This window comes from Carassius gibelio, chromosome A15, assembly GCF_023724105.1.
Source record: "Carassius gibelio isolate Cgi1373 ecotype wild population from Czech Republic chromosome A15, carGib1.2-hapl.c, whole genome shotgun sequence".
In the NCBI taxonomy this organism is placed as follows: domain Eukaryota; kingdom Metazoa; phylum Chordata; class Actinopteri; order Cypriniformes; family Cyprinidae; genus Carassius; species Carassius gibelio.
The window spans coordinates 4,201,703-4,315,513 of NC_068385.1; the positions used below are offsets into that span (position 1 = coordinate 4,201,703).

Sequence of the window (113,811 nt, forward strand, 5' to 3'; positions counted from 1 at the left end):
TAAAAATAATAACACACAATAGCATTGATTATTCATTAAACATACTTGGTGTTAGGAGGAATACTAATACTGATGCATGCCTTGCTAACAGTTATAAAGGACAGAAAGCAAAATAAAAAAAAAAAGAAACAGAATGAAGGATAAGTGTGGTGGCAGTCTCAATAATAGTACAGCCTTTCAGAAGAACAGACAAAGTGAGAGTGAAGCCATATGTCATTGCCAGAAATGGAAAAATAAGCAAGCGATTATCGTGACACACTTTTCCCCAATCTGAACTCATAATCACTTGCTCCAAACCACTGGGGACTGAGTCCACCTCACAGAGAGAAACTGAATGAGAGAAATGATGATGACACTCGTCACCCTGGAAACGGGCAGTGGTTACCCCAGTTTAAGGTAAACTTCCCATCCACCCACCTCCCCACTCCAGCTCTCTGCTTCTCTGGGAGGAAATTGGGGTTACGCTCTCACCAGAGGGCCAAATCTAAAGTTTCCCCACATTTATTCTGAGGGGAACCAAAGCCAGAGCAGTGCCTCGGGTTACGGCTCTGACTGAGAGAAAGACACACAGAGAGAGGTAAGGATGGAGTGAAGGCAGTCAAAGGGTGTAGAAAGGAGTGAAAGAGGATGGAAATATCTGAGGATTGTTCAACTAAATGTGTACCATTTTTGTCCTTTGCATAAATATGGGTATAAATGATTATAACGATTAGCTGATGCCAAACTCACAATGTATTTGTACAGATAAATAAATATGAATACACTATTTGAGGTTGGTAGGATTGTTTATTTATTTTTGTTTTTGAAATGTCTCTTAAGCTCGCTTAATATCAAAAATAAATTGTGAGATATTATATATTTAAATGCAATATATTTCTGTGATTCAAAGCTGAATTTTCAGCATCATTACTCCAGTCTTCAATGTCACATGATCCTTCAGAAATCACTCTAATATTCTGAGTTGGTTCTCAAGAAATATTTCTTATCATCAATGTTGAAAACAATTTGTGCTGCTTCATATTTTGTGGAAACCATTATACTTTTTTCAGGATTCTTTGATTGATATAAAACAGCATTTATTTGAAGTAGAAATCTTTTATAACATTATAAATGTCTTTACTGTCACTTTTGGTAAATTCCATACATGCCCTATTGACTAAAAGTGTTAATTTCTTTCAAATTTCTCAGTATTCATTTTTTTTCAATATTTTGAATAAATAAATAAAATATTATCTGACTTAATGTTTAAAAGGCACAATTTCCTAGAGTGACCCAGGAATGAGAAAGAGAGGGAGCTCAAGGTGCAGGCAGGGTCCTGAGGTTCGTCAAGCCATTGAGCCGTGTGATTGCACTCATTGTTGAGTAAACATCGGCTGACAAGAAAAACAGTAATGCTTCCTCTTTCCCAGAAACCCACTAGGGCTCCTCAAAAACACTGATGGACCACAGTGTGTGGCTGTAGAGCCAATCAGATAACTCATCATGTGTGAGGGGAATTTTGAGTAGGGTTACAGGATAAAGATGTGCACATGATCGACGGCGGGCCTGAGAGAGAAGAGAAATAAATAAAGTTTCTCACAAGATGAGAAGATAAAGGACTAGTGCTGATTAAAGTAAAGGTTATAATCCAGACAGATTATGGTTGCATTTGATAACAGAGGTTTTAAAAATCAATATGATTTTGAGGTATTAGGTACAGCTATTAGATTATGGCATCATATAACAAAAATAAATAAATAAGTGATGCTTATTTAATTACAGATACAGCACTCAAAATGATCTCTTACTTTTAGAAATCATTATAATATGCTGAATTGTGCTCAGAAACATTTCATATTATCATCAGTGTTGAAAACAGTTGTGCTGCTTGATATTTTGTGGAAACTGATATTGATACTATATACTGATACTAAGAGTCTGGGGTAAATAAGATTTTAAAAGAAAAAATACAACTTTTATCCAGCAAGGGTGCATTGATTTAATCAAAAGTGACAGTAAACACATGTATGATGTTACACAAAAATTATATTCCACATAAATGCTGTTCTTTTCAACTTTTGAGCACAAAAATAAAGAAAATGGTTTTGTAAATCAGAATTAATGTCCTTCATGTCCTAAAGTGCTATATTTATTACAAATCACTGTGAGGCATTTAGGTTCGTAAAGTATAGCCTAAACACAATGCATTTCATTCACATTTCAGTTTAGAAAATGGCTTTTGGCGTCCTCTATTGGTTACAAAAATAGCCTAGTTAGCCTGCTAAGATGATTTAAATTTGTCGAAATGTGTAAATTATTGTAGCAAAAGTCAAATATCCAAAGGTTTTTAAAAGAAACACTTTTTTAAATATACATTCCACATAATAAGTGAACAAACCCACAATAAAAAGTGTTTTTATTAAGTCAACCACCGATTGAGATCATATTGTGCTATTGCTATGCGTACTCAGGAAAAAGCGACTCATTGTTTATTTTATGTAGTTTTCTGCTAATTTGTTCTTCTGAAACATACATATCACATTTGTGTTAAAAAAATCGACACCCCAGTCTTCGAGAATAGGAGTTAAATTAGGGGGTTTAGATTGTGTCGCCATGTAGGCTACTCTCTTTCTATGCTAATATATGATAACATAGTCTACTGATATAATATAACGTGTAGGCTACTAATTTCAGCTGACATTTCTGAAGGTGTTTTATTTTCTTGTTTTGTCAGGGTGTTGATGCAGAACTTTCCACCAGCAGATGGAGACATATCACCTGCATATCATAATGGCATTTCATTCATGTTATGTGTGTGTATGTGTATGTGTGTGTGTGCACGCGTGCAGGTGTCGGGAACGTTTCCCATCAGGTTTGTAAAAGGCTTGTAATTTCTGGATTGGTTCTTTTTCCTCCTCTGAGTCCTTCTCTTTCTCATGTCACCCCTTCAGACTTGGCCCCTGTCCAGATCTAACCCTTTTAAATCTGGCACACTTGGCATCCAAGACGCACGCACAAGGTTCAAATTCTAGTACACAACATGAACATATTATTGTCCAGGTTTGTCTATATAACAAGAGTAACAATACATTTACACGGAACCCCCTGAATTTAATTTAGGACCCGGACGTCTACCAAAAACAATGTTTCTGGCTTTTTAATCAAGTTGAAACAATAACACAGATTGAGCCACTATAATTGTATAAAATATTCTGAAAGACTTTAGAGACTATTCTGCCTCACACATTATCTAATTTAAGGTGTTACTATTGCAGTTTTAGGCCTGATTGTTTTGTTTTGAAGATGTTGTGATCTAGGACTTATCATGACAGACTTGAGGACATGAACAGCGTGAAGGTGCTTAAGTCCTCAATTGGACGAGGGATGTTTGAGATTTGGCCTGGTTTTGGGTCTTGGGCTAATGGAGGTGCAGCTGGGGTCGATGCCGTAATGGTTTTTATACTGTACAAACCGTATATTGGCCCTACACCAACCATACACCTAACCCTCACAGGAAACGTTGTGCATTTTTACTTTCTCAAAAAAAAAAAAAACTCATTCGGTATGGTTTATAAGCATTTTGAAAAATGGGGACATGGGTTATGTCCTCATTAGTCACCGTCTCATTTTAATACCTGTGTCATACCCATGTCATTATACAGAGTTCTGATGTTGTGTCACAAAAACACTCCAACAGACACACACAGATGCACTATGAATATAAAGTGAGGTCACCTGAGGTCATTAAAGCAGAATAGTCTACTAGTAACACACATAACGCACATACAGTAAATGCACATACATTAATGCAAAGCATTTAGTCATTCTTTGATTATATTATTAATTGTATGTGTTTACATAGCCTTTTAAAAGTTTGCCTTTTTAAATTAACTTATTCAGAAAGCATGCATTAAATTTTCAATAATAATAATAAATAATGAAAAATTATCTTAAAAAATAATTATCTCTGTTTTCACAAAATATTGAGCAGGATGACACTGAAGACCGGAGTTAAGCTGCTCCAAATTCAGTTTTGTCATCACAGGAATAAATTACATTGAATTATTTATAAAACTGAAAACAGTTATTTTAAATTTTTAATAATATTTCACAATATTACTGTTTTACCGCAGTATATTTGAACAAATAAATACAGCCTTGGTGAGATAAAGAAAATACTAACCTTTGAACGGATGGTAACAGGAAGTTTCAACAGGGAGGATAACCTCAGCTTTCAAGAAAAATCTTAAAGGATAAATGGTTTTATCCATTCAGACTGAGCTGTAATTTTTTCAAGAATATAAATATATAAATAAATAAAGATAAACTTTAATTTGATTATAGGAAAATATCAAAAATAAGATTTCAGAAAGGGTGTGTTTGCAGTGATGCCATAGAATAAACTTAATATTAAAAAGTGTTATAAAAAAAAAAAAAATCTACGGTTAGAAAAGATGATTAAGACCCCTGACTTGTAATACCCCCCCACATTTACTTTATCTTCCTCTCTCAATGAAAGAGGCAACATTCCTTAAATAGACAACATTCAACACCCATAAATCATCTGAAATCCCAACAATTAGTCTGATAAGACATCTCACATTTGACTAAAAGATAGTTACACAGGAAGTCTATTAAATGTAGAACCTTTTAGATCATTTAGACAACTTTAAAAAACATTAACCCTGTGCTTTGTGCTTCTGCATCTCAAAACATTATTCTGTTATGCCATAAAATCAAAGAAATAAATGATCCATAGACAATGTAACATAACACTGGAGAATTAGTTTTACATGTCAAACATCAGGGTGGAGTCATACAGAATTATAGAGTAATTGTTATTCAAAAGCACTTGGCATTTACCTTTCATTAAATGTCCGGTGACTGTGAATGCCATGTGTGAAACCTCAGTTCCAGTTCAGCAGCATAGCATTTACACTCAAGACATATATTCAGAGGATTCAGAGCTTCGAAAACGATGGAGAAGCAAGAGAAAGGGAATCAGACTGAGCCAAGAAGGATGCTTTTGGAAGATTAGAACGATGAGACAGTTAAACTGTCATCCTCCCCCTGTCAAGACACTTTCTGCATCATTTGTTTTTCTCTAATGTTCAGTGATCAGTACAAGTGTGTGGGATTTGCAAGCTATCAATTATGTGATCATGTTTTCTCTAACACTTTCAATGCAGTCTAAAATCTTTTATGTCGTGTCAGATTATCTGACTGAAGGATTTCTCTGTCATTACGTCTCAGAGACACTCCTGGAGATCAGATAGATGGGAGATCATCCCAACTGCTGACGTCCCAAGACGATGTGTATGACCATTCAGGAAAAACAGACTCTTCAACAAGTTGCTCAAATGGCAAGGGTTGCTAAAAGGTTAACCTCAATAAACAAACCTCAGAAGTGGTGCAAGTCCTCCCCATTAGGGTGAAAAGGTTATTCTTTAAAGTTGAAACAGTTCATCGCTCATGACATATAGGGATCCTGAAGCCAATATGGCAGTTTTGTCACAAAATACACTCTCAAAAATAAAAGGTTCTTTAATTATATCAATGGATCCACAAAGAACCATTAACATACATGGAGCCTTTCCATTCAACAAAATGTTTTTCACACCATGAAAATATTGATTCTTATAAGAACTCTCATTGAAAAGTTATTTGGAGAACCAAATATGGTTATGGCATCATTATAATTTTTTTTAAATCTTTAGGACTGTATGCAACTTTGAATAAAGTATTTATATCAACTTAATTCTAAGATGACACAGTGACTTTAAGCAACAAGTAAAAAAAAAAAACCATGCATCAAAATACCAATCCAATTAAGATTTATTTTAAAGGAAGATTGCACAAGCACACTTTGTCAATGTCAAATGTCAATTTGTGGACATTCTGGCGCCAAAAAAGCATTATATATTGGCTCTAGCTAGAAACTTTAATCAGTTTGAATTATTGGTACATTTATTCAAATAATCACAAGCTTCGGCCTGTTTCTGTGACTGTTGATCTAACGGCTAGCTCATTGCCTGACTGTTTCCACTTGCAACGACAAACTCATTGTCTTGTTCAGCATAACTGCATTTATGCTGAATATCACAGTGAGCAACTTATGCTTTTTGTTTCTCGTATCAAACATTCACCTCTTTTGTTCCAGTCTCATCACAAGTCACCTAAATGGTGCCTTAACTTAAATGTCTGAAAAACTCTTAAAATTTCCATACATTAGATCAAAAATATAGTGAAAACAATAAATATAATTCAAATGATGACAAACTTTTCAGCAGCCATTATTCCACTATTCGCTGTTGCGATTCTTCAAAATTCATTCTAATAATCCGATTATTTTAACATTATAGAAAAATATACAATTTATTTTTGTAATATTGCCTTTACTCTCACTTTTGATCAATTTAAGGCATGCTTGCTAAATAATTTGTTTCTTTGCAAAAAATAAAATAAAATGTAATCTTACAGACACCAAACATTGTATGCTGAAGAAGGCTCTATGCTATTGTGATGTATTTGGGATTAACTCAAATCGGGAAACTCCAGACGCAACTACTAAATCAGTAAATTATGTTTGACAATTTGACTTTCATGGATCAGTCCTGAGTTCAGGTTTCCAAAAATATTTTTAGACCACTAAATAAGAAGAGATTTGTGGGCAGGCTTGAGAGTTTATAAGATTCTTTTTAGGATTAGAACGGTTGCATGACTGTTATGAATCCCTACAGAGAAACAGGACTGCAGACATAAAACAAAATCTTAAATCAAGTGAATTAAGTGGTCTTTAAAGAAATTGAACTAGATTCAGCAGTATGCATTTTCTCATCATGGAAAACACAACCTAATCTCAGGAGCTCATAGAATGCTTCAGTGATTATGTATTTTTGAAGAGTATCCCGAAAGTTTGCATCACCCTGGTACCCTTGACAAAAACCCAATAGGATCTTTCCAAAGGCTTTTGGTTTATTGCAGAAAATAAGCTCTGTGATCTACAGAAGTTTATAATTCTTACACATTTTGTACATCATGATAGCATTCACAAATTAACAAGACATTTATGAATTTTGAATCCTAACTATAACCATCAGAAGTCGGTTTCATGACTTCAGTGTCATCACCACTAATCTTCCGACAACTCTCAGTCTTCATTTAAAAAATGATAATAATAGTAATAAATCCCTGAAAGTTTGAGTTTGAAGGTTAGATTAGTTTGCAAGAGCAAGATTATAATTACAGCAAGGCTGTAAAAGTAGACTAGAGATTATACTCCCATTTAGCTGTTTGTCAGCAACCACCTTTTTCAAAAAATAAAAGCTTTAAAGAAATCAAAAGGGGTTATTATGATGTATTCTATTGCCATGCAATAAAATTTGAAAATATTTCAAGCTTTAGTGAACCACTTACCTTATTTCAGGCATTCAAAAAAATAAAGTAAGAAAAAAAAAAGGACCAAAAGTGCTTAAATGTGAACTCATGTCATTCCTGCTGCACACTATTGCAGCTTATTGCAGCTGTCCACTTTTTTATATGCTTTAATGATAATAGACTGGCATCGAAAGATTAAATAATGGTAAAAAAAGTAAATAAATGTGTATAGCAGACTTTGTAACTTTAGGCAGCAAACCACAATATACATTCTGTTTAACGTCATCTTAATAGTTTGATACTAAATGTAAAACTCTTAAGCCACAAAAAAACTTTTGACAAATGTAATCTCTCCAAAAGCACACATCAGCCAGTTACCTTCACAACACAACGTTGGTCAGGCCAGTACAAATGAGGCCTTCATGATGTGTGTTTGCAACTGATGTGATGTGAACTAAATGAATTGATATGCTCTTTTTTCATGCCAGTCAATGTTCATCTGGTCTTTTTTAACAGTCAGAACATTATGCTCCTTCATTTCATTTAGTATTATATCTTGGGCTGACCTACATCCACGTATTTTTGACTAAATGCCCAAGTGAATGACCCTAGAAGAGGAACAGCATAACCCGAACACACACACACTTGCACACACCCTCAGTAGATTAAAGACAAAGACATCACTCCGGTCGTGCTCTGCTGCCTATCAAGTCTTCCAGGAAGTTTTCTATTCCTCACGCTCCGCTGCTCCTGTAGAACACTTTGTCTATTAAAAATTTCAACCTGCAACCTTCTGTCTTATCTACATCATATGATCCGTCTGGCAGCCAATCAGAAGCCAAGGAGAGGATTATGTAATGGTTAGGCGGCAGGCCCATTGTGTTTGAGGGGAACAGAGTGGGCGAGCGGAGGTGTTGTCGGGTGCTGGGTGTCACCTGAGATCAGGTGTGTTCTCGGTGAAGTTTATGTTGTAGGTGCCAGACTGGGGGAAGGTATTAGACATTCCACTGTAATCTGTCTTTTCACTGATCATCTAATGGTTTCATTAGAATAAAGAGAAGAAATGAAACACAAGCACATAATCCCAGGCAGTGCACAGGGGTGGGTTGTGTTTCAGTAATGCTCACATTCCACACTTAAACACTCGGCCTACACACATCTATACCTGCCGGAAGCCAAGAGTGACTGAGTTATGCAAGAAAGGTGAAGTAAGTTAATGAAAGTGGGTTAGAAACACATTTTGATTTTACACTGGGTCTTAAAAGGTGCAAACTGTCCTGTACATTACTGTTCAAATGTTTTGGATCTGTAAGATATTTTTGTTAATGTTTTTAGAAAGAAAGAAGCCTTTTATGCATATCAAGGCTGCATATATATATATATATATATATATATATATATATATATATATATATATATATATATATATATATATATATATATATATATATATATATATATATATATATATATATATATATATATATATTGAAATATTATTATGATTTATTAAATGAATTCAGTGCACACTGAGGTAGTTTAAGTCTTTGGTTCTTTTAATTGTGATGATTTGGTTCACATTTAACAAAAACCCACCAAATCACTGTCTAAACAAATTAGAATATGATGACGTGCCAATCAGCTAATCAACTCAAAACACCTGCAAAGGTTTCCTGAGCCTTCAGAATGTTCTCTGACAATCATCGACACCCTTCACAAAGAGTGTAAGTCACAAAAATTAATTGCCAATAAGCTGGTTGTTCACAGAGTGATGTATCCAAGCATGGTAACAGAAAGTTGAGTGGGACAAAAAGGTGTGGAAATAAAACATGCACAACCAACTGAAAGAACCGCAGCTTTATGAGGATTGTAAAGCAAACTGGGTTTAAGAATTTTAGAGAACTTCACAAGGAATGCACTAAGGATGGGGTCAAGGCATACAGATGTGTAAAGGTATTTGGGTACAGGACTTTGGTTTCCCACACTGCCAAAAACACCAAAAGTTGGTTAATTGACCATGGTGTTGGTGTGCTTGACTGGTCAGCAAACTTACCAGACCTGAACCCCAGAGAGAATCTATGAGGTATTGTCAAGAGGAAGATGAGAAACTAGAGACCAAACAATCCAGATGATCTCAAGGCCACTGTCAAAGAAACCTGGGCTTCCATATCACCTCAGCAGTGCCACAAACTGATCACCTCCATGCCACGCTGAAATAAGGCAGTAATTAAAGCAAAATGAGCCCCTACCAAGTATTGAGTACATGTACAGTAAATTAACAGACTTTCCAGAAGGCCAATGATTCACTAAATGTTTTTTACTGGTTTTAGGAAGTATTCTGATTTGTTGAGATTGAGGGTTTTTGTTGAATGTGAGCCAAAATCATCACAATTAAAAGAACCAAAGACTACTTCAGTCTGTGTGCATTTAATTTATTAAATACACAAGTTTCACAACTTGAGTTGAATTAGTGAAATAAATTAACTTTTCCTCGACATTGTAATTTATTGAGAAGCACTTGTATTGTTCAAGAAACTTGTATTATTATTATCAATGTAGCAAAAACGGTGCTGCTTAATATTTTTTTTTTCTTTTCAGGTTTCTTTTGATGAATAGAATTTTTTTTTATTTTTTTTACAGCATTTATTTGAAATAATCTTTTGTAACATTGTACATGTCTTTAATGTGACTTTTAATTAACTGAATGCATTATAAAAGTATTAATTTCCTTAAATAAATAAGAGAGAGAGAGAGAGAGAGAGAGAGAGAGAGAGAGAGAGAGAGAGAGAGTCGCCCCAGTCTTTTGAACGGTAGTGGTGTATATCTTGTTTGAGGTTAGTAATTTGACTCTTTAAGACTAAATGTTTTTAAATGGCAGACTTCAGCCTCATTGTCTGTCTAATGTGTTTAAACTTTAATAAATGCATTGTACAAGCCAATATATTACTCAGCACCAGCCAAACAAGTTTGTCTGCTGATATGCATTACTCAGACAGAATGAAATCTCAGATTTCAATTTATGAATCATTTTATTTCTGATGCTAAAAGGCTGTTATGGTGTGCACGTGACATTGGTTGCGCAAGAGGCTTCAGTCTACACCCTCAGAAATGACATCTACATTACTGAAGTGGCATATGAAATGTAAAAAAAATGCATTTATACATGTTTTTACATTACATATGCCATAATAACAACACAATAGTGGCATAATAACACTCTAGTGAAAAAGTCCTTCCCCTGTTGTACTTTTACAACAAAATCCACCAGAATATTTGTTTTGAACGGGATTTGCTTGTGGATGGTGCTTGATCTCTTTTGATTTAGATGAAATTACTTTTACAGGAGAAAGCAATATTATGAATAAAGGACTCATATTCTAGTTGAACGTAACAGTTTGAAATTGAGAAGGTCTTGATGCATTTGTTTATTACAAAACATGCAGATATTTAATCTAAAAAATATGTTAATTCTTGGACTGGTGTTATGTGGATCACTTATGGATTATTTAGATTTATATCAGCTATTTGGACTCTCATTCTGACACCACCCATTCACTGCAGAGGATCCATTGGTGAGCAAGTGATGTAATGCAAAACTTTTGCCAAAACTGTTCCTGTGACCAAGCAAACTCATCCACTGTACATCTCGGATGGCCTGAGAGTGAGAACATTTTCAGCATATTTTTATTTTTGGGTGAGCTTTGTTAGCTCTGATGCAACATTTCATTTTCTAAGAACCAGTAAAAGCAGTAAATAAATAGAAAAATAGACACACAGTAACTCGGGTATTGTGGTTTACATACAAAAAAGTGACATATTACTTTACTCCAGCAAACAAGCAACAATGCACACAAGTACTTTGGCAACTTTTTGACTACAGACTATAACTCTCTAAACTGACGTTTACATGACATGGGAGCTTTTATACAGTAAATCATGTTTTGGGCTGCCCTACATGTCTCTTTAGTGAGAGAAGGGACCTTCGAGATCGGGCCAGAACATGGGCAGTCACGGCGGTTGGATTAAGAGCCCTGGGCTTAATTGGCAGTGTGTGCTCGGCTGGAGACCATTGTTCAGGTAAAAGAGGCTTAGTATCGCAGCACGCTAACAGCACAGTCTGCTTTGACACACGTATGGAGCGTAATCTCAGTGGAAGGGGGGCAGATTTCTCTGAAGGAGGGAGCAGGTAATAATAAGATAGAGTGAAGCGGGGAGGGGATGAGGACCCCTGTGAAGAAGTTAAGGGCTCGGTTGACTTTGTTTTGACTTTATATTGATGTGTGATTCTCAGATAATTGGCCCATCAGTGTTCCACAGGTCCAAGGACCCCATAAAAACTATTTTAAACATAATTCTGAATTAAAAAAAAAATTGCAATCTGTTCTCTAAGTCATATTCACTCTCAGGTTGGCAAACAACCAAAAAAAAAAAAATCCACAGAAACAGAGCTGAAAAATTAGACCTGTCAACAGACAAAACATCAGACCTGAAAAAAAAAAAAAAAAGAAATTTGTTCTGCCAGCAGACTGACTGCTAAACAGTTAGAGCAGCTGACAGCAAGGGACAGAGGCCGTTTGAGGTAGGACGAGAGTTGTTGGGGATTGCCCCACTGATTGCTAGTTTTTCAATGGTGTTAACCACTTCAGTACTCTGATCAGGGAGGAGTCATCAGATTTCGTTTCCACTTTTATTTTGTGCAAGTTTCAACCTTGTACACATGACAGTATACAACTGAGGTAGTTTCTGTAATAAACAAATAAAACAAGATAAATAACTTGTCTACATACTGTTATGATTCAACAGTAAATTACAAATGAAACATTATCAACAACTCTCATATATCCACTTAGAATACTAAGAAAGCAAGGATATAAACTATGGAAATAAATATAATAGCATAAATCACATTATGCTGCATTATCATAACAACAGATAACAAACTGTAAAATATAGGATCATGCACATAAGGGGAAGAATTAAACATTAATATTGCAAATATTAGTGATATTAGCATCCGTGCTAGCGCGAGTGCGCTGATAATTATACAGATCACAAAAACAGCGGCAATATTGGCATCGTGCCAGAAATAGTTGCCGCGCGTACAAACATTCCCCATTAAACATAGAATCGTGTTATGAACTTACTTTGTCAGTAACTTTAACTTGCACTCAAGGATGCTGCACACGAGTGGAAAGTCTGCCAACGCTATGAAACTCCAGCTACAAAAAACTCCGGCTGCTGCGCTTGCGTGGCAGAGAATAGCTCACTTACGTTAGAATCGTATCTGCTTCAAACTATGTACAGCACATTTTCCGTAACTTAACACATTAGCAGAATAAATTATGGACAATAAGAGAAAAACCATAAAGAATTCACAACAGCCGCCCCCACATTTGAGTAGTAAATGTGTAAGTAAATGAATTCTTTAAGAGTCTTTAGTATCATCCTCAAAGGCTGGCAACAGAATCAGGCGGGCAACTGGCCTTGTGTACACTTTGCCCTTGACAAGGACATCTGCTGTTCTCACACATCCATCCTTACTGACCACAGTCTTAACCACTTTACCAATAGGCCAATGAGCTCTAGGAAGTTGTGGATCAATTATCAAGACCACTGAGCCTACTGCCAAATTGTCAGATGGTTTGTGCCATTTCTGGCGTGTCTGAAGTACTGGTAAGTAGTTCCTTGTAAATTGACACCAAAACTGGTCCACAAGATTTTGACAATGTCGCCATCTGCGCCGCCCCATTTCTCCTGAGGCATATGCCACCTGCGGAAGTGATGCATCCCGCCGCCCCATGAGGAGAAGGTTTGGTGTAATGGGATCGAGGTCTGCAACATCTGCTGAGACGTATCCAAGGGGTTTTGAATTCAAGATGCACTCTACCTCCACTAAAACTGTAGACAGGACATCTTCAGAGACAGACTGGCTTCCTACTGCCACTTGGAGAGCAGCTTTAATGGAGCGGACCTCTCGCTCCCAAACGCCACCAAAATGAGGAGCGTTAGGCGGATTGAATTTGAAGATGATCTGGTAATCGGCTAATTGCTCTTTTAATTGGGGTTCCATAGCTGCAAAGGCTTCTCGCAGTTCTCGTTCAGCACCACGAAAGTTTGTACCACAATCGGACCTGATCTCCTTTGGTCTGCCACGTCTGGCTATGAATCGCCGGAGAGCAAGCAGGAAAGCGTCCACATCCATGGAGTTGAGAAGCTCTATGTGGACAGCTCTTGTGGTGAGGCATTTGAAAATGACACCCCAACGTTTCTCAATCCTTCTGCCTATTTTAACGTGATACGGGCCGAAACAGTCCACTCCTGTAGAATAAAATGGTGGGCAGAGAAGCCTGAGCCGCTCTGGTGGCAAATCTGCCATTGGTGGTACCTTGGGCTGCGCTCGCCATCGTTGACAGGATACACAGTTAAGCTGGTGGTGTTTAACAGCTTGGCGTCCTCGTAAGATCCAGTATTGCCTCCGTATTTCTGCATACACTCGTTCTGTACCTGGGTGCAACAAGCGCTCGTCAAAGTCTTTAATGAGAAGCTTTGTCGCTGGATGCTGTGGATCTAGCACTATTGGATGAATTTGTTCCACACTTGGGCTTTCCAGTCTCCGTAATCGCCCTCCAACTCTGAGTAAATTAGTCTCTGGATCCCACTCTGGAGCAAGACATGTTAGTCGACTGTGGATTGGTATATGTTTGTGTGTTTTAAGAGCTGTTATTTCCTCAGGAAAGCTCTGAGCTTGACACTTTCTCAGTAGTAGCAATTCTGCTTCACGGTGATCTATGAGCTGGGTGTTTTCCGAATCATCTGTTACCTTCCGACATGTCTGTCTAGTTGCCTCAACCAACTCTTTCCATGTGCTGAACTGAGTAACATCTGGAAGGGTTTGATCTGGCTCTGTAATGGTTAGGCAGCAGATAGTGAAACCTTTCAGTTCAGGTAGCTCTTCGGACTTTACCTGTTCAGGTCTCTTTGGCCAGTGCTCATGACCCAATTTTAAAAATGATGGCCCCTGACTCCAACGACCAGGCCCAGAAAAACTTAAGAGTGATTTACCCCTTGTGATATCGTCTGCTGGGTTCTGCTGCGTGTCCACGTAGTGCCAAGCACTGTGCTCTGTCAACTCCTGTATTTCTGAGACTCGTGTTCCAACAAAGACTTTGAACCTACATGAATCGGACTGAAGCCACTCTAACACAGTTGTAGAATCTGTCCAGAGAATTGTCTGCTGGATGGTAAGAGTGAGTTCGTCATGCAAAAGCTTTGCTAACTGTGCTCCCGCCAATGCTGCGCATAATTCCAAGCGTGGCATGGACTGTTGCCTCTTGGGAGCAACTCGCGATCTAGCCATTACAAAGGAAGTATGAATGACATCTTTGGTGGTCTCTACTAAGTAAGCCACTGCCCCATACGCTCTCTCAGATGCGTCACAGAAGACATGGAGGTCATACTTTTGGTGAGCATTGTTGGGAACTGATGAATAACAGCGAGGAATGGTTATGGCGCTGAGATGCTGTAACTCACTTTCCCAGGTGTTCCAGGCAGCATGAAGATCAGGCGGCAAGTTTGGGTCATCCCATTCTCTTTTTTTGGACCATAGCTGTTGAATGAGCACTTTTGCTCGGGTGGTGAAAGGTACGATGAAGCCCAAAGGATCATACTGCGTGGCTAGCACTTGATAAGCTGTTCTCATTGTTAGTGCGGCATATTCAATGGGACGATAGTGGTATCCTAGGGTATCAGCAGCACAATTCCACCGGAGACCCAATGTTGGCTCCATTGGATCAGTCTTGCTCTGCCCCAACCATTGTTCTGCCGCCAAGGACCTTGCTTCTGTGGGTAAGTGTGATATCACTGATGGTTGGTTGCTAGCCCATTGTCTGAGGTCAAATCCACCCTCTGATAGAAGACAGCGCAGTTGATCAATTGTTAGCTTGACCTCGGATGTGGTTGGAAAGCTTGCCAGATAGTTGTCCACATAAAAATTCTGCTGCACTGTTTGTAGAGCATCTGGGTAATTCTCTTGGTTATTCCGAGCATGCTGTTGCACAGCGAAAATGGCACAACATGGGCTGCTAGTTGTACCAAACGGCAAAACCTGCCATTCATAGACGTCTGGACAGTTCTCACAGTGTAAGTCTCGCCAGATGAAGCGGAGTAGAGGTCTGTCCTCAGGCAACAGACGGACCTGATGGAACATTCCGCGAATGTCCGCACTAACAGCCACTTGGTGTTGTCTGAATCTCAAAAGGACCCCCACCAATGATGGGCCAAGAGCAGGGCCAGGCAGAAGCTGATCATTCAGTGAAAGTCCTTGATATTTGAATGAGCAATTGAAGACCAGCCTTGGTTTATTATTGTGGCACACCAGGTGGTGGGGAATGTACCATGCCTCCTCTGAGTTGGTAACTTCTTCAGGTTGGAGTTTCTTAACATAACCTGCTTTAATAAGCTTATTAATCTCACCAGAGTAGATAGCAGCTTTCTCTGGGTCTCTCTGAAGTTTCCTCTCTGTGCTCCTCAGACTAGGCATAACGGATTGAATTGTACTTATGAGTTTTGGAGCTCCAGGTCTGCGGAGGAGGGGGGTAGCATACCGTTGGATTTCCTCCACCTCAATTCTCTGCGTTCGGCTTTCAAGAAGTTTAATTGCCTCCTGATCTTCTTTGGATCGAACCACTACTTTCTCATTCCGATATGGCAGGACATCAAGCTGCCATAATCTCTCAACATTACGACAGAGCAAGTCATTTGGACATTCAGTTGAAACGAAAAGACACTGTTGCACTGAGTTGTGACTTGGCGTGTAGTCCTCTGCCCCTTGTAGGGCCCACCCCAGGGCTGTGTGCACTGCAACTGGACCACCTTTGGTTCCTCGACGGACTGGCCGATCTGCTGTGATAAGATGGACGTAGTCTGATCCTATCAGCACCATAGGACGCACATTGTGGAATGACTGTAACGGAAGCTCTCTGAGGTGAGCGTAACGTTTCTGAAGTCTCTGCACTGGATATGATTGCTCTACTAAGTCCAGACCCGAAGCTGTAAAGGCCCCACGTATCTGGAAGCGCCTCCCTGGTTCACTCTTTGGAGAAATTTCCAAGTTAATCTTGAACCCGGAAAGGTGAGTGATGTCGGATCTTACTGTACGTAGAGCCAGTGTTTCAGGTTCACCCTCCAACTGAAGCTTGTGGACGGCTATTGGTAAAATCATGGTTCTCTGCGCTCCATCGTCCAGTATAGCATAAGTCTCCACTGACCTGAACTCGCTATGTAGCAGCACTGGTACCACTTTGAGAAGCACTCTGCAGGTCACATTAGCAGGGATAAGGTAAATGCGACTCTCTGATGTGCTTGATGTACAGTTTGTTGGATCATCACTGGCTATACGATGAAGCACCTGGAGATGTATTCCACCACATTCACCGCATGGCTTTTTGAGGTTGCATATCTCGGGTACATGTAATCGTGCACATCGCCAGCATCTCTTTCCATCAGAAATCCACTTCTGAAGGTCAGTTACCGACTGCTCTTTGACTTTATCACAACGGGTAATGTAGTGCTCTTTACTGTTGCAGAAGAGGCAGTGTACCTTGAATGGTTTCTTAAGCTTTAGCTCTTTAGGAGAGGTAGAGAGCGCTGTCTCTGCTTGGGATGCACCATGATAAACAACTAGATTCGAACCCTTTGGTTTAACTGGGGGTTTCTCTTTACTGATCCCTGGAAGTCTCTCGTGCTGGTAACGCTGTACTAACCGAATGGACAGTCTCTGCTGCTGTGCCTTAACCTGCAGCCATCCAGCAAAGTCCTGTAGATTATAAGGGTTGAGACTTATGGAGTTAAGCTTTCCCTGCTGTTGAAGGAACTCAATGAAGCCATCCCGTAGATACTTTGGCAGCTTGCTAAGTAGGCGGTCTACATGTGAGCAGCAATTAAGCTCCATCCCTCTTGGTCCTTCTAGGGACAGCAGCATACTGACCAGGAGATGAACTCGCAAAGCAAAGCTCTGAAAGCTGTGACCATCATTGGGCTTGACATCTGGTGCTGTGAGGATGGCTGCTATCTCACTTTGTGCCAGTTGATGTGGCTGGCCGTACTGTAACTGAAGTGCTTGCATAGCTGCTGAATACGGGTATGGGTGATGTCGACAGGACTGCGCTATCATCTGAGCTTCAGGCAATTTAAGATGTTCCAACAGTACATGATATTTATACTTCTCTGTTAGTTCTGGGTAAGGCTCAAGCAAATTGTCCAATGCCAGCTTCATATTCGCAAATTCTCTTTCACTGTCACTTGTGAAGTCTGGAATTTTAGGTTTAGGGGGGCTATACAATGTCCGCTGAGCTGAACCTGGTGGGGTTGCTGTCTGGGTTGGTAACAGCTGTGGAGGGACGACAACTGCAGCAGGGCTCATGGAAGGGAGTAAGCCAGGAATCATGTTTTGAGAGGGTAACGTTGATGGCATCATTGTTTGATAAGGAGGGACATGACTGGATGAAGTAAATGCATTCACTGGCTCTATCTTTGAATGTGGTGTTACAAGATAGCCGTGCGGTGCCATAAGATGTTGATAGACAGGTGATGGCGAAATCAGCTGTTGTAGCTTAAGGGGCTGGAATGATCGTTCAGTGTCATGAGTCAAAGCTCGTTCCTGACCAGGCAGAATTCTGGGAGAATGAGATGGGAAAGGCTCATATACTCGTTGTTGTGAAAGATGTGGAACAGGAGATGCTATGCCAGATGAGAGGGGAGAATACAGTAAACCTGCCGTCTTGGATTGTTGTGTATGGATCGGAGTGAATCCAATATTGCAACTCTGTAATTCTGCTTTAGAGATAGCACCTGTCTCATGTGACTTTTCTTCATGTATCCCTGGGGTGCATACCGTAGCCTGTGTGCTGACATTTGCCACTGTGTCATGTGGGTGTATGGGCGGAGGGCTTAATGAACTAGATGATGCGTGAAAAGATGGTGGTGATGCAATAACCTGTACTGGTTCATTGTCCTCCTCATCCTCCTCCCTCTAGAAAGATTTGATGTGTTCCATCATTTCGTTTCGGCGGTGCTTACGTTTCTTAAGTTGTTCTAGTTTCCTGAGAAGATTGTCCATTTCAACTGTCTCTTCTTCCTCCCTCGCATTCATGGAGTCCATGAGTTTAGTCAATGAGTCCATACTCAATACATCTGCTTGACTCGGACTAGGCGTGGCTCGACGTATACCTTGAATGGATGCTGCATCTGCTTGACTTGTATACACTGCGGCTGCTGCTCCTCTCTGCTCCTCTGACTCCCTCTGAACAGGACTGGAGGAAAGGGCAGGTCGGTGTTGGATGTCAAGGATGTAATCTTCAAGGTGTCTGGGGGCTCGACATCGCCGTGACGGCCTTGCTTGTGTATCAGCATGGAGAAGTGATGTTGGTTTATCATCTGATGACATTATGAAGCAGTCAAGATCCGGCTCGAAGGACCATTTGTTGGGGATTGCCCCACTGATTGCTAGTTTTTCAATGGTGTTAACCACTTCAGTACTCTGATCAGGGAGGAGTCATCAGATTTCGTTTCCACTTTTATTTTGTGCAAGTTTCAACCTTGTACACATGACAGTATACAACTGAGGTAGTTTCTGTAATAAACAAATAAAACAAGATAAATAACTTGTCTACATACTGTTATGATTCAACAGTAAATTACAAATGAAACATTATCAACAACTCTCATATATCCACTTAGAATACTAAGAAAGCAAGGATATAAACTATGGAAATAAATATAATAGCATAAATCACATTATGCTGCATTATCATAACAACAGATAACAAACTGTAAAATATAGGATCATGCACATAAGGGGAAGAATTAAATATTAATATTGCAAATATTAGTGATATTAGCATCCGTGCTAGCGCGAGTGCGCTGATAATTATACAGATCACAAAAACAGCGGCAATATTGGCATCGTGCCAGAAATAGTTGCCGCGCGTACAAACATTCCCCATTAAACATAGAATCGTGTTATGAACTTACTTTGTCAGTAACTTTAACTTGCACTCAAGGATGCTGCACACGAGTGGAAAGTCTGCCAACGCTATGAAACTCCAGCTACAAAAAACTCCGGCTGCTGCGCTTGCGTGGCAGAGAATAGCTCACTTACGTTAGAATCGTATCTGCTTCAAACTATGTACAGCACATTTTCCGTAACTTAACACATTAGCAGAATAAATTATGGACAATAAGAGAAAAACCATAAAGAATTCACAACAAGAGTGACAAACTGCCATTCATGTCATATTGAGGCACCTGACAACAGCTCCGCTCTTAATTACCCAAGCTGCCTCCTCTGATTTAGTTAACACATACACGTGTGTTGGGTGCACCAACACACACACACATTTCACACTCCACAAGAGTGACTTTCTTCAATAGACTCCCATCTCTTGCATATTCTACCACACACTTATATATTCTATGGTTTGTATCATAATTTTATATATAAATTGACAAGTTATGCAGGACTGTTTAGGAAAAGTTTAAGTTTAAGTTCAGACATCATTATTTGTGATCGGAGCACATTCTGTCTATTTTCTATCATCTTATTTATAATCACAAATAGCCATAGCTCACATACAAAGATTAGTGCACACTTCTGCAGAATTTGAGCCACTGGGTTTTTGTATCTCTGGTATCAGGACTATGAGAGAAAGAGAGAGGGTGTGAATGAGGTTGGACAGAGGTTACAGATGAAATGACAGAGCGTTTAGACTGTTTAATTGGCAGTTACAGTTAGTGAATTAAACACTTTCACCATGTCCCTCCTCTCCTGCCTCCGCATCTCAGCTCCTTTCTACACACAGGCAAAGCTGCTCACGAAACCTGCATAAAGTCATCCTGAAACCCTGCAATTAGTGCCCACAGACCTCTATACATCTAAATGGGGACATGCCACAGACGTTTATTGCTTTTTCTATATAAAACTGATAACAATTATTTTATACACTAAACCTAATCCAAAAATCTACTCTTAAAAGAAGAAGAAGAAAAATAAAATAAAAATAAATACATATATATATATATATATATATATATATATATTTTTTTTTTTTTTTTTTTTATCAAACACACCTAATGAAGTAGGGTAAAAAACTAAATTACCCCCAAAATACTGCATTTAAAGACATTTTGCAAACAAAATTTCTATGAATAAAATGAAGACCTCAGAGTTTAAAGCACAGTGTTCAATGGAGAAATCTGGTCAAATCGTTGATATTGGTGGATGCCCTCTTTAAGTATAGCATAATAAAGTTTTCATCCCCATTATCTAAAGTCACTAAGTCCCGTAGTGTAATTTAAATCAGTCAAAATATAACATATATGAATAACAGATAAGAGCTTATGGCTTTCATTATCAAAGTTAATTGATATCTGTCCCTGTAACATACACATCAGAAACACTGTTAAAGTGTATTACAAAAATAATAATAATAATAATAATAATAATAAAAAAAAAAAAACCTCTTTACCAAAACCAGGTACAAAATAAATCCCACTTGGGGATTGATTAATATTATCTTAATGTTGAAATACATACACATTTCATTAGGAGCGATTTTTGCATCCTGGAATTCCAGGATACCTATATACAAAAATGGTGCTAAATAGCACTATAAGTGGTTCACTGGCTTGTAATCATAGAGGAAACACTTTAAATTAAATACAGCACCAATGGTTGTCAAACTGTGCTATATACAGTCATAAGAAGAACCCATTCTCCTCCTTAGATTTAAGATATGCTACTTCACTTGCTATATGGGAATTGGATGCACTGACAAAAGCTTCTGAATCACATGCTTTCCTAGGTCAAAATTATTATATGCTGTGTGCATGTATATATATATTCAGTATAATCAATACATCTATTTTTTTCCAGCCACAGCTTCATTTGGCGATTTCTTCTAAATCAGGTGCAAAGTACTAAGCCCACGTGAACATTAAAATTGTAATCTTTTTGTTTCATTTGGAATAATAATAAAAATAAAATACTGACATAAATGCTCAGAAGTGTGTTAATATGTCACTCCGTGGTATGCAACTCTCATTTAACTCCGTGAGAGGGGGTCATGAACATGTCCTTTAGCTCGTTTGGTTAAATTAATTCATCATGCTTCTAAACTATCAGTTGAACAATTATACATTAACCCACTAGACAGCGCGCAGCACCCAGATGCGCAGAGGAACCATCTACCTCTCCATCCCAAAGCAATAAAACCTTGCGCGTGGTGCATTAGTACAGTCACGCATCGCTTTCTGCTCGAGCGCTTGCTCATTGCGCATCTGCGAGCCAACAGTTGAACGCGTCACGTCATAAGTTTGACAGGTTCACAGCGAGTCAGATTCTTGCTGAGCTCTGGAGAGAGTGTCAGAGCAATTTGAATCAAGTTTTGCGCACTTGTTTTTCTAGGTCTTTGGAGAGCTCGCACCTACCCCTGCCACCCTGCCCAAATAAATGGTAAGTGCTTCTTATTATGTATTCACCTGTTAATTTAAAGCAATTGGTGGGCTGGTTTTACGCGCACCTGTGAGAGTTTTCTATTTATTTTTTTTATTTTTATTTTTTACTGGGTCTGCGAGTACCATGTGCATTTATCTTTATGTTTACATGTCTCTGATACACTGACACATAGATATGCATAATTAATGCTCAAAAGCAAATGCCAACGCTAATAATGACCCAATACAAGGAGAGCTGGCTGTTGGAGTCAGTGCAACACGTGGGTATTGTATGGGGCATAAAACATGAAATGGATGTTAATTTTAATAAATCATCGTCTTGCTCTTTGATATGGAGTTTTTTGGAATTTTTTTTTTTTTTTTTTTTTTTTTTTTTGCAGTTGCACATGTTTTTTTCATTTATCGTGATACAATCATTTGTGTTTTCTTGTATGTTTCTTTTTTTATAATAATAAATTAAACTGGATTAATCAGATTATTAAATAATACATTAAAAATGCAAATAACTTTTCACTGCAAGTTGTAACTTTGGCACCATTTTGGAGACTGACGTTTACAGTGCAAAAACTGTGATGGATTTTGTAGAGCACCATGCTGTCCTGCCAAGACCTGAGCTTTGCAGGAGGGCAGCGCTATGACTACTCCGCCTCCACGTCAGCTGACGGCAGTGTTGACGTTTCCACAGCAGCGCTCGTCTCCCTCTGGGACGCCGGTCCCCTGGACAACGCTGCCCGCCAGCACGAGCCGCCTCGGCGGGGTAAGACCTGCATTATGCCGCGACCAGCGGCGCGAGAGGCTTCCCGCCTTGACAAACTGGAGTTTTTCCATCTCCAGTGTCATCGGCCCATCTGGCCTGACCAACTGTCACCTCAACTTCAACGAAACAAACAGGTATTTAAACAGATTGAAAATAGATTATAATATACTTATCCAAAGCTACATATTGTAAATAATTGTGCTAAAAAATAAAAAATAAAATAAAAATAAATTCCCCATAAAGCTTCAAGATACCCTAATGCAAAGAGAAGAAGAGCTGGCCAGACTTCAAGAAGAGAACAACAAGCTCAAGGAGTTTTTAAACTCATCATATGTTAAGTCTTTAGAGGAAAAAACAAAGGTAAGAAATCTCACAACTTATCACATATCTTTACACTATTGTGTGTATCATGTAATGTGTCATTTTTTTTTCTAAAACTAAAAGTTTACAGAGAAGGATTATCTATACTATATATATATATATATATATATATATATATATATATATATATATATATATATATATATATATACACACAGCCAATCAGAATCCATTTTCATGTGTTTGTGTGGACGGCCCTTTACTGTCGCTTATGTCAGATCTTTCTGTTTTTTTTATCAACTCTTACATTCTGTTTTCCACTTTTCCCTTCTTCAAATCACAGAGACTCCTTCCTAACTGCAAGGTTCCCGATGGTCCAAGACATCGAAAGAGAACTTATGATGATTTCCAGAACCTAAGCAAGTTACTTCAGAACGGTGAGGGGAAGCAGACTTGCCGCAATCTCTCTTTGGAATTTTGCTCCACTGAAGATTTGGCGGCCACCCCACCTCTAGACTCATGGATACTAGAAACTCTTGGCCTGAGAGACGAGAACACCGTTGACCCAGAACACAGTTTCAGAACCCCTTCTTTCAGCTGTCCAACCCCTACAGAAGATCCTTACAGTACAACAAATGTGAACAGTGCAGTCGGCTTCAGCCCTAATGTTGAGACATGCTGCGATTACAGCTGCATCGTAGAGTCATCGAGCAACTGCAGTCTGGACACCTCCAGTGACTACAGCACCTCCCAGAGCTTGGGTTCAGATTATTCAACCCTTGACCACTCTGCTATTTACACCATCACAACTACAGGCTCACTGGTCAGCTCTCCACCATTGATGACCACCGCTCAACACTTCACACCACCACGAGCTGCCTCGACTCCATTACATACCCAGGACGTAACCCCGGGTCCATATTACAACACACCAGGCTGTGATTCCTCCAGTCCACCAGGGGGCAATAGTCAACTTTTCTCCACACCTCATGTGTCCCCTAGCAGGACTGACTTGGCATTTAGCATGTCACTTAATCCACAAAACAGCGTGAAGACACACAGTTTCCCCCAAGGACAAGCTTTTACACGCAGAGATGCACAAGGGGGATGGAACTTCACCTGGGTTCCTAAACAGTGTTCCTAGAGACATTTTTGAGGAATGATAACTCAGCCTGCTCCATATTAACAAGAAACACAAGAACTCTTCACTTTTACAGGTGATATATTATATATTTTGAAAGCTTTGTGATTTTATGTCATGAATTTGTATATAGTGTTTTTTATTCATCGTGATTGAAAGGCTTTGATATTAGATGCAGGATTATGACTGAATTCATTAAAATCTTTTTCTAAGTAAATTTTTAATTTTTTCCAAGATTTTGGTACTTTCAAATTGTAAAAGAAACCATTAAGACTCACCCCTTAAATTAACATTGTCACTACCCTTTTTTTTTTTTTTTTTTTTTTACAGATTTTACAAAGCTGTCTAATACACAAACACAGCATATGTCACTAGATTTAAGACACCTGGATCAAATACATTTTGCATATGTCTTTTATTGCAAATAATAGCTCACTGTAACAGAACAAATGTCTCTTTAATTGTGAACTGATGCATTACAAGTATCAACATTGTGAGTCCCAAATCTTCTCGTGCTACACTATTAGCGCTAACCTCTCATTCCCACAGCTGTCCAGCTTTCCTTCCCTCCTTTCCCTATCACTTTCCCTCCCTCTGTTACTTTCTGGTACGTCTTCTCCATTTTCCTGCCACTGTGAGACAAAAGAGAGGTCTGGCTAGTCTTGAGGGAGACTTCCTTCCTGATCTGCCCTGCAAGTCTGAGACCCCCATGGGGGTCTAAAACGGGATACTTACACCCCTCTATCCCTCCCCTCTGCCCAGTCTCTTACTCTGTGCTCTGCCCTCAGGGAGCTGGGGACGATAGGGAAAGTTTGGGCCTTGAGTTAGCCATGGAGAAGCCAGGGTGAGTGGTCTCTAATAACACGGTTAAGCCCCCTGCAGATGGCCTCCAGATTGAAAACAGGAATGAGCACCTTGAGGAGCCTGGAAAAAACGGAGACAGGTTGAAGAACAATTAAAAGGAGATGATACATGGTTGGGGGTTAGGAAAAGGAAATGTGTTCAATACAGTACATAACATTTACCTACAATAACTCAGAAATTGTCATTCTGCAATTCAATATTATACATAAAACGTACATATACTTGCTTATATATTTTGTCTCAGATTAAACAACAGCCTTTTCCCATTCAACCTCAAAGTTTTGGACATTCAATTAAGTGGAAAATAGAGTCCTGCAGCGATGATGCATATTTGTAGACCAAAACCTGTTAACGAGTTCGCATTTTAGCACTGCATTTTGTTGAGGGAACCAGGGTGATTTTTACTTTTACTTACTTTTGTGTTAGCCTACAAAAATTAGCATCACTCTATATACAGTACAATGGAAAGGAGACCAAGCCAGCCGGTACTTATTGCCTAGGGTCGTAGTGCCTTCACAGTTTGTTTGTCATGATGGGGTGGATAAATCTGTGTTCAAAATTGGAAACAATCATTCCAGCATCCGGAGATTTGAAACCAAAGGATGGCCAATTTTTGATTGTCATACAGTATAATACACACATAAATACAGAAGAACAGGTGTTGAAATAAAATACATCATAACCCTATACCTCAAAAAAAATTGGTAAACCAGACACATGATGTCTTATGATGGTTATTAATTATCTGCAGGCTCTTGGCTGTTCCTTGCACCTCTTCTATTATAACCAAGAACACCATTTACACTTTATCAGCCATAATACAAAAAGTACTCTATAATTCTACTTCTAACTATGCTGTCAAACTAATATGGGTTTCCCTTTGGCTAACTGAATAGAACAAAACTGTTCTACAACTCCCTGGATCACAATTCACAGTTCAGTGACTATTGTGAGGCATACTAATTCAGAAGCAGCAGCTATGCTTATATTTGAGTGTAAGCAAATAAATCATACCTGTAGTAAGTTGGTTTAGGTGTTAGACATTGGGAGAATACGCAACAGAGTTAAAGTTAATGTGTAAGCAGGCCGTGTGTGCATCTCTAATTAAGGAAGCCCTGTTCTCTTGATCTCTAGTAGGCCTGAAGTAATACATCATGTATAAAGTAGAGAGAGTATGCTGGAATGCTGTTCTGCCCGCTATAATAGTTAATGTGTTTCTATGGTTGTGAAGCTTGAGTAACTGTATACTGTAAAGAAATCTAAAATGTTTAGCTGCAGCTACTGAAATATCTTCAAATATTGCTATGATATATATATATATATATATATATATATATATATATATATATATATATATATATATATATATATATATATATATATATATATATATAAATAAATAATGGAAGACTAGTTTACTTCTTATTGAGTGCTGTGCAATAAACACTATTCAGTATATTAACTACTTTTGTTGAAGCACAGTCAGTTAATCACTGGTGCAGTGTGCTGAGATTGCTACTACACATCATTTCCCCCCCATGCTTTCACATTCTGCACACAATACTCATACAATGTACTGCAAAAGTAAAAGTATGCTACTCTGAACATAGATCTGGTTTAAAGTAGTCTTCAATATAAGATAAATATTGACTGTCAATAACATACTCACTGAACATTGCACAGCATAAACCATATGATGCTAAAAATATTAGCAGGAAAACAGTATGCATTATTCTATTATAAATGTTGGCATATTAATTCAGTGAACGCCATCCAGTTTTCATCTTGTAATTATTTTTTTATTTTTATTTTGCATATTTAAATAAAGTTTGCAAGACAAAAAGTAATTTACAGCTGATATCACTTCAATTGTATTTGTCACTGGAAATGAAAGGTCAGGTTGAGAATACTGCACTGTCAGTTACAGTATTCCACTATACAGTATTGTGCTCTGAACACTGCACATTTTGTCAAATGCTAAATTTTCATACTGTAAATAGTTTTCAAATTACATACCTTTAATGAGTTAAATATTAGATCATTAATATTTAAAATTTTTTTTTTAATAAGAACAAGTTGAGATTATGGGAAATTTAGAAATGTCATATTTTGCAGGTAACTGAAGGAACATGTTTGATCTGTTATTTTTTTTTTTTTGCTTCATTTGTTGTGTGCTGATACACTGTGGATAAAAAATTCTAAATATAAAAAATACAGAACATATACAGTACAGACCAAAAGTTTGGACACACTTTCCCATTCAAAGAGTTTTCTTTATTTTGATGACTAAAATTGTAGATTCACACTGAAGGCATACAAACTATGAATTAACACAAGTGGAATTAAATATGGAATTATATACATCACAAAAAGTGTGAAACAACTGAAAATATGTCATATTCTAGGTTCTTCAAAGTAGCCAGCTTTTGCTTTGATTACTGCTTTGCACACTCTTGGCATTCTCTTGATGAGCTTCAAGAGGTAGTCACCTGAAATGGACTTCCAACAGTCTTGAAGGAGTTCCCCGAGAGATGCTTAGCACTTGTTGGCCCTTTTGCCTTCTGTCTGCGGTCCAGCGCACCCCTAAACCATCTCGATTGGGTTCAGGTCCGGTGACTGTGGAGGCCAGGTCATCTGGTGCAGCACCCCATCACTCTCCTTCTTGCTCAAATAGCCCTTGATGCCTTCAGTGTGACTCTACAGTCTACACACACACACACACACACACACACACACCACTTTCAGCAATCTCTGAAATAACGCGATCGTAATAAATAAATAAATAATAAATAAAACGTTACTTTTATTAGGAAAAGTTCAGAGAGATGAGGATTTGTGTGATAGAAAATCATTTCGTTGGTGGCAGATGGAGGATTTTGGTGACTGCACAGAACACACAGAGGTGTCACTGTAATATAATGAAGTGCGCAGAGAAAGCGTGACAGAGAGCAGTTAAACTATTGTGTGTGTTGGTGGGTGTGTAGTGTTCCGCTCCGGGGATCGTGTTGCTGCTGTCGCGTGGCGAGTGTCTGACTGACTCGAGCCACATGACTCGAGCCCTCACGCAGCTGGAGAGCTGACATCGTCCCACATATTCGCAAATACAAACAATTATATTCTTACAAACACAACTATTACATGTATAAATGATAATAATATTAATAAAATACATTAAAAAGAGCAAAAAGGTGTCACTGTCCAACTTTTAATGTGATTTTTGGACGTCCAAAATCGGTCCATTGAATTTACTGCACCTGTTATAGACGTCCAAAAAATTACCCAGTTCAAAGGTCAAATGTTGAACGTCAAGAGGACGTCCAAATAGTGGACCTAGTTTGGACGTCGAATAGATGTTCAGAAATGGTCATGGACCGATGGACCTAATTTAGACATGATCTGCACATCTATCCGACGTCCAGTGTTTAGTGGGAGAGTGCAATAGTCCTGATTTCGAGTCCAATGTGAACAGCTCCAAGTAGAACGTCGACGTGTTTTCATCTCAAAGTTACAGTAATTATGAAATGATGTGAATGCAGCATTAGTTTTGAGTTTCCCACTCATAATATTGACTTTGTGGTGGCTTTCTTGTGTGTTCAACTCATAAATATGATCTATACAACATGACTTGAATGCACCAATAGAGCAACACATTCCATAAGCTGTCATTTGCACCCAGGCTTTAATGTAATCTGTTTTAGACTAACAAGAATGTTTTGAGTTCAGAAACTTACAGGATGTTTTTTACAGTACAGTGACTTCTTATATGTCAAAAGTTCAAGGGAATTTTGGTTTCTCAGTTAAAGATAAAAGCTAAATGCTACATGTAAGTTGAAAAGAAATGATTAAAAACGTGATAATGGGAAACACGTTAAGTCACAAGGTTTCAAAACAAAATTTTATACTATTAATATTGCTATGTTACATGTACAGTACAAAGCATAAAATAAATACCAGTGTTACCGGTCTAGATAAAGTGTGCAATTACAAAAGCTGTTTATGGTTAGAGCAGCCAATCACAGTGACATCACGTGTTCAATCATATAATAGTCTGGTGTGCTTTTTCAAAAACATAGATCCATACACCCATTTAAAGTTGGGTTTTCAAAATCTGAAATCATATTTTACTGAAGAATTGTATACAGTGCGCGTCTGATAAATTACATATTCACAAAAATCAAGCCATCAGTTGTGAAAAAAAAAAATACTCAAAACATGTTCAGTAAAGATTTGATGATACTGATTAATGAACATAAGTGACCTTTTTGTTCCCTTCTGTTCTCTATGTACAGATCTAAACAGGTAATAAAAATGTATAAGATAATAAAATTAAGCAAACAAGACAATGTTAGAGTGCATGTGTATCTGAATCAGAATCCAGGCCTCAATCAAACTCAGGAATAGAGCTAAGAGACTCCACTCCAGAGCTCATTTTTGAACTTGACTCTTCAGGTGCTTCTTGGGATCTCTGGGACACCTGTCCTGAACCTATCCCTGAGGAAAAACTGTGTCTTCCAGAAACTAAAAAAAAAAAAAAAAAAAGGAATTAATATCAAAATCAGAGAAGCCTTTTAAATATTGCACAATATATAAAAAAAGCTTAAGAACATCTTACAACTCATTGGATCATCCATACTGTGTGATCTTGTAATGGGTACAGCTATTGTTCTTTCAACCCATTTTAAAGTATCTTCATCTAGTCTAAAATGACATCCTCTATTTCCTGCCACCGTCTCCTCAATCTTCTCCAGGAGTTCTGTGACTTGAGATCCATCACTCCAGTTCTTAGTGTTGAGAACATGATACCTGTTCCCACATTTCTCGATGAGCCACTGGAGAGTGTCACCTTCACTTGCAATGAATAACTCTATGGGAGTTTCTCCTAGTTCCTCTCCAGCAGCAAAGAGAACCAATATATGATTCCAGATTCCTTCACCAAAAGGCTCCATGATTTTCATTAATGCACCTTTCTCTTCCTCTGCAAAAGAACAGTCAACACTCTGGACTAAAATGAAAGCATGTGGTCCAGAAGACTGTTCTGCTAGACTTTTCAGAAGGTTGCGTTTAGCATCCTCAAGTCTTTTCCCAATAAGGAAATCTTTCTCAAAACCCGGTGTACAAACAACAGAGAGTTTCCTCCCGGCAACTTCCCCATTATTACTTAGATTCTCTTCCATTCTTCGGTCAAATACTTGTCTTCCCAAAATTGTGTTTCCTGTTGAACTTATGCTGGAATGGTGAAGTCCAAGCAACACCAACCTCATTTCAAAAAGTTCAGCAACCCCTTAAAAAAAGACCGAACACAGACTGTAAATATTAATATTTACTTCACATTAAAACAGTGTTTTCAATGTTTACTCACCTGATGTTGAATGTCTCAAATCGTTTCTTTTTTTAACTTCAGCCTTCATCTGTTTTGCTAATTTCTCAACTTTCATCCTTTTGGACTGTACCTCTTCCAAATTCTTTTGCTGTATTTTAAAACAGCATCCTCTGTTCCCTGCAACCATCTCTTCTATCTTTTCAAACAGCTCTGTCACTTGATTGCCATCATCTGTGTTTCTGTTGTTGAAGACATGATACCTGTTCCCGCATTTGTCTATTATCCACTGAAGAGCTTCTCCTTCACTCTCAATGAACAGCTCAATGCTTGTGTCTCGCAACCAGTCACCAAAGGTAAAGAGAACAATCATGTGGTCCCAGACATTGAGACCAAGAAGAGCAGCATGTTCCTCTACTGCCTTTCTGTAAACTTCAGTGAAAGAAACGTCCACTCTTATGACAAGCAGAAAGGCATGTGGTCCTGGAGGACAGTGAGATGAACACAACACAATCTCATCTTTGTAGAGTCTGGGGGTGTATTTTGAGTGGTAATTTCTTCTTCGGCCTGGAGTGTCGACCATAGTGATGTGTCTTCCTGCAACATCTCCTTCTTGTACTGCAGATGTCAATGATCTTTTGTAATCAAATACAGATTTTCCCAGGATGGTGTTTCCTGCTGAACTCTTCCCAGATCCATAATAACCCAGCAGCACCATCCTCAGCTCTGAGACGGGATGCTTATTTTCTGCAGGCAGACATACATATTTTATTATGGTAGGTCTTTGAACTCAGTTTTTTTAAACTTGGAAAGACAGAAATCGTCTCTGGTAATTGACCGTAACCCTGTTCCCTGAAAAAGCGAGAACAAGATGCTGCGCTCAATAGCGCTAGTGATAACATTCTTTGTTCAGCTGGTTGTGAAGCATGTGTGTCAAACAGTGCGGCATTGACGTGCAGCATCTTGTTCCTGCTTTTTCAGAGAACAGGGTTACAGTCAAGTAAACCGAGACGTTCCCTTATCAAAAGCTACTCTCGATGCTGCACTCAATAGTGCTAATGGGAATGAGAATACCGATGCCGCCTCACTGTAACTATAGATGTCTGGTGTCCTGAAATGTGGCAGGAAGCAACAGAGCATGTATCATTTCACTGGAGGTCACTGCCCCCCCAAACACCGGTGGTGGCGGAGGTTGTTCAGTGATCCCCTAAGGGTGCCAGGAAAGAGCCTTACACTTCTGATGGAATTTTCCATGGCCCTCCCTGAGGGGAAACCCTTTGTCCTGGGCACAGCTTAAGGCCATTGCTTTGGTCTTGATGACCTTACTTTAGTCCAGCTCCATCAGAGGCTGCAAAGTGCTACAAGCTGCTCCCCAGTCTTATGAGAGGGTGCACAACTCGCCACACTCTCTCTTTGAACCTCCTACCCCAGAGGAGCTTGATCAGGTCGGGACTGTTTTATTTGTTTATTTTTTGACAGCCCCGATACTTGAGCACAGTGAGTGAGAAACAAATTAAAATTCTCCTCCTGGCACTCAGATTATTTTTTTTTTTTTTTTTTTTTTAGATCAGCCTGATATGCCTGCAGAACCCATGGTGTGTAGGGCAGCACTAGTCTGACCCTCAGCATGAAATGTGTTCCATCCAAGTGTAGTTATTGCTATATGGCTTGGCAGGGAACAATTGCTTTCTTTTTGTGTGTGTGTATATATATATATATATAAATTGTAAAAAAAAAAAAAATGTAATGATGTTGCTCCTGTAGGGGAGAGATAGCTGCTAGCGTCTCTCTTACCCATCAAATCCACCCCAGCAAACACAGAATGTTGTGAGGACGTCGCCGGTTCGTCATCATTTGGTCAGCGGGACATTACCTTATAGCGACTTTGTGAGGACGCCGTGGTAAAGTTCCATTTTTGGGAATCTCGGCTAACGTCCCAGAAAAGTCGTGTGCACTTTCTCAAAAAACGTTACTAGTTAGTCCCATTGGGACATTGTAGCAACGTTGTCAGCTAGTCTCCAGATAACTTTTCATATTATTGCACTACATGTATTATTATTATTATAAAGATACCATTTGAACAGCCTATTATTTGTTATTACATAACAGAAGGATATCCAGACCACCAAACTGAGAAAAAATATAATTAGGAATAAAGTTCCACAGACCCTGGATTCTTTCTAAACTGGTTCAACCAATTAATTTTAAAAGTATAGTTTAAAGTACTAAAATCCAAAATATTGAGATCACCCTTTTCACTTATGTTCATTACAACGGATTTTCTAATATAATGAATTTAGTTTTTCCACAAAAACTTAAAAAGGATCTGGTCAATATTTTTTACCGAGCTTTGACTCCAACTGAACAGGTTGAGCAGCATAAATAAGCCTTGAGAGGCCTTCAGCCTTTGTAAGAAGTACACTGCCTCTCAAAGAGAGATCTCTTTGTAGCCACTGGTTAAATCTCTTCTGAATTTTATCTGTAAGGAATTGAAAATTAAAGAGGCATCTTTTTTTTTGGTCCTTCACTATATAAACTCCTAAATAACAAACCATTTCTTTCACAGGGATACCATGAATAAAGGAGTCATTGCAGTTTTTTATGGCCAAAAGCTCAAATTTTTTAAACATTTAAATGCAGGCCAGAGGCTTTGGAGAAAGACTCAATAACACTTATTGCCAAAGGGATCTGCATAGCATCCCTAAGAAAGAGGGTTGTGTCTTCAGCAGGGTGACTGATAATCACCTCTCTTTCAGCTATAGCTACTCCTTTCAGATTGCTGGATTTTATATGAGCACAGAGAAACTGAGCAGCAAGAAGAAAAAGATAAGGTGAAATGGGGCAGCCCTGCCTTATTAATCTTGAAATTTAAAAACAGTGGGTAGCACCATTATTTATAATAACAGAACTACTGCCATTTGTGTATAAAGTTCTTATGGCACTACAGAAAAAAATCTCCAAATCCAAGTGTTTCAAGACACTGAAAAATAAAGCTATGCTCTAGAGTGTCGAAAGCTTTATCAAAGTCCAAAAGAAGCACAAAACTATCATCAGCAACTAGATAGGAATAATCTAAGATATAAACGTATATTAATTGATATGTGTCTATTACTAATGAAAAAAACCCTCTATTTATAACCTGAAGGTGCACGTTATCAGTGACATCACCTACCGAGGTTATTTAAGCCAATTCTTGGCGTGTTTGACACACAATGGGTCGACTCACAATGGGTCGAACAAAGAATGTTCTCATTAGTGCTATTGTGTGCAGCATCGAGATTAGCTTTTGATAAGGGAACTCTAAAAATGATTGTCAAGGTTACATTTCAATAATATTTCAAATGAACAAATACTGACAACAATGGTGTAACATAAAAGTTTATTTAGTAAAAATCTGCTTAAAACTGGCAGACCCTGTTAATGTGTAAACTCTAGATCAGGTTTTGATTGGCTCATTTAACAGAAAAGTAGGTCTATTCTATTCCATTCTATTCTATTCTTAGAAGTGCCATTTTGTGTGCTACAAGTTCTCTTATTCATTAATATATATATAAAGGGCCTTGTTCTTTCTCCCCTTAAACGGTCTCTGGTTAAACATAAAATCAGTATAGAGAGTCATAAAAAAGCTCACCAGTTGTTTTTGTCGCATCTTTCAGTTGTGGATTTTTGATCCTTCTTATGTTTGCTCTCTTCTCCTGTTCTCTCCTCTTCTCCTCCACCTGCTTCAAAATCTCTCTGTTTAATTCATAATGTCTGCCTCTGTTTCCTTCTACCATCTCCTGTATTTTATTAAGCAGTTCTATGACTTGAGATCCATTGCCCCAGTTTTTAGTATCAAGCTCGTGATATCTGTTCCCACATTTCTCAATGAGCCACTGGAGATTTTCATTCTCAATAAATTGTTGAGTGCTTGTATGATGATCTTCACAGGTGAACAGGACTATAGTGTGCCTCCACACTTCATGACCAAAACATTTCATGTTACCACATAGAATGTCTTTTTCATTTTCTTTAAAAGGTGTTTCTACATTTAAGACCAGCAGCAGCACATGAGGTCCTGGAGGACATTTTGTCACACTCAGGATAATTTCCTGTTTGTACAGTTCAGGGTTTTCTTCAAATGGTAAATTTCCCCACCACCCTGGAGTATCAACCACAGTGATCTTTTTGCCAGCTCTTTCACTGTGTTTCTCCACACATTGCAAAGTCTTCAAGTAAAACTCCTTTTTGTCCAGGATTGTGTTTCCTGCTGAACTTTTCTCCTCAAGTTTTGGACCCAAAAGGAGAATCCTCAGCTCTGTAAAGAGAAAATCGAAGCAGAGGTATGCCAGTATGTACTGTATTAAATAAACAGTCTAGATAGAACACCAAGCTTTTTATAACATTTCTATTAGGGCTACACAATTAATTGTTACATAATGCCATTACAATAATGGCTGCCGTCATTAAATAATCATGTTGAATATGACATTCTATTTTGATCTACTCCCATTGCTGGGTTCTATTTAGTTTCAGTTTTAATTGTACTGGAATGACTCATGGTGTAAGTTATAAATAATGTGATACAGGAAGCATTATATAAAAGCTTTATGTATATAATTTATAGAGTTTGTTTTTAATGCTGCTTAGATGCCATTAAGTCTTGATATGCTGATGCATGAAACGAGTAAACAAAACAGTTCCCTTTCAGTCGGTGACGTTCTATGCTACGTTGGGCTTTCAGCATGCTGAGACTGTGTTTGTGGATGACTCATGTTCTCATTGCGGGGACATGAACATCTCGGGGTTAAGATCGAGACTCGGTTATCTTAAAAGCTATAGAGTCCCCTTTGCCACACCCCGTTCTAGCTCCTCTTCTCCTAAAAGGGCTACTTCGGCTGGTGGCCAGGGTGATCTGAGGGTTACCGTGTGGGCTTCCCTGATGAGCCAGCCTCCTCGGGCCACACCCCCATCACAAACTCCGCAGCCAGTTGAGTTTCCGGATGAGTTTGCTGGACCCTCTCAGGCTCCTGACATCTCATTCAGAGCTCAGGAGGAAGACCTTATGTCGATCACCGCATGACAAGGTGGGAGATGAGGATTCAGCTGCGTTGCCTCCCTCTGGAGTGCCAGCGTTGCCCGAGACTCAGCTCCTCAACTCACTGGTCTCCCAGGTTGGCCTCTTCAGCGACGTGGTAGAGAATTTTACCCAGCAGTTCTCTGCCACCCAGAAGCAGTCTGAGGCCATCAGACACATCCTCCCCTGGCGGCCCACTGCTGCCTCCACTCTGCCGCTGGCGCAGCCGCCTCACCTACTCATCGCTGAGGGTGCCCCCCTGTGGTCTTCACCACTTATGCTCGGCCACAGCAGCAGCCTTCACGGATCCTCCTGTCATGCGTGTGGAGGTCGCGACCCTGCTGGCAGAAGGCGCGATAGAGCCGGTCCCTCCAGCCGACATGAAGTCCATCTTTTACAGCCCCTACTTCATTTTACCCAACAAAACAGGTGGGTTACAGCCAATACTGGACTTGCGTGCCTTGAACTGAGCTCTTCACAGACTTCCATTCAAGATGCTAATGCCCAAGCACATTTTTGAATGCATTTGTCGGTGGGATTGGTTTGCAGCAATCAACCTGAAGGATGCATATTTTCATGTCTTGATTCTTCCTCGACACAGACCGTTTCTCCGGTTTGCTTTCGAGGGGCAGGCTTTTCAGTACAACGTTCTCCCATTCGGGTTGGCCCTGTCTGCCCGTGTCTTTACAAAAGTCGCGGAGGGAGCCCTGGCTCCTCTCAGGGAACGAGGTGTCAGTATCAGTACCTTGATGACTGGCAGATTCTAGTTCACTCTTGAGCGTGGTTGTGCGAGCACAGGGATCTGGTGCTTAGACACCTCGCCCAGCTGGGTCTTCAAGTAAACTAGGAAAAGAGAAAACTCTTCCCTGTGCAGAGGATCTCCTTTCTCTGTATGGAAATAGATTCGGTCGCCTTGTTCGCACAGCTTATGAACAAGCGCATGCAGTCACCACTGAATTGCCTGAGACAATTTGAGGACAAGAGAGCAGTTCCAATAAAACTGTTTCAGAGGCTCCTGGGGTATATGGCATCCGCAGCGGCAATCATACTGCTCGGGTTGCTCCATATGAGACCACTTCAGCACTGGCTTTACGACCGAGTCCCGAGATGGGCATGGCAACAGGGCACACTCAGAATGACTGTATCTCTTGCCTGCCTCTTATGGTTGTTCCTTTTTGGCCCAGCCGGACCTGGTTCCCCAAACTTGTACTCCTCATGACAGCCCCTCCCTGGCCAATTCCTCTGAGGAAAGACCTTCTTTCTCAGAGACTGGGCACTCTCTGGCACCCACGTCCTGGTCTTTGGAACCTATAGTACATGTGTGGGTTCTGGGTGGGTCACGGATGGTTTAGGTACCTTGCCACCTCAGGTTGTAGCTACCATCACTGCAGCTAGAGCCTTGTCCACCAGACACGCCAATGCTTGAAGTGGAACCTCTTCATCACTTGGTGTTCTTCACGTCATGAGGAACCCTGGAGATGCCCGATCGGGTCAGTGCTTTCCTCTCTTCAGGAAGGGTTGGAATGAAGGCTGTCTCCTTCCACACTGAAGGTTTTTGTGGCGACTATTTCAGCTTACCATGACCCTGTTGAAGGTAAGTCTCTTGGGAAGCATGATCTGATCATCAGGTTCCTGAGAGGGGCCCGGACGCTCAATCCGCCACGCCCTCAGCAAGTTTTCTCTTGGGACCTTGCAATGGTTCTATCTGCACTGCAGAGGGCTCCCTTCAAATTTTTGCTCTCAGTAGAGCTAAAGTTTCTATAATTGAAAACTGTGCTCCTATTCTGCTGGAATATGCTACCCAGTGTATTCTGTGTCAGCTATAGGCCCTCACTCGTGTTGGCCTCATGACAGGGTGCTATCACTCACATGGGTCAATGGAAGGTAAGGAACTTTGTAAGGGACCCCATTTGTCAGTCTCTTTCTGATGTAACATAGAACATGACCGACTGAAAGGGAAAGTCTCGGTTACTTATGTAACCCTCATTCCCTGAAGGAAAGAATGGGGACATTATGTCCCATTGCCACATCGCTGTTCCTCTGAACGGCCAGGTCACTGGGGCTGGCTCCTCAGCAAAGACTTGAGTTTGAGTTGCTCGCTCTGCGGGGTGGAGCTCGAGATGTAAATACCGCAAACCAAGGTATTCTGTGTACCATTGGCTCATTTTGTAACCACTGGAAGGTGGTTGGGCTCTCAGGTGAGATCCCCCATTTGTCAGTCTCTTTTTGACTTCTTCAGGGAACGAGGGTTACATACGTAACCGAGACGTTCTCAGCTTGTTAACATAAAAAAATATGGAATCCAAAAAGCATTTAAATCTAAAATTAACCAGCATTATTAATCATGATTAAAAAACCAAGAACATTGTGCAGCTCTTATTTCTAGAGTAAAGTAAGTTCAAATATTTATCACACTAACCTGAGGAACTATTTGAACTGCTTGGATCCATGATCACACTGAAATTCTTCTTCGAAAATTCTTCTTTAATGGATAAATGTCTGTTTAAGTATATGCAGTTAAAATAATGCATGAACTCCAGTTATATACAGTTAATGGTACAAGTAGTTTTCAGAGAAGGTTTTGCATGGCTAAAGTTTGGCTAGTCAAAGAACAGTCAGATGTGTTGATTCCAAAAGAACCGATCAATAAGCAATGAGCCACAATCACATTTACTAAATGAATGAATGAGTAAAGTGTATACTGTGAATATATGGTAAACAAAAAAAAAGGAGAAAGTTAAAAAGTTGTCCTTAAAATTTAAATCAAATTACTATTAGTGTTGGTCTTCATTAAAGTATGTTGCCTTCTGCTGGTACTGTCGATGTCCCTAGATTTGAAATAAAGGACTTACTTGATGATGGCGATCTTCCTTAAGTATCTCAAGATTATAGTCAGAATTCTGTGTCTCCAAATGCATTTTCATAAAGATCTAGTTCTCTCAGGTGTAAGGGGTTTGATCTCCGAGCTGAAGCTAGAGCTGCACAGCCTTCATGACTGATACCAAAATGCCTTAGTCTGCAGGAAATAAACAGCATACAGCATTGATTTGGCCTAAGACCCACACAAACACAGATTGTGTTTTCACACTTTTTTTTGGTGGATCGTCTATTCTGTTTGTGACACTGTACGCTACAAAACCATGCCTTTTTTTTACTACCAAGATGCAGCTTCTGAGGGTGAGTTATTCCATAACGGACACAAACAGTATTGCTTTGTTGGACTAAATGTGCTCCATATAATTTCATTCAGTGGAGCCTTACCCAGGAGCGGAGCTAGGGGGTGGCCAGGGGTTGCCATGGCTACCTTGGAAATAATCACGGTCACCCCACTGGCCACCCCGATCGTAATTGCGATCTATTATAAATAATAATAAAAGTTTCTTCGATTTTGATAAAAATGACCTTGATCGATCATGGCAAAATGATTAAGTTCGGATTGCGAAACTATCGTGTTGAATCACTTGTCACTTACAGGCAAATGCCCTATGGCGAGAGTTTCCGTAGCATGCGTTTCTTTCCTGCATTTGTAAAAAATCGAGGACTGAGATAGACGAGGAGTGAAGCTTTGCTTTTGTGCCTGGTTCAACTCGTGTTTGAGCACACAAACACATCTTTTTAGGCGAGTTATTAAAGTCAGATAAATTATTATGTTAGTTCCATTCAACTATTTGTGTCTGAAGGTTTATCATTGTCCTGTGTAACAAACAGGTAAAGTAGGGAGCATAGACTGTAAAAGAAATGGACACACCGACCCCATTGGAACTCAATTGAGACAAGTGAAGCCCATTTTTAGCGTTTTTTAGCACTTCAGTTTCTGACGCGCAGACTCAAACTAAGCTTGATGACGTCAGCAACCTGTCTGACAGATGTAAATCTTCTAGTAGCTGTGCGTGAAAACTACCATCTTAAATTTTGCAGAGACAGCGAGCTTGAGTGGGGAGTTTTTTGGCGTGAGTGAGCAGGAGTAAGTATTCTGATTAATTATTTTGTATAGTATTTTAAAATGTAACGCCAGTACGCCATATTAAGTTAATTGCCAGCGAGCTTCTCCTCCTGTCTGTACGGTAATGCGACAGAGAGTCGAGTGGTTATGACACAATTGTTAGCCTATTTTTACAAAAACTGTTTCTACGGGGCCATAATGTAACATAGAAGGTAATGGAGCCCTTTATACATTGTCGTGTATTTTTAGAAAAAAATAATGGACAAACGGAGTCTTTAAACGCCTCAGATGTAAAGTTATTCGCTGTCAAAGTGACACCAAAATGAATGGGAGTCAATGGGAATGCTAATGCAAGTGAAGTTCTGCTACAAGATGGCGGCACGCGGCCGACTTCAACTTCCGGTCGACTTCCTTGCTGCCTGGTAGGGAGTAGTTAACTTAGCTAGCTTCATATTAGCTGACTTGGATCCTCAAAACTATGTTTATTTTATCTTTGAATATATAAATGTATGTTTTATTCATGAAACATTTAATGTGATTCAACATACCAATAAAATTACTAGCTTCTAAGTCGATTTTATATACAGTAACGTTACTTTTCTATGTAAACACGCTAACGTTAGATGGATGTGATTACCGTTGCGCTCTCATCATATTTGTGTTGTCACGTGCATGACGCAGAGTTCTAGATATATATAAAGTCAAGATAAAATTAGGTACCTACAAGAAAAACTTTGCTCAAAAATAATCCTAAGTTTTTTGCTGTTTTTCAAACATGTCAATGTTGATATGTTTTGATTTGTATTTATGTCAGTCAGTTAGTGAAATGTGTTCTGTTTTCAAAGTGAATTTCCTAAGTTTTATTTTATTAAATAAAACTTAGGAAAGTAAGATCATGACGCTCAGAATTTTGGTGAACTTTAATTAAAAAATGCCATTGTAGGCTAGCTATTTTACATTATACATCATTGTGCTTTGGCCACATACAATACTTTAATGAGTATTTTAAGGTTGGATAAGTGCCATGTTTGTTTGCAAAATTATGTTTTTTGTGCCACCCCAAAGTAACTACTGGCCCCTGCCTGGCCACCCCTATGAAGAATTCCTGGCTCCGCCACTGCCCTTACCTTCCTAACTAAACCAGGATTTACAGCTGTGGATGCATTTATGACTTGTTATTATAACAAATCTGATATGTACTGCATAAATTTAGCAAATGCATTCTTTATAAGCTTTGAAAAACAGCAATCTGACGTTGATGCTCGAGGCTTAGATCTTTATAATGATATATAGTTTGTCAAGATTAAATTTGCCCATTTCATTGAATCTATTCATACATATTGATAAGTGCAAACAAGGGGGTGTAGGTTAAGAGTTAATTCTGATCTCCCCTTTTGGATTGTACTTCAGGGTATAGAAATGGTGGTTAAATTATATAAGCTACAAGATTAAAGACTTGTTTGAATATTACATGAAGCAAGAAATTTATTTTGCTACTACAATGTATTAATTGTGGATTTAGTTGCCACCCTGCATACAATAAGCCAAGCTTTCTTTCTTGTATTGATTGACTGAGAGCCAGATTGTTAAGCATTACTTGCATAAATTATAATACTTTTTGAATAAATATAAATACTTACCAGTGTGCCTCAATGTTAGTGGTGCAATCGGTCACATTTTTAGAACTCATTCCAGATATATTGATTCTACAAATACACCAAATAACAGTCATATTAGCAAGAGAAGAACATGATCGAAATATGGCCAGAAACCTAATTCATTCGATAGACTACCAGCAAAAAAGCTACAAAGAAATGTAATGCAATTTACTGGTCAGTAGTCTGTAAACATTCCGATTCCTTTTTGTTTTAAGCAAAAAGTTATCTCTCAAAACAAAAGTTGTTTTGTCAGAGTACAAGGTAATGTAGACCAACTAGTTATTTTTAGACAGGTGACCTGATAGAGAGATTACTTTTAAATTCCAAAGTCACATCTGAAAGAAAAATAAAAACCAAGTAAAAATATTTGTCAAAAATATTCTTATTTCAGTATATAAAAATCACATTCAATTGATACCTAATGTAATGTTACTAGTCTGTCTGAACTTGCTTTTGCTTTTTGTGGGTTAAGGAAACAACATATTAAAATTATATATTATGTATACAAAACACTTAGATTAAAAGATGCAGAATTTTTTTTTTAGGAGGAATTAGATAATATTCAGACTATAACATTCACAAATTTGATGATACTCATGTTAGCTCCTCTGTTTTATAAGATCATTATCTTTATAGGCACATATAACTTCAATCTTTACCTTGTTTTTTTTGAAAAACAGATATTTTCACTAGTCCAGATGGCAACAACCCCACACGTAAGCTTTTCTCAGGCAATTTCGAACGTTTATTTCTCTTAATTCGTAAGATGTTCTCAGGAAATCTCTTAACGTGTATGTCTCTTTGTTTCTATACATATGTCAGCTCACACATCATCACTCGCCCTCATCTACCTGCATCACGAGCATAAACAGCGGGCAGAAAGACTGGATAGACCAGTTTCAGGCAGCAGCACCATTGAAAACCCTGAATGGAAAAAATGTCGAATGGAATGCCTTGAAAAGGTGGGGAAAATATTAAAAAGCTTTTGTTTCCTTGGCAAAGCCAGCCTTTGTACTAAACTACTTTGGAGGCAAAATCACCTGTGGTGACTTGCAAAATGCAAATTATAGTCCATCAGTATCCATCTGATCTGTAACATCATTTTACTATCCAGGTTTCAGCTAAGGAATTTCAACCAACCCAGACTCAAATTAGCATATTTGCAGTCTATACCCAAGTTAATTTGTTCAAATTATTAAACATTTAAATCAGTATAATTACATATTAAATTAAATATGTATGTGATTGAACAGCAAATAAAACAACGCTTTGTGACAATGTAATATTTTATTATATTGTTTAAATTATACATTTTTATTATTAATTTAAGTGGTATGTAAATTATTGCAGCAAATTGCAACGAATCAAACCTCTGAATAGCACTGCAGATGTTAGAGATCCAATCGGAAAAGACTCAGGTAGCACTGCTGACTCCGCCCCCCTGTGAGCAACGCAGATTGAAAAAACAGCGATAGAATACAGTGAGTGGAAGAGTGATTAAGGTAATTAATTGTGAAATACCTGGAAGAAATCTAGAATTTAATCAACAATCAGTTTGTTACAACACTACACTGGTTGGAGAAGTTTGTTAAGGTACTTACTTGCGTAGAGTTCCTGTTGATTCCGTCGATGATTGATTAAGGCCCAGTTAACACTAATGAAACTAACGTGGTTCATCTGGTGAAACCTGGAAAGAGAGACAAACGAACAAAAAAAGCTGTTAATTCATAGAGGAATCGGTGAGTTGAATGTTTATTTAGATAAATGTGGCTAACTGTGTGTATGTACAGTATTACAGAAATCCCAAATCTCCCGGAAGTTCCGGGAGTCTCCCGCAAATTGAAAGCGGCTCCCTGAGACCCGGAATCCCGGAATCTAGACCGAGCGAGCAAAAAGCACGCATGCGAAACAGTGTTTCAAACCGTGTAGCGCGCGCACGGCAGAGAGGGAGAGTGAGAGGGAGCGAGAGACCTTGAGTGTGTGTGCGAAGCGCATGTAAGACAGAGAGCATCCTGATTGTCCTGTTTCTGCAAATCAACCAATCAATTGTCAGTGTGGGCGGGCTTTTATCTCTTCTCCCGAACAAAATTAATCAGTTATGTCTATCTAGAAACAGGAGCACCATGGCAGAGGGAGAGTGCCACAAAAAAAATAAAAAAATAAATAAAGTACACGAGAGTGTACCCGTCTTACAGATGTAAAACATAATGGCAGTCTTGCTCAAGCATTGCCCATGGCGGGTTATATGATTGCAAAAGGCATGTTGAGGTGAGTTGACAAGTTTCATTTCATCTGCATATTATTCAGGCTAGTTGCCAAGGCTACATGAAAACAACAAACTCTTTAGACCTGTTTAAAGTTGCAATGGAAAATAAATAAAAGCAGTTTACATAAATTGTATAAGCAGATTATATAAATAGTAAAAGTAATATACATATTTACACATAATTGACAAATAATTACATAGGCCTATAGCTTATAATATAGAAATAAAATTTTATATGCTATATCTTTAAGGGACCGCACTATGTTAGGGAGGCTAAGCGCAGGGAAGGCTGCTCCGATATATCTCAGTTCTCCCATTCAGCAAAGTTTCACTGAGAAGGTGACTACAGCTGAGATGTATTTCCTTTCTTTGGGGGGGGGGGGGGGGGCTAAGTATTAAAATATTAAAAGCAATGTGTTTCACAATGTGTAAAGAGTAATTACGATGTCAAATTGTTGTTCAGAAATGTGTTAAATGATGCTAATGTAAAGAGAAATTACTGATTCAAAATCTATTTTTTTAATTTGTTTAATTATTTCATTGACACTTTTACTTTTGAGATTAAAATTTGTGTGTGTCCACCTTTGTCTCCCTCAACTCCTGTTTCTTCTGATTGGCCCATTGATCTGGTTTATCACAAATTTTGCAAAGCAAGTGTTACAATAGATGTCCACCCTATTTTAGCAAGGTACACTCAGATTTATGTCCTCCCCACTGGTAAAGACCGAGAACTGATCAGATGGTTATTACATTTACATTTTGTCATGAATCAGACCTCAGTAGCTCTCTCCAACCCTATCTCAAGGTGAATTCGTACTAATTTGCACGATTTAACCAAGTGGCTAAATCGTACGAAATCATAGGAGCTCGCTCGTACGAAATCGTACGATTTTGTTCATCGCATTTAAAACACCCTTGTGTAACAGCGAATTCATGCTAAATCGCACGAGAGCGAGAGAGAGCGTGTGTGAGAGCGAGAGAGAGCATGTGTGAGAGCGAGAGAGAGAGTGTGTGAGAGCGAGAGAGAGAGTGTGTGAGAGCGAGACAGAGAGTGTGTGAGAGCGAGACAGAGAGTGTGTGAGAGCGAGACAGAGAGTGTGTGAGAGCCAGAGAGAGTGTGTGTGAGAGCGAGAGAGCGAGCAAGTGATGGCTCTTAAAAGAGCTGTTGGTTTAAATGTAGAGCGTGTGTAGATGGAGTAAGAGATGTATGTGAAGAAACTGCAAGACCAAAAAAAATGAGTTACAACTTTAGGATATTATTTTCTGAATCTTTATTTATTAAACCTTTTGTGTGCGTAACTATTTACAACAAATCCCGAGATCCCCCCACAATCATAAGACTGTATATTCAAATAAATAAATAATATGGCAATAAAATAAAACTGATTAAAAAAAGAGAAGGATCTGAAAGTCTCAAGATTTCTGAATTGTACATCAAATCTATTAAAAGCATGGTAAGTGTTGTTGTAACTGTTTTTAGTATGTATAACAAGGATGTGGTAAAAGCAAAGTAACGTTTGCTGTTACTGTAAGTAAGTTACTACAAAATAGTACCACAGTAGAAGTAGGCTAACTGCGGTAAAAACATGGTAGGATTTGTGTACCAAAAACAAATACCACAGTGGAAGTACAGTGGTATTTACTACTTCCATTAATAATTCAAAAAAAAAAAATATTAGTATAACAAAATGATCGAAGATCTGTCACGTTAAGTTAATGCTGATGCTATCACCCGCTAATTGATAATGTGTTGGGTGCGACTTATATATGCTTTTTTTTTTTCTTTGCAGCTGACACAGAAACACTGGTTTATTAATAAACAATTAAAATGCATTAATAATTTTTTTTTTTCAACGTTTAGGTGCTGTTTATATGAACGCGTCACCACTGCATGAGAGAGAGACACACACACACGCAAGGTCTCTCCCTCTCTGCTGTGCGCTCGCTACATGGTTTGCATGCGCACCTTTGCTCGCTCGCTCGCTCTAGATTCGCAGGAAATTTGAACTAATTTCCAGGCATCATAACATTACAAAAGGCAATTGTAATATTTTTTATTACTATTTGGGTATGATGAACATTCACCCGCCAGTGTGGCGGATAGCCTTTTGAGATTTACTCGCCAAACTGAAAATCTCGGCGCTTGGCGGGTGTTAATTTCGGACCCTGGCTGCGGGCCAATAAAAACTGAACCACGGGACGCAGTTGGCCCGCGGGCCATAGTTTGGACACCCATGATATAGACCCAGTTAGATGGGGCTTCGAAAATTTATAACCTAGTCAGATGACGTTTACTACTTTTTACTGGCCTTAATTGGGCATAATTTAATTTACTACCTTTTACAACACCGCATAAACCCTGTTACAGTAGGCGGCCAACCAAAATGATGGTTCTACCACCGCAGCAGGTCTGCAGAGTGCATTTGCAGCTTTTGAGTGGCGCTTTAACCACAAATTATCAAACAAGCGCATCAAAGCACATTTTCACCATTCGCCGTCAGCTTTGCCTCACTGATGTTACATTTGACAAGTGGCTCACTGAGAAATACATTACATTTTACAACAAAATGAAAGAAAAACACTGTAGTTAAAATATTTAATATTCATTTAATATTGATATAGATGAAAGTTTAGTAATTGAAGTTTTGTGCGTTTATTAGAATTAATTCAACCAGGATAAATGTCAAGCCTATGAGCCTTTGCTTATATTTTCTCTAAACTGCACAGTCTAATACCATATTTTAGATTTGACACATTTAATAGGTGTGCAGTATTATTTACATAATGTGAATTATGTGTAATGTGAAATTGTGGTTTACTTTGCGGAGCATTAAAAGTGGTAGCCTATTTAATTGAGCTAGGCTACATGGATTACATGCATTTACAGCGATATCGTTGACTTGATTGCAAATGAATACATAGACACTATTTAAACTGAACTGAGATGATGACATCATTCAATGATGAACTGCCTTTAACTGTCATTTGGTATTATTGAAACACTGCTTTGACTGTTCTTTTTGTTTAAAGTGCTATATTAATAAAGGTGACTTGACTTGATTTGACTAATTACAGCAATTTTCACAGTCGTGATAATGAGAAAACGTTTAGTCACAGGGTTATCAAAACAATTTAATACTATTAATATTGCTATGTTACATGTACAGTACAAAACATAAAGTAAAGACCAGTGTTACTTGCCTTCCCAGCTAGGTGAAGTGTGCAATTACAAAAGCTGTTTATGGTTAGAGCAGACAATCACAGTGACACCATGTGTTCAGTCATATAATAGTCTGGTGAGCTTATTCAAAAACATAGGGTGTACTCACACTAGGCACGGTTGCCATGAACTGGGCCCGAGTACGATTGTCCCCCCTCCCCACTCCCCCTCTGGCCTGCACTCACATACAGGGTTTCAGCATTCGTGCCGGAGCACGCTTACGTCATTATGGTGTGACGGTTTCGGGATAAACAGGAAGAGCGGCGCTCTCTGAACACAATGGAGACCATCGCTCTGTTTTCCTTTGTGGATAATTATGTGTCGTTTGGTCCACGCTGGTCCACAGCCCTCTCACAGCCTATTGTTCAACAGATGTGTCGCCTTAGTGGCGCGAAAATGTTCACGTAATCGTGCTGCTCGTATGAGGATGTTGCAAGGTACCAGCTGAAGTGCAGCAAGGACTTTGCAGTTTTGAGTTTTTATGCGTTTTGCACCTCTGCTGTAGACCAAAGCAACCCTTTCACTGCCATGTTGGTTTTGGAGCGTTGCAAAACCGTGACGCGACTGAGTCCAACTGAACCGTGCTCTGGCCCATCTCTTCCAAGCGGGCCAGGGCCGGCCAATCGAGCACTCACACTAGTCAAAGGAACCGCGCTTTGGTGGTCAAACGCACTCGGGCACGGTTCAAATTGGCTAGTGTGAGTACACCCATAGATCCATACACCCATTTAAAGTTGTATTTTCAAAATCTGAAAACATTTTAAAGAAGAACTGTATACAGTGCATGTCTGATAAATGACATATTCATAAAAATGAAGTCATTAGTTTATAAAAAAATACTCAAAACATAAAGGAAAAAGATTTGATTGTTGATAAGTTACCGATTACTGAACATAAGTAACCTTTTTTGTTCCTTCTCTGTTCTCTATGTACAGATCTAAACAGGTAATACAAATGTATAAGATAATAAAATTAAGCAAACAAGACAATGTTAGACTGCATGTGTATCTGAATCAGAATCCAGGCCTCAATCAAACTCAGGAATAGAGCTAAGAGACTCCACTCCAGAGCTCATTTTTGAACTTGACTCTTCAGGTGCTTCTTGGGATCTCTGGGACACCTGTGCTGAACCTATCCCTGAGGAAAAACTGTGTCTTCCAGAAACTAAGAAAATAAATAAAATAAAATAATAATATCAGAATCAGACAAACCTTTTAAACATTGCACAATATGCAAAAAATTTAAGAACAACTTACATGTTACAGGATCATCCATACTGTGTGATCTTGTAATGGGTACAGCTATTGTTCTTTCAGTACATTTTAAAGTATCTTCATCTAGTCTAAAATGACATCCTCTATTTCCTGCCACCGTCTCCTCAATCTTCTCCAGGAGTTCTGCGACTTGAGATCCATCACTCCAGTTCTTAGTGTTGAGAACATGATACCTGTTCCCACATTTCTCAATGAGCCACTGGAGAGTGTCACCTTCACTTGCAATGAATAACTCTATGGGAGTTTCTCCTAGTTCCTCTCCAACAGCAAAGAGAACCAATATATGATTCCAGATTCCTTCACCAAAAGGCTCCATGATTTTCATTAATGCACCTTTCTCTTCCTCTGCAAAGGAACAGTCAACACTCTGGACTAAAATGAAAGCATGTGGTCCAGAAGACTGTTCTGCTACACTTTTCAGAAGGTTGCGTTTAGCATCCTCAAGTCTTTTCCCAATAAGGAAATCTTTCTCAAAACCCGGTGTACAAACAACAGAGATTTTCCTCCCGGCAACTTCCCCATTATTACTTAGATTCTCTTCCATTCTTCGGTCAAATACTTGCCTTCCCAAAATTGTGTTCCCTGTTGAACTTATGCTGGAATGGTGAAGTCCAAGCAACACCAACCTCATTTCAAAAAGTTCAGCAACACCTTAAAAAAACACACAGAGAACAGACTGTAAATATTAATAGTAACTTCACATTAAAACAGTGTTTTCAATGTTTACTCACCTGATGTTGAATGTCTCAAATCGTTTCTTTTTTTAACTTCAGCCTTCATCTGTTTTGCTAATTTCTCAACTTTCATCCTTTTGGACTGTACCTCTTGCAAATTCTTTTGCTGTATTTTAAAACAGCATCCTCTGTTCCCTGCAACCATCTCTTCTATCTTTTCAAACAGCTCTGTCACTTGATTGCCATCATCTGTGTTTCTGTTGTTGAAGACATGATACCTATTCCCGCATTTGTCTATTATCCACTGAAGAGCTTCTCCTTCACTCTCAATGAACAGCTCAATGCTTGTGTCTCGCAACCAGTCACCAAAGGTAAAGAGAACAATCATGTGGTCCCAGACATTGAGACCAAGAAGAGCAACATGTTCCTCTACTGCCTTTCTGTACACTTCAGTGAAAGAAACGTCCACTCTTATGACAAGCAGAAAGGCATGTGGTCCTGGAGGACAGTGAGATGAACACAACACAATCTCATCTTTGTAGAGTCTAGGGGTATATTTTGAGTGGTAATTTCTTCTCCGGCCTGGAGTGTCGACCATAGTGATGTGTCTTCCTGCAACATCTCCTTCTTGTACTGCAGATGTCAATGATCTTTTGGAATCAAATACAGATTTTCCCAGGATGGTGTTTCCTGCTGAACTCTTCCCAGATCCATTATAACCCAGCAGCACCATCCTCAGCTCTGAGAGGGGATGATTATTTTCTGCAGGCAGACATAAATATTTTATTATGGTAGGTCTTTCAACTACGTTTTTATATCTTTATATCTCTGTGGAGAAGGAAGATTGTTATGTTATAAAATAGAGCAGGCTATATAATTAGAGGTTAAAGTCCCTTAAAGTCGAATTAGTCCACTAGATGTTTTCAAGCAGTCTATGCAGGCGTCTAAGCAAAGCAGCTATTTACTTAAACATGGAAAGACAGAAATCTCTAAAAATGTTTGTCAAGATTATATTTCAATAATATTCAAATGAACAAATACTGACAACAATGGTGAAACAATAGTTTCGTTAGTACAAATCTACTTAAAACTGGCAGACCCTGTTAATGTGTACACTATAGATCCTATTCTATTCTATTCTATTCTATTCTAGTGTTAGAGGTGCATTTTGTGTGCTACAATTTCTCTTATTCATGTTATAAAAGGCCTGGTTCTTTCTCCCCTCAAACGGTCTCTGATTAAACATAAAATCAGTATAGAGAGTCATAAAAAAGCTCACCAGTTGTTTTTGTCTCATCTTTCAGTTGTTGATTTTTGATCCTTCTTTCGTTTGCTCTCTTTTCCTGTTCTCTCCTCTTCTCCTCCACCTGCTGCAAAATCTCTCTGTTTAATTCATAATGTCTGCATCTGTTTCCTTCTACCATCTCCTGTATTTTATTAAGCAGTTCTGTGACCTGAGATCCATCGCCCCAGTTTTTAGTATCAAGCTCATGATATCTGTTCCCACATTTCTCAATGAGCCACTGGAGATTTTCATTCTCAATAAATTGTTGAGTGGTTGTATGATGATCTTCACAGGCGAACAGGACTATAGCGTGCCTCCACACTTCATGACCAAAACATTTCATGTTACCACATAGAATGTCTTTTTCATTTTCTTTAAACGGTGTGTCTACATTTAAGACCAGCAGTAGCACATGAGGTCCTGGAGGACATTTTGTCACACTCAGGATAATTTCCTGTTTGTACAGTTCAGGGTTTTCTTCAAAGGGTAAATTTCTCCACCAGCCCGGAGTATCAACCACAGTGATATCTTTGCCAGCTATTTCACTGTGTCTCTCCACACATTGCAGAGTTGTCTTCAAGTCAAATTCCTTTTTGCCCAGGATTGTGTTTCCTGCTGAACTTTTCTCTGCAAGTTTTGGACCCAAAAGGAGAATCCTCAGCACTGTAAAGAGAAAATCAAAGCAGAGATATGCAACTATGTTCTTTAATAAATTAACAGTCTTGATAAAACACCAAGCTGTTTATAGCATTTCTAGTAGGGCTACACAATTAATTGTTAAATAATGGCATTACAATAATGGCTGCCTTGAATAACTAAACATGTTAAATATAACATTCTATTTCGTTTTTCTCCCATTGCTTCAGTGGATTCTAGTTTCAGTTTTAGTTGAACTGAAATGAGTCACAGCGTAGAGATAATGTGACACAAGGATATAGTTTGTTTTTCATGCTGCTTAGAGGACATTCAGTCTTGATATGCTGATGCATAAAACAGTAATGAATACAGCATAATTAATAATATGATAAACATTGAGCAGCTCTTATTTTTAGAGTAAAGTACGTTCAAATATTTATCACACTAACCTGAGGAACTATGTGAACTGCTTGGATCCATGATCCCACTGAAATTCTTCTTCCAAAATTCTTCTTTAATGGGTAAATGTATGTTTCAGTCCTTTCAAATAACGCATGAACTGTAGATATACAGTTAATGGCACAAGTAGTGTTAAGAGATGTGTTTGCGTTGCCCAATATAACTTGTCTACAGAGAGCAGCTGAACTTTGTTCCTTTACTGTTGCTTTTTTATTGAGTCGTATATTTTACAACAGTCAAAAGAACAGTCAGATGTGTTGATCCCAACTGATCCATTCTGCAATGAGCCACAATCACATTTACTAAATGAATGAATGAGTTAAGTGTATAGATATATGGTACGCTAAAGGTGCACAAATAAAATGAGAAAGTGCAAAAATTGTCCTCAAAACTTAAAGCTGTGCTTCAAACTCATATGTTAAAGCCAGGGCTGTACTTTAACTTTTTCCCACATAGCACCAGTACTACAAAGGTTGAAATTTTTGTAGCCAGGCTAAACAGTTGTAGCACAAGTACAGTAGGCCTATAAAACGTCTGTTAGCATTTCTGAAAACAAACGCAATTAAAGGAATCCATCACTTAAACAGGCACCGATGTTCCACACAATACACCAAAAAATACAAGCAATCACAGACAGCAAGATACTACATATTTCTTCAAAAGCAGATCTTGGAGAAAATGTAATCGTCCACAATCAAAAATCGTCATCTCACACACCCATAACTACAAAGTAGCCTACCATATTTTTCTTACTATAAGTCGCACCTGAGTATAAGTCGCATCAGTCATACGTCATGATGAGGAAAAAAAAACATATATAAGTCCCACTGGACTATAAGTCACATTTATTTAGAACCAAGAGAAAACATTACCGTCTACAGCCGCGAGAGGGCGCTCTGTGTTTTCAGTGTAGACTACAGGAGCACTGAGCAGCATAGAGCGCCCTCTCGTGGCTGGAGACAGTTATGTTTTCTCTTGGTTCATGTCTCTTAGTTCATTTCTCTTGGTTCATGTCAAATAAATTTTTATAAATGAGTCGCACCTGACTATAAGTCACAGGACCAGCCAAACTATGAAAAAAAGTGCGACTTTATAGTCCGGAAAATATGGTACAATCAATCTCAGTATCTCACACACACACAAACAAGCACAATGGCGGAGGGTGAACTAACTCCAGGGCAGCCTAATTTATTAGGCTACTATGCCTTTTTGAGAACCAGACATGTGTGTCATGTAGGCAGATAAAATATGTCTAACGGTACTGAATTTGTGTTAAATAAATTATGTAGCCTACATAAATGACATTATCACTTTGATCTATCGCACTGTCCAAAAAACAAAACCATCGTTATAACCACAGAAGCTGTCTAGACTACAAAATGAATCCCTTACATTATATGTACATTTGCGCTTTGTTGTTTATGATGAGAGAATTCGCGGAATTCAGTCATTGAATGTAAAACCTGATGAGTTTCAGCGATGACTCAACTGAAAGCCGCTGACTGGCCATTGCTTTCTCAAACTCAACAGAATCGTGTGTGATTGGTTATAATGCACAACACTGTAAAAACACCTAAAATTAAATATGGTACAACATAAAACAAATCTTAATTGAATGACACAAAGAATAGTGACAGAGTGTTTTTTCTGTAACAAAAAATAAATTAAAATAGACGTAGCCTACTCCATCGATCCTCAGAACTTTTTTCTCATTCCTGTTCGTTTACAAACGAGTGACATAATTTTCCTCTTGCCCTGCATAACTCAATTTGATCTGAATAAAAATTACATGCATGCAGACATATATAGGCATAGGTTTACTGGCAATTCCACAGGATAATGACACACGGAGTGCAACATACCAGCAATAGGCTCACAGAGTTGTATTCACCTTGATTCCCGACGGAGGTGTTGCTTTGAACTTTCTGAAGTGCAGCATGATACAAGGATTTCCAAACGTCATCTAACAAATTTACATTTACTGCTTTACCTCTGTCAAAATTTAAAAAATACTATTTGCAACTGCTGTAGTGCGTCTGTCATTCATAAACAGTTGTTGATATAATGTCAGAATCTTTCCACAATTCATATAAATCTATGCTATTCATATTTTTAAACACTGCTGATTACATAATCTAAATAATTTAAATAACTAAGAGCTGAAGAGAAGGAATGCTGTATGTAATATTGTTATGTTTTGTCTGATGCTCCTTGATTTCACCACTAGGTGGTGGTGTTACTACTATTCCGGATTTCTTCACAATTGTTAATGATTCCTTTAAAGATCAAAGCTAAATGCTAAGTTGTACAGAAATTTTACAAACGTGATAATGAGAAACAAGTCACATGGTTTTCAAGACAATTGTATAATATTATGTTATATGTACAGTACAAAACATAAAGACAAGTAAAGACTAGTCTTACCGGTTTAGGTGAAGTGTGCAATTACTAAAGCTGTTTATGGTTAGAGCAGCCAATCACAGTGACACCATGTGTTCAGTCATATAATAGTCTAGTGAGCTTATTCAAAAACATAGATCCATATGCATGTAAAGCTGGATTTTCAAAATCTGAAATCATATTTTACTGAAGAACTGTATACAGTGCATGTCTGATAAATTACATATTTACATAAATGAAGCCATCAGTTTTTTAAAAAATAAAATGCTCAAAACAAAGTCAATAAAGATTGTTGATAGGATAATGATTACTGAACATAAGTGACCTCTATGTACAGTCTATGTACTCATGTACAGTCTATGTACTCTATGTACAGTTCTAAATGGGTAATACAAATGTATAAGCTAATTAAATGAAGGAAACAAGACAATGTTAGACTGCATGTGTATCTGAATCAAAATCCAGGCCTCAATCAAACTCAGGAATAGAGCTAAGAGACTCCACTCCAGAGCTCATTTTTGAACTTGACTCTTCAGGCGCTTCTTGGGATCTCTGAGAAACATGTGCTGAATCTATCCATGAGGAAGGACTCCGTCTTCCAGCAACTAAAAAAAAAAAAAAAAAAGAATTAATATCAGATTCAGACAAACCTTTTAAACATTGCACAATATACAAACAACTTAAGAACTTACAATTTAGTGGATCTTCCATACTCATTGATCTTCTAAAGGGTTCAGATATTGTTCTTTCAACCCAGTTTAAAGTATCTTCTTCCAGTCTAAAATGACATCCTCTATTTCTAGCCACCATCTGCTCGATCTTCTCCAGGAGTTCTGTGACCTGAGATCCATCACTACTGTTCTTAGTGTTGAGAACATGATACCTGTTCCCACATTTCTCAATGAGCCACTGGAGAGTGTCACCTTCACTTGCAATGAATAACTCTATGGGAGTTTCTCCTAGTTCCTCTCCAGCAGCAAAGAGAACCAATATATGATTCCAGATTCCTTCACCAAAAGGCTCCATGATTTTCATTAATGCACCTTTCTCTTCCTCTGCAAAGGAACAGTCAACACTAAAATGAAATAAAAATAAAATAAAAGACTAAAATGAAAGCATGTGTTCCAGAAGACTGTTCTGCTACACTTTTCAGAAGGTTGCGTTTAGCATCCTCAAGTCTTTTCCCAATAAGGAAATCTTTCTCAAAACCCGGTGTACAAACAACAGAGAGTTTCCTCCCGGCAACTTCCCCATTATTACTTAGATTCTCTTCGATTCTTCTGTCAAATAATTGACTTTCCAAAATTGTGTTCCCTGTTGAACTTATGCCGGAATGGTGAGGTCCAAGCAACACCAACCTCATTTCAAAAAGCTCAGCAGCTCCTTTAAAAAGTCAGAGAACAGACTGTAAATATTATCAGCAACTTCACATTAAAACAGTGTTTTCAATGTTTACTCACCTGATGTTGAATGTCTCAATTTATTTCTTTTTTGAACTTCAGCCTTCATCAGATTCAGTGGCGTAGCCACGGGTGTGCCAGGGTGTGCCTGTGCCACCCAGAGTGGCAACTAGCACACCTAAAAATAGATGCAGAATTATTTTTATAGTCTCAATAAAAATGTTTACTAAACTTGGGCTATTGTTGTTTACTTAAAAATTTTTTTTTTTAAAATAAATCCTTTCACGCGTAAGTTACGAATATTTTAACTGACCCCTTGTTTCCATGGCAACGAGTCATGATTGTCACGTGACACTGCAGCCACTAACAGATGTATCGGTATTCGTTTTATTTAGTTTTTCATTTTTTATTAAAATATATACACAAACTTGCTTACCATGTCAACTATATGATATTCCGATTCTTCGTTTAAAAACATTTATAAATTATCTTGATCTTTAACGAGATGAGCGCTGCAGTTCAGAGTCCTGTCAGCCGGATTTAACGTACAGCACTTGAATTCCCCAGTTTCTCCCGAAATACATGAAGAATAGAGTAAACTTTATTGTTCTGCTATGTCTGTCTGATATATGAATAAAACACGTCGGCAAATTACATTTGATTAGATAGTTTTTGCTGCTTCCATAGACATCAGTGTGTATTAAACGGCCAATGTATTGTTTTACTAGTGATTATGTATATTTAAATGTATGAAACCTAAAATAAACATTATGTGGTTGAAAACACTGCATATTAATTGTGATATATGACAAGCGCTGAGCGCGTCCGTCTCTGGCTCAGTGCCAGCCAACGCGCGAAAGCACTTTGAATCTGGCAGTTCTGTGATGCCTCTGAACATTCTAAATCATACTCTCAGGGGCACAGAAATAAGAATCCAATATATGGTGCAATAATGCTAAAAATGTTAAAATGTAATTTACATTTTAAATTATTTTTGTTAAAATATATCTGCCTACATTCGGAGTGCCAACCAATCAGCAAACAGCAGCTGACTGTGACCCCAGCAGTCTATGATATAAACAGATAATTTTGGATTGCACATTACTAGCTAGCAATATGTTGCAGAGCTCCTTTCTTGATTTTTTTAGCAAAAAACCTCAGCCGGACACAAGGCCTAACGTTACACCTGATGAGGATGTTTCTCCCTCCCTGGGCCCAACATCAACAGACAGTGTTGCCAGATTGTAAATGTCCAAGTATCGTACCAGAAGTTCAAAATTATCGTATTTGGAAGAAAATTATTACATTTAATAATTAACTACATTTTGACACGACCTGCAAATTACCACTAGGAGTATGGTTGGACGGAAGCAGTGTGACAAAAATACTATCCCATAATTTTGCACAGTAATCTGACAATAAATGTGGCACACCCAGGTTTTCAAATGCACACCCAGAGTCTCTATTGATGCCCTCTATAGTCTCTATAGATGCCCACTGAACGGTGTGTTCACTTCTCACTGCTGTGTGTGTGCACTCGGATGGGTTAAATCCAATCTCTGCTTGACTCAGCATCTTCTCTAAAACAGTGACTGAGAACCACAGGGGCATTCAAGTCACTTTGGTCGGTACATGCTGATTTAACTTTTCTATATAAAATTCAATGATTTTGTTTTTCTAACTTTACATCTACACAATAATAAATGAAGAATGTGCATTGTGTTTTTGCTGTTTTTATTCAATGTATGAAGGTGATGCAAACTAAATCATTATATATTCTATGGTAATTATACAATATTATTACACAGCTCTGTGGAATACTTGATTCTGATTGTTCAGTCGTGACATTCCGGGGTATGTTATCCCTAACCGGTAAAAGCTCATTTATTCATTTTTTTCTTACAGGGCCAATGCATATTAATAAACATTTCTGTCAATATGCCAGAGTTAGCCAGAAGGCTATTTTTTACCTGCAGTCCCTACACAGATGGTAATAGTCACCTTAAAAGAGAGTAAAATTACATATTTAAATAACAAAAAACAATTACAGTACATTTAGTAAAAAGTGTTATTAAGCTATGATGTACAACAGAAATACAACAGATCATCAATTAGACAATAGCAGGCTCATCCGGGTAAGAGCAGTTGGCACTGTACATTTGCTTGAACTATTATTTCTTGGAAGCGTATAAAATATTACAACTTGATTCAAAATGGTGTTTAATTATTTAATAATTTCCTCCTGGTATCATGGACTCGCTCTTGTTTAATTCAAACACAGCTGCTGCCATTTTACTACTGTATAAAGTATAAACTGACTATGCCACAACCATATTTAGGGAAGGTGGAGCCCTCCATAAATCTCAGTACTTGATTTTTGAACAGTAAATGTAGTTTGTCAAATATCACAATTTTTATTACCCCCCCCCCCCCCCCCCCAAAAAAAAAAAAGTCAATAAAAATCTACATCAGTAGAAAATATCTCTCCTTAAAATGTCAAGGAAGGCCGGGCCTGCTCTTATGCACCGCCTGCCACCGGTAAGAAACAAAAGAAAGCAGAAGACCCGCAGCATACACTGCAATCAAACAGCAACCTTTAAATCACCATTTCAGTGTCAAACTTCTAGGTAATATCACACAGCAGTGTCACGCCAACAATATCACCTACACCAGGGGAGGTTAAGTGTCGATTCAAGCACCGTCCTTTACAGAGCCACTACACTGCAACACACAAGAGGAGAGCAATATCATACAAAAATGACAAACAATATTTATCACATCGAACATCAAGCTCGAGAAAATCATTATCATTTATCATTAATTACTTTACCCACGTCATTCATCTTTGGAACACAATTTAAGATATTTTCGATGAAAATCGGAAGGCTTGAGACTGTCCCATTAACTGCCAAGTAAATAACACTGTCAAGGTCCAGAAATTTATAAAAAGCATCCTCAGAATAATCCATCTGCTATCAGTGGTTCAACTATAATGTTATGAAGCGACTAGAATACTTTTTGTATGCGAAGAAAAATGAACAAATAACAATTTTATTCAACAATTATTCAACAGCTTTGCCTCACTGATGTTACAGTTGACGGCTGCAGTTGGGGAAAATGAAAGAAAAAAACTGTAAAGTATTTAATATTGATTTAATATTGATATAGATGAAAGTTTAGTAATTGATGTTTTGTGCGCTTATTAGAACGAATTCAAGCAGGATAGATGTCAAGCCTATGAGCCTGTGCTTATATTTTCTCTAAACTGCACAGTCTAATACCATATTTTAGATTTGACACATTTAATGGGTGTGCAGTATTATTTACATAATGTGAATTATGTGAAATTGTGGTTTACTTTGCATCGGAGCATTAAATGTAGTAGCCTATTTAAGTGAGCTAAGCTACATGGATTACATGCATTTACAGCGATATCGTTGACTTGCAAATGAATGTATAGACACTATTTAAACTTGTTGTAGAAAAATTTATATTTTACTCTTACTTATTTACTTTCTTAGACATTTAGTGGGTTTTCATATATTTTTGTTTTTCCTTTTGATTCAACTTGTGTTTCTCTCTCAGTATGTATGTTTGTCACCTGAAATGCAACGAAGACATCACACAGTAAAACAAAGAGCCTTTGAAGTCTTTAGTGCAGGTAATTTACTCAGGAAAGATCAGAGGGGTTATCCATAAATAAAGACCTTTGACCTCACGGGTGTGAAGATAATAAAAGCCCAGGGGGTTAGGAGGACCATTGTGTTTTCTGAAAGAGTTAGTTTTGGTTTACAGGGCTAAGTGGAAATTTACAGAGAAGGAGCCTTGTAAGAAGTGGGGGTGATAACAGTATAATAAGGCTGTCTGTTTTCAGTGTGATTCAGGTCTGTTGTGTTTCAGGGTAGCTGCTGAAACAGTGAACGCACCTCTTTAAGGAAAATAAACTTCTTTCCTTAAATATAATTTGATTCCTTGTCTCTTACACTGAGATGCTATTTGTTTGTAATTGTTTTTGCCACAACAATTTGGTGTCAGAAGTGGGATCTCACAGTGGTTTCTTCTGGTCCTGAGCGGATTTGACGAAGTGATCATCTCAGAGCACCAGGCTCTGGTCTTACCTCGAAAATTGAGAGAGAAGAGCAAAAACTGCTTTCAGGGCCAGAAGTGACTCAGATGAGATCAGAAAGAACCCGGTGGCAGTAAAAGCATCTCAGGTAAGAGACTGTAAATTGTTTATTTTGAGTGGTGTAATTCGACATGACTGTGTGTGAACCATAGTGGCTGACCATCGCTTTGGTGCAAGCAAAGAAGGTTTTCAAGAGGCAAATTGTAACATGGGGCAGAGGTTTTCAAGAGGCAAATTTTATGCAGAAAACTAGAAGCTTTAATTAAATTTTAATGCCGAAAACTAGCTTGTAGGTGGACGGAAGAGCCACAGCGAGCAGAGAACGTTTTCAAGAGGCAAATTGTAACATGGTGCAGAGGTTTTCAAGAGGCAAATTGTAAAATTTTATGCCGAAAACTAGAAGCTTTAATCAATTTTATGCCGAAAACTAGAAGCTTTAATCAATTTTATGCCGAAAACTAGCTTGTAGGTGGACGGAAGAGCCACAGCTGATTAGGTGAACTAGAATCATTCAATCGAGTGAAGATTTTGAGTAAGCTTAATTTACAGAGCATTTTTGCTAACCTTGCCGATTTGAGGTGACAAAATCGGATCTGTTGAAGACGTTTAACAGATTATAGACGTGCGTCAAAGGAAATCCAGAAGAGATTGAAGTCAGCCAACATGGGGTCACCAAACAGTAAGCTAGCAAAATTTTTATACACCAGTTTTTGGTCAAATAGAAAAAGAATTATGGGCATAAGTGTACACAGAAAAGCTGATCAAATATAATGAATTCCCTGAAGAAGGGACATTAAGTAAAGTAAGACTGAATGTGTTGAGAGAGGCAGTTGAAAAAAAAAAAAAAAAGAAAAAAGAAAGAAAAAAAGAAAGAAACAGAATGGTTGTTGTATGTGTTCGTCACGTGTGTAAAGGATGTACTCAGACTATAGGTTCTTGGTTAAAAATAGGCTGAAAGTTGATAACGTAAGCAAATGCAGAAAGAATTGGCATGTATGGGTGAAATGAAAAAGATAGAAGAGAATGTGTGTGAGAAAACAGCTCCACCGGAGCAAAATGCTACTAATGAAAAGTGTGTTTGTGTTTTCCAATATGCACCCGAGATCGGGTCAGCACCGCCGGCTTATAAACATCGCTACCCTGTGGCAGACCTGACAGCCCTGAAACTGGACCATGATCTCAACTGCTCTCCGTTCCAAAGACCAGCAACAAATTCAGCAGGAGTTGCAGCGATAAGAGCACGAGGAGCGGCAGATGTAGCAGTGCACATGACGAAGAAAAGGACGTCTTCGGAAACGCGTCTGAAACTGTTTCCAGCACAACTGATTCAGAAAGGCCAAGCACCAGCAGGCCGAGAGTGAAAAGTGGACAGATCAGCGTCACAGCTCCGAAAGACACAGCGCCAAAAACATAAGAGCTCTGATGGTCAAAGTTGCGGGTCCAGATGGGCCAAATTTTTTTTGTTTGTTTGTTTGTTTGTTTGTTTTGTTTTTAGAGCTTGGACAATGATATGAGAGACCTGATGGCACATCTCATGTTACCAGATCCGCAGGATGCGAGCGAAAGGTTTGCGAAAGAACAGCTTTTACTGTGCCAAGAGTTCAGCCCGACTTCAGAAGAACTGAGACGGATGCTGGGTGTGAAAATGGGTCCAGCGAACTGGCATAAGGTGAACAGAAAAAGGGCAACAACGGACGTGAGACGTGTGCACACAGACTGGGACCATGCAAGCAACAAACCATACAGGAAAGAAGTGGAAAATTTCACTAACGCAGTAAGCGCAGAATTTCCTCCACGTGTTGACACTGAAAAGATTAAAAAGAAGGAGAGCAGGACGGAGATGGTCCAGTTCGAGGAGGTCAGTGGCTGACTACGAGAAAGGGAAGTGAACATTTATTTCTAACACGCAAAACACAAACACATACACTGATTTACTGTCTGCTATCTGCAATGAAGAATCTGCTTGCAAATCTTTGTGTGTTTGGAAAAATGTTGTGAATGATGAAAGTTTGAGCAGTGTTTCTGAAGAATGTTTAAAACTGTACAAAACCACAGGGTTTTCTCTCAATGCCAAGATATCCAATAATAGTAGAGGGAGTAATAATTAACTTTTAAGTCGATTCCGGAGAGTGCCAGAGCACTTTACGACCATGTGACTTGCCATGTGTGCCGAAAATGACAGGAAAAGTGTATGAAAGCACTTCGCCTTCAGGCCATTTGATCCATCATCTAATGGCCAGAGATTTAATGTGTGAATTAAATTTGACTCTCCGTGCTGATTCCTATGGCCTTAGCATTGAGGAAGCACCACAAAAAAACATGTTCTAAATTTGATCCGCAGTGGGCTTACGAATGGTAGATAAAAGAAGTTGATTGGGCAGAGATGATTTTGAAATTGGCTAAAGTTTGAACAACACCAATCAACACAGAGTTTATGAAGCCTGATAAAATGCATTGCACGTCACATGTCGTAGTTGAGTGAGACTCAGAGTATGAAGAAACTTGGTTTAATGGGGTGGAGAATGAAAGTGTGAAATTTGACAAGATTTTCTGGACAGAGAATGTGTGTGTGTGTGATTTCTGTGAGTTTGAATGAACAATAATTGCAGTGTTATTTAATGACAGAAGAGACTGTTACCCACCTATTTGTGTCGAATGTCATAAAGCAGCAGTGGAAAGATTTAGGGCTTTTTTGTGAAAAAGTGCCTACAGGCCACAGATTGGGTTGAAGTTGATAAAGACATAGCACAGAGCAAAAGTGTTGGAGCATTTAAATCAAACTGTGATTTTGATGTGCAGGTTTTGAGAACTGTTCTTTTGTGAAGAATGATGTGTGTGTAAAAAAAAAAAAATAAATAAATAAAAATTGGGGTGGGGGCTATTTCTGCTTCAGATGTTTATATTTCTTTGGCAGAAATACCATCAAAATTGTGGGCAGAGCGATGATTTATTAATCTGTGCCAAAGATAAAACTATCTGCATTGCCGACACTGTGACTCTCCTGAAGCATCTTGAGCAGGGGGGACACAAGGTTAGTCTTTTAAAGCTGCAGTTTGTGAAACAGGAAGTAACCTTCCTGGGACATGTGATCAAACCAAATAGCAAAGCAATGTCTGAGAAATGAGTGCGGGCCATAAAAAGGTCCCAAAACCAGTTACAAAGAAACTGATGCTGTCATTCTTGAGGATGTGTGCTTACTGCAGAACATTCATCCCTAATTATGCCATTTTTGAGCAGCCTTTACAAGCCCTAACGACAGGGAAAAGGCTGAAGTCAGGTGACAGACTTGTCTGGACAAGCAAGGCTGAGGAAGCATAACATGAAAGTGCCATTTGCTATGGCTCCAACGTTAGGCCTTCCTATCATAAACTGCCCGCTTGTACAGATGGTTGATGAAAAGAATGGTTTTATGTCTTCTGTTCTCTTGCAGACTCATGGTGACAGACTGCGACCTGTGGCCTATTTTTCAACTAAACTTGATGCTGTAGCTGCAGGACTTCCACACTGCCTGAGAGCAGTGGCAGCGGCCGAGCTGGCTGTGATGGCCTCGAGAGAATTTAAGCTACTCTGATTTGACTTTAATGGTTCCACACGCAGTATCCATGATTTTGCAAGAGCAGAGAACATCACATTTGTCTACAGCCCGATGGCTGAGGTATCATACGATTTTGTTGGACATGCCAAACATAACTGTAAAACGATGCACAACTTTGAATCCTGCCACCCTTCTGCCCACACAGGAGGATGGTGAGGAACATCACTGTTGTCTGTCAGCACTCGAGCAGGTGTGCACACCACGTCCAGACCTTTAAGAAATACCGCTTGATAATTGTGACAATGTCCTCTTTGTGGATGGGTCTGCCTCGAAAGATCCACAAACAGGGCAGAATAAAGTGGGTTATGCTGTAACGACTGAATTTGAAACTCTGAAATCTGACAAATTACCACCACACTATTCTGCGCAGGCAGCAGAACTGGTTGCATTGACCGAAGTGTGTAAACTGACAGCAGATAAATGCGTGACGATATACACAGACTAGCGATACACTTTTGGGGTCACGCATGACTTTAGTGCTATGTGGAAGCACAGAAAATTATTGAAATTGGAAGGGAGGCCGATACTAAACGCGTCTCTGGTATCGGACCTGCCCGAGGCTATTCTATTGCCAGACAAAATTGCGATTTTTAAGTGCGCAGCGCATACTAATGATAAAAGTTTCACCTCAACAGGAAATGCTAGAGCTGATATGGCTGAGGATCAGAATGAAGATAACAGTAAAAGAGCCACTTGCGCACAAGTTGACATTAATCTTTACATTTCTCCTTGTTTACAGAGCATGCAGTCTTTTTCCACAGGAGCTGAGAAAAAACAACTGGAAGGCATCAGGCTGTTTATAGCATGTGGAGATCCGTTGTTGGAACGCCCTGTTTTTCCAAACATTTTTTTTATTTTTTTTTAAACATTATGCTAAGTTGACACATGGGTTAGACCATGTATCAAAAGGGGGAATGATTGCACAGATGAAAGAATTGTGGTTTACCAAGGGCTTTCTCGATATTCACTGATACTTAAAAAAAAAGTCAAAACAAATTTGAGGACATTCTAAATTCTCTTTGGTAGACCACCATTCATGGGAATAGAAGGGGGAAAAAACCCAGGGTTCCATCAACGGATGTGTCTGAAAACGAAATGTTGAATTACTGCAAAGAAATGTCTTGTCTGTTATCCAACAGTTGTGTGCAGGTGAAAGCTGCCCAGAGGAGGTTGCTGAGGTGTTTCTGCATAAGATCAGGCCGTGGGATTACGTGGTAATTCGTGACCTGAGGAGGAAGAACTGGAGGGCGAAACGGTGGCGAGGGCCATTCCAAGTTTTGCTGAGAACACACACGGCAGTGAAGGTCAGGGAGAGAGCTTCGTGTGTGCACGCCAGCCACTGCAGGAGAGTTCGCCCAAATCGGAAGGGCAACAGGAGGAGGAGCCTCAGCAACAACAAGTTCAACAATAAGCCTCAAGATTGAGCCCAAACACCAAGTGCAAGAGCAAGGTCACTCAAGAGGAGTGATAAGGCCGGTGAGCAGAGTAAAGCCATCTGTACAGCCACAACCAGAGACACTGCAAAGAGCTGCAATCATTAGACAAGATGGATCGCTCAAGACCGTGGCACCCATTCAGACTGCCAGGAATGTGTGGACTTTGTAAGACTACATTCATTTTTACTTTGCAACATAATTGAACCCATGAGAGAGGCTGTAAGAGAACCCGAGCGGACTGACAACCTGTGGGCCGGGTGGGTTTATGTCTTTGTGGGGAGGATGGATGTACTGGATAATTCAAACTGTTCTGCCAATTGTAGTGATAGGAATTCTGATCATGTTTTGCTTGCAATGAATTATGAGATGTATTTCCAGCTTAGTACAGAGATAAGTCAGAGCTAGGACACCCATACAAGCAGTAAAACTGACCACTTATCCAATAGATAGTGAACACAAATGTGATGATTATGAGAGTGACGAGAGTGATGACATTTACACAGAAATGTGAAGATTGATCAGGTATATGAAAGTCAGACTTGAGGAGTATAACTGTGATGAAATGACTTGAAACAATTATAATAATTTACGTTTTCGATTATTATAATCATGTATGAGTTTGCATAGAATTAAAAAAAAAGCTATTTTTTTTTTTAAGTTGTTTTAATCAAAACTAATGTTAATCAATCCAAATCGTTTATCAGAGAATGATAAAGAGGAGGAATTGTTGTAGAAAAATTTATATTTTACTCTTACTTATTTACTTTCTTAGACATTTAGTGGGTTTTCATATATTTTTGTTTTTCCTTTTGATTCAACTTGTGTTTCTCTCTCAGTATGTATGTTTGTCACCTGAAATGCAACGAAGACATCACACAGTAAAACAAAGAGCCTTTGAAGTCTTTAGTGCAGGTAATTTACTCAGGAAAGATCAGAGGGGTTATCCATAAATAAAGACCTTTGACCTCACGGGTGTGAAGATAATAAAAGCCCAGGGGGTTAGGAGGACCATTGTGTTTTCTGAAAGAGTTAGTTTTGGTTTACAGGGCTAAGTGGAAATTTACAGAGAAGGAGCCTTGTAAGAAGTGGGGGTGATAACAGTATAATAAGGCTGTCTGTTTTCAGTGTGATTCAGGTCTGTTGTGTTTCAGGGTAGCTGCTGAAACAGTGAACGCACCTCTTTAAGGAAAATAAACTTCTTTCCTTAAATATAATTTGATTCCTTGTCTCTTACACTGAGATGCTATTTGTTTGTAATTGTTTTTGCCACAACAACTGAACTGAGATGATGACATCATTCAATGATGAACTGCCTTTAACTGTCATTTGGCATTATTGAAACACTGCTTTGACTGTCCTTTTTGTTTAAAGTGCTATATAAATAAAGGTGACTTGACTTGATTTGACTGTACAGCAATTTTCACAGTCGTGATAATAAAAAAGAAAACGTTTAGTCACATGGTTTTCAACACAATTTAATACTGTTAATATTGCTATGTTACATGTACAGTATAAAACATAAAGTAAAGACCAGTGTTACTTGCCTTCCCAGCTAGGTGTGCAATTACAAAAGCTGTTTATCGTTAGAGCAGCCAATCACAGTGACACCATGTGTTCAGTCATATATTATTATTATTATTATTATTATTACTCTTTGTTTCAGACTCATGGTCCATATGAAAAGAAGAAAGAATGAAGAGGAAAATACACACAGAGAATTTAAAAGACATACAAGCTTGCATTCCAATGCTACCGCAAACTGGAAAAATACCTTGTATCACTTAATGTAACATCATTTAAGACCATTATGATACCATTTTTTTTTCTTTCAATTATACATCCACTTCCTTAAGACAGCATGCAAAGTAGGTACATTATTAGATACAAACAATTGGCTTGCACTTGTCCACCTTGGATGTTTAAGCAAAATTCTTAGCGCATCATTAAATGCCTCCTGGAGTTTTTGCATATTAGCTTTAGCATACCTACACCACAAGTGAGCTGTATAAAAAGAAGTACAGAATGCCCTAAATAGAGCTATTTTAATAGCATCAGTACACATATAAAATTTACGAGCCAGCATATTCGCTTGCCCATATAACCTACAGCACTGGCGCTTCACATCATCGTCATCATTTAAATCATTTCTAATGATGTGACCCAAGTATTTAACTTTATTTACCACATTCAATACTTGGTCATCTATATAAAAAGAAGGAAAATGTTGCTTAAGGTCCTCTTTGGTTTTAATAATCATAATCACACTCTTTTTAATGAATATATGCATAAATCAGTGCCATGCTTACTTTTAAAACCAAATTGATTATCCGTGATTGTTAGCTACTCCTTAAAGGGGGGGTTGGGGGGGGGGTGAAATGCTCATTTTCACTCAATCTCCTGTTAATCTTGAGTACCTATAGAGTAGTACTGCATCCTTCATATCTCCAAAAAGTCTTTAGTTTTATTATATTTATAAGAGAAAAATAGTCTGTGCCGATTTTTTCCGGAAAAACACGAGCCGCTGGAGGCGTGACGTGTGGGCAGAGCTAAAGAATCACGAGTGCGAGTAAGCTTTTGCGTTGAGAGCGTTTGGAAGTTGTGACATTACCGTGAGGAAAAAAAACCATCATCCAAAACAAACCATGGCTAACAGTCAGATTCAGCCGTTTATTTGTGATCCAGAATCAGATCCCGAGGCTGAAACTGAACGAGAGCAGCAGCAGCAACGACTACAACAGCGTCTCTATGTGGTATGTATTGAAACTGTATATATTTGCTTATGTAACCCCTCCCTCCCAGGTCCTTTCTGGCTCGAACCCGGGTCTCCTTGATGTGCTTACGCGTTGATAGCTAAGTTAACAACACAGAGATATTTGAAGCAGTTTTACTCACCGCCTGCGGTTCCAACACACGATCGTCTGTCTGTTTTCAGTGTGATTCAGGTCTGTTGTGTTTCAGGGTAGCTGCTGAAACAGTGAACGCACCTCTTTAAGGAAAATAAACTTCTTTCCTTAAATATAATTTGTGCAGGGTTGTCTTGCCCTCGCAACCAAAAACACACTTCTTTTGTGACATTTCGCTCTAGCTCTGATCAGTGAATGTCTCGTCTCTGCCATAGACAGTAAAAGAATGTCTCGTCTCTGCTCTGCTATACGGGATCGCGCGCTCTTCCGGGAGAAGTGCCCTTAGGACCCATATAAGGAAATTCCGCTCCATTTAACGTCACACAGACCCATACTCGAAAAAAACATTCTGAAATTTGTGACAAACCGGAAGAGGTATTTTTGGAACAAAAATACTCCTTCAAACATACAACTTAATTTTAGAAACTTTGTCCATGTTTAGCATGGGAATCCAACTCTTTAACAGTGTAAAAAACTCAGTATGCATGAAATAGCATTTCACCCCCCCTTTAAGCCTATCCATAAGGATTTGCTCAAATACTTTAGAAATCACACTTGCCAGTGCAATTGGCCTATAGTTTTCTGTACCAGTTATTTTACCTGTTTTATCTTTAATTACCTGTACCAGTAAAACTGACACCATGGAATCAGGTAACACACCATGGAATAAAAATCCTGTAAAGCATAAAGCAAGTAACACTGAGATCCTTGGACTAGCATGCTTCAAATGTTCAGAAGTTATGCGATCTGGACCACAAGCTTTATTCTCAGCCAGTTTCTCAATTGTGTACTTGACCTCATCAATTGTAATTATCATACCTTCATCATTCGCCACATGACCAACTTTAAATTCTTTCCTCTCAACACAATTAAAAATATCTCTTAATTAACAATATTCCCCGCCCCAACAACCCCATCAATACTAGTTGGAAGTGGTATTTTACTATTATTGATAGTCTTGACTTCTTGCCAAAATTCATATACATTATTTTGCTGAAAGTTCTTGGCCATTGAGTTTGCCCTTATGGACATCTCGTTCCTTTTTATATACCGTACAGCATATTTAAATTTAGCATTTGCCAACTTCTTTTCCTCAAATTCTGGGCCATACCTAGCCTTACCCATTAAGACCCAGTTTTTAAATGCTGCTCTGGCCCGCAAATGCAGTTCATAGACATATTCATTCCATCCAGCCCTTAAATTATAATTTTTAACCCTTTTTGACAAGAAGGTCTACTAGCATTATCCAAACAATCCATCATTTCATCATACATCAGACATAGATCATACTTATGCTTAGGATTCTTACAATCTGTGTTATCACACATAATTGTCTCAGTTGGTACTCCCACATTACTCAACCACTTCTCTGTCATTAGTTTATATCCCAGAAGATCATTTACTGTGAGTCTTACCCAATCTAATCTTCCATGTTTTTCCAAATTTTCACAAATAGTCATCCCATCACAACTTTCAATATTTAACATAACTGAGATTGGTATGTGGTCTGTTGTGGCCAGGTCATGCAATATTTCAACTTTATCTAAGGAATCATGTGCATCTGCTGTACATATACAATGTATATATAATAGTCTGGTGAGATTATTCAAAAACATAAGTCCATACACCCATTTAAAGTTGGATTTTCAAAATCTGAAATCATATTTTAATGAAGAACTGTATACAGTGCATGCATGATAAATGACATATTCATAAAAATGAAGTCATTAGTTTAGAAAAAAATGCTCAAAACATAAAGTGAAAAAAGATTTGATTGTTGATAAGTTACCGATTACTGAACATAAGTGACCTTTTCTTCCCCTTCTCTGTTCTCTATGTACAGATCTCAACAGGTAATAAAAATGTATAAGCTAATTAAATGAAGGAAACAAGGCAATGTTAGACTGCATGTGTATCTGAATCAGAATCCAGGCCTCAATCAAACTCAGGAATAGAGCTAAGAGACTCCACTCCAGAGCTCATTTTTGAACTTGACTCTTCAGGTGCTTCTTGGGATCTCTGGGACACCTGTGCTGAACCTATCCCTGAGGAAAAACTGTGTCTTCCAGAAACTAAAAAAAAAAAAAAAGGAATTAATATCAAAATCAGACAAGCCTTTTAAATATTATACTATATATATATATATATATATATATATATATATATATATATATATATATATATATATATATATATATATATATATATATATATATACTGCCTATATAAAACTTAAGAACATCTTACAACTCATTGGATCATCCATGCTCTGTGATCTTCTAATGGGTGCAGTTATTGTTCTTTCAACCCAGTTTAAAGTATCTTCATCTAGTCTAAAATGACATCCTCTATTTCCTGCCACCATCTCCTCGATCTTCTCCAGGAGTTCTGTGACCTGAGATCCATCACTCCAGTTCTTAGTGTTGAGAACATGATACCTGTTCCCACATTTCTCAATGAGCCACTGGAGAGTGTCACCTTCACTTGCAATGAATAACTCTATGGGAGTTTCTCCTAGTTCATCTCCAACAGCAAAGAGAACCAATATATGATTCCAGATTCCTTCACCAAAAGGCTCCATGATTTTCATTAATGCACCTTTCTCTTCCTCTGCAAAGGAACAGTCAACACTCTGGACTAAAATGAAAGCATGTGGTCCAGAAGACTGCTCTGCTAGACTTTTCAGAAGGTTGCGTTTAGCATCCTCAAGTCTTTTCCCAATAAGGAAATCTTTCTCAAAACCCGGTGTACAAACAACAGAGAGTTTCCTCCCGGCAACTTCCCCATTATTACTTAGATTCTCTTCAATTCTTCTGTGAAATACTTGACTTCCCAAAATTGTGTTCCCTGTTGAACTTATGCCGGAATGGTGAGGTCCAAGCAACACCAACCTCATTTCAAAAAGCTCAGCAGCTCCTTTAAAAAGTCAGAGAACAGACTGTAAATATTATCAGCAACTTCACATTAAAACAGTGTTTTCAATGTTTACTCACCTGATGTTGAATGTCTCAATTCGTTTCTTTTTTTAACTTCAGCCTTCATCTGTTTTGCTAATTTCTCAACTTTCATCCTTTTGGACTGTACCTCTTCCAAATTCTTTTGCTGTATTTTAAAACAGCATCCTCTGTTTCCTTCAACCATCTCTTCTATCTTTTCAAACAGCTCTGTCACTTGATTGCCATCATCTGTGTTTCTGTTGTTGAAGACATGATACCTATTCCCGCATTTGTCTATTATCCACTGAAGAGCTTCTCCTTCACTCTCAATGAACAGCTCAATGCTTGTGTCTCGCAACCAGTCACCAAAGGTAAAGAGAACAATCATGTGGTCCCAGACATTGAGACCAAGAAGAGCAACATGTTCCTCTACTGCCTTTCTGTAAACTTCAGTGAAAGAAACGTCCACTCTTATGACAAGCAGAAAGGCATGTGGTCCTGGAGGACAGTGAGATGAACACAACACAATCTCATCTTTAAATAGTCTGGGGGTGTACTTTGAGTGATAATTTCTTCTTCGGCCTGGAGTGTCGACCATAGTGATGTGTCTTCCTGCAACATTTCCTTCTTGTACTCCAGATGTTAGTGATCTTTTGGAATCAAATACAGATTTTCCCAGGATGGTGTTTCCTGCTGAACTCTTCCCAGATCCATTATAACCCAGCAGCACCATCCTCAGCTCTGAGAGGGGATGCTTATTTTCTGCAGGCAGACATAAATATTTTATTATGGTAGGTCTTCAAACTCATTTTTTTAATTACCTCCAGTAATATAAAGATACCTCTGTTGAGAAGGTAGATTGTTGTGTTATAAAATAGAACAGGCTATATAATTAGAGGTTAAAGTCCCTTAAAGTCAAATTAGTCAAACGAGATGGATGACTAAGTAATGTTTTCAAGCAGTCTATGCAGGCGTCTAAGCAAAGCAGCTATTTACTTAAACATGGAAAGACAGAAATCTCTAAAAATGTTGGTCAAGATTATATTTCAATAATATTCAGAGGTGTAAAGTACTTGAGTAATTTTACTTGATTACTGTACTTAAGTATTATTTTTGGGGATTTTTACTTTACTTGAGTACAATTAAAAATCAATACTTTTACTTTTACTTAATTACATTTTTTTAGAAAAAAAGTACTTTTTACTCCTTACAATTTTATTTACAGTCAAAAAGTACTTATTTTTTGGAGATCACTTCATTCTATTTTCCCTTGCTATTACCAAACCAATTGAATTGCGCTGATGCCCAGTTTAATTTAAATGTTATTTATTCTGCCTATGAAAATCGTTTTCACATTATATGAAATTGGTCAGACATGTTCATTGGTCCTTTGGAAGTGACGTCATGTCACATCTATTACCACAATGCACAGCACCTTGACCTGGAAATTAGAGAAATTATAACAGTCAATCAGTGGAAGAAAATGGAGGAAGTATGTGATTCATCAGCAGCTGCGAGCAGCACAGTCCAAAATCAGCCACAGGATCAAGAGCACCCGTGGCCGTATCTTCGCGAATTCTTTTCTTTTAGTGGTGTAAATAAAGATTCATTCAAGATGAAATGTGTCCTCTGTCTCCCGCTTAATAAAGAAATATCGGCCTTCAAAAGTTCGCCATCAAACCTAAGGAAGCATATTGAGGTAAGTACATTAAGTATTTTGTTTTACTGATAGTTTTTTTTTTTTTTTTTTTTGGGTGTGCATGTTTTGACGTTGATAGCGCGCCTTTTATATGTGTAGTAGGCCTATTTTCACTAATGCATGCGATTGACAATATAAGGCTCACGTAATAAAATGCTAAAATGCATTTGTAATTGTCTGTAAATTATTTGCTATGGTAACGTTAGGTCCACGGGAAATTTGGCGCCTATTGCAGCTTTGAATAATCATTATCATTCCGTGCTCTCATTGTGTTTGAATTCATGCAAAACACAAGAAAACCAAGCGAGAAATTTTTATTTTTAATAATTACCAAACATGTTGTATTGTCAAAACGGTAACACTTTACAATGAGGTTGATTAGTTCATGTATTAACTAACATTAAATAACCATGAGCAATACATTTGTTACTGTATCTGTTAATCTTTGTTAACGTTAGTTAGAAATACAGATGTTCATTGTTTGTTCATGTTAGTTCAGAGTGCAGTAACTAATGTTAACAAGATATAAAGTATTAGTAAATGTTGAAATTAACATGTATACGTGCAGTTCATTATTAGTTAATGTTAACTAATGTAATTAACTAACGAACCTTATTGTAAAAGTGTTACCATCAAAACTAATTTAATGAAATCAATTCACCCTGTCATGTCAGCCTTACAGTCCTGTGTTTTTGTCAATATAATCAGAAATAAAATTAATGTTTGATTGTCACTAAATGCTACTGTATTTCTAAAATCAACAAGTATTTAACATTATAAAGTGTGCAATTGGCTGCAAATGTCAGTTTTATTAAAGGGTTAGTTCACCCAAAAATGAAAATAATGTCATTAATGACTCGCCCTCATGTCGTTCCAAGCCCGTAAGACCTCCGTTCATCTTCAGAACACAGTTTAAGATATTTTAGATTTAGTCCGAGAGCTTTCTGTGCCTCCATTGAGAATGTATGTACGGTATACTGTCCATGTCCAGAAAGGTAATAAAAACATCATCAAAGTAGTAGTACATGGACTACTTTGATGTTTTTATTACCTTTCTGGACATGGACAGTATACCGTACATATTAAGTGGAGGGACAGAAAGCTCTCGGACTAAATCTAAAATATCTTAAACTGTGTTCCGAAGATGAACGGAGGTGTTACGGGCTTGGAACGACATGAGGGTGAGTCATTAATGACATCTTTTCATTTTTGGGTGAACTAACCCTTTAATGCTGTAATCAGAGAGTGTATGTGTAATTGTTACATTTATTGCATACAATATAAATATTTATTTGTTGTTTTTACAGAGAATGCACCCAAATTACCTCAAAAACTACTCTAAATTGACAGCACAGAAGAGAAAGAACGGGACCTCCACCCATGCTTCCAGCAGTAAGCAACTGAAAGTTGACTCAGTTTTCCCAGTCAAACATGTGTCTCCAGTCACTGTGAACAAAGCTATATTAAGGTACATCATTCAAGGACTTCATCCTTTCAGCACTGTTGATCTGCCATCATTTAAAGAGCTGATTAGTACACTGCAGCCTGGCATTTCTGTCATTACAAGGCCTACTTTACGCTCCAAGATAGCTGAAGCTGCTCTGATCATGAAACAGAAAGTGACTGCTGCCATGAGTGAAGTTGAATGGATTGCAACCACAACAGATTGTTGGACTGCACGTAGAAAGTCATTCATTGGTGTAACTGCTCACTGGATCAACCCTGGAAGTCTTGAAAGACATTCCGCCTTTGCACTTGCCTGCAAAAGATTAATGGGCTCTCATACTTTTGAGGTACTGGCCAGTGCCATGAATGATATCCACTCAGAGTATGAAATACGTGACAAGGTTGTTTGCACAACCACAGACAGTGGTTCCAACTTTCTGAAGGCTTTCAGAGTTTTTGGTGTGGAAAACAATGATATCGAGACTGAGGCAAGAAGGTGTGAAAGTGATGACACTGATTCTGAAGGCTGTGGTGAGGGAAGTGATGGTGTGGAATTCCAAGATGCCTCACGAGTCCTGGACCAAGACGATGGCTTCGAATTCCAGCTACCAAAACATCAAAAGTGTGCCTGTCACTTACTTAACCTAGTCTCAAGCGTTGATGCCCAAAAAGCTCTCTCAAATGAACACTACAAGAAACTCTACAGATCTGTCTTTGGCAAATGCCAAGCTTTATGGAATAAAAGCAGCCGATCGGCTCTCGCAGCTGAAGCTGTTGAATCAGAAAGCCGGCTTCAGCTTTTAAGGCCAAACCAAACGCGGTGGAATTCAACTTTTATGGCTGTTGACAGAATTCTTCAAATTTGCAAAGAAGCAGGAGAAGGCGCACTTCGGAATATATGCACCTCTCTTGAGGTTCCAATGTAAGTGTTTTTCCCCTCTATCGATGTAAACAAATGTGGGTTGTTGTTGTTTAATACTCTTTGATTATGCTGATTTCTCCTGTAGGTTTAATCCAGCAGAAATGCTGTTCTTGACAGAGTGGGCCAACACAATGCGTCCAGTTGCAAAAGTACTCGACATCTTGCAAGCGGAAACGAATACACAGCTGGGGTGGCTGCTGCCTAGTGTCCATCAGTTAAGCTTGAAACTTCAGCGACTCCACCATTCTCTCAGGTACTGTGACCCACTTGTGGATGCCCTACAACAAGGAATCCAAACACGATTCAAGCATATGTTTGAAGATCCTGAGATCATAGCAGCTGCCATCCTTCTCCCTAAATTTCGGACCTCTTGGACAAATGATGAAACCATCATAAAACGAGGTAAATGAATGCAAGCAACATACACTTGACAAATTCTAATCTGGGCAACCTTTGAGCCATACCAAAATTATTATTTTATTTATTTATTTTTGCACTTTTTAGGAATGTTATATCCCATCTTTGGCTGTGATCTCAATATGAATATTGATGTAAAGTATTCTTGCAGCAGGTTGTAGTTATCCCTCAGTGTTTCTTGAAACAAAACTCATATGTATCATATGTGGTTTGGAAATGCAGTTAGATTTTATGCTAAAATAAGGGATTTGCATAATTTTAGATGTAGATGACTGCACGTAAATGTAGTTAATGACAAAATCCATAAAATTTGTTCCCAGTCAGAAGCCCCTCAACCAAACTTTTCTTTGTGTCTGCTCACTGTGCTTGTAGGCATGGACTACATCAGAGTGCATCTGGAGCCTTTGGACCACAAGAAGGAATTGGCCAACAGTTCATCTGATGATGAAGATTTTTTCGCTTCTTTGAAACCAACAACACATGAAGCCAGCAAAGAGTTGGATGGATATCTGGCCTGTGTTTCAGACACCAGGGAGTCTCTGCTCACGTTTCCTGCTATTTGCAGCCTCTCTATCAAGACTAATACACCTCTTCCCGCATCGGCTGCCTGTGAGAGGCTTTTCAGCACTGCAGGATTGCTTTTCAGCCCCAAAAGAGCTAGGCTTGACACTAACAATTTTGAGAATCAGCTTCTACTGAAGTTAAATCTGAGGTTTTACAACTTTGAGTAGCGTGTACTGGCATTAGATTGTCTGTCTTATAGTTTGATAATTAAATACAAACAGTTCTAAAGCAGGATAAAACCTTGTATGCATTTCACTTAATGTTTTTTGAGATTAAAAGCTTAAACAAGAATCTTTAGTTTTCTTTCTTGCTTTTACTTTTACTTCTTTAATACTCAAGTACAATTTTAATGGAGTACTTTTTTACTTTTACTCAAGTAAGATTCTAGCCAGATACTTTTACTTTTAATTGAGTAAAATTTTCCCTAAGTACTTGTACTTTCACTTGAGTAAAATTTTTGAGTACTTTTTACACCTCTGATAATATTTCAAACGAACAAATACTGACAACAATAGTGAAACATAATAGTTTCTTTAGTACAAATCTACTTAAAACTGGATGATCATGTTAATGTATAAACTATAGATCAGGTTTTGATTGGCTCATTTAACTGAAAAGTGGTACTATTTTATTCTATTGCTAGAGGTGCATTTTATAAAAGGCCTGGTTCTTTCTCCCCTTAAACGGTCTCTGGTTAAACATAAAATCAGTATAGAGAGTCATAAAAAAGCTCACCAGTTTTTTTTGTCTCATCTTTCAGTTGTTGATTTTTGATCCTCCTTTCGTTTGCTCTCTTTTCCTGTTCTCTCCTCTTCTCCTCCACCTGCTGCAAAGTCTCTCTGTTTATTTCATAATGTCTGCCTCTGTTTCCTTCTACCATCTCCTGTATTTTATTAAGCAGTTCTATGACTTGAGATCCATTGCCCCAGTTTTTAGTATCAAGCTCGTGATATCTGTTCCCACATTTCTCAATGAGCCACTGGAGATTTTCATTCTCAATAAATTGTTGAGTGCTTGTATGATGATCTTCACAGGTGAACAGGACTATAGTGTGCCTCCACACTTCATGACCAAAACATTTCATGTTACCACATAGAATGTCTTTTTCATTTTCTTTAAACGGTGTGTCTACATTTAAGACCAGCAGTAGCACATGAGGTCCTGGAGGACATTTTGTCACACTCAGGATAATTTCCTGTTTGTACAGTTCAGGGTTTTCTTCAAATGGTAAATTTCCCCACCAGCCTGGAGTATCAACCACAGTGATCTTTGTGCCAGCGATTTCACCGTGTCTCTCCACACATTGCAAAGTCTTCAAGTCAAACTCCTTTTTGCCCAGGATTGTGTTTCCTGCTGAACTTTTCTCCTCAAGTTTTGGACCCAAAAGGAGAATCCTCAGCTCTGTAAAGAGAAAATCAAAGCAGAGGTATGCAATTATGTTCTTTAATAAATTAACAGTCTAGATAAAACACCAAGCTGTTTATGGCATTTCTAGAAGGGCTACACAATTAATTGTTAAATAATGCCATTACAATAATAGCTGCCTTGAATAACTAAACATGTTAAATATAACATTCTATTTCGTTTTTCTCCCATTGCTTCAATGGATTCTAGTTTCAGTTTTAGTTGAACTAAAAATGACTCACAGCATAGAGATAATGTGACAAAGGGAGCATCATTTATGAGCTTTTTGTATATAATTTATACAGTTTGTTTTTCATGTTGCTTAGAGGACATTAAGTCTTGATATGCTGATGCATAAAACAGGAATAAACTAAACAGTTCGCAGCTTGTTTTGGATTTGTACTCTATACAAAAATATGGAATCCATAAAGCATTTAAATGTACATTAACCAGCATTATTAATAATATGATAAACATTGAGCAGCTCTTATTTCTAGAGTAAAGTACGTTCAAATATTTATCACACTAACCTGAGGAACTATGTGAACTGCTTGGATCCATAACCCCACTGAAATTCTTCTTCCAAAATTCTTCTTTAATGGGTCAAATATCTGTTTCAGTCCTTTAAAATAACGCACGAACTGTAGTTATACAGTTAATGGCACAAGTAGTTTTTCAGAGATGTTATCGCATTGCCCAAATGCCCAGTATAACTTATTAACAGAGAGCAGCTGAACTTTGTTCCTTCATTGCTGCTGTTTTAATGAGTGATATATTTTACAACGGTCAAAGAACAGTCAGATGTGTTGATTCCAAAAGAACTGATCCATTCTGCAATGAGCCACAATCACATTTACTAAATGAATGAATGAGTAAAGTGTATAGATATATGGTAAACTAAAGGTGCACAATAAAATGATAAAGTGCAAAAATTGTCCTCAATTTAAAGTTGTGCTTGAAACTCATATGTAAAAGCCAGGGCTGTACGTTAACTTTTTTGTTTTTTTTTTCACGTGGGTGCTACAGCGGTTGAAATTTTTATAGCACATGCTAAACAGTTGTAGCACAAGTACAGTAGGCCAATAAAACGTCTGTTAGCATTTCTGAAAACAAACACAAGTAGGAATCCATCACTTAAACAGGCACCGATGTTCCACACAATACACAAAAAATACAAGCTATCACAGACAGCAAGATACTACATATTTCTTCAAAAGCAGATTTTGGAGAAAATTTTATCATCCACTGTAGAAAAGAAATTAACAAGGTTCCCTTTCATAGGTCACTTCGATGCTGCGGTGACGTCACCACGTATGGGAACACCTTCGGTGTGACGAATGTCTGAAGCCCTATACCATCCCGCCAATCCTATTGGCCAAATGGCGCATGGCACCACCCTACGCATGCGCACGCATGATATACCTTGGTGCAGCGCGCCATTTCGCTCAGATTTCGGACTGCTATTATATAGCGATGCCGTTTGACTACCTCTCTAGCCGAACGGATCGCGCCAAACTCCGCCGCGACCTAGTCTCGTCGAAGACGTATCGAGTCATGTCTATTTCGGCAAAATTTATTCTCTTATTACGGTTCTTTACGAGAAGCCTCTCGTTCTTAACCCCCACACTCTAACATTGACTGTCTCGCAGCACAAGCACTTCGAGCGTCACTGAACTGAGCTGTTATTTGAGCGCCCCCTCAGACACTGCACAATTCAGTCTTCAGAGTTTGAGGAACGGCATAGAGACTGGCGAATATGGCCAGTTTATGACGGCTCACACAGCTGCCGCGTTCTCGCTAGCGGCGTGGCCCTATGTTTATCTTGTTGGATTAAATCCTGCCGTGGACACGCTTCAGGATTATACACAACGAAACGCAGCGAGTTTGACGCATGCGCTTTCCTTCTATGTTTGCCAGGGACTGTGCCCTCCACTAGAGAGTGCTGTTGGACTGCTAATGCACATCCAACCCTCTCACTGCAGTCCCCATGCTCTAACATTGACTGTCTCGCAGCAAAGGCACCTCGAGCATCATTGGATTGAGCTATCATTTGAGCGCCCCCTCAGACACTCTGCACTATCCAGCCTTCAGAGTCTGAGGGACGCCACAAGAGGCTGGCAAATATGGCCAGTTTATGACGGCTCACACAGCTGCCGCGTTCTCGCTAGCGGCGTGGCCTAATGTTATCTTGTTGGATTAAATCCTTCCGTGGACACGCTTCAGGATTATACACAACGAAACGCAGCGAGTTTGACGCATGCGCTTTCCTTCTATGTTTGCCAGGGTCTGTGCCCTCCACTAGAGAGTGCTGTTGGACTGCTAATGCACATCCAACCCTCTCACTGCAGTCCCCATGCTCTAACATTGACTGTCTCGCAGCAAAGCCACCTCGAGCATCATTGGATTGAGCTATCATTTGAGCCCCCAACCCCTCAGACACTCTGCACAATCCAGCCTTCAGAGTTGGAGGGACGGCACAAAAGGCTGGCAAAGATGGCCAGTTTATGACTGCTCATACAGCTGCCACGTTCTCGCAATAGCGACGTGGCCCGATTTTTATCTTGGTGAATTAAATCCTGCCATGGATACGCTTCAGGATTATACACAACGAAACGCAGCGAGTTTACGCATGCGCTTTCCTTCATGTTTGCCAGGGACTGTGCCCTCCACTATAGAGGGCTGTTGGACTGCTAATGCACATCCAACCCTCTCACTGCAGTCCCCATGCTCTAACAATGACTGTCTCGCAGCATACAGCGCTTCGAGCAGCATTGGATTGGGCTGTAACGCCAGGCGTAAATAAATAAATAAATAATAATCCCTCAGACACTCTGCGCAATCCAGCTTTCAGATATCGAGGGGCGATTCAAGGGTCTTACAGAGACGACCCGTTTATGACGGCTCGCACAGCCGCCGTTTTAGTTAGCGGCAGAGCCTGATGTTCAATTTGTTGGTCTAATTCCTGCCGTGGACACATTTCAGGATTATGACTGAGACTGCTAGTATTGTTTTGGGTCGCGTGGAATGCTTGCCCGGCATTTCTCAATGGGTGTTACACACAATTGTCACGGATACACCAATTCGTTTTTTAAAGGCCCACCTCTTTTCCGCTGAATTCTTTCCACGGTGGTAAACTGATGGTAATAGCAGTGTTGTGACAGGAGATGTCAACTCTGCTGAGCAAAGGGTCTATAGAAGACGTACACCCCTCTCAGATGGAGGCAGGGTCTGACAGCTGTTGTTTGTAAAAAAAAAAAAAAAAAAAAAAAAAGAGACGGCGGATTGTGATCTCGTACTTCTCAAATGCATGGATGTAGCTCTGGCCCCGTTGCGGCTCCAGGGCGTCCGTCTGTGAACCACTTAGACGATTGGCAGCGGCATTCCCCGTAATTTGTCTGGGGTTACTTCACATGCGCCCTTTTCAGTGGAAAAATGGGTGGAAAGACGAAATATTTCACCCCGTTGTCTTCCGCATCGGACGATTTCGGTGACACAGAGTTGTGTGATGTCGTTAAAACTATGGATGCCAACCGAATTTCTCCTACCGGGGTTCGGCTGGGGATTTGAGCTTTCCCAGAGACCGTCACGACGGATGCGTCTTTGACCGGTTGGGGAGCTGTTTGTCAAGGGCTACCAGCCCATGGAGTGTGGACAGCTGCACAACGCAGTTGGTATATAAACCGGTTGGAATTACTGGCAGTTTTCTGGCTCTCCAGTAATTCGCGAATCTGCTGATCGGCCGTCTTGTGCTGCTCAGATCAGACAACACAGCGTTTGTCTCATACCTGAATCATTAGGAAGGATTACGCTCTCGCCCCCTGTGCAGGCTGGCGAGACATGTTCTTCTTTGGTCTCAGAACAAATTTCTGTCGATCCGAGTTGTTCATGTCCCCGGACGTTTGAACTTCGGAGCGGATATGCTATCCAGACAGGCTCTGGAACAGGGAGAATGGAGATTACACCCCCAGACGGTGAATCTTTTATGGCGGATATTCGGCAAAGCGAAAGTAGATTTATTCGCGTCGAACATGACTACGCATTGCCCGCTATGGTTCTCCCTATGCCCCCCATCGCCCCTGGGCGTGGATGCATTAGCTCACAGCTGGCCCAGGACCAGTCTGTATGCTTTTCCTCCGATTCGTTTGATCCCAGCGGTATTATGCAGAATACGGCGGGACAGAGTGGAACAGCTGCTGCTGGTGGCTCCGCGATGGCATACGCAGCCGTGGTTTGCGGATCTGATCAGTCTGCTAGCGGGCTCTCCGTGGGAGATTCCCCTCAGACAGGATTAATTATCACAAGCACAGGGGCTGATTTGGCACCCGAGGCCAGATCTGTGGAAACTGTGGGCGTGGCCACTGAGCGGAGTGCATTAGTATGTCCCGGTCTTTCTGTTGAAACCACTGAGACTATATTGAATTCTAGAACAGCTTCTACGAGACGCTTATATGCTTTCAAGTGGAGACTGTTTACTGCCTGGTGTGGCAATCGTAATGTGGATCCAGTTTACTGCCCAGTGGCTTCAGTGCTGGAGTTCCTCCAGGATCGTTTTTCGGATGGCGTAACACCAGCCACTTTAAAGGTTTACGTGGCAGCCATTTCAGCTTACCACGAATACATAGGCGGTGCCTCTGTGGGGCGTCATCCACTAGTTTCTCGTTTCATACAAATAAATGGACGATGAGTGATTAATTCTCAGAAAAACACGTCGGACAGGCAAATCACGTGGTCTCACGCATCCAGTCGCTCCGCTTCTGATATGCTCCCGGTGTGAGTTGGCACCGCGTGGAGGATGGAATAAAACCTTGTCGCAGCCATAATGAGCCGCACACGTGTTCAGTGTAAATGATGGGTTACTGTGCGTTCACACCGCCGGCGTCGAGAGCGTCAAAAATCGCTTGCAAAACCTGATGAGTTTCAGCGATGACTCAACTGAAAGCCTCTGATTGGCCATTGCTTTTCCAAACTCAACAGAATCGTGTGTGATTGGTTATAATCCGGAACACTGTAAAAACACCTAAACTTAAATACGTTCCAACATAAAACAAATATTAATTGAATGCCACAAAGAATAGTGACAGAGTGTTTTTTCTGTAACAAAAATAAATTAAAATAGATGTAGCCTACTCCAGCGATCCTCAGAACTTAAGTTTATTTTATTTTTTTTCTCATTCCTGTTCGTTTACAAGTGAGTGACATAATTTTCCTCTTGCCACACATAACTCAATTTGATCTGAAATAAAAATTACATGCGTACAGAAATACATAGGCATAAGTTTACTGTTTACTCCACAGGATAATGACACACGGAGTGTAACAATACCAGCAATAGGCTCACAGAGTTGTATTCACCTTGATTCCCGACGGAGGTGTTGCTTTGAACTTTCTGAAGTGCAGCATGATACAAGGATTTATAAATGTCATCTTACACATTTACATTTACTGCTTTACCTCTGTCAAAATGTAAAAACTAATATTTGCAACTACTGTTATGCTTGTCATTCATAAACAGTTGTTGATATAATGTCAAAATCTTTCCACAATTCATATAAATCTATGCTATTCATATTTTAAAACACTGCTGATTACATAATCTAAATAATTTAAATAACTAAATCTAAATAGTATTTTTGTGTCTGCAGATACTTTTTCAAAAAGACTGTCTCCGTAGAGCTGAAGAGAAGGAATGCTGTATGTAATATTGTTATGTTTTGTCTGTTGCTTCTTCATTTCACCACTAGGTGGTGGTGTTACTTCTATTCCTGAATTTCTTCACATTTGTTAAATTGCTCTCACCTACGTTGAATTACTCCTAATGATGAACCCTATTTCAATGCCTCACTGCCTATTGTTCTTGTTCAGTCCTCATATTGGTCTATGCATTTCTATTTCCTTACTACTGTGTTGTTCTTGGATTGCATTTTTGTTAGCTTTTTGAGAATTGTGGACTCCTGGTTTTATATTTTTGGACTGACGTTTAAAGGAGATTTCTTCTGTTCAGATTACCTTTTTTATATAGCCTCTCAAGGAGAGTTGTTTGAGTTACCCTGTGGCACATCTGAATCATTATCTAAGACTGTTGCCACTATTTGTTCTCCCCATCTGAATTAAGTAAAAGTAAATTGATAAAATATACAGTAAATTGGTATACAGCCATTCTGATTAAGAACTTGAAAAGTCCATCTGTGTCCCAAATTTATCAGAAACACCCCAAAAGAAGGTTTAGACTGACAGCTGTCATTGCAAGACAGTGAGCCACTCAGTTTGTTTGTCCGAGGAAGCAACAGTAACTAAGGGGCTTACCGATAGGTCAATTGGGTTTGCACTAGTATCTAATAAATAAGGGCTAGTATCCAATTTAGAGTAGGTTAGTAACATAAAAATAGGTAACTGCATCATGGCCCTATCTAGATTTACTGTAGACTGCAGGAACACTAAAATAGTCCAAGGTGTGGATCCACCTGTTTGCTATTTTAATAACCTTTCAGCCTATCAAGAAAAAAACACCTGAAATGTGCACGCATGCTTATGATACAGCAGAAGGTTGAAGTTTCCATTTAATCCACCTAATATTAATAATAGACAACTATATGCAATCTCATACACAGGTAATAATATTGTAAATCTTTTATTTAAATGAAGTATTCTGATGTTAAAATGTATTATCTTGTTTAATGAAATTGTATTGGATAAGGATAAAGTCATTCATACAGTTGCAACATTTTTTAAAAGCAGTTATGATTATCATCGGGGAGTAAATTTGTGCAAAACAGAATGTGATATATAGGTGATATAATGTAACCTACTCTTATAATAACACACAAGCCTGACTGGAATGTAGTTAGGCATTTCAATGGTATTTTTTATAAATGTCTGGTTTGAGCATTATTTATATCTTATTTTAGTTAGGTTTTTTAATAGTATACAGACATTATCATATACATATTATCACCTTCCCACTGATAATAACACACACACACACACACTCACACACACACACACACACACACACATATATATATATATATATATATATATATATCTCCAGAGAGAGGATTGCAAGTAGCCTTCATCAACTTCAAAGAAACAAGTTCATATATTTACATTACATTTTCATTTAGTAGACACTTTTATCCAAAGCAAATTACAAATGAATACAATGGAAGCAATCAAAAACAACAAAAAGAGCAATGATATACAGTATAAGTGCTATACAAGTCTCAGCTAGCTTAAACACAGTACACATAGCAAGAGCTTTTAAATACTATAATTAATAAAAAGAAAAAGAATAGAGCAATAGTGTTACGGGTCTTTTTTATAATTGTATAATAAATGAAAATAAAATAGATAGAATACAAAAAGATTAGAAAGGTAGTTAGAGAATTAGAATTACAATAGAGTGCTAGAGTCAGAGGGTCAAATAATGATGGAAGAGATGTGTTTTAAGCTGATTCTTGAAGATGGCTAATGAGCTGCTCGGATTGAGTTGGGCAGGAAACTTTTCATTTCAAGTCCATAAAAGTGACTTTGTGCTTCTTTGGGATGGCACAATCAAGGACGTTCACTTGCAGAACGCAAACTTATAGAGGGCACATAAGTCTGAAGTAATACATTTAGGTAAATGTAATATATCAGTAAAAAAAAAAAAGTAACTATTTATGTACTGTACTGTATGGTGTGCAGATAAAAATGAAACTACAATTCAACTTACAATCTAAACACAATAAAATAAATAGAGTTGTGTTCATAGCCTAATACTGGCCTAATCCTGTTTTTATTTTTTTATTTTGTTCCAGCTCATTCTAGAAACAAAAGAGGGCAATAGAGGTGCAGTAACGAACTGAAAAGATTGTAGCCTCTAACTCTAAAAAAAAAAAAAAAAAAAACTTCAAAAAAATTACAATTTTATTTTTATTATATATAATATTTCTGCCGTATTTTTGGACACACTTAAAAACTGGACGTATATCTTATTCTAAAGCAGGTTCTTCATCAGAATCTGGAATAGAGTTAAGAGACTCCCATCCAGAGGTCATTTGTGAACTGAAGCTGAAATTGAACTTTTCATGTGTTTCTTTTGATGAGACACTCATGGACACATAAGCTGAACTTCCCAAAGAAGGATCGCAGACTTCAGAGACTGCAAAGAAATAAGTTCATATATCAGAAAAACCTTTTTATAAACTATGGTGTGCAGATAAAAGTTAAACTTACCATTTAAAGGGATATCCATACTACGTGCTCTTTTACTGGGAAGAGGATCTGTTCTTTCAACCATCACATTTTCTGTTTCATATTCCTGGTGCTGAATCATTCTTTTCTCTGCTCTTCTCCTCTTCTCTTCCACACATTGTAAAGTCTCTCTGTCAATTTCATAATGTTGTCTTCTGTTTGCTGCCACCATCTCCTCAATCTTCTCCAGGAGTTCTGCGACCTGAGATCCATCACTCCAGTTTTTAGTGTTGAGAACATGATACCTGTTCCCACATTTCTCAATGAGCCACTGGAGAGCGTCACCTTCACTTGCAATGAATAACTCTATGGGAGTTTCTCCTAGTTTTTCTCCTACAGTGAACAGAACCAATATGTGATTCCAGACTCTATCGCCGAGAGGCTCCATGATTTTCAGTAGTGCACTTTTCTCTTCCTCTGCAAAGGAACAGTCAACACTCTGGACTACAATAAAAGCATGTGTTCCAGTGGAGCTTTCGGTTACACTTCTCAAAATGTTTAGTTTGGCATCCTCAAGTCTTTTTTCAGTAAGGTAATCTTTCTCAAATCCTGGTGTATGAACTACAGTGAGCTTCCTTCCTGCAACCTCCCCATTTTCTTTGAGATTCTCTTCTGACCTTTTTCTGCTGAATGCCTTTCTACCCAGAATTGTGTTTCCTGTTGAACTCTTGACCCAACAACCTGATCCAAGCAACACCAGCCTCATTTGAGAAAGTTTAGAATCTCCTTATAAAAGAGAATAGAACAAGAACATTACTTAATGAAATTATAGTGCAACTATTTAAAGCACCATTAAACCACAATTTCATGATTTACTCACCTGACTTTGAATGTCTAAATTCATTTACTTTTTGCACTTCATCTTGCATTTGTTTTACTATTTTCTCTACTTTCATCCTTCTGTCTTTCACATTCTTTACATGCTGATTATCAATCCTAAAATTGCGTGCTCTGTTTCCTTCAACCATCTCTTCTATCTTTTCAAACAGCTCTGTCACTTGATTGCCATCATCTGTGTTTCTGTTGTTGAAGACATGATACCTGTTCCCGCATTTGTCTATTATCCACTGAAGAGCTTCTCCTTCACTCTCAATGAACAGCTCAATGCTTGTGTCTCGCAACCAGTCACCAAAGGTAAAGAGAACAATCATGTGGTCCCAGACATTGAGACCAAGAAGAGCAACATGTTCCTCTACTGCCTTTCTGTAAACTTCAGTCAAAAGAAACGTCCACTCTTATGACAAGCAGAAAGGCATGTGGTCCTGGAGGACAGTGAGACGAACACAACACAATCTCATCTTTGTAGAGTCTAGGGGTGTATTTTGAAGAGTAATTTCTTCTTCGGCCTGGAGTTTCAACCACAGTGATGTGTCTTCCTGCAACATCTCCTTCTTGTACTGCAGATGTCAATGATCTTTTGGAATCAAATGCAGATTTTCCCAGGATGGTGTTTCCTGCTGAACTCTTCCCAGATCCATAATAACCCAGCAACACCATCCTCAGCTCTGAGAGACCTTTATTTATGATAACCAAATGTATGCTCTATTATGGTACAGTACAGCATGTCAACAGTTTACATCATTTACATCAACCATCATGTTGACAACAGAGGTCTATATAAATAAGTAATAAGCAAGTAAATATTTAGTTCTTATATCTGCGTGAAAGAGGAAATGCATAAAACTCTAAAAGTCTTTGTCAAGATTACATTCTAGTAACATATTTCAAATCAGGAAAGAAATCTGATGACAGTGGTCAAATTCATTTCTTTAGCTCAAATCACATTTTTTTTTTTTTTAACCATTTCTGGTAAAACACAATAATAAAAAAAACAGAGTTAGAAAAAAGAGCTCACCACTTGTTCTGGTCTTGTCTTTCAGCTGCTGAATCTTCATTCTTCTTTCAGTTGCTTTCTTGTTCTGTTCTCTCCTCTTCTCCTCCACCTGCTGCAAAATCTCTCTGTTTATTTCATAATGTCTGCCTCTGTTTCCTTCCACCATCTTCTGTATTTTCTTAAGCAGTTCTGTTACTTGAGATCCATCGCCCCAGTTTTTAGTATTGAGCTCATGATATCTTTTCCCACATTTCTCTATCAGCCACTGTACTTCACTTTCATCCTCAATAAACTGTTGAGTGGTTATACTTCCTGGTTGATCTCCACAGGTGAACAGCACTATTGTATACCTCCATACTTCCTCGCCAAAGCATTTAATATTTTCACATAGGATGTCTTTTTCGTTTTCTTTAAACGGTGTGTCTATATTTAAGACCAGCAGCAGCACATGAGGTCCTGGAGGACATTTTGTCACACTCAAGATGATTTCCTGTTTGCACAGTTCAGGGTTTTCTTCAAAGGGTAAATTTCCCCACCAGCCTGGAGTATCAACCACAGTGATCTTTGTGCCAGCTCTTTCACTGCATGCTTCCGCACAATGCATTCTTCCTCAAGTCAAATTCCCTTTTACTCAGGATAGTGTTTCCTGCTGAGATTTTACCAACATTTTTTTGACCCAAAAGAATGATCCGCAGCTCTGTTAGAGAACCAGGAAAGAAGAAGCCTATGTGTTTTATAAACAACAAGCTGAATAATTTCCCTCACAAATCTTAACAATGTGAAAATATCTGTATGCTAATATTAGGTAGATTTGTATGATAATAGATTTATATTAACAACCGTTAGAACAAAAGTGAGTTTGTTGTTGTTGTCCATCAAAGTAATTGATGCAGAATTGTCGGTTCCACTTTATTTTACAGTACGTGTACTAACATGTACTTATAGTGTACTTACAGTGTATTTATCTAAGAAAGTTCTGGTAACACAAGGTAACCACATGGGGTAGGGTTAGATTTAGGGGTAGGTTTAGGGTTAGTACCTAGTTATTACATGGTTATTGTAATTACTATAATATGTACATAGTATGTACATGAGGAACAGGACTGTAAAATAAAGTGCTACCGAATTGTCCTAATTTGAAAATGAAAGTAAAATGGGCACGAGCATTTTTAGTTAGGGAGGGAAATAGGAAAGACTCCAATACACACAACCCCCACCCTACCCCACTGTGATACCGGTGGGCTATTACCGGTGTTGTGACATGTCGATTAGCCAGTAGAAAAATTTCATCACCGTCACAACACTACTTCTAAACATAACCTACTAGTGGTTGTTAGTAGTTATAGTCCGGAAGCAGAGAGGAAACGTTTAGGCAATGTTAGTACGCACAAAGTCTACCGCTGGTATATGATGTCCTGGCAATTTAATGCACTCAACTACACTGCCTTCATGTCGTGTATTACCCTTATTGGTAACACTTTCTTATAAAGCCTGTATGTATAATACATTATAAGGGTATCTGAAGGCATTATAATGAATGCATAATGCATTATAAAAAAAATAAAATAAATGTATATGTTAGATCAATTCATGAATAATCATAACAACAATTATAATACATCATAATACTTATGTCTTTGTGTTTAAAAGTTTAAGATTATGATTATTTATAACACACAAGACAATGAGCACCATATTAAATATACTTCATTTACAGTATAATTGACTGTATCATATCTTGACATTGTTTATTTAAGATCTGCACAGTATCTTACTACAGCTTGTGAGTGGTTAGATGTTAAGTGTTATTTGAGTGTTTCCTGTGGAGGTAATGTTAATTTATCGATGTGAGCTTAATTCATTAAAATGCAATGTTTTATATGGTTACATTTTATTTTGATGGTCCCCTTAATCAATCGACTATAAGCAACTTTGCAACTACATGCCAACTAACTCTCATTCGAGTATAAGTACGCTCAAGAATGGCAGAATCTAGCACAACAGAATAAGTTGATGTACTTGCAAAGACACTTACATTCAGTTTATCTGTATCCGTTGACCATCAAAATAAAATGTTAGCATATATTTACACTAGCAGACATACTAATAATCTAATGACTGCTAGATGATATAGTTGCAGAGTTACTTATCAACAGCTGTCTAAAGGGTACCATCAAAAGAATAACTGATATTACAATAAAAAAAATACAAAAAATTCAAAGCAAATGTGTCGTATTACACACTCATCTGATCTATTACCTGATCTTATGGCTTTTTGAAAGAAATGTTATTATCATCATCATCATTATTATTATTACTACTACTACTACTACTTATAAGTGGTCTTTGGCCACTTTAAGTAGCATAAGAAAAATGGCAAGATATGATACTTATAATACATTATGACTATGATAAATATGATCCTTTGTAAAGGTAGATGCAACGTGTTCATTGTGTTAAAAATCATACTCTTAAAAGCTATAAGCAAAAATAAGTAAATATTATAATATATTATAACTGTTCTTATGAATACTTAGGGGAGTACAACATATTATAAGATTTATGCATTATTCATTCATTATAATGCTTTATAATGCATTTGTAGCCTAATGGTTAGAGTGTTGGACTTGCAGTCCAAGGGTTGCAAGTTCGAGCCTCGGGCTGGCAGGAATTGTAGGTGGGGGGAGTGAATGTACAGCACTCTCTCCACCTTCAATACCACAATGCCCTTGAGCAAGGCACAGAACCCCCAACTGCTCCCTGGGCGCCGCACCATAAATGTCTGTCCACTGTGTGTGTTCACAGTGTGTGTGTGTTCACAGTATGTGTGTGTTCACTGCTGTGTGTGTGTGTGTGCACTTTGGATGGGTTAAAAGCAGAGCACAAATTCTCAGTATGGGTCACCATACTTGGCTGTATGTCACATCACTTTAAGGATACCCTTAAAATGTATTATAAATATGGGCTTCATAGAAAGTGTTAACTTTGTCTCTCTTTTACAGGCTATTAGATTTGATCATGTGAAACTGATTGTTGAACAGCGGTTATGGGTTGCTAATTTCGAGTTGAAATCTAATGTAATGTAATACTGAAGTGGATTATTTATAAGATGAATTATTAATTTAATCAATAAAACAGCTCGAAAATTAACATTTGACATACCTCCAAATGAACTGAGATTCATCATGACTACCAGCTTCGGATCCAAAACTGCTCTTTAACTCTTCTTGACAGCCCTTTGATATAAAGCACAACTGCAGTTGTGTGCATGCCATGGTTTTGAACAAGTTTGAATATTTCACAGACATCGCCTTTCTCCGTAGGCTAAAGAAGTTGTTTACAAAGGCACAGAAACCGAAAGCTAGTTGCTCAGTTAGCTAGCAAATTTTCTTAATCAGTATTCCTATTTACAGTCGTGTTAATGAGAAAACAGGGTACCTGATTTATCAACGGTAATCAACAAAAGCATTTTTTTTATACTGTTAATATTGTCATGTAACGTGATGTGTCAAATAGAGAGTAAAACCAGTCATACCAGTCTAGAGACGTCGTGTCAGAAGTGAAAGTGAAAGTGCTTTGTGTTGCTTCAGAGCAGCCAATCAAACAGCGACACAATTCGTGCTGTCACTTTAACTGCTACCAGTAAAACTAGTGTGCTGATTCACAAAGAATACAGTACAAAAGAGTCTTAAAATAAACCTGATGCAAAATTAAATTGATAAAAATACGCATTTAAAGATCCAAAAGCACATGCATATGATAAGCGTAAAAAGGGGGGAAAGTGCAAATAAATTTACTTTAAATTAACAAAGTTTTGCTTCAGCCAAAATAGCTATGTCATTTTCAAACAAAAAACACTGGATAGAACTGAACAAAACACATTTTAACAATATTTAATTGTTAACTGCTAAATGTGTTAATATCATGCATTTCTTAAGTGTAACATAAAATATTTATTTTAACAATACCTGATTTTTTCTTTACATTAATGTATTTTGTGTTCTGCAGAAGAAAAAAAAAGAAAGTCATTCAGAAACGGCACAAGCATCAATAATCTCATTTCAGAAAGTCCATTTTCAAGTGTGTAATGTATAGGATTCTGAAGGGGGGAAAAACAATGTGGAGATGATTAAAATTACAAAATATTTCAAGACAATTCGTTTTTGCGTTCTTTAAATTAGCAATTTGGGTATGCGAGAGAGTCTCTTTCAGAGAGCCCCATACTGTTTGCACATTGTTTTCCCATCAAATGTAGAGTGACTACAGTGTCCTAAATAGTTTTCTGGAAGTAAAGCAGAAATCTATCTTGCAGTGGTAATACCATTACAATATTTAATGAAATATATTAAACTGAACCTCAAGTTGTTTAAGACTACTTCTTTCTGCAGAATACAAACAAATACAAACAACATTGGACCTTATTGATTTTCTTTCTATAAACCTTTAATAATAATAATACAAAAAATCTAAATGCATATTCTGAGTGTTTCATAAGGATGATAGATGAAAACAGTTTTCATCTTTAGGTGAATATAGGATTTGCTTTTATTTTTTAAACAGTACTATAGACTACCATCATTTATTGTATATCCATTGGAGCAAGATTAAAGGATTGACTAATTTATTAAAGCACTACAGATGATATTTTAAGATGCTTAGTCACGACTTAGTCAAATATATCAAGGAAAAAATACAAAGTTAAAATAAATTGTATACATTTTCTATTCTCTTCTTTATTATCATGAGGCAAAAATGGATTCTCCTTTCTTTCTTTTATTGAACAACTCAGATATAATGATAAATCTATCTTTCTCTACACGGTTTAACAGGAATATAATTCTTCCCATTTTTGTCTTATGAATAGGCCTAACTGATGTCTGTTTTCCCCTTACCTTTTAAAGAACAGAAATGCAGTGCTAAAAGCTGTTCCTTTTGGTATATGTCATCTTGTAAAATGTAATGTAAGTTTTAGTAAGAGTGACATCGGAAACTTATTTAACCTTAGATGGAAGTAGAAAAAAAGGGGAAAAAAAAAGAAAAAAGTACCAAGCATATTCAACAAATTCTCCAGAAATAATAATAATAATTATTTACTAAAGGCATTTTTTTAAAAAAAAAAGAAGCCTGGTTGTTACCTCACAAGTACTGCATTCCCAATAAAGATAAAAGATAAAAAATAAAAGTTAATTTCAAGAATATCATAAAATATATTATGTGTGATGTGTTTTTTTTCTTAGTTTTTCCTGTAGAGTTTCTATCTGTTCTGCCTTTTATGTAATCATTTATTGTTTGATGGATAATAATAATAATAATAATGATAATAATGATAATAATAATAATAATAATAATAATAATAATAATAATAATAATAATATAACAAAAGGTTAGAAAGCATAAACCCGGACTATCATCTGTGGGCAAAGTGACATACATGCAACAAAGCCACTTCCCTTGAATCTCTTGCTATAAATTAGCAGTTTACAATGAAATGATTTTAGAGGCAAAACTGCCCCGACTTTTGCTGCTAATTATTTATTAGATTTACATTAGGAGTAAGACTACATGAATTATAATTATTTATATCTCATACAATATTTCTGTATAATCCTTATATGAAGTGACAATTAATTTAGTGCTGCTTTTATACTTTTCACTGAATAGCTTAACTTTTATGATGGTTTTTGTTGTTGATTGTTACATTTTATTATTATTTAAATATTTTATATACATATTATTAAAATAATAGTATTTAGTGACGAGAAAGGTGTTTTTATGATTGTGATTAGTTACATTGTTACAAGTGAGTCAGCAGTAAAGAGATTTACACTGAAAGAGATTTTATATGGAAAGATTTCTACTTGCAACAACACTTTGTAAGATGCAGCAAACAAACGCAGTGAGCAGTGCTATCATCAGAAATCACCCCTAACAGATGAAATGCCAAAGATAACGCTTTCCTCAGCAGACATTCAAAGTAAGTTTTATTGTGAGGTTGAGCTGAAGAATGAATGCTGTATCAGATGCAGGTAATCACACTGGCTCATACTTTACATAATACAACTACTCCTGTGATATTGCTTCTATCATAACATACATGTGACTTTTATGTGAATTCATTTTAAATAATCTTTACAGTATATTTTTTAATATCTTATTTAAATAAAGTCTAACTGAAATCACCCCAAAGTAATAAATCAATTCATAAAAATAATAATAATAGTAATAATCCAGAGTACACTTACAAAGAAACACAGCATTGTCACTCTTGCAGAGGTGGCAAACATTAAATGGTTTAAAAGAGTTAAGTCCAAAATTATGACCAAACATTTGCTCATGAATATTAAACAGGTTATGTGACTTTCGTCCAGCAGGGAATGAAAGATTGCTAGGAGGATGGCGTTTAAAGAAACCAGGATGTTCAAGTAAGGAATTGCTATTTGCTGCCATCTACTGGGGCTTTGTGTACATAGTCATAATCAAGATGGAAAGAAAGAGCACACATTTTGGAGGTAGATTTCAGATGTGTATTTTAATGTACTTAATCTCAAATCATAAAAGTGCAATAATAAGATTAGACTAAAAACATACTGAGCATGTATGCAGGAATCTTTCATTTTACACCAAAGCTTCATGCTAAACCCCAATGTGCAATTAAATACAATTTACAATTCCTCTATTAGATAAAAATCAGCTTTAGTAGCAATATCTTCCTCCCAGTTTTGTTACACCTCACTGTAATAAAAGCATACAAAAAATAAAAAAATGGTTAACATTTAATGATTTAATGGAATGCAACCAATGTGATTTATTTTGCAATATCTATATGATTTAGGCATTACAGTTACATTAAATCATTGTACAATGGCTTTAGTTTGACTAAACTAGCAGAGTTGTCACAAGCAAACAACAATAATGCATCAAGTACTTACCATGTAAAGAAGTCTTCAGCATTCCAGGATGATGCAACTAGAGACATCATAGTGGAGTTTCTCCCATCAGAAGTCATCATATCATCTGCTGTGACTCCATTAAAGTTGCCACAGGCTCCACAGACCTGGTTTGTCAGGACTGTGCTAATGGATAACACGACCTCTCCAGTGCCAGAGAAAGTCAGTCTCATGGTAGACACCTTCTCAATGATCACAGCCTCATTTGTGGACGAGACTGACACCCCCTCTTTAGACATAAAGGGATACGAGATCTTCTTTCCATTCATCTGTTGAGAGACCAGGAGAAATATGCTTTCAACAGTTTCATTGTGTCAAAACAAATATTCTTAGAGAAGAAATACTATAGAATCTTAAACTTTTTTTTTCCACTGACCCAGCTGTGCCACTGCTTATTGACTGTAATGATCATGCTCTGGAAGAAGACGTGGACCATTGTCACTTTACTGGAATCATTCCTAGCACATGCATGTAGATCCAACACCACACGGAACCAGTCAGGAGATTCTTGATCACATAAGAAAGCCATTTGAAATGCTCCCGGCCGCTCCACTTTCCCCGTCACACCATCAAAGGACTGCAACTGGTCATTGGCATCAAATACACAGCGGCCTTGATCAGTGTAACAATCTCGATGGCCACCCCGAACTTCACAGATCCCTCCTCTGGCACAGGTTTGTCTTACACACTCCAGCAGCCCAGCAGTACGACACACACACTTCATGTCGCAGGTGTCAGTCACTAAGACTTCGCCAACCTATGTGGAAAGATCAGAGAAAAGATGGCACTCTTGGCTGAGTGATGGATGGCTGAAATCATAATTTTTGGAAAAATCTGAGGATAAGCAGCCCTGAAAATGAGAAGCTCTTACCAGACAGTAACAATCACTTGAGAAGCATTAAATCTCACCTTTAGGTATTTGCCATTATGGACACATCCACAGTCTCCCACAGGCACACACGCATCACCATCTGAGAGCCAACCTTCATCACACTGACAGCCTTCCATGCAAACATCTGGGCAGTTGTTAACAGAGCCACTAAGGCTGGCACAGGTGTTCACACAGTTATTAGAGCACTGTGCATAGTGACTGTTAGCAGGACAGTCCATCGCTTGAAAAAAAGAAAATGCAAAAATACATATTAAATAACATGCATCAGGTTATTGTCATATTTTTTTTTTTAAAAAATGATACAGTATGTTCACAATCATTCAAAATATATTTTTTGTGATAATCTCATACTCACCATTATCACAATTTAAAACAACTTTTCTATTTTATTATATTCTTTTTTTTGCAAACATTAAATATTTTTGTATTTTAAATGTCATTTGCTTCTGTGGTGTAAAGCTGAATTTTCAGCAGCCATTACTTCAGTGTTACGTGATCCTTCTGAAATCATTCTAATATGCTTTTTTGATGCTCAAGAAACAAGTAGGATAAAAATTCATACTTAATTCAGCAAAGATGTATAAAATTAATTAAAAGTGTCAATAAAGACATTTATAACGTTACAAAAAAATATTTGATATATACTGTATGCTGTTCAATGAACTTCCTCTTAAATCATAGAATCCAAAAAAAAAGGTATCATGGTCTCCACAAAAACTTTAAGTCGAAAAAAGTTTCTGAAAGATCATGTGACACTGTAGTCTGGAGTAATGATGCTGAAAATTCAGCTTTGCATCACAAGAATAAATTACATTCCAAAATATATTCAAATATAAAAGTTATTTGAAATTGTAATGATATTTCACTATATTACTACAAAATGCAGCCTTGGTGAACACAACATTAAAAAATCTAATATTTTCCAAACTTTTGGCCACTGGTGTATAAATGAAGCACAATGATTATAATACATAACTTAAAAGCATTGATAAAAAGAAGAACAGCTTTACAAACTTACGACAGAATGAACTATTTCTCCATGGCATGATTTGTATCCCGGCTTGTTGGCAAGTAATGGCATAAGCTTGAAGATTTTCACACAGTATCGCTCTGTCTCCATCCGTAACACACATGTCAAATACACAGTTAATCAGATGTTGCTCAGGATTCAGCTGATCGTGACAGGCACTGAAGGGACCAGTGACAGCTGCCATAAGGCCACAGGCATCATCTCTGCGGTATCTCTCAGCTTTGGTCTGATCACACTGCTGTGGGGAACTTACACCTCCGCACTGAACATCAGTTGCTGGCAATGCCCACGTCTGTCCGAATGCATTGACACTGGTGCTTTGTGTGCCATTGGGCAACAAGAAGTCATCTGCTGGATTGCCATTGTAGTTTCCACAAAGTCCACACATGCGACCTTGATAGTTTGAGGGTACATAGACTTCTGCGTGGTAACTGGCGTCATACAGAACTCTCAAGCCAAAATCTGTTTGCACTTGGACACTTTGACCAACCTGGTTAATGGTGACTTGATGGCCAAAAGATGAAGGGAGGGTGAAAAATCCATTGTTCACCTGTGAAAAAGAACCAACAGCAAATATGATTTCAGCATAATTTACCTTTCTTTCAAATTTTAAAAACATTGAAACCAGCATAACATACAGAACATTCTTTATACTTTTACTTCTGCTTTTCAATTGTTTCATATTGGTTATTTGTCAATCATCTTTAAATACTTTATCTTATTTTTTAAACACACACAGTCTTTTATAATATGTAACAACTACCATTTAAAAGTTTGGGGACAGTAATTTCTTTACAATGTTTTTTTATGTCTGTATTGTTTTTGAAAGAAGTATTTTATGCTAACCAAAGCAGCATTTATTGCCTTTAAATTATCAAAAATACATAAAAAATGGTAACACTTTAGAATATGGAAAACATTATGCACTGTTAACTAAGAGTTTTTACTATTTAAAATAATTTATATTTGAATACGTTTTAAAATGTAAATTTTTTTTTTTTTTGTACGCTATACAAAAAAAATATGTGTATATTTTATATATCTATATATGTTGAAAACAGTTTAAACTGCTTAATATTTTTGTGGAAACTGTTGTAAAAAATTTTAGGAACAGTTTTTAATCTAACATGAAATCCTTTTATAACAACATTATACTTAACTGTCATTTTTGAAGATTTCAATACATACAGTACTGGCTGAATAAAAGCATAAATTTCTTAAAAAAATTAAAATAAAATAAAAAATCTTTGAGGCCAGACAAGATGAAGACTTACGATGACTCTCCAGCGTTCGCCTCGTCTGATGCTGATTGTCAGGTTGTAAACAGTCACAGTCAAGTTCTTGATGACAGAAACCTTTGTGTTTGCCATCTGCTCATTCTGTGTGTCCACAGAAAAATTCATCAGCTGTCCTTCAGCCCGATCACATACCTTAGCGAGTGTATAAACACAAGCGCCTTGAAAATCAAACCTCCTGCCATCAAAGGAAATGTAGTGAGGGTCACCGGAAGCCACACATCTTGCATAACTGACAGGGTGGCATCCCAATACTCCATTCACCACCCTGCACGCTTCTCCTGGACCACAGCTTGATTTCTGGCAGGAAACAGTTCCATTTGCCCCACACACGCAGCGCTCTAAGCATTGCTCATGGGAATAAAACATCTGGTTTTTGTTATAATAGCGTCCCCGATAGAAGCAGCCACATTCTGCTTGTGGCACACAGGTTTGGCCGCTCAAGATGTAACCCCGATCACACTGGCAGGCCTCAGCACAGGGTCTGCTGCAGTTGTGCACAGAGAGATTAACACAGGTCTCAGTACAGCCTGGAGCACAGGGGTTGTAGTGGCTGTTTGGTGGGCAGGACGGAGCTGTGATAGATCAGAGAAAGTATTCATTTTTATGTCATTGAGTTTGTATTTTGACCAGTGTTGTTGTTGTTATCATTAGAGGATGGTCCTAGCAATGCAAGGTCATGGGTTTCAATTAAAACCAGGAATTGATCAAATGTGTACTTTGAATTCAAGTCGCGTTGGATAAGTGTCTGCCAAATGCATAAATGTTAAATAAAACAAACAAAAAAAAAACTGCTATTTGAAATAAAAAATATAAATATTAGATACAATATATTTTTATTTAAAAAGGAAGTAAAAAAAAACTGTTTACTAAAACTAAAACTGAAATACAAATAAAAATACTGAAATAAAAACTAATTTAAGCTACAGTACATAGAAATATAAAAAATGAATAAAACTGGCAAAAGCATATAAATACTAAAATTAAAACATAAAAATATAATCTTTTTCAGGTATTTCTAAATACTGCTTTAGTACTGATAAATCAGCACTGCTTTAGAATTATTATTTTTACATTGACTAAAATAATGAATGTACCATGATTAAATTCAGCATGTAATTTTAGAAGATAACATTTTTGTTAAATAAATATAATATTTAAAACAAATATTCAAAGATTTTATTCATTTAACATTTTACGAAAACCAAGCCTGTGTAATTTTTGTTTGTTTGTTGACAACACAAAAAATTGTTAATTAATATGTTTGGCAGTAATTTAGTCTATAAGAGTAACAATGATTTGAGCTTAGTTATTGAATCTGTTTAATATTTCATTTTACTTTCATGAAGCACACATAATTAGCTTCATATTCACAATAAATAATAATAATAGTTATAATAATAATAATAATAAAAACAGCTAGTTACTTACGGCAGAATGTGGCATTTCTCCACGGGTGAACAGTGAGATTTTGACTCTGACAAGCAGATGCGTAGGCTGTCACTGCGTCACACAAAACAGCCTGATGTCCTTGGAAGTGGCAGGTGTCGAATATGCAATCCTCTAGGTAAGATCTGGGATCAGTCTGCGCATGACATTCTCTGAAAGGCCCTGTCCGGTTTGTGATGATCTCACAGTAGCGCTGGGCGTTCTCCCTCTGGGTCGCAGTGCAGGTTGGGCATCCAGCACCAAGGCAACCAGCTGAGGAACAGCCAGGTGTTGCAGCAACCTGCCAGCTCTGTCCCAGACTACTGGCATTGGGTGCTATCATACCATTGTGCATCGTAAGGTCATCCCGAACAACACCGTTGAAGTTTCCACAAAGTCCACAGACTGCACTGCTGTAATTGTAAGGCAAAGTGACGCTGACCACATTGGACCAGTCAAAGGTCACCTGGAGACCAAAGTTTGTCTTCACAACAGCAATGTTACCGCTGCGGACAACTACAAACACATCTTGAATCCAAAAGGGAAGTTCTGCTAGCTGGCCATCGAACTAAAGAGAAATTAAAACACATTTGGTTACTATTACAGGAGTGCTCATTTCATTGAAACACAAAGAATTTAAGAATTCCAATTGTGATTCTAATTCCAGTACTTTAAAAGTTCCATTCATAAATCTTTTAGTATTTTTGAAGAAAACAATAGGACAAACAAACAAGAAAGCTATTTAATTGCATTAAAATAATTGTAATAATGCAATAAATGTGTTGTTTACACAGGTGTTTTAATAACTGTCAAGATTTTGATGAGCCACCGAGAGCCATGCAAGCCACGTTTCAGGAATCAAACTATATTGTTTGCATGCTATTGATCTGATTCACTAAAAAGAATCAGATCAGAGTCTTTTGTCTGGGAATCGGACTACACTGAATATTCTATAATAATTTGATTCACTAAAAAGAACCAATTCAGTTATTTCTTTGGCAATTAGACTGTGCTGGTCATTCAGTAGGGATTTGATAAGCTAAAAGAACTAAGTCATTTGTTTGGGGATTTGAACTACACTAGTCTGTTTTGTAATATATATTCATTAGTGCAACAAATAAAATATTCCCTGTTAAGATGCTCAATGCAAATGTGTGAATCATTAATGGATCCAAATATCCTTCAGTTTTTGTTTAATGTAAATATTTTCATATTATCATGTGACTGCACTCACCAGTAACTGATACGGATGTTCTCTGGTCAATGTGATGGTGAATCCATTCACAGTCACATTGACAGTGTTAGTGAAGCTCACCGCGCCGTTCCCACGATGATCATTCTTAACGGTCACACTAAAAGGTACAAGACTCGCATTATAAAGGCACAGGGCTGCCAACTGATACACACACGTGCCCTGGAAGTCAAAACGGAATCCGTCGAATGTGCGGTAATGTGGGTCCCCTGAGCCTGTGCATATTGCAGAGCGACTCACTGGCTGACAACTGCGACTTCCATTAACAATCGAGCAGCTCTCACCGACAGCACAGGACGATTCACGACACACTACTGCACTTAAGTTACGGTCACACTTGCAAAGCAGATGACACCGCTCATCAGCCCAGAAGGTTTGGCCTTGTTGGTAGTAGGCGCCTTCATAAAAGCAGCCACATTGACTGGTGGGCACACAATTGCCAGCGCTGAGGACAAATCCACTGTCACACACACAGGCTTCCACACAGGTACCAGTGCAATTTGGCTGTTGATTTGGGTACGGACACGTTGCTGGACACGGAGATGCACATCCCTCATAATGACTGTTGGGCGGGCAGCTCATAGCTGTTGAAGAACAAGAAGATGTTCATGGTTAAAAGTTAATGAAAACAAATGCGTGCATTGAGTGTTTCATCAAACTTACAGCAATTTAATTTCTGTCTCCAATCTGTAATAATCACACCCTCTCGACGACACAGATCGACATAAGTCTCCAGAGCCTGACAGAGAAGTCTTCGGTCTCCATTATTGAAGCACAGATCATACACACAGCTTTGCTGGAACGCCTGTGGGTTCACTTTAGCATGACATGCACTAAAGACACCCTGGCCTGTAGACGTCAGGACACCACAGAAAGTGTCCGTTTCATAGAGGGCAAGTAAGTCACTGGAGCAAACAGGGCAGTTGGTCTCACAGCCATCGTGACATGCAGATGTGACGCTGTCTTCTGCTGTCCAGCTCTTTGCCCACTGGTAAAGACTTGGCAGAAGGACTCCAGCAGGGTCTCTCCACTCATCTCCACCATTACCGTTGAAATTTCCACACAGGCCACACACAACTCCATAGTAACTACTGGGAAGATGCAGATCAACCCGCCAGCCCCAGGTGTAAGAGACACGCAGACCAAAGTTAGTTTCCAAAAGAGCAGCATTGCCACTCTGTCTCACCCTCACTTGGCCGTCAAGATGATCAAGAGGAAGATAAAACCACAAACCATCCACCTGACAGAGGAAAAACAGACTGATTGTGGTCTTTAATGTAAAGAAATTACTAACACATTATTTTAAGGTCTAATTTTATATTCATGACCCATGAATGTGAGTGAGTATGTATCTTTAAAATGCTGGTATAAACATCATTACCATGATCTGTCCTGTATGGTGGTTCACCATGGTAAAAGTGCTGCCATATACAGTAACTTCCACTTCTCGCACATAAGACACATCAGGGTTTCCGCGGTTTTCATTGCTCTGGGTTACAGAGAAGGGCACCAGTCCACTCAGATTCCCACAGGTCTTAGACAAGACGTATTTACAGGTGCCTTGGAAGTTATACTCATGGCCGTCAAAGGTGTGGTAGTGCGGATCACCCCAGGCCCAGCATGTGCTGTTGTACTGGGGCACGCACACAGCGTTGCCGTGTTCAAAGCCGCATGTCTCTTTCTCTCGACAGTGGAGGTCTTGACATGGATCTGTAAACAGAAGCAGTGAGATAAAACACACAAAAAAATTATTTAATAAATAATTTAATTTGCCGCATTATTCATGTTTTTTTTTTACACATCTTAACCTGGGTAAAAGCAGCCCCACATTCCCGCTCTAAGGAAACACTGTGTGCCATTAGGACAGTTTGCTCTTTCACACGTAAGTCCATTCACTGGATCACATTGACACTTCTGCTGACACTGGTCCAGGTAAACCACCTCCCCAGTCTGAAAACACAAACCCGGTCACAAACAGGACAACAAAAGAAAGAATTCTAGACACAATGATCACAAAGCCATCGCTTCACCTTATACTTGCGTCCCTGCTGATAGCAGCCACATTTCTGAAGTTCAGTGCATTGCTGGCCATCAAACATATAGCCGTCGTCACAAGCGCAACCCTCTGTGCATGTTTTAGGACACTGGATTATCGTAGTCAGTCCAGGGCAAGCAGAAGAGCAGACGTCTGTGCACGGTTCATAGTGACTGTGAGCTGGACACGACATTGCTGGAACACAATGATGAAGACAAATATGTAAATGACTGGATGAGAACACCTTACTGTCACTTTTGATCAATTCAATGCATCACTGCTAAATAAAAATATTAATTTCTTAAAAACGAATCTGGCTGACCACAAACTTTGGAACAGTAGTTCTTTCAGCTATGTTGTTTATTACATAATAATTACAATAGGTTTCAAATATATTTTTAACGAATTATGATAAGGAATCATAAAGTTCCCTAGAAGAAAAAACTTACGGCAGAAATTGTCTGTCCTCCATCTTTGGATAACGACTCCGGCTCTGCGACAACTAAAAGCATATCTCGCCACACTATCGCAAACCACCCTGAAGCTGCCGTCGGATGCGCAGGTGTCAAAGACACAGTCGTTGAGATAAACTGAGGGGTTCAGCACAGCGTGACAGGCAGCAAACGGCCCGTTGGGATCAACCAGAACTCCACAGTAGGGAGGCTTCTCAAAGACGGCTTTCAGTCGAAGATCACAGTCCACACATGTGTCGCCTTCACATCCGTCCTCACACATGACTCCAGGGACATCGACTTTCCAGGCTCTCCCGAATACATTTACGTCCTGTGTAATATTGCCATCTGGGAGACGGAAGTCATTCGAAGGGATGCCGTCAAAGTTGCCGCAGAGTCCGCAGGTCTTGTTGCTGTAGTTGTCAGGAATGGTAACAGTGACGTGGTAAGACAGGTCATAGGTCACATAGAGACCAAAGCCAGTCTTGATGATGTAGTAAATACCTTCCTTATAGGCCTGGACCAAGGGGCCATTTAAACTGCTTGAACTATAAGGGAGGTTAGTCAAAACCCCATTGACCTGTGGGAATGGTGTCATATTAGAGTCCTACCACATTGAGAGTATTTCAACATCAGTTTTACACGTTAAGGGGACTCAAAATCACATTATGGGAGCTTCATTGAGAAGAACACAAGCAGACAAACCTCCACTTACCAAGATCTGGGGCTCATTTTGTCTTAAGATGATGGTGCTGCCGTAGACTGTTAAGGCCACTTGCTGGGTAACAGACACTTTATGATATCTATTGGGCCACCATCTCTCATTTTTCACCTGGATGGAGAAATGGGTCAGGTTGGTCTGTTCCAGGCCACAGGATTGGGAGAGAATGTAGGTACAGGTTCCCTGGAAATCAAAGCGCAGCCCATCAAAGGACACATAGTGTGGGTCACCCGAAGCTTCGCAAATGGCCTGTCTGATTGGCTTGCATCTGTGAACGCCGTCCACCAACTCACACCTCTCATAGGGGCCGCAAGATGACTTTTTACAGACCACCTGTGGATAGAAAAGCACAGTTTTAATGTTTCTGCATGGGGCAAGACTTGTAACATGAGTTTAAAAAATGATCTAAAAAACATATGTGGCAAGTTCAGCTCATGTCACATCCCTCTTATAAGACAACAGATAATATGCATTGGACTTGGAATGAGCCAAGGAATCAGAGGAGAAAATAATTAGATTTTTAGACCTTAAGGTTTAAAAGTTATTAGCAGAAATATGAGTGCAAATGGGGCCTATTGGTGGCGCTAGAGAGTTTTAAATAGAGACTCCAAATTTGCTATGGTTAATATAGAGGCTGTCCTCTATTTGTGTGACAAATTTAATAACTATCCCGCAAGCTGTTCTATGGGTTACCATAGACTTCCAGAGTAGAAGAAGAAGTAGAAGAAGAAGAAGAAGAAGAAGAAGAAAAAGGAGGAGGATGAAGAATAATAATAAGAAAACTAATGGATACAGTAAGTGATTGGCCCCTAAAAATGTCTGAACAATTCTCTGAACAGTAGTATATTTTCATTGTCATCATACCTGGCCATCTGGTAAACACATGCACACCTCCTCACAGTTATTGCCAGGATAGAACTGTTGGTAAAGGAAGTAGTAGCGGTTGCCATAGAGACACCCACACTGAGAGAAGGGGACGCAGCGGTCCCCACTCCTGATGTAGCCGTCGTCACACACACAGCCCTCCATACAGGGGCTACGACAGCCAGTGGGAGGAGCCAAACTATGACAGGTGACTTCACAGCCAGAGCCACAGAGCTCATAGTGGCTGTGGACGGGACACTGAACACCTGACAAAACAAAGACATTTAATTAAGAAAATTGTCTAAAAGACAAACAAATATGTAAGAAAAAATGAAAATTAAAACCATGTACAAAATATATATACACATATTTAAATAATGTACCCATTTTCCCAGTAATAAATAGGACTTCCCATAGGAAAAAATATAGCTCCCTTTATATTTTCGGAAAGAGGAGATATGCAAGGAGATCCTCTTATTTGGGAGTCCAAGGCGTCAAAAAGTTTGAAAACACCCAGGCTAGATTACATGTCAGGTTTGATCTCGGACTCAATAGCCTTGTGCGGAATGTCCTAACACACCCTTCTATCCTTAGCATCTTTGTTTTTGTATCCTGCTTTACATTTTGCAAGGCCTTTGTTGACATGAATGGAACTGGAAATGCTGTGTCTTTGCTAGAAAGTCTATCTCTATACCTACAAAACCTCTTGTGTATGAACACAATATTACCATGTATACAGTTTCTCAAAAATCTCTGGATACAATTGCCCCGGGGTTCTCTCACCACAGAATTCAGCAGTTCTCCAGGGGCTGATGGTACTTCCCATTGCCTGACAGGCAGTCACATATGCTGTTATGGCCTGGCATAGTAGATCTCTCCTTCCGTTGTACAAACAGACATCGTAAACGCAATCCTCAAAAAATGGAGCAGAGTCTAGCACAGCTTGACAGTCCTTGAAAGGCCCATGTTGGTCTCGCAGCAGCCCACAGAAATCAGACGTCTCATAAACACTCCTTCTGGTCGGGTCGCAATCCTGACAACTCTCTGTGCAGCCGTGGACACAGTCTGGGGTCTCGGCTACACTCCAGCTGGCACCGAACTCCATCGGTCCTGAAGCAAGTAATGCTGTTCCTCTGACATTAAGATCATCTTCTGGAATTCCATTGTAGTTTCCACAGAGGCCACAGATGGCACCCATGTAGGTGCTGGGGACGGTGACGGTGGCAAAGCTGTTCCAATCAAACGTGACTTTGAGACCAAAAGAGGTTTGAACGACAGCAGACCAGCCACTTCTGAAAACAGAAACCTGACCTTCAATAAGATGAAGAGGAAGATTCCACAGCTCACCATTGACCTGAAAAAGAAATCCAACTTTGTTTAAAATTCTCACTGAATGACGTAATGTAACATCACGCTATATGAAAGATAAAACTGTTTTCCAAAGGTTTAAAGCATACAACTTACGGTAACAGAGCCGCTGTATTCTCTATTGATAACAATGGTGAGATTATACACTCTGATCTGCAGTAATTTTGTGAACGTCACCACTCTGCTTCCCCGAAACTCATTTTGCACCAGAACATCAAAGGGCACCAGTCCAGGATATGAGATACAAACCCCAACCAACTGATACACACAGTTACCCTGAAGGGAGAAAATAAGTAATAATGCCATTATTCTCCACAAAGGCTACTTAACCAAAAACTGAATTATTAACAAAAGACATTTAATCCTATTAAAGTAAAGTAGCTCTGACACTTCCTTTCATATATATATATATATATATATATATATATATCTATATATATCTATATATATATATATATATATATATATATATATGTAAATCAGTACCTGGAAGTCAAAATAATTCCCATCAAAGGTGTAGTAGTGGGGATCACCCAGTGCCATACAGGTGCTTTGGGAGACAGGATAACAGCCCCTAATGCCATTCTCCACCTGGCAGTGCTGTCCTGTCCCACAGCCTCCAACCTGGCATTCTAGATGCCCACCCTCTGTGGAGCAACGGCAAAGCCGCTGACATGCATTATCCGCCCAGAAAGTCTCACCAGCGGGAATGTAGTGTCCATTGTAGGAGCATCCACACTGAACTGAAGGTACACATTTGGATCCACTCAGAACAAAACCAGGATCACAAGTGCATGTTTCGACACAGGGTAAAGTGCAGTTCACAGGAGACCCGAGGCCTATGCAGGTCAAAGGGCAAGCGCTACCACAAAATTCATAACGGCTGTTCTCTGGGCATCTGTAAGCTGGAGACAGATACAAAGACATTAGCTACATTATCAAGCCAAGTATGCTGTGCAAATGCTTATAAAACTATTACTCACAGCAATTGGCTGCTTCTCTCCAGTTGGTTAGCTGTATCCCAACACGTTGACATACACTAGCATAGACCTCTAACACTTTACATAAGTAGTTTCTGTGGCCATCTGTCATGCAGACATCATACATGCAGTTCTGGATGTAAATACTTGGGTCAATAACAGAATGACACTGACTGAATGGTGCCTTCATTAAGAGTCCACAGTATTGTTCACTCAGCCACTGTCGAAGTGCTTGAGCATCACACCCAGGGCCCCCATTGTCATCTCTACAGCCCTCATCCAATGTTAAGTTGTGGACTTTCCAACTCTGTCCAAATGTTGTCGCACTGGGAGCCAGGGTGTTCGAAGGCATAGTGAAATCATCATTAGGATCACCATTGAAGTTTCCACAGAGCCCACAGACTTTGTCCATGAAGGCAGAGGGCAGGGAGACCATGAGATAGTGGTCCCAGTCATACTGCACACTCAGCCCAAAAGAAAACAGGATGGTGATGAAACTGCCTGACTGGAACATGGACACCCCAACATCATCAAGAACCACAGGAAGGCTCCACATACTCTGGTCAATCTGCAAAAAATAAAATAAAAATAAATAAATAAATATATATATATATATATATATATATATATATATATATATATATATATATATATATATATATATATATATATATATAATAATGCATATTAAATGGAAAAACTTGTCTTACTCAATAAATAATAATAATAATAATAATAATAATAATAATAATAATAAATATATAGATCATACAATTCGCTCAAAATATGTTTTGTGTTTTTTTTTCACCATGAAATACATATTTTTTTTGTAATTTTATTTAATATTACATAATATTATATATATATATATATATATATATATATATATATATATATATATATATATATATATATATATATATATAGGTTTATTTAAAAGTTTAAATTACAACACTTTATAATATATAATAATATAATAACACATTTCTTTCTTTTTTTTTTGGTTTTTGTTTTAAGATTAAATCTAACTGTTTTTGATCAGTGCTGACTTATACTTAGCCCTGCACATGACATGCAAGAAAATATTTATAAATTGAGCGCATGATTTAGCAAATCGAGGGAACCCAATAGTAATTGTATGCATGTTTTAGTTAGTACATTGCAGGAACGAATTAGTAAATTGTGCGCACAATTTATATATTTTTCTTGCTTGTCATGTGCAGGGTTCCGTAGTTATGCAGTTTTGGTTTGTGCACAAAATGTTTAGATATTTTTACTAAAAATAAGACAAAATTAAATACTGATAATGTTTTAAAACAAATGGCTTTCAAGCTATCATCTTTTATATTATATTGTACAAGTATTCTCAAATGAAATAATGTTTTCAATATTGCAGCAGGTTTTGAATGAGGTTTCTAAAATGTTTAGCACTAAAATGATCTAAATCCATGCAATCACTATAACTGTTTTTGTATTTTGAAAGATTTACCCTGACTTTCCCGGGCTCAGATCTTCCAACGCTGATGGTGATTTTCCCAATATTCACAGTCACACGTGCCACATAGGAGACACTAATGTCGCCACGGTTTTCATTTTTAGCCAGGACTTCAAAAGCAGGAAGACTGTTATTTTCATGACAGTTCCTGGTGACGACATAAGTGCACGTGCCCATGAAGTCAAAGTAACGCTGGTCAAATGTGCTGTAGTGAGGGTCGCCCATTGCCCAACAGATTCCAAGTGGTTTCTTCACACAGATGGGGAAGGAACCGTTCATCTGGCACTCCTCATCCTCACTACAGATGATGCTGAAGCAAGAGCGAGGTGCTGGCAAATCTACTATAAATGGAGAAGAGATGCATGATGTTTAAACAACATAAACATAAAAAGAGGTTATCGTTACTATGATTCAATTTCATTAACTTCTTCTACTGTAATTAAAACCACTCTTTTACTCATTTAAAAAATGCATTATTGGTTTATATAAGAGTTTTTATTTGCAAAAACTGGTTATAACAGAAGGAATCATAAGCATGATTTTGACATACCTGGATCAATGCATGCAGCTGGGGCGCCGTAACCATTCACTTGTTGTAGTCCCACACTATAGACCCCATAAGAAGCATTTGAATGGGTTAATTTGTGCCCACCTGCCTCAGGTTGGTAAACCAGCTCAGTCCAGGAGTACCCGCTGTTTTCAATGACCCTCCACTGAAGGTTTCCAGGTAAAGGCGAGCTATCAAAACGAATCCCTGCTTGTTTATCAGTAGGAACAATCAGAAGGGCTCGGTTGTCAAAGCCAGCTATCCCATCAAGTGCGTACGAAGAACAAAAATGGTTGTTGGGCTGAAGATTCATAAGAAACGGGTCATATATGACACCACGGGATGTTCGCACACCATTAAACAGAAAAAACACCTGGATTCCATTGTCAGCATTGATGTTAAGGCCATTTGGAAACTGGATTTTGTACTCTACAATGCGTCCCCGTTGAAGAACACCAGTTAATGTAGTACGGCCAAACTGAACGGTTATATTTGTTGACTGAGATGCTTGGATATAGATGCTGTCGAACTGGTTCTGGATGCTAAAAGGTGCCACCAGGAACTGAGTTCCCCAGCTTTGCAGAGGCAGGAGTTGCTCGTAAACGTGATTGCACTTAGAAAAGCGCCACGTACACATGTGGCCCGAGTACATAGCGACCGGAAGTTGTGAAGATATCCGGGTTCCCGTGAGGTCTCCTTGGCTTTGAATTTGTGCATTTTCAAAAGGATCCATCACCACAACTAGTTTACTGCCAACACCGTACAAGCGGCCTTCAAACCGGACTGCCGCTCGAAGGAACACTTCCACCGTGTTCTGCTCTTTCCCGTTGACAAGCACAAACTCCTTCAGCATGGATGGAGGGGAGTTGGTGGGAGTGAACACAAAATATTCAGTACCCCATTCACTCATAGGGTAGACCAGAGACGTATCCGCCGTGAACTGTTTAGAGTTTAGTGAGGAAACTGTTATGTCATCAGATGCCTGAATGAAAACAGTTTTGCGGGACCTCCTGGTGCCAGAGAGCTCAACAGTTTTGGGGAGGGTCACAGTGAAGCCCTGACCTGCAGTCAGTTGCACCTCCTGGGTAAAAGTGAGACTGGGCACGCTGACTTTCACCAGGCAATTAGAATTCAGAGAGGTGATATAAAGCTGAAATAATGGCAGGTCAAAAGGAGATACATAGTTCTGCATGAACGCAGTGGCAAACTCTTGTCCTGCAGATCGAGCCTGGCCACCATCTTTAAGAGGTGAAGAGAGAAAGACTGAGAGAATTGATGCTACAAAATAAAATCTACTGTAGAATGCCAGTGCATCAAATCTTTCTAATTTATCTTGTAAAATAATAATAATAATTTAAAATGATTAATTTTCATTTGATCAAGAAATTAGTTTTACAATTTTAACATTTCATTAAATAACAATCCAAAAGATAAAAAGCCTTACCACAGAACAGAAATATCACAAAACAAACCGGTAAAAGTTTTGGTCCCATGATTAGCTGGAAACAAATGTAAGTGAAAATCCGGTAAATTTCAACATACATTCTTTCTTCTTTTTCTTCTTCTTTTAGAAAAATTGCAACATACAGAAATAGCACTATCCACTAAATCCTGTTTGTATATATATGGGTTCTTTCAAAAACTACAAATGACATTTCACATGCCATATGAAAATAACTAACTCTGCTTACCTTCATGGGAATCAAGAATTATACAGTCTATCTTATGCAGCCTTTTAAATACCTATTATCCCAGTCTCAAAACCAATCAGAGCTCTGCCAAGTTTTGATCCTGGAACTGGGGACATGACCTATTTGTATACAGTACATAAAAGGATCCATTTTTTTTTTCCTCTAGGCATGAATGAATAGTATCAATTTACAATATCATTCCTGAGAACATGCAGTCTTCTCAACACATTTAAAACAATCTGTGTTTGATTTTTGAGCACATATATATGAAGAGTTCAGATGCAAAAGCCTCTAAGTGCCATCTGAAATTTTCATCTAAAATTAGGATTTTTATCAAAAATAATAATCATAATAATACTTCAAATTCATCAGCCCAGTAAAACACAGTCAAAGATATTCCTGAATGACAAAAATAATTTCCATAAATGCTTTTTAACAACTGCTGATTGAATCAGGTTTTCTATTTCTACCAAAACCTGCAAACAATCGGTATTTCAAAATAGTAATTGGACTGATAAAACAAGCATAAAGTTTCCTTTTCTAAATTGTGTTTATACGATTTACAGTATATAGTGCAGAAAGTTACATTTGCAATCCAATTTCCTTCCTCTAAAACAAAACAAAAAAGTAATTCACTGTCATAATATCTGGGAAAAATACAATCCACATGGGCTTTGAGCAGCAGAAAGGCTTCCTACCTTACAAATGCTATTATCAGGGCACACAAGTGATTATGTCAATATTGTAACCATGATACTTCCTGCCCAGTTAGATGCCATGTGAAAAGATATTCCCAGAGCTGAAACAGCAGATTTACAACAAAAGAGAGAGGATAGCAAAACACACCTCACAGTGAAATCAGACTGAAGGAGGGGAAATAGAGTCAACACATTAGTTAAATGTGGTTTCTGTTCATTGACATGTATTCCCATGAGTCCAGAGGAACAATGGAATCAACATTACTGTACATATCACCCCCTTTTAAAGATTTTAAAGATGGTGCATAAAGCATTATGCCAAGCTCAAGAGGACAGCAGCATCCAATTCAGACTGTACAGATTTACAGATAAAGTATCCTCTTGCTTGTTTTGCAGCATGCAACGTTAATTCACTCTGCTTCTTTTTCTGCAAAGGTCTTGCAGTCAAAGGCGAGGTAATGAGATTCCTAGCCATGCAACAAGGTGGCCTTTCACTCTTTTTCCATGCAGCCGTCCATGCAGAGTTACTACACCTCCCTTCAAGAGATTTGATGAAAAAATAAATCATATTTATATTCTCCTGTAGCACTTTTTTTTTTTTTTTTCAATTAATTGGTTCAAATCATAATATATAGTGGGGGGAAAAATACTGTGATAAAAAAAAAAAAAAATGGAGACGAGTTGTAATTTATTATTCTCTGGAAGAAAATTGAATAAAAATTTAAATCAGATGGGCATCAATATTGTTAACTTCTCACAAGCTTTATTAGTTAAAATTTACTTCTACTACTAATATTCAAAAGTTTGAGTTGATAAGATTTAAAAAGGATGTCAATGTTTTGAAAGAAGTATTTTATGCTCACAAAGGCTGCATTTATTTGATCAAAAATACAGTAAATCAATAATATTGTGAAATACTGCAATAAAGAAAAAAAAGTAATTTATCCCTGTAATGTAAATCTGACTTTTTAGCATCATTACTCCAATCTTCAGTGTCACATGAACCTTTAGAAATCATTAATATGCTAAATATTTCCTATTATCAATGCTGAAAATAGCTGTTCTGCTTAATATTTTTATGGTAACCATGATACTTTTTTTAGGATTCTTCAATGAACAGAAAGTTCTAAAGATCAGCAATTTTTTTTTTTTTGAAGCAGTTGTTTGTAACACTATAATTACATTTAATCTCAGTTTTATAAATTCAATGGATCCTCCCTGAAGGAAATGGTATTCCATTTCTTTTGAATGGTATAGTCTTTATTAATGTAAAAAAGCTCCTTACCTCAATTACCTTTATAAGGATCTCTGATTCCCTTACAGGCAACACAGCAAATTTGACATAAAAATTAAATTAAATTAAATGGACCACTGTATTAATATCACCTAAAAAGTACTTAACACAATGCACACAAAACTACATAGTTTTGATTTAAAAAAATATAGAATCAAAAAATATCTGACAGAAAATTCAAAAGTTTCTTTTAGTTTTCTTTTATTGGTCATTAATCATATAATGGTTAAAACGAAAGCATTTGCAGAAATGTTCTCTTTCCATGTGCTTACCACTTCCTGTAAAAGTCCTCTGTAGTTTTAACATGCATGTGCATCTTCACACGCAACACTATCGGTCTACAGAGAAAGCTTCTTTCTATGACCTTTTTAAACTCATGCACACAAATTGCATGCAATGACTTATCAACAGTTTTGGGTTTGCCACAGTTTAACGTCACTGGACGGATCGGTGAGTGAGTGAGGAAAGCACATTCTTACTAATTAATATGTGTTTTGCTGATGCTATTGCTTATCAGAGCTAATTTTCAGAAGTTCTGAAATACGTGGTTAAAATTGCAAGTTGCAGTCTTATTGTTCTGACTGTAAATGCCGTTGCATGCCCAGTGTTGATCTGAATAAAGAGAAAAAGATGATCAAATAATGATCAATTCATTGTACTGTAAGACAACTTAAAAGACACCAAATACAGCAAGGTACAGTTAGGCTTGTAAATAAAACCTGTAAATAAAACTCAACAAACATAAATTAAAATGGTGTTATGCATTAATAACCTTTTAACAAGCTCTTGATACTTGGTGTAATACTGCCATCTAGTGATTATGTAGACCTATCAGACTCCATTTAGGCCTTATTGGCTGCTTTATGCAAGATTAAATTGCTAATCTAAATTCCTGTCGGTCAATAACATTAAGAATGCACTGCACAAAGCCACCAAGGCTCAGATCTGAATATGAATAGCCCAAACTCACAGCTTAGCTGCATTTACTCTGCACTGGTGCCATCAATATCATCTTATAACACATCCCATAGGGGCTTCCTTTGACATGGGTTCAATTGGCAATATGCCATGCATAAATAGCTCACTATGGTGCAATTAATGCATCAAACTTGCTGTGGGTTGCATGATTTTGATTGTGGACAGGAAAAAAGCCTTTTCACTCAAAGCAGAGGGGAAGGAGCTGCTGTAGGCCAAAATAAGACTGATTATGTCTTGTTTAGAACTAATACAAACTTAGTACCATTACCATAATATGTCCAAAACTCGGGACCGCCCCAGCACTTTATGATAAATAGCCATTATAGACTGGCTGGTCTTGACCTGAAAATGATTGAAAATTAAGGGCGTGATAGGGTCACAAACAGCAGGGGAATAATCGATGCTAAATGCAACTAACAATACCTAACCATTTAATCATGCATGGTTAAAAAGGCTAGAAAACTTTTAAAGGGGAAAAGAAAGCGTTGATGCACCAAAACATAGCCAAATTAGGTAGCAACCAAAACTAATTATAAACAATAATTTTCCATGATAATATCAATGTAATGAACTATTATGTTTTGAGGAAATCTGGTGTCAAAACTATTATTATTATTAATATAAAAGTTATTTTACTCATCAGTATCTTGTCTTATTTTTCAAATAATAAAACAAATAGAACAACAATAAAAAAACTATAAAAACAAATGTCTAAAGATTATCAAATATAATGCAAGATAAAATAAGAAGAGAAACTCATTTTTTGAGTTTATGATTAAAATATGGACAAGGTGGGCTCGGAAAAATCAACTCAATTCAAAGGGAAAACAAGTTTTCAAACACCACTAACAGCTTTTTCTTATTGTTTTAAGCATGTCTGGCTTAATTGTGTTCATCCTCTCAGAAAACAAGACTTCACGTGTTCAATGTGCATCAACTCTTACTTCAGCCCTTCATATATGTCTTACATCACAGCTGCAGTTCCCACAGAGGCCACGGGTGGCAGCAGAGCATTTGTTAAAGCAGACAAGATTGCCACTCCATCTCAAATTAGAACACGGGTCTTTTGAGTCACATGTTTTGATTAAAATATAGCAAATCTTATATTCAAAATGCAGTGAATGAGTTATAACTGATATTTAAAATATTCAAAATATTATTAGTCTCATTCATCTTCACAAAGCTGAAAAGAACAAAGACTTTGTCTCTCCAGTTTGAACATTTAAATAGTGGGGCAAGCTGAAACTTGATGAGATGATTAGAATACAAACATGCCCTCTAACTACTGTATGACTACTACAAACTCCCTCTGGCCGTTCATCTGGTTAGATCAGGTTGGAGGACCTGCCATATTTCATATGTTGTAACCCTATACCAAGCCAAACACAAAAACATGCCTGTTGATTTTTTTATTTACAAAACAAACAACATTAGACAAACAACAAAAATAATAAATAAATGCAATTTGCAATTGGAAAATATTTCATCCTTTTTTTTTTTTGTTAAATGAGCCTCATTTTTTCAGACCTCCATTGAAACACCTTGGGCTGTTGTTCATACTTTTATCTCTATCCGTGAACTAATTGTTTGATGGAGCGCTTTAATATCTGAATGTCAGTGCATCTACCTGTGCGGATCACCTAAGGCTCAGTCAAGGCATCATGGAAATATGTGACCTGTTTTTCAACTCGGCTTGTGGCCCTGCAAACCTTTGTGTACTCGAACAACATGTACTAAAGGCCATTTGTGCTGGAACCTGCTAGTTATGATGCAACCTTGGCAATTCAAAACA

At 38.2% G+C, this 113,811-nt stretch overlaps 5 protein-coding genes across 8 annotated transcripts; 1 reads left to right on the forward strand and 4 right to left on the reverse strand.

Moving 5' to 3' along the window:
- Window positions 1-11,924: 11,924 nt before the first annotated feature.
- Window positions 11,925-19,590, reverse strand: LOC128028961 (uncharacterized). Of its 2 annotated transcripts, none has more exons than XR_008187273.1 (2): window positions 12,501-19,590; window positions 11,925-12,099 (listed from the first exon to the last, which is right to left on the reverse strand). XR_008187273.1 is itself a non-coding variant. In XM_052616355.1 (2 exons), the coding sequence occupies exon 2, from the start codon at window positions 17,921-17,923 to the stop codon at window positions 12,782-12,784; it is 5,142 nt and encodes a 1,713-aa protein (XP_052472315.1). In that variant the 5' UTR covers window positions 17,924-18,985; window positions 19,387-19,590; the 3' UTR covers window positions 11,926-12,781. The 2 variants fall into 2 exon arrangements, 1 of the variants encoding a protein (XP_052472315.1); XM_052616355.1 differs by having other exon boundaries at window positions 11,926-18,985; window positions 19,387-19,590.
- Window positions 19,591-22,458: 2,868 nt separating this feature from the next.
- On the forward strand, window positions 22,459-26,179 carry LOC128028969 (geminin coiled-coil domain-containing protein 1-like). 2 transcript variants are annotated; one of them, XR_008187274.1, is made up of 4 exons: window positions 22,459-22,758; window positions 22,868-22,984; window positions 23,289-24,162; window positions 24,417-26,179. XR_008187274.1 is itself a non-coding variant. In XM_052616381.1 (3 exons), the coding sequence occupies exons 1-3, from the start codon at window positions 22,459-22,461 to the stop codon at window positions 24,087-24,089; spliced, it is 1,218 nt and encodes a 405-aa protein (XP_052472341.1). In that variant the 3' UTR covers window positions 24,090-24,303. The 2 variants fall into 2 exon arrangements, 1 of the variants encoding a protein (XP_052472341.1); XM_052616381.1 differs by lacking the exon at window positions 24,417-26,179 and having other exon boundaries at window positions 23,289-24,303.
- A 2,088-nt stretch (window positions 26,180-28,267) lies between these two features.
- On the reverse strand, window positions 28,268-42,752 carry si:dkey-23k10.5 (GTPase IMAP family member 8). Of its 2 annotated transcripts, none has more exons than XM_052616379.1 (9): window positions 42,526-42,752; window positions 42,295-42,365; window positions 40,907-40,972; window positions 38,176-38,339; window positions 37,743-37,805; window positions 33,899-34,564; window positions 30,310-31,014; window positions 29,563-30,231; window positions 28,268-29,468 (listed from the first exon to the last, which is right to left on the reverse strand). In XM_052616379.1, the coding sequence occupies exons 5-9, from the start codon at window positions 37,771-37,773 to the stop codon at window positions 29,332-29,334; spliced, it is 2,208 nt and encodes a 735-aa protein (XP_052472339.1). In that variant the 5' UTR covers window positions 37,774-37,805; window positions 38,176-38,339; window positions 40,907-40,972; window positions 42,295-42,365; window positions 42,526-42,752; the 3' UTR covers window positions 28,268-29,331. The 2 variants fall into 2 exon arrangements, with proteins under 2 accessions (XP_052472339.1, XP_052472337.1); XM_052616377.1 differs by having other exon boundaries at window positions 37,743-37,822.
- A 1,700-nt stretch (window positions 42,753-44,452) lies between these two features.
- Window positions 44,453-89,634, reverse strand: LOC128028832 (uncharacterized). Its single transcript, XM_052616162.1, is given in 14 exon segments — window positions 44,453-47,574; window positions 47,667-48,335; window positions 48,416-49,120; window positions 49,638-49,725; window positions 75,406-75,983; window positions 76,517-76,579; window positions 83,962-84,126; window positions 84,201-84,944; window positions 85,039-85,435; window positions 85,437-85,732; window positions 86,074-86,657; window positions 86,659-86,749; window positions 89,215-89,288; window positions 89,588-89,634. Coding segments are annotated over 13 exon segments (4,542 nt in total). The 5' UTR covers window positions 89,240-89,288; window positions 89,588-89,634; the 3' UTR covers window positions 44,453-47,437.
- Window positions 89,635-92,508: 2,874 nt separating this feature from the next.
- On the reverse strand, window positions 92,509-103,355 carry LOC128028833 (IgGFc-binding protein). Its single transcript, XM_052616163.1, has 16 exons — window positions 103,352-103,355; window positions 102,969-103,234; window positions 102,099-102,437; window positions 101,381-101,990; window positions 100,927-101,126; window positions 100,705-100,846; window positions 100,278-100,606; window positions 99,560-100,136; window positions 98,879-99,480; window positions 97,648-98,212; window positions 96,196-96,791; window positions 94,910-95,471; window positions 93,909-94,111; window positions 93,376-93,756; window positions 92,982-93,268; window positions 92,509-92,784 (listed from the first exon to the last, which is right to left on the reverse strand). Exons 1-16 carry the CDS (start codon window positions 103,353-103,355, stop codon window positions 92,775-92,777), a joined length of 5,673 nt encoding a protein of 1,890 aa, XP_052472123.1. The 3' UTR covers window positions 92,509-92,774.
- Window positions 103,356-113,811: the final 10,456 nt, after the last annotated feature.

Excerpts from the sequence above, each read along its gene's own strand:
- LOC128028969 (XM_052616381.1), top strand. The coding sequence starts at position 22,459 with ATGCTGTCCTGCCAAGACCTGAGCTTTGCAGGAGGGCAGCGCTATGAC. Across the intron at positions 22,759-22,867 it reads AACTTCAACGAAACAAACAG|CTTCAAGATACCCTAATGCA; the intron begins GTATTTAAACAG and ends TTCCCCATAAAG. Across the intron at positions 22,985-23,288 it reads CTTTAGAGGAAAAAACAAAG|AGACTCCTTCCTAACTGCAA; the intron begins GTAAGAAATCTC and ends TTCAAATCACAG.
- LOC128028961 (XM_052616355.1), bottom strand. The coding sequence starts at position 17,923 with ATGGCACCGCACGGCTATCTTGTAACACCACATTCAAAGATAGAGCCA.
- si:dkey-23k10.5 (XM_052616379.1), bottom strand. The coding sequence starts at position 37,773 with ATGGATCCAAGCAGTTCAAATAGTTCCTCAG. Across the intron at positions 31,015-33,898 it reads AGATGCGACAAAAACAACTG|AAAATAAGCATCCCGTCTCA; the intron begins GTGAGCTTTTTT and ends GTCTGCCTGCAG. Across the intron at positions 29,469-29,562 it reads TATGGATGATCCAATGAGTT|TTTCTGGAAGACACAGTTTT; the intron begins GTAAGATGTTCT and ends TTTTTTTTTTAG.
- LOC128028833 (XM_052616163.1), bottom strand. Across the intron at positions 99,481-99,559 it reads GAGACAGAAATTAAATTGCT|CTATGAGCTGCCCGCCCAAC; the intron begins GTAAGTTTGATG and ends GTTCTTCAACAG. Across the intron at positions 96,792-97,647 it reads GAGAAATGCCACATTCTGCC|CTCCGTCCTGCCCACCAAAC; the intron begins GTAAGTAACTAG and ends GATCTATCACAG.